This window comes from Drosophila takahashii, chromosome 2L (assembly GCF_030179915.1).
Source record: "Drosophila takahashii strain IR98-3 E-12201 chromosome 2L, DtakHiC1v2, whole genome shotgun sequence".
Lineage (NCBI taxonomy): Eukaryota > Metazoa > Arthropoda > Insecta > Diptera > Drosophilidae > Drosophila > Drosophila takahashii.
In genome coordinates this window covers 10,286,482-10,401,795 of record NC_091678.1, presented here as the reverse complement: position 1 = coordinate 10,401,795, position 115,314 = coordinate 10,286,482, and the positions used below count along the sequence as shown (strand labels likewise).

The following is a 115,314-nucleotide window of genomic DNA, read 5'->3' as shown; positions in this document are numbered from 1 at the left end:
ACGTTAGCTTCAGAAAAATCATATTTACGGAAGTACAAATTTGTAATCAGCAAGGTTTGTGGAACTTAAACAACTCAAGTTAATAATCGAAAAACTAACTTGTATAACGCTTGTGCACAGCTTTCAACAACTTGAGGTTGTAGGCTTTGCAATGAAGAAATGCAAAGCTTTTTATATACAATTTAATAGACACTAATGAGCAATTTGAATACCCGGGTATAACCTAGAAGTTTTATTATGACTTTTAAGAAGAGAAATACCCTTTCAAAGTAAAGGAATAAAGATTACAGAACTATAGATTTGCAATCAAAAGTGTTGAATTTTCGTAGTGTTTGAGAAATAAGCGATAGCTAAATGATGAGTACTTTAAGGTCGACAGCGGGCTGACTTGTTTTTCATGTGTTAATATGCAACATGTACTGCAAAAAACCGGTCTTCTTGGTTGACGAATAGCAGGCGTATATGGTTTTTAAAAAAGGCACAGCTCACTCAGAGCTTCTGTGTCTTACTAATATTTCAAAAAGTTTCGTTAATATGAAAATCCCAATTTCGATTCGAAATAACTTTGAATAAATCAACATAACTGCCAAAAAATCCCATTCAGATAGAGTAGCTCTCAACAAAACGATAGCCCCTGAATAACCAGCTGAAAACGTGACTCGTTAAGAATATAGATTTATATATATACAAGTTGGGGTGATCAGCATCGATCGGCAAATCGCGATGCTATGCTCGCGGAATCAAGTTCAGTTTGAACCCGACAATCGAAGCGGTTGCAAGTGCCCGGAAAATATCAACAATGAACTACGCTAATCTTGTGATTATCTGCGCCAGCTTGGTGCTCCCCCAACTGGAGGTAGGTCATTGGATTTCCCACTTTCCCACAAGCGAAATAAAAATGTGTTTATCTAGATGGGAGCCGCCAGAGCTACGCGCGGTGGAATCGACCCGTCTCTCTACTCCCAGGGGCGGAAATGGAACTTGACTGAGGAAATATTGAATGAAATGTGGCTCTCCAAAAGGCCGTATATAGTCACATGGAAACCAAATTCCAATGAGGTGATTACGGACACCTACGAATTCAGTCCCAATGGAAGAAATCTTTTGAGGAGCACGCAAAGACACTATGAGTGGAGGTATCCAGAAGACGGTGGACCCTCTTCTGTACAAGTTCAGGAAAATTTGGACTTTCTATCCAACCAGCTGCGTCAACTGGCCAGTGTCTTCAATAATCCCTTCATCAATCCGGTTGGATTCGGTTTTCCCGACTTTAACATCTTTAAAAACTTGCATAAACCTAACTACGGACCCAATCCGTTCCTTCCGCGTCTTCCCGATTTACCACAATGTAATTGTCCACGAGGCGGTAGACCAAACGAACCGAATCCGGAATATAGACCGTCTAAAGGAGAACAAGATCCCGTATTCAATGAACCCAACCCGATATATATTCCCGCCCAAGATCCCAGTTTAAATGGACGCAATATGCCGAGCTTCCCCCCTCAAGATGTGCCCAACACACAAGGACGTATACCAAATAGATCCGACGATAATGATCCATGGCTGCCGCGTCCACCTTCGACTCCACGAACTGTGGTTCCCCGGCCCACACTGGCACCCCCGAATTTCGACGATTCGCCGCCGCTTTGGGTGCCAAATCTAGAACAAACAACTACAACGGAGCGAGCTCTCGTCCCCCTGCCCACCTTGGCACCCAGAAGAAATGGAACCGACACAAGCATCGATGATTTTTTGGGAAAGGTGGACATCACCGTGGCGGACATTAAGGAGGAGGATGGGGAGTTTGTCACGACGATCATGGATGAGCAAGGGCGAGTTTTAAAGGCCAGTTTTGCTCTGAGCGATGACAAAGGGCAGGGAGGTGGCGTCAATTAGAAAAAAGGCCCACCATAAAATAACCATATATATTTTTGCAACAAATTTCACCTCAAATTAAAGATTTATAAGCCAGGGATAATAATATTTCTTATAATTGTTAATAAATTCCCAAATAAATTTAGTTATAATTATGTACTTTAATTTGTATTCTCAGAACCTTGAAAATAAACCCAGTTTAATTAGACGCAATGAAAGTCATGGGAAAAATATCATATTATATTTGCACTCTTTGATAAGGGAGACTGTGCGAAACCAGACGATAACCTTATGCTAGCCCCTCCGTGTAGGATCCGCCAGTTTGGCCGATTAGTACTATCAATTTAGTTCGACTCAGGCAATCGAGGTGAACACAACTGTAGCGGAAAGATCGAGAAACGAGAATGAAGTACGCAAATCTTCTGGCAATCTGTGCCAGTTTGCTGCTCCTGAAACTGGAGGTAGGTCATGGAAAACCCCAAAAAAAAACCCAGAGTGACATAATCTATTGCTTATAGACGGCAGCAGCAACAGCCACCGCCGAAGAGCCCAGCAGGGAACTTATTTATGCGGCCCAGACCATTGGATTGGATGAAGTTGGCTTGCGTGAATTGTGGCGAACCAGGCAGCCGCTGATTACCAGGAATCAAAACGATGCCGGTCAGCTGACTTCGGTGACCTTTGAACTAAGTCCCGATGGCAGGTCGATTTCAAGAAGGAGGCTTGTCGAGGAATCGTCACTTTCATCGCCTGCCAGGCTAGAGGAAAGTTCCGCATCGCAGCCCCGAGAGCAGTGGGAACTTTTACCGAACTCCGTACGTCAGCATCGTCCCACGGGAGAATCTAGCTTCGGAATGGGTAATTTCGATCCCAGTATATTTTCCACGAGTTTTGCTAGGGCTCCACTATTCCCCAACTGGGAGGTGCCCGCCGGCGTGAAGCCGCAAGTCACGACCAAGACGGAAGTGGACAATCAGGGACGTAAGGTGACCACCACAACGAGGAGTTATTCCGGCACATTTGCGCCAGGAAGTAATGTCTTCCATCAGCTGTTTCCCGATATATCGAGGGAACCTGGTCCACTCAGCCCCGACTTGGAACAGAATCCCATCTCTCCCTCATCTCGTACAGGACCTTTCGATTCTAACTCTGGATTTTCGCCCCGTCCCAGCCAACGAGATCCTGTCTATGTTCCCGTAAGAGATCCCACAACCACACCGCGAACTGTGGTGCCCCTTCCCACGCTCTCCCCTCCGGAAGCCGCCGACGAATCGGACAAGGTCATCGATAACTTCTTGGAAAGGGTGGATCTAAGGCCCGAGGACATTGAAAACCGAAATGGGGAATTGGTCAAAACGATAGTGGATAAGAATGGGCGAGTTTTGACTGCCAGATTTGTTTTGAGTTCCGTCAAAGGAGTTGAAGGGGAGCCTAAACAGCAAAAGCCCACAAAGTAAATCAAGTACATTTAAATTTTGTAAACAATGCTTGAAAAAAATAACGCAATTGAATAAATGAGCTTATCAGCTGGGGCTAAACCCATGCAATAAAATTAGAGGTCTGATTCAATCTTGAGGTGGAATATAACATATATATACTTATATAGGGGGAACACTTGATAAGGCTGTTTTGTGTGAAATATATGTACGAATAGTTTATAATGACTTACCTTTTCGCATTTTCATCTATACTAATCAATAAAAAGCAACTACAAAGCGCTCTAAATTATTCAAAAACTACTCGCATTTAGGTATACAGTTTGGGACATTAAATATTCTTTATTTTTCAGATCGCTGGCCAAATTAATTAAAAAAGCATTGATTGTATTGTATAGCTAATTTATTACAAACAATTTTTTGTTTTTGCGCTAACAACTGAGCTGAAAGAAATTAAAAAAGAAAGGAAAAAAATAATTGGGATAATATAAATAAAAAATCAACAAAATAACATTAAAATAATAACATTAGTTGACTAAGCATGGTTAACAACATAATTTTAGCAAACGAAAAAAAAACAAATTGCAGCCAAAAATAATTCAAGCATTAAGAGATCAAAATTATATATAAAAAACACAAAGGGGAAGCGCGGAACGAGAAATTCAATTGGAATTTCACGGCAAAATGATTAAAATACGTGGAAAAAACTATTGCATAATTTTGTGCGCAGCTCGTGGCGAAACGCATTTGGTGGCCGAAAGCATTTTGGTTATGGTTGATTTGGCTGTAGTGTTGTGTGGGTGTAGTCAGCGTGCGTTGGTAGTTGTGCGGCCGACAAAGGTGTTTTTCTGCCATTGTCTTTCTCGCTCGTTAGCATTGCATTAGTTGGGTTACATTTATAAGCCAAGCATGTCAGAGAAAAGAGAAACTAGATTAGTAAAAAATTGTTGTTTGATCAAATGTATGGAAATTCGTAGTAAAAGCATTTTTTCTTAAGTGTAATTGCAAGAGCTAAAGCCAAACGTGAAGCAAAAAATGTTTGCACTGCGCCGAAACTAATTAAAAAGCATTGCCTGCCTTTAGGCGCTAATATGAAATTCGACTTGGCATAAATATGTTAACGAAAGCATACATTTTTGAACGCATCCTTTGTTTGCCTTCGTCAGTGAATAACGATATTAAAATATATAAGTAAAGGTAATATAATTTTGTTTAATTTTTTTTTAACTTTTTCATGAGAGATTGTAATAAAGGTTTGCAATCGCCAAGGGCTTTCAAATGTAATATAATAGGTTCAATATGAAAATGTGGGTAATAAAAAATACTGATTCATTGTGAAGCTTTAGCAGCCATAAAAAATTGACTAAAAGTAAATAGACGGATTTAATATAAAACTTTGATTGCCCACATGAGATCGGATAGTTACAGTTCCTGTGCTAATTAAGCTATATCCTTTAACAGGGGGCGGAATCTAACATCAGTTCTCATTTGAAGTCTAGAGGGAGTACTTAAAGTCCTTACTCACCAGGTTGTCGAACCGCAGGGCATCCTCATCGCTGAGTCCCATGCTGCGCGTCAACTGCAAGTATGTCGAGGTGATGGGCTTCAATCGCTCTAAATCCAACGGAGGCAGTGGGAGTGATAGTTCCACGGGCGGAAGACCGCGCAGTTGGGGGATCCTAAGTTCCGGCAGAGGTTTCGGCGGACTCAACAGTTCCAGCTTGAGCGGCACCGGCGTCGAGGTGGAGGCTGGATGTCCGGTTTTCAGGCTGGAAAATATAGATTTCGTTAGATTTATCGGTGTAAGGGCATTGGTATCCTTGCTGGCGGCGGCAGCAGGCCTGGCTGTTGAATCTGCAAGAGGAGGAGGAGGCGGAGAGCGTGCCCGCATCGAGCTGTCCGGCGAGGTCTTGATCATTGGCGGAGTCGCCGCCTTGGGAGGGGCCAGCATCTTGCCAGGGGCTGAGGTGGTAGGGGTGCTAGAGGTGGTAGGGGTTGTAGGGGTTGTTGAGACGGTGGTTGGATAGCTGAGGCTCTGCAACAGGCTGCTGCCGTAGATGGGCGGCGCTAAAACCGGTTCGCCGGCATAGAAGCGCCTCATGAAGTCATAGTATCTGAGGAGATTATCCCGCGACTTCAGCAGCTGTACATCAAAGCACTGGCTACTGGGTTGGGGATGAGATTGGGATGAGGTTTGAGATTGGGGAGTGATATTCGGGTTGCCAGGACACTGATCTAGCGGACTCGACGGACGCTGCAACTGAGTCTTGACCCGGATTTTGGGCACGCTAACCGGGGTGCTTTCAACAGCCGCCTGAACTGCCTGCGGTGGCTTGGGACTGCGGCTCTGGGGAGGTCCTGTCCCCAGGACGTCCAGCTGAGTGGCACTGGAACTGCTGGCAACGGGACCACCCACAGAAACGCCCCCACCCACGCCCACAGCCAAACCACTGGCAGTCGAGGCCTTGAGGTCGGCGCTCGAGTGCCGACGGCGCTTGGCCGTGGGCCCCGCCTCCAGCGAGCTCTCCGTGTGCGATGAATAATTCAGGTAGTTCTCCACTTCCGAGGAGCTCTCGTTGCCGGCCAGGTCGGTATCCTTGCCGCCCGCCGATGGCGAGGAGGGTCGCAGATTCTTCTTGCACTCGGGACAAATGGTCAGGAAGCGGGTGACCGCCTCGCGGGGCAGGAACGCATAGGTTTCGGTGATCTGCATTGGGGAATAAAAATAGAAGTTGAAGTTAAGTAAACATTTTTAAGATGATCTTAATATATTTAAATTAAATATAGAAAATTGCGTTTTTCGGTGATCTGCATTGGGAAAAAAATAGAAGTTTAAGTTAAGTTAACATTTTAAGGATGATCTTAAATATATTTAAATTAAATATAGAAAATTGCGTTTTTTAAAAGCTATTATTAGAAAGATTTGTAACTGTACGATAAATCTGCAATAAAATCTCTTAAAAAAATCTCTTCATTACTACTAAATTCACTTTAAGAATTAAGATAAGCTAATAATTATAATATTTATTATCTGTAAGATATTCTGTACACTACACTCACAATGCGGTAGGTGCGCTTCTGACCCGCGTGCATTCCGCTGCGGCCTCCCAGTTCCATGTGCACATTGTAGATGATGTCAAAGAACTCCTCCACACAGGCCACCTTCCGATAAGTCCTGCGACCGAATCCCTTGCTGGTGGAGGCGGCAAAAAGGTCCACGTCGCCGGGATTATCAGACAGGATGGCTGAGCTAGGAAGAGGTTTCAGACGCCGTCGACTGCCGGGGGCCTCCTCAAAACCCTCGGGTCGATTGGTGGTAAAGCCTAGAGAGATCGGCAAATTAAAGCAATGAAAATCCATAAAATCCTCAAGTTAGAAGGCACTCCTTACCCTTTGTCTTGACCCAGAAGCGAAACTTGGAGCTATCCGGGCGACTGTGCTCCTTGCCCTCCAGGGCCTTAAGAATTCGCGCCTTCTTGCGCAGCGTTATCGTCTTGGTCTTGGCCTGATCGCCGTATGTGCTGAGGGCCCAGGGCTGGAACAGCTCGTAGATGATCTCTCGCTCACCTGCCGGCTGCTCCAGCTCGTCCACATCCGCATCGTAGGCCAGATCCGCCTCCGCCTTGCCCACAGTCACCGGGGAGCTCTCCTCGCGCTCCTCGATGGCATAGAGCTTCCTTTTGCTGCTCCAACCCTCCGACGAGCCTCCAATTGTCGCCGAGGACTGTGGGTGAGGTGGCTCGGACTGGTCTGTACTAAGCTTGCGTTTACCATTCGAGTGCTCCATGATGCGGATGCGTTTTGAGGGTTCACACACTTTTTAATCGACTCAAAAAATTCGCTAAATCAAAGCCAAGTCCAAGCGATAAACAATATCATGGGGTTTTAGGGAAAGAATTTTGTGTGAAATTAGAATTTCAGCTGTATTCTATTCTTCGTTTGGTGGGATTTCACGGAAGGTCCTAGAAAATTAAAATAATGATTTTTTAATTTTTTATTTTGAACTTCGATGAACTGTATTAGAGATTTTCTTTTATTGCACTCGGTCTAAATCACCAACAAATTACACAGTATTTAAAATACCTACTTTTTGATGTTCAATGTGCTTAGTAAAGGTTAACAAAATTTCCAACACAATTTTTTTGAGAACAAATGTTTAACGAAAAGTTAACAAAAACAATGATATATTTTTTAACAATATCAAAAATTAACAGAAATCCCACAAAAACGAAAAACAAGGGCTCAGATCGTTTCGGCTCAACAAATAACGAAAGGCCAAAACAGAAATGAACAACAGCGAGCGCGACGCGACCGAATGAAAGTTCAAACACAACTGACTGGCCAACTGATCAGCGTCCCGCCGAGAACATCTCGAGGAGATGCGGAGATGCTCGTCCACATCCTTGGGTCCAGTCGAAGACAGGCTGGTCCAGATGCAAACCGGTTGACCGGGCATCTTTGAACTTTGAACTGCAGCCCCGAAGGGCAGACGCAGACAGCCAGGGAAGCCAGCCCTTGGAACAAGCTCCTCACAAGCCCGAGTATCTCGCAGATAAAGATAGACCATATAGAGTGCCTACCTCAATAAGTTGCGCAACTGCTGGCCAGCAAATCCTGGCCCAACTTCTTGTTGCCGAGCTAAACGCTGAAAACCAACCCGCAGATGAGGCAAACTCACCCCTAACCCGGCGCTAAAGGTGTTTTGCATTTTTAGCAGCATACTTTTAGGCGGTTGCGGGGCGCTCGTTTTCCGCACTCAACAGACGACGACGATGATGACGTTTAGAGGTCGGCACTTCCACCCACCATTCTACCACCCACGATTCTACCACCCACTCCCAAACGACCGCTTGTTGCGCTTCTTTTCACCTTGAAGTGTTTTTTGTTTGGTTTGTTTTGCGATGAGATTGCCAACGAAGCGTCACAAGTTGCGCCACTTAATAACAGCATTTATATCATGCGGATAAAATAGTGTTGTTGCAGTGAAGGAAAAGAAATAAACTAGTTTCTAAGAGAAAATGAAAAGGATTTCGTTTATTAGAAGCGCCAAAAAGCAGGCTCTACAAACGCATAATCTCTTATTCGGCAATGGGATGGCTTTTACTTCTTCTTAGGGGTGTTTCTTCATTGTTTCGATTTTTTCTTGGGTTTTTCTTGTTTTTTGATGAGGCCAAATTTATCTTGTCTTGCCATTGGCCAGATAAGCTATCCCAGAACCGGCTTTTTCTGCGTGTCCGCACTATTCTGACTTCTGTCTGCAGCTCAGCAGCCGAGTGCTTGGGTTCAGCTTAATTACTGGACCCGGCCAGAAATTATATTGAAAGTACCGAAAACTGGTTGATCTCGGGCAGTCTGCATAAATTTATTTAACTACGGATTGCCGGATATTGTAACGAACTTCTAGAAACTTATGGAATCTAAAGAAATGTCCTAAAACTTTATTATAAAAGTCGTTATGGTATCTTTATTAAGGAACACTTCAATGATCCAGCTTTAGCTTTTAAAATGTACCTTATGTACACTTAAAAAATTATTTACAATTCCCAATGCATTTTGCCTATGAGTCGACTTTTTACATAGTTTAGAAAAGATGTAAATTACATTTTAAATTTGATTTATTTGAACAACCAATTTTGGAAATAAACAAAACCATTCAAGAATAAAAATCAGGGCGATTAATTTGTTGTCCGTATTAATGCTGCTATTCATTTTTAAATAACTACAATATTTAAATATTCAAAATTTATTTAATTTTTAAATTTAATTTTTTAAAAATAAATTAAATGGCTACTATTAAATGTATCAGTATTTTTATATTTTTTTGGTTTCCGTAGAGCCCCCGAAAACAGTTAATGCTCCAGGACTTAGCCATCCCCTCGATGGATAGTCGATGTTCATTAGTGGCCGTGGTCTCATCGCCTATGCATTGAAATTGGCAGTCAGTTGTGAAAAAATCAATGCATGTCTGAGTAATCGATGCGCCTAATGGAATATCTAAGCTAATAAGCTGGGGCACCACGTCATCCACCGTGATGCCGGTGCCCGATGAAGTTAAATGGTGACTCCGTTCGAGGACAATTACCGAAGCAACTTATAGACAAACAATGGATGGCTTTTGCCCATTTGGTGAGCTAATGTTTGGCTGGGATGCTCGGAGGCTGGCTGGGACGGCTGCTTGGCATTTGGTTAGCAATTAGCCAACTGACCAAATAGCATGAATAAATAGACTTGCCGGCTAAGTAGTTGTTGAGCCAAGAGGAGCGACTGGTTTCAAGACAGCAGCAAGGCGGCCGAGCATCTGCGGCAGGACATTAGATGCAAACAAGTTTGCATCCTGAGGCACAGGGAAACTTTCTCACGCTCGATGCCCCAGCATCAGTGGCAGGACACGCAGGAACTTTTATAAGATTTCCCTCCTTCCTTTTTGCTGAACTTTCACATCAAAATTTCAACGGATTCGTACCCAGAAGCAGGCCGGTTTTCCAAACTGGACAACATCAGCGTCAGCATCATCAACTGCCGCTGAACTTTGACACGCATCCCGGCCAAGATGAGCATCGAGCATCGAGATCAACCCTTTCCATCTTCCTTCCAGAGCAACCAGTTTGCTGGTCAGCTCTCAGCCTCCGCTGGTCACTTCTTCGTTTGGGGTGGGTTCATGTTTCTGTTGATGCTGAATGCTGAATACTGATGTTTGCCTATGATTTGGCCCGCATCGCTCGCTTTTTCCCTGCTTTTCGGCAAAGATAATGTCCAGTTTTGGTCACCTCTTTGTCCGTTTCCCCGAACTCCTTTCCATTTGTATGGCCTGTGTATTGCAGTGATCTTGCTGCTGATGATGCTGTGCCAAAGGACACCAATAAAAAGTCCACACATTTTGCCACCATGAGAGTTTTTATTTTCTGAGGCGGAATCGCAAACCTGTTCCCATTTCAATAGCCTGTTACGGGGTAAGAATTTTGGGATATTTTTCAGGATTTTAGAGGAGATATTAAAAGGATAAAAAGGAAGGAAGATGCCCGTTACTCTCCTAATCAATATTGAAATAAATAAGACTTAGCTTTCGGTAAAAATACATGTCCGATATCCGCAGTTTAGACTTCTATATCTTTTGATATTATAAGACTAGTTTTATTATGTAAAATAATAATAATAGTATTAAATTGATTTAGTTAACCTTAAACAAGTTAAGAGCAAACCTTCACTGGATTTAAAAGTTCTGAAAACCCTGAATTTTTGTTCAATTAACAAAAATCAATATTGATAATAATGGATTGTTTGGCAAACTATTAAATTGTTTCTGACCAATTCTAGAGATTTAAAAAGTGGAAACAAAGGCAACGACAGGGTTATGTAATTCCTTTTGGTAAAATGCACTGCAAATAAGAGTGGGGGCAACTGTGGGCCTGCAGCTGGAAAAACTGATTCGTTGTCGGCTCCGACAGGCAGATAATGAGGCATTAACGGGGGGAATGAAGGGGGAGGGTCAACGGGAGTAGCATTATTCGTTAAAGGGAAGGCGCAATTTTACGCACAAAAAAAGAGTTGACGATGTGGCGTGATGTGGGGGTGGGGGTGGGTCGTAAAAGGGGGCGGCTGCTGCAGGGGGTGTAAGCTTAACAACGCAACATAAATTAACGCATATTTCAGTTGCAATTTAAAAAGCGCACAAAGCGAACGGAACCTGCAGCGGACGAGGGCGATGTTGGCAGCGCTGCCAGCGTTTCAATTATTTGTTGTTGTTGCTTCCCATGTTGTTGCTGTTATTGTTATTATTAACATTGGTGTTGTTGTCAAAAGTGCCAGTACAGCGCATTATTTCAGCTTCCCGTTGCACGCACAAAAAACGAATAAAAACGACAACGCCCCAAATGCTGCAAAAAATGCCGCCGACCCCCCTTGGTTTCTCCTCCTGTAAGGATGCATCGATGCGCCTAAAAGTATGCAACGCATTGGCCGCCCATCTGTCTGCATCCCCAGCCCCCTCCCCCGCCAATCCCCTCACACATACACACAAAAATATCCACACACATATCCATGCACATTCGCAATGTTTCGCCTGTACATTATTTACCTCTTGTTCGTTTTTTCCCCGGACTGCGGCGGCAGCGCGTTTTTTACAAGTTTTATTGCATGCGTGCGCGAATGAAAAATAAAATATATAAAAATATATAACGGTACCGCTCCAACACGAACGACCAGGGCCACCATTGGCCTCCAACGAACGGGCGGGCGAACGAGCGAACGCTCAAAAAATAACCAAAAAGCAAGAGAGATGCCCAAATGCGAAAACGCGTGCAAGCAAACGGGCCAGCAATGTCCTGTCGAGGATGCCGGGCAGCAGGGATGCCCAGGATCAGGGTACATAGGTGCACTGATTGCCTCCATCGATGGGCTGCTGGGTGGTTGGGTGGTGGGTGGTCGAGGATTTTGGGGTTGGGGGAGCTGCAGCTGCAGCAGCGACGGCGGCGGCGACGGCAGTGGTGACCATAAAAAACCCCAGGACAGACGCTGGGGCCAATGGTGCGTATGTGTGATGTCGGCAAATGTTGGGCGACAACAACAACAACAGCGGCAGCAGCGGCAGCGGGAGTGGAAAAATAAATTAAAAATGGTTGGAGCCGCTGTTGCTGCATTTTTCACTCGCATTGTCGTTTCTGGTTCTGGCTTCCTTTTTTTTTTGTTTTAAGCTCTGCACAAATATATTGAAAATATTTCCCTTTTTTTATGCCCATATTTATTATTTTATTTCGTTTTTTGTTTCGCTTTTCCACTGTTTGTTCGCCTAAAAGCGCACAGCATTTTTTAATTGGGTTAGTAATTGAAATTTATCGAGAGGCTTCCACGCACTGCGAACTCCATCAGGGAGTCCAATCGAATATACAAAGCCAAATGAATTCTAACGCGCTTTGGTCGACTCACAAAAAAGACAATCAGCTTTCTTTAATAATAACTGAAAGAAACGAAAAAATCAGCGGAAAATGCTGAACAAATTGCCTTTGTCGCCGTTAATGCACTTTAGGTATGGCTTCATGTGGAGATTTTTTTATGAGGAATTTAAAATTGAAAATTTTAAAAAAATCGCACTTTAAGGTGGATAGATTGGGGGCTCTTAAATCGTAAGGAGAACCCAATCTGTGAAAAATGCTAAGCTAATGTTTGCTAAAAAATTAATTGCAAAAAATTAATAATACCATAGTAGTCTTTTGATTGGTTTAGTTTTTATAGAAAAAACAAAAGGACAGTTCGAGGCAATATTGAGAAGAAATGAGTTGAAAAAAAAAGTTTCACTCTCCGCATCTGCAAATGAGTAATATTGGTTTTTGCTTTATCTTATTGGACAAATATCATATCGTTGCAAATATATTGAAAAATGTATTTTATCCTTTTTTTTCATCCCCTCTATCAAATGCTTGTCTAAAGTGATTTTAATGATTTTTTTTGTGGACATTATAGATTGTAATATGTGATATTCAGGTTTAATGCAGCGCTTCAATACATTTTTATATACACAATTTTAAAGATTTGAAGAAAAATGTTTCTGGGATGTTCCTTTAACTTTTACGTCAACTAACCCAATCTTAACGTTTAATTTTGATATTGCTTTGATAATGCCTTTGGTTTTATAAATGTGTATGCTAATACATAATTTGAATATAATTTGTCCATTAATGTTTTGACCTTTAAGAACAATAAGCCATTCACATCTTAATTAAGATTGATATATTTACCAACATTTTCGATGAACATTCAAAAATCAGCCATTAAAAAGATGTCTAAAGATGTTATTTGAAGTCCTAAAAAGCATAAAGTATTCCATTAATTCCATGCTTGGAACTTCAATTAATTTGTATTTATTTTTCTACCTGTCCAAAGGACCAGCTGAAAGTCAAATTTCGAGTGCTTTTCTAAGGATGCGCAATGTTGATGGTTAGCCAAGGAAAATATAAGGAAAAAAATTTTATTATCATAAAATAAATTACAAAGCTCCTGCTGGACACTCCGGCGTATAATGCATGCTGTGCATATTTATTAATGCCATTCTCCTCCGTCCGAAATTCGAAATTAGAAACAGTGATGCACAAAAGTGTGCAATACATTGTAGGCTTTTTCAGTGCGATTCAGAGACTTGGGAGGACGTCAAGAATTTATGGCCCGTTGCAGCTGTGGTTTGGTTTGGGTTTTCTTGAGAAAGTTTACCAAAATAACCCCTCAGAGAATTCGCAGAGGATGCAAAAACTGCATCAAAGTGCAGTGGCAACAACAGCAGAACAGCAACAACAACAACGACAAACACAAAAATGCAATTACCGAAATGATAACAAGGCCTACGAGCGCATAAGGCTTCGATGGACATTGGACAATGGACAGAGTCCTTCATCTTGGTCTTTGCTTTTGCTTTTCCAGCTCAAGATGTTGCTAAGGCTAAATTGGTGCGCCAGTGTGTGTGTGCCAGAGATTTTGTGAGTACGCATCTGTGTGGGTGAAGTGAAGCATAAAATATATATTAATATACAAGTGCACAAAAATACAATATGCGATCTATAAATACCTTGAAAGTCCCAAAAATCAATTATATTTCAGATTTCCCTATTTTGGCATTATCAATTTGTTTATTTGATTTGATTTTTTAATTGAAATAAATACAAAATATTTGTATCTATAGTTACTAAGATCAAAGGTGACCAAAATATAAGAAATATCAGTAAAACTTAGAAATATAAGCCCTTTTACCCAAACAATCACTTTTACGACGAACATTTCGACATAGTTTTCATACCTTTTCATATAAGCAAATCTTAAAACATATTTCCCTGGCTCTCTATAAATATTCACATATATTTCAGAGCAAGAAAGATGTATGTATGCCAATGCTTCTGTGTGTGTGTGTATTTTTGAGCAAGTCAAAGATTTTCTATTAAATTTTAAATAATTCAATTTTACATTTTACCAAAAACATTGCAAATGAGTAAAGTAAACCCAGCACAAGCACACACACAAGTGCACAAGTGCAAAGTGCAGCTGCATCTCTAGACATTTGCTTGTATGAGTGTATAGGTGAGGTGGCTGCATCTTGTCCAAAAATGTTTCATTATGTTTGTCTTGCAACTCGCACTGTCCACTCGAAGAAAATCTTAAGCCTACCCCCCTCCACTCCCCCTCCACCCCCTTTGCATTGTCTTTGCATTTTGTGAAAATATACTGCATATGCTTAGACGTTGCATTTCACACACTCGAGTTTATGTGTAAGTGTGTTTTTTGGGTGGCTGGGCGGTGCGTTTTCATTTGGTTTTTCACCGCACCACTGGCCCAGCCATAAGGCACACATAAGTTTCTTCTGCTGCCGTCCTGTATATAATTAGGATGTGCCATGTGCCGGGTACAGTTTTCTATTTACCACAAAGTGCGTTGCACTACATAAGCCTTCGAGTGTGAGTGTGTGGGTAAGTGCGTAAGTGCGTGTTAGTGGGCATTAAAATGGAATTGTTTACATTGGTTTTTTGGTAGTTTTGCCTCACAAAATATCGGAAAAGTCTTAAGAAAATAGAAAAAAGATTATCCAATTAAAAATAGGTAAGGAAAAAGGTAAGGTCATTATATTTTATTGTCTGTCTCCCATTTTTATTTTTAAATATATAGGTATTTTTATTGTTATTTCTCCAACATAGTTTTGCCTTAAAAATTAAGGAAAGGGCCTTACGAAATCAGAAAAAAAATCCTTAAAGACGTTATAGTGGAAAGCAGACAAGTGCCTTACAATCAATTCATGTTTTGACAGCTTTTCAAGCGATATTTTATCCAGGTGTCAATAGATGAATAATTAGGCCTTGCTGAATTAAAAAGAAAATGTCTTCAGATATTTTTCTTACTTTTTTCCCCAAACGACGAATTTCTCTACTGTTAATAAATTACCAGAAGATAAAAGGAAGTCAAATAAATGATGTATTAAAAGAAAGAGAGTAGACCCAAGTTTACCAAGAATCCATCTTTCTGTGTGTTGTCCAATCACACATCCGAATCTAAGGAGCTGGTCTAACATTTCGCATTCAAGTGCAAGTCGCAGGACATTCCCCCCGGTGCCCTAACACCCACCTCCACCTTCTTTCCTACAAGACTCTTCTTAAACCTCGTTAAATTCAGCACACACTGTCCAGAATGTGACGGCAAATGCATAAATTAAAATTGCACATAAATTTTGCCATAAGAAACGACACCCAAGAAGAGCCAACGACAACGACAACGACGGCGTTGACCCCCACGGACAACCCCCTAAACCTAAGTAAGTTCCACCCGAATCCGCCTGCAAGTCCCCTCCCTTTTGGGCGAAATGCGTACTCGTAATTTGTGCTTATTGTGCAAGTCCGATGGCCAAGACAGCAGGGGGCAGTGGACGGTGGGCGGTGGGCAAAGGCGTCGATGGGGCTTAGCTGGGGGCCGGAGTGCTGGAGACTGTGCCAAGATGCACACGAAGTCACAAAAGAACCGGACAGCGGTGGCCCCCACACCTCCAACACACTTAAACTTACACGGAGGGAAAATGTAGGAGGTCTGAGCTTTGCAAAACCGAACATTTTCCATATCAAGAAAATCATCACCGGAAGATTGAGTTCGGCCAGACCAACTTTACCCTTGCATTTTTATTTAAAATATAAGGCTATAACCAAGGGTATAAAATGCATAAATATAAAATCAATAATAATTTTGTTTTTAATTTGTTTCTACGGATTTAATTTTGGGAACATTGGATTTTTTACAGTCAAAAAAGAATTGTTTTTAAACCGTCGGCACTTACACATAAAACAATCAAAAATTTTAAAATTTTCGATACGACAAACGATGAAATTAACAAAGAATTGTTAAATTTTTTGTTACGGATAACACATTTTTCTAGAAATCAAACAGTTTGCTCACACTTACGTTTCTTGGAATTTGGTTTTATTAAAAAAAGTAGAACTTGGGTAACTTGATAAGTAAGTCTTGTTAAAATATGGAATCTTTCAATTAAAATTTAACCAGAAAAAAACTCTCTTTAGTTTGACCATTCGAAACGGAAAAATCGATGGTGTCTTATTCTGAAATAATCGCAAATAGCCGAAAAATAGATTTCGAACAATTAGCGGTAAGTTAAAAACATAATACTTAGGTCTTTCGACCTGTAGTTAAATGTTTCGCTTTCTATAAATGGTGCAAATTTTAAAGAATTTAAAAAAAAATGGTCTTGGTGTCTTAAAGTTTTTTAACACCCCTTAGGAGTTTATTTATGGTATCTATGTATATTTTTTCTCCGTGCACCCGGGGCTAAGTGTTGGAGTTTCGCTGTGTGCGTGAGTGTGTGCTAATATTGAGGTAGGCCGCTGTATTGAATGGATGGGTGAATGGGTGAATGAGGGTGGAATGGGGGTGGAATGGGGGTGCCATTCGGGGGTCGGGGTCGCAACTTGCACTCATCATCAACTCAAACTCAATCAGCAGCAGCAACAACAGCAACAACAACAACAAGAAGGGCATCGGCAGAATCGCGACACCGTGCATCTGTGTGCGTGCGCGAGTATCTGTGTGTCGCTTTTGACATTTACTTTATGTATTCTTCGCTTGTAATGAGGTAAGTGAGGAATGCAGGGGGGAATGGATGGCCTATGTACGCGACTCGTTGTACGCACATTTGCACATATGTGAAATGCCGTTAATTATATACTTTACACGACACACACAATCAGAACACACACATACTGATGCAGGCGGGGAGACAGGCGGCGATTTTAATGTACAACAAAAGTGCATTGTTGTTGTTGCCGCAGAGCGGAATTGTGTGCGGGTATATAGGTGGCACCCTCTCTCTATTTACTACAACTATACCACCTATATACTACTTTCTATATATCATATACACACATTCTTAAATCGCATTGTTAAATATGCGAAGTGAAAAATAAAAACGATTTTAACTCTTTTTTTCACGCACAAAAATGTGAAAAGTCGAGAGAAAAAAAAGAACGAAAAAGAGAGGTTGCCATAGGCATAGAAGGGGTCACCCCCCGGCAGGCAGGCAGCATCCCTTATCATCCCTTATCATTATGATAAGAGGGGCAGGTCAGCCCCGGGGGCGTGGGTATTTGTATTTGCCAATGCACTTTTTTGCAACAGCAGCGGCGACCACAAAGGAGCTTGTTGTTGTGTTGCCTTTGGTAATTTTCAGTCGAGAGGGCTTCTGTTTTTTCAAATGTGATGTGTGTTTTATGTGCATGTACTGACCCTCCATATGTTTGTTTATTTATCCGCGAATTTGTTTGATTTTTGAGGGCAGAAAAAAATAAGAAAAATTCAAATGCTACAAAACAAATTTTTATTAGAAACATATTCCTATTGATTTCAGTGTCTGTCAGCTATAATCCGATAAATTTTCATTATATTTATGTAAAAGAAGTAACAATATTTATATGCCTTTTTAAAAAGCGGAAACCCGATATGTTTTGGTTTTAAATTCAAATTTGAATTTCCGTACCATTCCCACGTTCCATTTTAGCTCTAGTCAAAGTGTTGGTAAATGCATAAATACACTAGCGCCACAAAATGGTAGTGACTTTTTCATAAACTACAGAGTGGATATAGTCGGCGCCATCTGGCGACACGGAGATGCAGTATGACATTGCTTGAAATATGTAGAATAGGTTAAATGTATACTACATATGTATGTACCGGTAAAATGTAGGTCCACAGGGTTATTCCAATGACAGCCTCTCGATGTCCTTTGAAGTTGTCAAACCCTTTTTAGGGATATTCAACTGGTTTTATGAACAATATCGCCCAGTTTAAACTCTTATGGTTTCGACCGCAAATGGCCGCAGTTCATAAAAGTTATCTTAGATGGCGCTGCGACGACAGGGGCGCCCCTGTCATGTAAAAAAATGTAGAAAATTAGGATCTACTTAAAAGCTTTTCGACATGCAAGGTATTAAAATTACCTAGTCACCCTGTGTTTTTTGCTGCGCGAATCACCCTGTTTTCAAATCGTGTTTTAAAAATCCAAAGCTTATCTGGGAAAACTGAGACCGCAAAGTGAAGACTTTCCTCTGCACTTAAATTACTCCCTTACTCTTCCTAGAAAACGGCAATTATGCCAAAACACTTAACATTTTGTCAAAACATTACAAAATTTTATTTTTAATCAAATAATAATGATAATAATACAAAATTTAGGTTGTACAACAAAGTTCTTTATAAAAGTTTCTGAAATATATGATGATCCTTGATGGTTTCACTTGACTGGAGCGGATTTGGTTCCTATTTTATAAAGAAACTATTAATGATCGGTTCAATTAAGAATTAATTGCAATTACTCACCTCGAATCACTCCGAAGAATGTCAGCAATCGTGAAAAGGGTCAGATAAAAATATATATGTATTTTAGTCAAGGAAATTACAGTGATTTATGATCATTCCATGCATAAGCAAATGTATACAAAGGAGTGCATAAGTAGGAGTAGATGTGACTGAATACTCAATCTATTTTTGATTCGATTTTTGGAAAATAAGGTTTATTGATTGGACATTGGAAATAAATAGAAGAAGGTTGTAAAGAGGTCATGCCAAAATTCTGGGATAAATAGAGGACATTTTCTCACAATTGTAACTTTCCACAGAGGAAAAATGAAAATAACTGGTCATACATACACGCAGCAATCCTTCAGCTGGTTTAAACTCAAATCAGTTGTCTGGCTAGCTGTATATATTTATTGATTATATGGTTTTTTCTATTATGGGAATATCGTAAAGAAGGAACGGGATTTTAATTTGGATCTCAGCTGGTTGTTGACAAACTGCGCGGGGATCAGAATTTTCCTTTAGTAAAATTTGCCAAAATTTTTACCCTTGAAGGATCAGTTGTGAAATTTTACCACTTTGAATATAAATGTTTTTCCAGTTAACGATGTTTGCCTGTCTATTCGTTACAGCGTATTTACTACGTAATCTAAGTATTGATGCTTACAGTGAATTAAGTGTTGTTTTGCAATGAGTATATGACATTATGAGTTTGGTTTTTATGAACATTGATACAATATATTTACACATTTATTAGATATTTGAGAGAGTGTCTGTGTTGGTATCTTAAGCCTAGTTCGCAGCAGTTTCTAGAGCAAAACACAATTTACCTTTCCAAAGCGGGTAGCAGGATCATCTTCGTCCTTAGGGTCTTCTTCCAAGTCCTTCGTCCTTAAATTTTGTTGAGAATAAAACCTAATTTGTGTTTGGTATTTCTGTCAAATCTTTTCTTTTTGAATTTTTATTATTGAATAATAATTAAAATTTTACAATCGCTTTACTCGGGTTTCTTGTTCTTTTTTTTCATTGTTTCCTTTCAACTTTTATTTTATTCTTTCTTCTATAATTTACTATTTAGGCCAAAATGACCAATTTAAATTTTCTTCTAATTTTTTATGTCATATATTTTGTGTTTTTTAGTTAATTCTGTATGTTTCTTTATACGCAATTATTTAAATTTAAATACTAATAACGACATAAAAAATCAGCGCTTCTCTTTTGTTTTCTGTGTTCTTTGTTTCTTTTTCACTTTTTTAAAATTAATTTAATTTAAATATTTACTAGGTTACGATTTCATCCCGCTTGATTTGGTTTTTATTTAACCCTTTTTAAATGACTAATTAAATATTAATTTAAAGTTTTGTGTGTTTTTCATTTTATTTTTAATAGAGAAAGGAGTTTGGTTTTTGTTTTTTTTACGTTTTTTAAGAAATATATACTTTTTATGTATATTTTTTAAAATTCTTTTAAATGCAACTAGTTGTAGGAAAAAGTTTCATCATTTGCTTCAAATATTTTCATTATAATTTATTACATAGTATACTATATATTTATATATATACTTGTTTGTCTGTGTAAAAAGAAGTATATACGTATCCATGTAAATATACACACATATGCATAAACTGTGTATTTAATGGTTGACTTGATGAAAGAACTATTTTCCAAACTGTCCTCTTATGTTTTATGCACTAGAACTTTATTAGTTTTAATCTTCAATCAATCGTCCTGCTCCATTGCATGGCCTCGACTAATGTTGCCGATTAATTCAGCCCGGGGAGCCCCGCTATTTCCTATGTATTCATTTATTTACTGGGGTGACACCTTCTTTAAAAATTGCTTATATGAAAACTCCCGTTCAACGTCGGCTAATTGCATGTTGAACATAATCCAGTTATTGATTGCTATTTGAAATCGGCCATCAGATATTTCAGTTGGGTCTTATGGTTTGCTTCGTTTGTGTTTTGTGTCTAAACAAGCACAATTGATGGAAACGTATAAAAGATTTAAAATTAGTTATTGTTTTTATTTTTCATGCTGGCAGCTTGTTTGCTATGTTCTCTATTATTATTTCTTTAATACTCTTAAGCGTTAGGATTGAAATCTATCGTTATTTGTTCTCACTGACACTCGCATTGGAAAAGCATACAAAATCAAGTACATGTTTATCAAAAACATTAAGAAAAGTCCCCACAAATTTACACGTTCTCCGATTTCAAGCTATTCTCGTGGGCATAAAACAAAAAATATATAAAGAATTTCACCTTTCATCAAAATATAACACATCATCATATTATTTTACACTTCGAATTCTTTATCAAAAGCTAACCTTATTTATAAGTGTTTCTGAATCGTTTCAAAAATAAGACAACCAAAAAAAGGGCAAGTCAGAAAGATTGTATAGTTTGGCATACAAAATCCGTATATAAATTGATGTTCGAAACTGTCCTTTAACCAAATCGCATAAAACCCATTTCTCAATATTCCTATTTTTTCCTCTATTTCTTCGATCTGTTCGTTACCCGAATTATATTTATTGTTGTATGTAAATCTATTTCTAGTATATTTCTTGACTTGCATTTGTTTAGCTCTTTGGATAGAATCTTAACAATTTACGGTTTACGGGTTTTGGGTTCTGTGTAGCCTAGTCTAGTTTGAATGACATCGTTTAGTTGCTAATCATATTTCCATTATTTACTTTTGAATTTCTTTTTTCTTTTTTTGCATTTACTGTGACCTATACGTTTTAATTTGCTTTTGTTTTTGTTTTGGCGTGTTCGTATTGTTTATATTCAAAGAAAATTCTGATTGTTTACATTGCACAAGATTTACAATTAGAAGCAGAATAACTGTAACTTAAAAATTAAAAAGCTATTCCATTTCGAACGTTTTCTTTCAGTGTGAAATTTCGACCAACGCAGTTTTGCTTTTTTCTCTATTCCTGGTCATGGGGTCTCGATGTTGGGAAATGCGCAGGAAAAGCGCTGGAAATACCCTCTCAAGGGATATCCAAGCTGCTCCTTCGCACTTCCCAATCGAACCCAGCGACCGTGTAAATTTTTAAGATTTCGTTTCTTGTATTCCTTTGTTTTTAAATTATGTGCTCGGCTAGTAAACGGACAGAAACATACTTTAAGATTATATTCGTAGTTATGGGGATTAACCATCGGCCATCGAACAACCGAGTGTGTGTGTGTTGTGTGTCTTGTGTATGGTACAAATATATGAAAAGTTGGGTCAGATTGACGCACGCTAAACTCCATCATATATAGTATATATCTGTATAAAGCTCCTTGGTTTATATGTTTTGGTTGTTGTGGTCTGCGATCAAGTATGTTTTGTGCGCTCTAAACTAGAGCCAGCACATAATTTTGTACCCATGCACCCGCATGTTACGTGTTCTAGGGTCTTGTGATGTTCATTGTTATTGGTATATCTTGGTATATCTGTACTGCTTGGCTTGCCTCTCATCCAATTAATTGTTTTCTGTGCTGAATTGCTTTTTGGTGTGGTACAACTTTTAGTATTTGATAAAAAAAATAAATAAAATATAAGGAAAATGTGTAAGAAGTAAAATCAAAATCAAAGTACCGAAAGTTAGACTGTTCGCTGTTCTCAATGCGCTGAAGGAGCGAACTCTTGCCCTCCGCTGTGGACCTCGCGCAATAGTTCGATCGATCATCGTTTGCATCACCAAAAATCATGCAATTCATCAACACGCAGATATTATTGCTCGCAACCATTTAATTTCATAAATTCATTTCCTCGTGCGGCGCCAGTCAGAATGAAATGCAGTCCTACGGATGCATTTCATTTACCGAACGCATATGGGCTCATCATTTACCTGCTGCGCCTCTAGTCAATTACTCTTATATTCGCTTGCTTCATTTTGATTTTTCCATTTTCTTTTTCGTTATATTCCATTGAATTTTCTTAATTCCAATTCAGATTGGTTATTCTATTGGTTTTGGTAAGCTTTAAGGGGTTTGGTTTTTTAGTTTTAGGGGTTTGGTTTTATCATTTGGTTAGACATTCAACTTAAAAGGTATAATAGGGAGGGGGAGCTAGATATAGGATATGTAGGGTCAATTGGTTCTGTTTCGGAAATGCAGTTTCGTCTAGAGAGGGAAGGGTGGCGGAATCTCTTAAGGGGCCTAGGTACTAATGGTTAGCAAAAAGTTGCTCGGAACAAATCCCTGGACTGACTTCAGTGCTGAAGAAGATTACAAATTTTGCTGTTGTCCTTCTGTAGATCTTAGAACGTTGGGTTTTCACATCATATCATCATCTACATTTCCTACAGTAAAGCTCACAAATCGAAGTCTTCCAAAGGGGTTTTGGGGGGCTATTGTTTCGCTTGAAATACTGACATTTCCCTTGAAGTCTGTCAAAAAAAAAATTTCGAAAATCCATGTGATTATTTGTATGAAAACGCCTCGCTTATTCTATAAAATACAAAATATAAAATCTAAAAAGAAAATATACCCGTTTTGCTTGCTTGTCAAACATATATGTATATATATATTCAATGGAAGAAATATAGATACTGGCTTGTGGGGGCTGCGGGGAAGTGAGGGGATATCTTTGGTTTACCATTATATAGATTTTTTGTATAGAATTAGGAAAATTGGAATTAGTTAGTTTTTAACGTTTTAGTATATGATGTTGGTTTAGTCTCTTTTTTTAGTGTCTGTTTGATTTTAATGAAAGACTTGTTAAACGAGATTTTTATAAATAAATTATTGTGTTTTCAGAGACGAATTTTAAGTTTTTTTTAGGTTTTTTTTTTGGATGTATTATTTAGTCAATGGTTTTTTATCATGTGTTTTCCTATTTTTTTGTGCTTTTTTTAAATCGTTTTTTTAGTTTAATTTACTTAAAAAGTTTCGTTATTAATTTAATAATTAACAAATTGATTTTATAATAAAACCAATAACAATAACCACCTCGCCCATATGGCTACGAGACAATAATATGTGGTGCTGATAGTAGTACAGCTATTGTGGCTAATATTGTGAACATTGTGAATATGATAAGGCACAGTCTGTCAACGACCATAGCTGCAAATTTCCAATCATTGGCAATGTCATTGCACTCGTCATCTTTACGTAGCTGTTTGATGGTTTTTCATAGGTTATCAGTGTTCAAAGGAGAAAAAGTGGGTTAAGTTGGAGAGAAGAAGAGTTAAACATAGTCAATGGCTAAATATTTCGACTGCTATAACTAGGTTTTGACATGCACAGTTTTCGTAAGTGGAACGCAATTTTAATATTTAAAATTAGTGGTTATGGTTAGTACAAGTTGAGCATGTGATCTTCGCAGCACTTAACTCGACCGTAACCTCGACTTACCTGATCAGTTATAAAGCGAATTTCCTTTAAGATTAAACCTAGTTCATATTCTGTTGATGATTTGATGCACGTATGATGGGTGACCGCATCCGGCATTCGGGTGCTGCCAATTGGCCCAATGCTGCCATCGTCGCCTTGTCTGTTTGTCGTTTATAGTTGGTTTATGGAGGCCGAAAACGAGAGAGAAATTTGTGGGGCACGTGAGTGGCTAGATTCAGTTGACCCAATCCCAAAGTGACTCGTTACCCATAAACCGTGCGATAGAAAGCCGGATTGTGTGGCAGTGTTCCGCCGGGCGTCATGGGGCGACAATTGTGCCGGAAGTCATCATCGATGTCTAGTACGTTGGCCAGCAGTGATTTCGAGGAGCTTCATTGCGGGGGAATAGAATCAGCTTTAGTACCCTCAGTAGAAGTATCAAATACAATTTGAGCACGGTTGCTGCTGTTCCTGCTTTCACTTGACACTCGAAGAAAGCGAGAGCAGAAACGTCGACAGCACATAGAAAATCGAATGGCAATCGATATTTTGATTAAAACTCATTAAAAAAGTAAATTTTAAACTATTGGTACTTTTAGATTATATGGTATTTACATTCTAGTTCAATCTAATTTATGCATTATCATTTAAATTTAAATCAAAATATCGATATTTTCATATAGTTCTTAATCAGCACACAGAAAATCGAACCGGCAGAAAAATCGATATTTTGTTGATAACCTTTTGAATGATGAATGATTTTCATTGGACATTTTATTGCATGGTGTTTCAATCTGATATATAAATTATCATATTAAAAATCTATTTAAGTTTTAGTTTTAATTAAAATATCGATATTTTCATAAAATATTTAAATTGAAATCAACTTGATCTTCTTTTAAGTGTTCATTTAACAATTAATCTTTTTAAGTCAGCACATAAATCGAATGCTAAATACCGCTCTTTCAGCTCGACGTCGGAGAGTATCTGGTGCTTCCGCTCGGAGGAGGTGTCCGAACAGGGCGTGGTCGGGAACTCCAGGATCAGCGGTCGGCCCGGTCGACTCATTCTCAGTATCCATGGCAGCCAGCACAGAAACACGATGCGTATCTAAGCGGCAGGTGGCGAAATGGAAATGTTTAGTGGGACGGGCCCCCGGATAATCCGATCAAAAATCAAATTTGATGTATTTATGCTCCAATTGCGTGTGCTAAAAGTTCGTGTTTGTGGATGATGACTGCTCTGTGTGTGTCTCTCTGGGTGTGTGTGAAAGTGTGTCTCTCTGGGAAAATGTGTGGAAAACTCAAGCGGGCTTTCCACGATTTATGGCTATTTTGCATGAAAGGGGGAACAGTCCGCTCCACTCCACTCACACCCAGACAGATGACCACAAGTATGATTTATATTTGATTTTGATTACAACTAAAGCAACACTGTTTTCGAGTCCTTTTGCAAGAGAGAGCAACATGTGGGTGTTTTGGTGTTTGTCAGTGTTCGCTGGGTGATTTGTTATTACACTTATAATAATATTTATGTGTGTGTGTTCGCTTTTCGCCATGGTCTCTGCTTATTTATAGCTACGGTGCATGCAAAATTTATGATCTACAACACAGAAACACAGATACATTTACAGATACAGATAGACACGTATAGAGCACGAGGCACAAACACACAGACACAACACTAGTTATAACGACAGCAACAACAACAAACATCTGAGACTATGGTAGTTAGCCCAAAGCTAAGCTGCTAAGCTGTGAACAATTCGCCCAAAACAACAAGTGACTTTATCCTGCGGAAATCACCATATCATCCCATAAATAGTCCTACAACTTTATTTTAAAATTCATTCAAATCTCTATTCAGACTTGAAATATTTTTAATTATTTGTTAAAATTGTAGAAACTATTGGTGATACTAATTTCTAAATATATCAAAATTCTGATCCTGCCTTTCGTTTTGAAATCAATAATTCCGAAAACAAAGAATAGTTTCGTATCTCAGTTGTCCTTTTATAAACGCATTCATCAATGATTGTCATCTGGTTAACTGGTTATCCTAGTTATCCTGGCTATCCTGGAGAACGGCTAAACTGGTTAACTGCACGAGTGCTCTTACTTCTACTGAAGAGAATTCCAAAACGGCCACAAAAAAGCGCGGGGTTGTTGCAAAACGCAAATCGATAGGATAGTCAGGACATGTTTCGCTCCCTGGCTGCAGCTTATCCCCGGGCATCGGTGTTTGGAGTCCTTCACTCCGCTGTCCCCGATATCCCCGCTTTTTCCGCAATCCTCAAACCGTAATGCAGTTGAGGAGCTGAAAAACCGACGCTCCTAGCTGACAAGCTCGCTTGCAGTTTGTCTGAAACTGTCGTTGTCCTGCGTCCTTCGTCCTTTTGGCCAGGCTTGCGCTGCCTCCTCCATCATGTCGGCTCCTCCTCGCTGGCGGTTTTTCCTCCTCTTTTCTGTTCTCCTCTCTGTTTTTTTTTTGGCCAACAAGCGAGGAGCTTACATGGAAATGCGCTTCAGGACGTGGCATGCAAACTAAATGCAAAGTTAACCATTGCCATGGAGCAACTGGCATTCGCCATATCCATATCAATGTGGCCCACCTACCACCCACCACCCACCACCCACACTTGCCCCCATCTTTTGTGCAAATTTTGCGCAAATTGATTTGTTGTTATCACACAAAAGCGCGGGCCAAGAGGGGTAAAGTCTTTGGGGCCAATTCAAGTGGCAGGCGACAGTCGGCAGCAAGGACAGTAAGGACTCGCGGAAGGACTCTTGCACATTTCTAATGCACCTGCCCTGCCCCCGCCAATTGGCTCAATTTTCGGTGCCGTGTCGGGACAACTCACAACTGGGCCAACTGTCAGGCCCCCAAAACTACCCCTTTACCTTCTTACTTTGTACTCGTACTCGTATTCGAATCCTGGCTTTGGTTTTCCCCCTCCTGTGTTCCAAATTCAATTGTGTGTCGAGGGGCGGAGATCCCGCCACATTCTTGCGCGAAACCATATAAAACTTGTCATGTGAGTGACTCCTTAAAAGCCAATCGACTTCTCCTCAGCTGCCCTTATTCTTGATTTTTTCCTACTTTTCCGGCTGCCTGTCTAGCGAAACTTTTCATTATGCACTTGGAGGCCATTGCAATAATGTGCAGAAATTGCTTTCCACTTGGCTGTCTTGTGAAAATATTGTCATGAAATGTCTGATATTTTCCCCTATTGATATCAGCACGGGAAGCTAAAGGGAAAATAAAGAAATTTGTCGCTATTTCATGAGGTAAGTGGAAAACGAAAACTGTTGATATAACTATTGATTTAATAAAAAAATAAAATTGCTGGTGACTCTTACTATTTCTAAAATATTTTCCTAGTAAACCAAATAAATGTACCTATTATTAAATATAAGTTACTAGTTTACTATGTTACAATTTTCTTTTAAATATTTTTATTAAAGAGCAGCACCCCTATAATTCCCAATTAAATTATAATTACGCCAAAGGCTTTATAAAACATATATATTTCGCACTCAATCACACATTACACCACACAAATAGAGACTATGTACAGAGTTATACATGGATTAAATGTGTACTTAAAGGAAAAAAGATATTTGGGAGGCAAATAGAGGCTAGAGATACCATTTACAGAACTTCGTACACCAGCACATCGTATTACATAATGCATAATTGGACGGCAAGTTGTGACGTTGCCATCTGCTTTGGTTCATTTGGTTTTTTTTCCATATTTTTTTATTTGTTAAACCCATTCAGTTTGGTACGAGGAGTATAATGATGCAAATACAAAAGCGTGTGTGCAACTGGTGACAAAGTTACGAGCAAAAAGGGATTGGGAATGGGAAGGGGACGGGGTGTTGGGTTAGTTGGGTTAGTTGCTGGGATCGAGGATGTGGCTGGCATACACGTAAGTACAAATTATGGGCCCAACATCAACATTACGATATTTTTCATTACATAAATTATTTTATAGTAGACACGTATAGTAGCTAGACATGTTGGATGGTTACAACATTCATTTCGTACTCTGTACATCCGTCCGTCATTTCATTTCGGCTCGGCATTCCCTCACTTTCGCGCTGCTTCTGGCTTCCTCTGCTTCTCTTTCTTTTGATTTACTCTTTTGGGTCACACACACAGGGGTCACGCGGGGGTCATTCCTAAACCTCAACTCAACTGACATTTCTTTCGGGTTTCGACTTGGCTTTGGTTCTCAGCTAAATTGCAGATACAGTTATGCATACTAACAAAATCAAATGGGGCAAACCGAAAAAAAACGGGGAAGCTTGCATAACAGCCTCTAAGTAGGCATCAAAAAACTAACAAGGAACCGATTGAAAAACCGAACAACGAAAAAAGGCTGTTTTTGTGTGTATGAAACAGAAATGCACGACAACATCAACAATAATAACAATTAAGGGCATATTGAACAACATTTATTTGTGCAACTATTTGCAAATACGTTTTTAGGTATTTTTAGTAATTTAAATGTTTTTATATTTTCAAGGGAGCCATGAGTTGGACACATGAAAATGTTTTTCTTTTTTTTTGGTTTGAAATGATTGTGGTTTATTTGAGCTACCAGCAAGCCAATGAGCTGTATATATTTATGAATGGAAAAATAAATTTCAAGTGGCTATCAACCGCACTATGAGTAAAAGTTTTCCGTTTAGAGAAATATTTTGATGAAATTTCTATTAATGTACGTAAATGTACTTTAATGAGTGATTCTGCTTCTACTTTTGTGGTATTAAGCTTTGAAAAATTTGTTTCCTTAATTCTATGTTTCCAATTTAAGACATAGGAAGACAAATGCTACTTATAAAGTAGTTATTTATTTTGAATAATTAAATGAGAATTTTGTTTTATTTAAACATCTGACCAAGTTTATAGGCTCATTTTAAACTCGGTCAAAAAAACGGACATAAGGACACGAAAAAAACGTTTGTGCTTTATTGGTTTATGTTTATTGTTTTTAGGTTTCGTTTTTACAATAACAAAATACAACACAAATTACAACGAGTAACTAAACAATGTGAAAATAGCTAACACAAAAACATTTCGCTAGCTAACACATAAATTACACTGGGCAGCATTTTTAGTGCTTTTTAAATTTACCTCAATGGATGCTATATTTTTGGATTCGTTACGAATTCCCAAGTTAAACTGCGTTTTCCAAAAAGTTCCCCGACGCAAGGATTCTTAGCAAAAGGACCTCAAAGTTCGAAAAATGCTGAAATTGGCCAACTTTGCGGAGCTCTCAGAGGCAAATGGATGCATGGTTTGATTCGATGTTAAAGTTTTTTAAAAGATACACCCTTTATCTTTTAAACCCCATACTTAAAAAATTTTTAAGATTTTTTTTAAGGCAGAAACAAATTCTAGAAAACATAGTCAAAAAACATAAAAGTATACAGCTGCGGTCAAAATGGTAGTAGTGTTGCCGCCCTGTGTATTTAAAAGTTTGTTGTTGTAATTGATATTTTCCTGGTAATATTGTATTGATTATAATTTTACTATTAGACTAATTGGATAAGAAAAAATTACAACATCAAACTTTTAAAAACACAAGGCGGCGACACTGCTACTATTTAGACCGCAGATGTATGTTTTTCAGTTTTTTGACTATGTTTTTTAAAATTTATTTCTGCCTTAAAAAAAATCCTAAAATTATTTTATGTATGGGGTTTGAAAGATAAAGGGTGTATCTTTTAAAAAACTTTAACTTCGAACCAAGCCATGCATCCATTTGCCTCTGAGAGCTCCGCAAAGTTGGTCAATTTCAGCATTTTTTGAACTTTGAGGTCCTTTTGCTAAGAATCCTTGCGTCGGGGAACTCTTTGGAAAACGCAGTTTAACTTGGGAATTCGTAACGAATCCGAACATATAGCATTCATCGAGGTTAATTTTTGATGCTGCATAGTGTTATCTTTGCATGGCTCTCGCATAGAATTTTGCAATTTTTCTCCTTTGGCAGAGATAAATCATATAGAAAATGCTAATTCTATGCGACAGTGGCCTCAAATTCAACAGCAACAGAGGACTGGCTCTGGGGTATTCAAGCCCCCACGTTTTCGGGAAAAAGGATATATGGAGAGGATATGGGAGGCTCCTCTGAAGCTGCCGTTCTGCGGCCACTGAAAACTAGCTGAAGCTATAAATGATGAGTGATGGTCGCGTTTGCAGTTGTTTCTTATTTTGATATTTTGTTGTTGGTTGGTTGGTTGGTTGGAGAGAGTTTTTTTGGTTGCTTTGTGGTTTGGGATGGCTGTTTGGTGGGTTGACCTATTTGCAACTTACCCATTCGGACATTTCGTGCGTATCAGCATTTCGATGATGATAATTTAATATTAAAATCGTTGACACAACGGATGAAGCTACCATAAACATTATGCAATTGAAATATGTACCTGTTGGTTGGTTGGGCGTGTTGTCAATATAAATATATAAATATTATATATATTTATTATGTTTAGTGTGGGAATATATTGTAATTGTTGTAGTGGTGCACGGATTATTGGTATTGGTTAGTTTTATTGGTATTGTTATTATAATGTTGGATTGGAAGTTGTTGTTGTGTTAGTTCGTTTTCGGGGTAACGCATATTTCAAAGTTCGATTTTATTCATGGTGTTTGGTTTCATTTAGTTTTATATGCATTTTGTGGGCACATATAGTTTTTGCGGAAGGTACATAGTTTGTTTGAAAGAAAGAAAAAGGCAAGAAATATGTACAAAATATTTTAGTTAGTACATTAAATGCAAAAAATATTCTGTTTGTTAGCTTCTTAGTTGTTCAGTTTTTAAAGGCATGGCAAATGTTTTTTTTCGAGAGAAATACATATAGATTTAGTTTCTGCTTTTAATTCACACACACACGAGGTTAACTTTAGCTTGTACTTATACTTTAGACATAGGTTAGGTAAATATAGAAGTTAGACACCAAAAAGTGTACGGCAAGAACGGAATGAGATAAATTCAACGAGATAATTGGAATTTTTAATTTTGTAAGCACTTTTTGAAGGAAAAATATTCGAATTCGAAGATTGTATAATTTTGAAAAACAAAATTATGAAAAGTATCAAAAGAAATTTAGTTCGGTTGTTCGGTTTCTTTGTTGGATTTTGCTTGTACAGCGGAGCTGTTCCTTTTTCTTCCTATCTAAAATAATTTATTTTAAACTCATTTAAACAAATAGGTATTTTTTATGGATTAACTGATTCCTAACTAGGAACAACCCAACTGTATTTCTAATTCTGATGTCTTGACAACCGGAACTAAAAGAAATATATTTATAACGTGCAAGAAACTCGTTGTCAAATATGTGTGCATTTTTCAAACCAACTCGTGTTTAAAATTTATATATAGGTTTTGATCAGCTTTTTGTCTTTTAGGTTCATATAATATAATGGTTTATTATGTTATTAATTCGTTTTTTGGCAAAGTTTTTAAGGGTTTTTAGTCACATTTATATGCCCCTCTAGTTATGATTAATGAGTTTTCTTTCGCTACGTTGTTTTGGAAATATTTATTTTTGTTGCATCAGCACGTATTTTCCGTTTAGACTTCAAAGCCAAATATCATTGACTTTGATGTCGAAACAAAAATATCTTTATTTCGGCGGCTGTGCTTCAAAATCTTTTGGTTTTTTAATTGTGTGTCAAAGTTTTAATATTATAAAATCATCGGATTTTATTTTGGATTTTAAAATCATTTTAGAAATGCATGGATATATAAAATGAATATGCAACTGCAACTTTAGAGATATTTATAAACGAGTACGTATATGTGGGTATATAAAGGTATCACAGGATAAATGTTTAGTTAATGGATTGCAATTAGAGAACGAACTTAAAAGCAAATAGTAGACACAGCGATAACATGATTTAGGTTAACATTTACGATAAGCTCTACCATCGACTATCGACTACTATTGGTAAACAAAATGATCTTACCCAACAATGGAACCGCATCGGAGGTGGCCGGCATTGTCTCGGCAACCATATTGAGAAACACGGTCAGCGAGAGCAAGATGGTAACACCTAGATATCGAATGGAAATGGAGAACGACTAAGTAATATGTGGATATCTTATAAAACGAAATTTACAATTTGTGGCATTACATTTTCCATAATTTACGATGGTATAGTGAAATGGTTTGCATTAGTTACAATGTGAAGTAAAACTTAAAATAAACTATTTTAATTAAACAAACCCACTGAAGGTGTCTAAAAGTATGCGACAATATTTTGAAAACTCAGTAATAGGATGAATTCATTCAGTAAGACTGCTATCCTTAATTTACTGCATACTTTTAGACACCAATATTTATTTACAATTCTTTAATTGCAGTTCTCTAGTTAATTGTTTTCCAAATCATTTGCTCTCGACTTCTCTCGACAGCACACATCAGTCACACTCCTTGAGGGAGTGCTGATGGAACTTGTAACCTGCAACCTTGTTCCCCAAGCTTTTAATACCAAGCCGTGCACTTTTCAACACCCACATGCCAATAGCCATTTATTTCTATTTCAGTACTGTGTACTCAAGCATCCCAGCCAAACTGGTCGAGAGTCCCAACTGATTTTCCGAGCCACTAATGCTCCGTCCTGTCGATTGACAGCCCACTTTGAGGAGAGGAGCATTCCTTACGCCCGGCTCGTTGAACACTTTTTACTACTCGGCGATGGCAGCATTAAAAGTTCAATAGTTTGTTTACCATCGTTGAGTCTGAGACTGTGGCGTCATCAGCAGGCGTGGGTAACGACGGCCATAATGGGGTAATGTGCGATGTCAGTCAGTCAGTCACTCAGTCAGTCGGTTACAAAGTGAGCCAGCTGTCTTATCAACACGATTATGAGAGGCATCTAATTTGAAATTCGCTGCTTTTGCCGCCGACTAGGCTGTCATTATTTAAAAAGTACTTGGCAAATACTTTTCGAGCGGCTCTTGAGCTGTTTGCATGTATGCCGGGGCTTTCCCCTCCTGGCACACTGGTGCTCTCAAGTATTTGCGTTGCGTAAGTGGTTTGAAATTAATGTGGCTTACTTTCGCCCCTTACAACTTACAGCCCCTTCTAGTTCTGGCATCCCCGTTACTTACCCAGTGACAATTTTTCACCCGAATCCGGCGGCAGGGTGAAGCCGAGCAGGGCCATGGAGGCAATCAGTACACAGGGTATGATCAGGTTGAAGAAATAGTACAGAGTCCGTCGGCGGATGATGATGGCGAAGGTTATATCTATATAGGGTTCCGGGCAGCAGTTGTAATAGATCTCGTTACGCTTGCCAGGCACACCTGCGATTGTTCAATTGTACAGAGGGCGTTATTATACAGTATCCTTTTAATATAATAAATCTGTTTATATGTTTCTGTGGCAGTCTTTACTTAGTACTCGGGCTGAGCATCTTGTTCTGAGCTTATTACAAGAGATGAGTAAAGTGGGGAGTATGGTATAGTATGATAGTAGAGTAAAGCGTGTTCGGAACAGAGCAGAGCAGATCAAAGACTAGAGTGGCTGGTGAGTGTAATTGAAGCATTATTGCCATTTACAGTTCTTCAATGTTTTACAGATATGAGAGTGGCAGAGGAAAAAGGCAGGAAAATGTGTGTGTGCAGTGGGTGGGTGGAGTGCATGCCGGGTGGTATATATGGTGTGTGTAGCTTAGTTTTCGGTTCCGGGTTTAGTTGAGTGTGAACTTAGTTTCGGGCAGAGTTTTATTTGTCTAGGCAAACTAATTGTAAGTAAAGTTAAGTAAGAGCAGAGCAGAGTGGAGAGTAAAGCCGAGCAATTTACTAGGGGGAAAAGTTGTTATGCACTTTGCTTTCCAAAATGTAAATACGTAGTAGAAAAGTATGTAGAGATAAGAAATCGTTTGCGGGCTATTCAAGTATGCATATACATGTACAAAATCAGAGTAAGTAAGAGTCGAGAGTGAAGTTGTGTAAGCAGAGTTTATTGGCTGTAAATTGAAAGTTCCTGAGGAGTCCGAAGGATTGTGTAATTTATTGGGAATCTCTTGTTTTGATCCCTGACTAACTAGTGTCCTTTTGTAGGTGATACCCCAAATATATATTGGCCCATTGTGATCGGGGAAACTTAAGCCACAGCTAAGCTAAATGCTTGTCCCTGCTGATTGAAAGATTTCTCGAACTTCTGTTAATCTGCTTTCTGTAGGAAACTTTCTCCTCGAACTCAAAAGTACATCCATTCAAAAAGCATGGAACCCTTTCCCCGATAACTCTGGCCTCCTAATTGCTTTTCCCCTCGCCCATTCGCCGACATGTTCGCAAACATATTTGCAATAAAAACTTTCTGGCAAAAAGCATTTGCCATATGCCCAAAAGAAATGCAGAAAGAACGGAAAATAGAAAGTGGGTGTGGAAAAAGGGGGAGGGGGAGTGGTAGACAACAAAACTTCTAGCTAAATTATCTGCTCAACTTACTCCAAGATTACCAAAGGGATTACCAGGGACAGAGACTGCGAACAAAATGCCTTGGCAGCGTATTTAAAAATGACCCAGCTACTTTGGAGGCCCCGCCCAAAATTCCCAAGCTCCCCAACTCCCCCCACAAACAGTTTACCTCTTGTGTCTGGGAGCACTTGGCCAACTCAAAATAATTTGCATAAGCTTGTAGAGAAAAAAAGCCGCAAATGCAGATAGGAAATGGTAGGAAGGCGGGAAGGAAAACAAAAACCCGGCGAAAAACTTTTGAAAACTCCCGAAAAATTACGCACGGAAAAATAAAAGCCAAAAACAGGGAATAAAAGAGAACGGAGTTGGCAAATGAAACTAAAATTTGCTGCAAACATTTTTCTTTTGCACTTTTGTGGCCAGTGTTGAGTTGAAAACTTTCTGTGTCTCTTGCCAGCACTAATTCACAGTGCATGTTCATGTGCGAGGATGCAGAAGTATCTGTCTTTTAATTTCTTAATTGGTTCTGGTAAAACGCATAGATCCTTCCCTATACTTATCTATTCAGCTAGGCTACGAACCGCTTACAAAAAAGAGGGAGTGGCTGGATTTTCAGCTGTCATGGTTTTTCATTTGTGCATTGACTGCGAATGTATGTGGGCTTTCATTCATTTAGATTTTCCGGTTTTTGTGCTTTTGTTATTTTACTCTAGTTGATTTCTTGCTGCGCTTTTTCAGTTCATTTTGTTATTTTTAGATTTTGGATAGAGTGTTTTAAATTCAGGAAAATTGTTAAGCCCCACATGGACTTACATTGAAATTTTCATGAATGAAAATATTTATATTTAATTTATTGCAGTGTATTTTAAATAAGTAAATCAATCTGGGGTAAAATCAATAAAAAATTAAATTGTTTTTTTTATTTCTAAAGAGTTTTATTTGAAAAAATAGAATGTAAGGAATAAGTATGTACAATTAGTGCGTTCGCGTTTATCCATATTTTCCTTCTCTCTTTAAACTAAACTGTTAGGCAAAATGCAAAATATTTCCATACATCTTCATGGCTGTCTCAGTAGTCGAAGACAGTTTATTTAAGGTATAAGTAAGCGTTTTCTATTCAGCATTCAGTTAGTTTCTTATCGTATACGCTATCCACATGCCTTTATCAGCGATTAAGAAAAGGATTCATAGATTCCGGGAAAAATAATCTAAAGTAGATGCATACGAGGGCCGGGCCTTACCTCTTGATCAGGTTTAAAACTTATTGGGCCTGCGATTGGAGTAGCATATTTAGACTGCTTCGGAGTCTAAAGTTATGCTCCCCCAAGCAGACTTCTTACACTGAGAGTAAACGAAATGTTTACGCGGCTATTTCGGACTTAAAAGTTAAAGCGCCCAAAGAATTTTAGCGATAGTTTTGGTTGTTTCTTTTGTTTTGAAAGTAGAGTGAGTGGGAGAACACTGGATAAGCGTGTGATTTGGGTGGAGTACGAAAGTATTTGAGTTGAGTAATTGGGTGGGATAACAACAGGGTTCATCGAGTGCCTTACTTAATTCCGTATTCATTGACCTCGAAATTGAATGAATTAATTTGATTGTATAGAGAAGTATTAAAAAGCAGTGATGTAAACCTTCTCATCTCTAAATGATTGAACACGGGGACTGGGGTTCAATCACGTATCGATGAGCAACACAGTCGTAGTTTCGAACGGAACGAGTTCGGAACTTTAGTTCGCAGCTTGAACCCTGCTCAAGAGTGAAAGAGAGTAAGTAAGAGATAGAGAGAGATAGTTGAAGGATACTAATGTGTGTGTGTGTCTCTGTGCGTGTGGTTGGCCCACGAAAGTATGCTATAAATCGGCCGCAAGGCCACAACTCCGCAAAGGAGCAAATAAGCGAGAAATCATTGTCCTTCGCTGTAAAGGGGAGTGTAAATTTCCACCTCCACACACACTAAACTAGGAGCATTGCGGAGTAATTCCTCCATTTTTATCATCTTTTCTTTTCTGTATTTTCCGAAGAACGAGAACGGTTAACGGTTAACGGACGGGACCGCCCGCTCAGAGTCTGAGTTTGGGTGTCGAAGTATGTTTAGAGAGTGAGAGAGGAATTCAGAGGTCGCTCCAGGACGACGTTGGCTTACTCACCCAGTAGTTCCCACTCGCCGTTGAGCACGTAACTGCTGATATCACCGCCAGTTTCATCTTGTAATTGTAAATCCAGCTTTTAATACGATATTCGGGGAGAGGGGGTAGAATAATGTAAATATCTCAATCGCATCGGATGAATGCAGAAAAGTGAAACCAAAAATAAATCATAAGCTATAAGTACACTCGAATTTGAATCGGTCAAGCATAACAACTACGAGTTCTTTTCAGTAAGTTAAAGTACTTCCTGGTTGCCCTGCTTGGACGGGAGACTGAACCAAACCTGGAATCCGTCGTAGGTCCAGCTGCCGAACTTCATCTCGCAGCGCTGGTCGTCGAAGGGGAACCACGTGATGTCGATCTTGCACGTCGACTTGAAGATCCCCGGCGGCACGTACAGGCAGGACCCGTTGTTGCGAACCACCACGTTTGTCTGGTAGGTGCCGTCGAATCCCTCATCCGCACTGTTGTACATCAGCACGTCCGGCTTCCAGATCCGGTGCGGCGGTATTCGCAGATCCTTCACGCCGCCGTAGTCGGAGGTGTTCCAGCGCAGATTCATGTCGTTCCACTCCAGCTTCAACCACACATTCGTGACTAGCAATTGATTTTTCTCGTCCTGCGGGAGGAAACAAATGGTATGCCCAACAGGAAGTTAATTACACACGTCGTACGGAATCAGGTATTAATAATTAACGCGTAAAAAACGTATAACTGTATTCATAGAGTGCAAACTTTGACTGGGAATTCGCACTGGCTGTTTTTTATAAAGTATTTCCTGCCGCAACGGATGCGATATGCGAGTTGCGAGCTGCGGTGGGATTTTGCCGGTAGCAAAACTGGCGATTGAAAAATGCGAATAAATCGGGAGCGAGTTGTTTGCACAGCCAGCTAAAAGCTGTATTCCTTTCATTTCGCTTAATAGATTAAAAAATTAATCCAAGGTCCGGTTGGAGCAGGCCAAAAAAATGTAATAGAATTTCCCGATATAAAAGAATTTTTACAAAACACAGCTTAAAACCAGCAATTGTGTAAAAAAAAATGTTTTTAATAGCAATTTTTCGCGAATGTAAAATGAAAGCTTACAAGCTTCGCAAAAAGTATTTAAACATTTTTTATATTTTTTTCTTGGCTTAAAAACATCTTATGTAATAATAACCAATAATTTTTATAAAAAAGGCCCCATCAAATGAACAGCTTTTAGTGTACGCGAGCTTTAATCAAGATAGTTGAATTTTTTAAATACAGCCCAGCCTGCTCTCCCAGGGGATGTGGCCCAATAACCGAATCCGCGCTGCACAGCAAAACCAGACACCGAATCCGCCGCAGCGGCAGCTGCTCCTAAAAAATGCAAGTGCTGCGCACAGGGCGTATGTGTAATTTACAATTAAATGCCTGAAATATTCATGGTTCACTCGGTGGGCAACAGCGGCGGGAAAAAACAAAAAAGCTGGAAAAAAGGAAAAACCCTTGACCAAAGCACAGTGAAAAAATGAAAACAACTGGCGAAAAGCAAATCTCGGGTGCTTAACTAACAAAGCGAGAGCCAAGGACCAAAGGGATCGGGATCGCAATCGGAATCAGAGGGGGGCGAAGGATTCGGGATGAGCCCGTGCTTGGCGTTGCTCGAATATTTTGTCCGAGCAATTTCCGTTAGTCAGTGTGCAAGTGCAATCACAAAATGGGCTCAAATATGCGACAGGAATGCGGTGGAGATGAAATGGAGCCGCCCGCCCCAGCGGAGAGCCGAAAAACCGAAGGCCCGCAGGCGGTTCCAAACCAGCAGGCTGCCAATATGTTTTTCGGATCGGGGGAGGAGCTGGGTGAGGGATTGGAACCCCACCGAATCGAAGCATGCGGCAAATATAACGTTGTAAAGGAGCGACGTGGCAGGACTCGGTAATATTGCGGCCATAACGCAGTCCAAAGGCAAACATGAAACGTGTCCCTGTGTGTGTTTGTGTGCGAGAGTCCTGGCTAAATATAGCCATTACATTATTGCACTTGACTGCAGCAGAGTCCATTTCGGCCAGCCAGCTATCTCCCTTGCTCACTGGCAAACATCCTCCCTTCGCCCCTTTACTACATACTTATATTTTGCAGTGCACTTTGTGACTGCGACCGCAGCAGACAAACAAATGCCTGACGCTAAAAAGTATGCCATGGTTTTTGCGAGGACGAAAGGGGTTGGCAAAGGGAGGGGATGGCGGGAAACCGGGTCGACAGCGACCTAATAAAATTCCGTTTTCCAAATTGAGTTTCTGTTGACGCTCTATAATTTTGTCGGCTTACACATTGAGTGCGTTTTTGGTTTGACGCCACTCGCATAACTCGTTTAGTTAGTGGTGGAATATCTCTAGAAATCCTTAATATTTCCAGGATTTTGTCTACCCGCTTCTGGTTTAATTTTATTAATTTACCCAACTTCAGCAGCAGCTCACCTCAACCAACTGGCGGCTTTTGACAGGACGTTGCCTCTCTGGTTTTATTTTCTTTATATTCTAAATGCAGTTGTCGGGGCAACTCCTGTTTTCCACCCATCCAATTTAAATTTTGAATGCGCATGTTCATTTGGAGTAAAAGCGGTGCACACAATTATAAAACTAACAACCGCAAAACGTGAGAGCGTACAAAAAATGTAATTAAAAACTGAGACAAAAAAGGAAAGCCGAAATGAACAAATTTAAAACAAAATACTATTAAAAAAAGAGTGAGGAAATTTGGCAGTTTTCATCAATAGCAAACAATTTAAAAACTTTTCTTTGCCAAGCCCATTTAAATATAAATTTTCCTCTCAACAAATTAAAAATATTTAAATTAAATATTCTCAAAGAGTTTTTTGTTTTTAAATAATGTGGCACTGTGCCTCGTTGGCTGTCTGGCCTCAAATGCTTTTGATGCATCCTTAAAGGAAAAAGCAGGAGTGTTTGAAGCCTGTCGGCTGTTTTTGTGTGGGTTTCTTAGTGCAGCAGCAGCCGCACAAGAAGAGCCCATGTATAAATGAAGCTTATTCGTATTTAAATAGTGTGTGGGCCCTGCGAAGAAAAACATATATATAAATAAATGGCGGCTGCGGGCGGCAGTTGTTGAATTTTAAATGAGCAAAAAAGCAAACGGCAAAATTATTACGGCCCAAGAGTTTTTATTTCCCACTCACTCACTCCCACTTTTTGCCAAAGACAAGTTTCGGTATGCGGAAATTTGCATATGTGCGGCGCAAATACATATTCTCGCACAAAATCCACATGCACACGCAGAGCCAGTTCATTGACATGGCGGGCCAACAACGTTCGGGGAATTTAAAAAAAAAAAGAGAAAAAGGAAAATGGAAAGCCAACTCGAAGCCGACTGAAAGTGTAGCATAAAACGCGGCGCTCGTTCCCCACGCACACTCACACACACTCACTTACAGGCACACATACAAGCACAGGCCTAGTTTCTCATTGTCCTGTATGCATAAAAAATGGCTGGCCCATCTCGACTTCATTACTCATTTTCCGCTGATATCCGTTGATATTCACCCCAGCCCTTCGCTTTCGCATTCCCATTCCTTCGTCCTGCGCCTACTTAATCACTTCCTTCTTCTTCTTCGCATCCTTGGCCCGCGTCTTGGCCCTTATCTGAGCCCTCTTTACCGCCACTGTCTTTCTCCCATTGATGCCAATTAATCTGCGCCCCGCTTTGTCTGCTCCTTTTTAATTAATGCGCCTGGGAGTTGTTTTATTTGTACTTTCACCGCCTTTCACCGACGTCCCCGCCCTGTAATTTCACCTCCTCGCTCCCTTCAGTCAACTGCTTTTTGTATCCTGTTTTTCACTTTCTTTTTTCCGTTTGGTCTCTTTTTTCAGCATAGTTCTCAATAATCCCCTTCCATTTGTCATGCTGGCTGATTGTGCTGAACGGCGAAGGAATGCTTATTGGCTTACTCACAGCCGTGCTACCCATTTGACTTACTTTAAAAAGGATTACGTTCCGGCGGATTAGGTTCGAAAACTATTACGTAGCTAGTAGTTAAGACATTCCCATTTATATGGCTGTTAATTAAAACCATATCGATTAAGAAGGGTTTAAATTCCACACTCGTTAAACTCGCGAAATCCCACTGTTTACCACTGAATGTTTCATTTCTTTCTTTGTTTCACTTTTAAATTGTAAAGTGGTTTCGATTATTGTTTCCACTATTTACTTTAGTACGAGAACTCAGCACTCAATATACTTCGGAGATTGCTTTCATTCGGCGCATTTAATTAAAAAACACTTCAATATTCATTTCTTCCGCTGGGAAAATAATTGGAACTGATTTCAACAGCGCTTTTATTTTATTTTCGGTAACAAGAGCGATCCTTGGTTATTGGCAAATTGCAATTAAATTGGAACATTGTGTGTACTTTCACAGGGTTCGCTTTTCTCCTTTAAAAAACATGTACATATATTGCTTTTATTAAAAATTAAATAAAGAATCTAGCCTTTGATTTTGAAAAAATATCCGATAAATTTTAGTTTTTTCTTCAACGTTTGTACAGTTAAATAAAAGCCCTTAATCCTTAATTTATTACAATTAAATTGAAAAACGGAGCCAAAGTAGCGTTGCGTTGGCAGTGGGTCAAAGTGGTGCCCCAATTCGGGCCAAACACTTTGCCAGCCACAAGCCATTGAGCAATCCTGTGGACAGGACAGCCATCCTCGTCCTGCCAGCCATTACCCTTACATCTATTTATGTGTGCCTGTGACGTTGTGCTCATTTGACAAAGTCGTATCTGCACAGAGAACACAAAAACGGGAACGGTAGGACATACAGGACACACACCCGATCCTCCGCCTCAGTCACTTGCCCATTTCACCAGGCAACAACATCAATCAAAGTGAAAGTGAGTGAAGCGCTCCTTTGGCCCAAACCCAAACCCAAACCCCGGCCGAAAATGCATTGAAAGCATTTGCGAAAGTATGCCAAGCATGTCCATAACCATCTATGCACATGGGAAACCTGCTTATGTTGATGGAAGCCCTGTTGAGGATTGCTGGCCAACGTTTGCAGTGGAGAACCGCCGGCAAGTGTGGCACGAAGGCATTCTAATTTCGTTGCCAGGCGTGGCGCATAACAAAGGGAAAGCTCTTCCGCACACTTACAGTACACAAACCCATGACTGAAAATGAAGAAAATGCAATTTCCAGCGGCAAAATTGCCAACAGGAAGTGAGAAAGGAAGGCGAACGGCATTGTCCCTTCTTTAAGGGCAGGTGGCGACCTCCGGGGAAAGCAATTATGACCTGTGCTTTACATAAATCAAATGGGGATAAAAACCATATTACACAGAGAAGTGCCATTGTTTGAATGGGCGTGTGATTAGAATCCTTGGAATCCCCGCAAGCTTACTTTCTGAAGAGATGCCGAAGGAGCTGTTGACATTGTCCGATAAGTGAAATTGATGAAAGGCAAAGGGCCCTCAGTGTATCCATTTTTCCATTGTTCCGGAGGAATGGAAACTGAAATATGCCGTTGGTGCTGGCAAAATCCCGGCCAGGTGCTTAATCTTTAAATTGCTTGGAGACCCAGTTGAAAAAACGCAAAAAATATGCAAATGCAACTGGAACTGAAACTGGACTGCATGTAACAGTTAAAATATGGCCACCGTCGAACGTTGGCGTATCCTCAAAGGACAACTAATGGCCCTGCCGACCTGCGAGTGGCAGAAAAATCGTTAACTTCACACAAAAAAAATCCTCTACTTTTCAGACTTTCCACTTTCCACACTTTTTGATTCGATTGATTGAACAAAAGGCATTTGAAAAAAAATATTTTTTAAATTATACAATAAATTCTATTAGAAATGAAAACGAATTGGTAATTGTTAATTTTCTTCAACTCTGTTGCAATAAACGCAAATGCCAGGAGAGTAATATCCTTTATTATCGCGCCATATGCAACTAATTTCCTTACGATTACGATTCCCGCTCGAGCATTAACAACTTTTGATTGCCGTGACATCTAAGCGGGCCACTAACAGTGCGCCATAAAAGTTTGAGTACACCGCTGGGCTGCCCTAAACCCTAGTTTGGCATCCAAAGGTGGTAACGGCCGTCATTCTCGCTCATTTTACCCCGAATGACCCGATTTCGGTTTTAATGCCCAACGCGCGGTGCTTTCAGTCGGCAGTCTCCTCGTTTTCCCCGCTTCCCAGTAATTGCCGCTTTTCTGCTGCTTCTGCTGGTTTTTCAGCTGGCTTCGCTTTTCGGCCCGTTCCCGCTGCGTTTCGAGTGTGCGTGCTGCAGTTTTTACTGCCACCCACAGCGGCAACAAACAACGACCGCCAGCGCATTGTGCCCATTCGTTCTGTTCTTTCGACTTCATTTTGCACCAGCGGCAACTCGCACTTCATTGCTTGGCCCAACCACCCACCAGGAGCCCCCAAAACCCCTGAAACCCCCCTCGCCAGCCCTCGGGTTTATATGTTTTGGCACAAGGTGTGAAAAGCACATGTGCAAATTTTATTTATTCATTTTATTTGCATGCCAAGTGTGTACGGCTGTATTTTATTGTAAATGCACGGCCCAAAAATAGGTAAACGTGTTGAATCAAAGTATTGTGGCTAAAAAAATGTATTCTATAAATTATTTTATTTTTCCACTTAAACATTAATTATTTAATTTGTAATAGCACTATTTGTATTCTTTAATTATGGGCAAAATAAATTAATTTTAGTTTTTTTGTATAAAGTGCTCTAAAGTATTATATTTATTTATTTGAACCTCGAAAATTTATGGAAATTCAGCGTTTAATTCTTTTGATTTAATTTATTGAAAAAGACAGTTGTTCCCCTTTTATTCTCCCATTCAGTGTTGACTTTTTTCAGTGTACTTTGCATTGCTTTTTCCGTGTTTGTCTTTGTGTGAGTGTATTTGTTGTGTATGTGCGACTTTTAGCGCGTCACTGAATGCGCAGTTTTCTAGCGTCTGGAATCGTTTTCGCTTTTATTTTTTTCCCCTTCAGCCTCAGCCTCTGCCATATATGCCAGCAGCAACTTTTCTGCGTTGCTGTTTTTGCTTTTCATGCCTCATGTGTGAGTGCCTTTTGTTTGTGCGCTCCATTTTGCTGAATCCCAACTTTGTGCGGGACACCAGGCTAGATCGTAGATCCTGGCTCCTGGCTCCTTGCTCCTGGCTCCTGGCTCCTCGCACCTGTCAAGGGGGATGCGGGATGGGGGATGGCCAAACAAACAAGCCACACATACGGACAAATGCAATGCAAATCTAATATGAATTGAGGTTGTCTCACTAACAAAGGCAAACGCCTCGCGTCGCCTTTTCCGACAGTTTTCCACCTTATTCGCTCGCCACTTCTTTCTCTATGTTCTATGTTCTGTGTTCTATGCTCTATGCTCCTGCATGACTTTTTACCCCCATACGCAATTGTAAGTTGGGGAAAAGTTTTCGCAACTGATGAATGCAGAACGACCGTCCGCCCGTCCTTTCGAAAGGTGAAAATGAGTCAAACGGCGCACATGCCACATGACGTTGCATGTAATTTGCTCGACACTGCCAGTCAGCCAGGATATGTGTGTGTCCTGTCTGCAAATAGGCCAAGGGGTGCGGGGGAGGCGGAGGAGGAGGCGGCTGCCATTCAAGGAACAGCCAACAGGCAGCAGGACACACACATGTGTGTGCGCTGCTCTCCGGCAAATAATTAAAATTTCACTTTCTTGGCAATTCACTTTTTACCCAGCACCAAATTGTGTCATCAGGGATTCTTTTTTCAGCTGCCTACTTTAAGGCGCCTTTTCAAAGGACGACGAGGAGGAAAAAAGTTGTGAAACCGAAAGTTCCTTGCTGACGCAGGACTGGCCGTAATTAAAACGGGAAATTAAAGGAATGCTTTTAATTTCGTGATCTTAAACTAAATTCTTTGAATTTTTTTTCAGCGAGTTTTCATCATCGAGTAATCTTTTACCATTACCTATTTTGAAATTTTAAAATCTAAAATCAACTTTTATATAATTCTAAAATATTAAATGCTTCTACTACTTACCACATCGATAATTTGCATTAATGTTAAACCAAAGCTTAATTGTAACGGGTCCGATTCATTGAGAACGGGACGTTCTAGTGTATTATAAGGATCCAAAAGATCATGTAACAGTCTCTTTTCATGATATCCTGCTAGGCAAACTGCAAGTAGATAAAATGCGAATTAGTGCATGGGAAACTTGGTTACGTGTGGAATGGTAGGAGCGCCGCAAATCAACATCAATAATTCGGCGAATGGTTTCTGTTGGCTGGTGGCAAGGAATAAGACAACAACTAAAATTTATTGATATGCAAAAGTTTACGAGTTTTTGGTTTGTGCAAGTTGGTTTTGCACGCTCCTTGGACTTGGGTTGCTCCAGGACCTGTGTGGATGCGGGCTTTTTGCAGTTGGCGTCGAATTGGAAAGGCAACAGAGGAAAGGAGTTCGAAAGGATGGCAGAGGAAAAGTTTTTGTTCTTCGTTCAGCCAACACACATATGTCTTTCTCAGTCGCAAACTGAGTAACCGAGTGTTTGTGTGTAGGGACGAGACCATTGTTCTCTGGCAGGCGAATAACAAAAGGAAACTTTTATTGAGCAAAAGTTTTTCACATACAAATTTTCTTGTTACGTTTTTTCCCCAGCGATAATAGATTGCCTCTCCCACACATATACACACACAGACCCACAGACATATTCGCATCGTTATCGTGGAATTATTTATGCATGAATGTGGGCAGCAGCAGAAGAAACTACAAAAGAAACTAGATGATGTTGGAGGAGGGATCCAAGTTGCTCGCCTGCTCTTTGCCTCTCAATTTGATAATTTCTTAAGAGTTTTCCTCAGTTTTTTCAACCCCCATCCCTTTTTTTCCCTTTAGAACCACCATAAGCAGACAGTAAGTAGTGGTAAGTTGCGGATTTATCGAGTTGAGCGATTGAGAATGCAGTTCGTGTGGCAAAGGGAAAAATAATCTGGCAAAATTGCCACTGATGAGGTTCTTGAAAATTGAATTAATCCCAGATTGATGTGCAATGCAGCGTTTGCCCTAAATTCGAAGAGGTCGGTAATTAAATTCTCGAATTATTCCACCGCGTGCTTTTTGTGTGCATCTCTCTGATATTTTTTTGTGCAGCCAAAGTTTGGAATCTATTGTGGGGTAGAAAACTTTCAGCTTTCACCGAGTTTAGCACGCTTAACCCAAAAGATTTGCATACAAAATGAACAGCGTTTAGAAATTATGCACATGAATTTTTTAGTTTTAATTTGTCTTTAGTCCTGTTCCAGCTAGCTTTCTCCGGCTTTCTCCGACCCCGACCACTTTCTCCGACGTTTTTGCATATTTCATTCGCTTTTCACGCGCGCTCTCTTCCTTGTTCATTTAATATTAAAACAAAATGACGAGCCTGCGGGCCAAGAAAAAAGCCGAGAGAGACGCCAGATGAAGGAAAAACTGCAGCTAACGAGCACGGGCCAGGCCAACAATGAGTGAATGAGTGGGTCGGTCGGTGGGTTGGTGAGTCGGTGGGTCGGTGGACAGGGCACCTAGTTAGGCCCTTAAGGCAAAGCATTGACACCAGCCGAGGAACCGAGGAGTGGGCCTAGAACAAAGCAACAGGGGCGCAGCAGGGGCTCGGAAAAGACAAAAACGGCTGAACAAAAAAAAAAGAGGCCAACGTCTGATGAAGTGTCAAAATGAATGTGATAATAAAACAAATATGAGGGGCTGCCAGCGATTCTGAGTATCGGCCAACCATTGTAACCGGACACAAAGGCGACTTTGCCGACTTTTGACTGCGACATCACGAGTCGAGACTTTTGTTTTTATTTGCCTTTTTGTCCAACCATCATAAACAGAAAAAAACCAAAAGAAAAAACTAAACATGGGACAGAGAATTATTACTGGAGTACAAAAAGCAAGCAGGAAACCTAATTAAAGATTAATGTTTACTTTTTGTGAATTTTTTTTAGGAGTATTCATCCAAATAGCCTTAAGTTAGATGTATTTATTATCTTTTCTATAAACAAGAAAAGCGATAAAAAGCAAAAAGAAAACTTAAATTTTATATGAAAAAAAACAATTTTAAAAATATAAGTACGTTGTAGAAAATCAAATTAATATTTTTTGTACTAATACAAAAAAATTGGCAATTAAAAACGGAAAGATCAACATACAAACTCTTAAACTAATATTAAAACGAAAGCAAAAACAAGTAATTAGTAACTCTGGCAGACATATAAAGAGTCATTAACTTTCCATTTTTGAGTCGTTAACTTTTAGCGAAGTCAAGTCATCTTTAAATTTGGCTTTCTTCCTCGCTCTCCATTTTCCCAACAGGCTGCGGCCATTTCGAAATGCCTTTTCAATAGCTGCACTTCCGTTTCGTTATTTTCTCTTCTTTTTTGTTGTTGTTGTTGTTATTGTCCGCTGGCAGGCCGCATAAAATTGCAATTTTATTGCAGTGGAGCATGAAAAAGTAATTGCTATTTCACAAAGCCAAACCAAGTCGTTGGCCAGACAGGGATGGCTGGATAGAAAAAGAGAGAGAGGGAAGAAGTGCGGCAACAGCTGCAAGGACCGTGGGTTGCAAGGACTTCGGGAATGGGGCACACTCGACCGGGCCAATTTAATGGGCAAAATAAAAAACAAGCAAAATTGGTTAGAAAATGCAGCTGCCTACGAAACACACGCCGCAACAACACCAATAATAACGACACCAAATTGGCCGATGCTCCCCAAAAATGAAAACAGGAATAAAAAGTAAGAAGTTCGCTGAAGTCGTCGTTCTTGTCGGATAGCCAATGCTCTTTAATATTCTTCAAAATAATATATCTCACGCTAGCAACATGAAAAAGCCAAAAAAACAATTTTTATAAACTCAAAATTATAAACCACAAAACAAAATAAATATTGATTTATATTTATTTAAAATTTTTTTAGAGCTTTCTCTTTATGAACTCAAAAAGTAATAAAATTGTTAATCGTAAAACGAAGCAAAATTGGTAAATTATTTTGCCCACAATCTTAGTTTAAAATTCTTAATAAATAATAAAATAAAAATGTTTTAAAAATAGTAAAGAATAAGTAAGATTTTTTTTGTGAAACCGAAACTTTTTGAAAACCTTATTCATTTTGCATAGAACCTAAAGGAGAAGGATCATCCGTTATCCTTTCCTTGGCCAACGGACCTCAGAGAAGAGCAAGGAGATGGCAGAAATATTTCGACTCGCGCTGTCCGCCGATATTAAAAATTGAAAGCAAAATGAAAACTGACGGGGCGCCAAACCACTTAAGCTCCCAAAACCGATACAAGATGGTGTGGGAGGAGAAACCGGGCAAGACGGGGGACAAAAGTGATGAAGCTTGATGGCTGTCTGCTCAGAAGGGTGAACACTGTACAGCCAGTCCCACGACAGCCCACCTGCTAATGGCTGCGGGGGAGGGGGAGGGGCGGCCAGGATTTGCAGAGGACTTTGGGCAACAAGAGAGGGAGACACAGAGAGAGTGAGAACGAGAGAGAGCTCGGAAGCGAGCATTTTAATAGCGCCAAGGTGACGCTTAACCATTCAAAGCTTAATTTATGCAATAAAAATTCCAGCACTAACCCGCCCCTTCGGAATCCCTCTCAATCCACCTCCCACACTCACACATACAGTTGCCCTTAATTGGATGGGGCTTGGGAGCTGGGAAAGCATTTAATTGCTTATGACTTTCTTGTTTTCCTTTTTCCTGTTTCTTTTTTTAGGGGCACGGATGGGGCGGATAGACGGAGTAACCTGGGACAAGAGTAGCCTTAAAAATGGAAACAAATCGATAGATGGCTTTAGGGGGGAATCAGAGGGTTACAAAAATATTGTATTTCTTTTAGCGAATAAAACTGAGAAATTTACGGAAGTTATCGGTTAAAAAATTAGAATTTAATTTTAATAGGATCTTTTATTCCAAAAGTAAAAAGTATTATATCTTGAGATAAATACACTATACCACTTTGCTACTTTTTCCCACTGGAAGAAGTGACTGGTTTTCCCGGGAATTCCCTGGCAGGGCCATCAATCAAAATGCCTTGTGTCCACTATTGAAAATTATGAATGCCATCACATTTAATGATTGATTTTGGTCCAGCCCACATTTCTGAGTCTCTTTCCCTCTGCTTCACTTCTGATCCTTTGTAAAGCTGGATGGAGAGATGGGGCCGGGGAGTATTTGTGCTTGGCTGATGGGCCCATCATCTGTCTCAGCCGCATGTGTGCGAGGCTCTGAGCCTGGATGGGCTCCATAATGCAAATGGCAGGCATGACATTGTGTTTTTCTTTCTTGTACAACCCTTTAGCTAATGATGGAAGGGAACTTGTGACATTTATCGTATAGATTGATAGAACCGAGAGGGAGTTGACATTTTGCGAAAATGCCTGAATAATGCATGTGGATGTGGGTGTATCTAAGTTTGAAGCACAACAGATAAGGAGATGGCTGTACTATTTTATTATCAATAGGAAATTTAAAAGAGTTAATTGAATTTAATATTCATAAGGGAGGCTACCCCCTTGCTGTTCGCTCAAATTCAAATTAATTCCATCATCTCATTTTGAGGGCAAAAGACAAGAACTAGAACAACGGGGGGCTGTCAAATGCGAAGAGGCTTGAAGTCTTGAAGACTTGAAGCATGCCAAAAGCCTTTCGGTAGCAATAAATGTCATACTTACAGGACATGACCAGGGAAAAGTAGAAAGGGCACTTGGCCGGCCAACGGGGCGTATGAACGATGTCATAGGGCAAGCGCATACTCGACACACTCGTGAATACAGTACGTAATACGTATAGCGAGTAACGGCCGCACACACACTCACAGCTTACAGCTGGTGTAAGCAACGTTGACGTTGTGCAAAGTTTAAATCTGATTAGCGATGGCAGGCAGGCGAAAGGCGGAGCGGAGGGTGGGGAGAAGTGCGGTACAATATGGCCGGGCGGAAACGGAAGTGCTGCCATAAAATCATAAACATGCACACGCATATGGACAGACGGCAATTGTTGTTGAAACTGCTGTTGCTGCTGCTGCTGCCGCTGGTGTTGCATGAAACATGAACTCAAAGCCGAAGCGACAGGACAGACACAAAAAACGAAAAGGGAATAAACGACTTCGACTGCAGACACAGAAATTGGCCCAGCGTACACACATGGCTTGAAATTTATGAATACAGCAAATGGACAGTGGTTCGAAGGCAGTTAAAAAATGTGTATTACTGTTAGACCCGAAAAAGTAGAAATCAATTTTGTTCTGCTTATAAATACCTTCCGAAATATAGAAACAATTTTTCAAATCTTTCCATTCATTAAGAAGTTATGAGCAGCCTTTTTTCTTGCATATCACCATCTCTCTCGCGCTACTTAAAGCTGAGTAACGGATTTGGAAAATTAAATATTATTAAAGACGTGTGGGACATTAATGTACCGAAACCAAGCTTTTCTTTCAATGTATCTAAATTATATAAAACACAATTATATTTTAATTTACCGACCATAATTATTTACATGCAAGTACTACTCACAACGTTTTTTCAATTAAATCGGGAATCTGTTTGGTTACTAAAACTAATAAAAAATCAATTCTATGCTGGCCTTCTAACCACTGACACCACCGTACATCGTGTGTACTTATTTACGCCTCTTTTGGCTGGCATGCTAACCGCGACACGCGAATGCGACTGAAACATTGCCAACACTTTCCATCTTGTGCTTTTTGCTCCTCTGGCCCACATGGGCAGCCATTAATAACCCCAATATGTGTAAGTGGCAGTCAAGCCACCATCTTCAGGTGGGTTTTTTTTCTCCTCTTCTTGCTAATGGAATGGCAGGCATTTGAGCTTCAAACCAAACTTCGTCCTCGTTCCTTGTCTCGTTTGGAAATATTGTTGCCGTGACAAAGAATTTTTAAGCTTTTAGTGCAGTGCAGCGACAGGACAAAAAATAAGCCATTAAAAAAGATTTTCTAACCCCTCGTTGCCGCAACCACTTGAGATGGGAAATTTCTGTGCAGCAAATGCTTGTCGAAAGTATTTATGGCATTGCAACTTTTCGGCACAGCACCAGCCGCACACATTGTTCGACATGACTTTGCTTAGTTTTTGGCAAATAGTTTTTATGCCCGAGAATGTGGGCCAACTGAGGCAGGGAATTTAGTTTAATTAACCAATAAATTCCGCTCCCCGAGGGGCATTCAAAGTGATACAACGGCGACATAACCGTTTTGAGTTTTTAGGGGGAAAAGTGGAAGTACCAATTAAAACTAGAGAGTGAAAACTTTTCAATTATCTTCATTAAATGGTCTATCCTTCAATGGGCCCCCCGTTCAGGTGGTGCATCTGAGCCAAGAGGGCGTTTATGCAACATGCTCTTTGAAGGGCCTCCACTGCGGCCAGCCACGAACAAGGACCAAGGACTTCTCGAGTGGGGGCGACGGAGGAAAAGAAAGAAAATAACCTTAGGCGCAGACGCTTTCAAGTGGCATAGACCGGTCTGAGATGGCTGCTGTTGTTGCCTCACTTGAGGCTGTCGTAAATGTCACAACTGGCAAACAACAATGACATCAACAAGGGCCACAGCCCAACCCTCAAAAAAACCAACCCTTGAGTGGTTTTATGTGTCAAAGTGACAATATGTTGCCGGCGTGCATTATGTTGCTGCTGCTGTTGCTGCTGCCACAGCAACTGTTGCTCCAACTGATGTTGCATGCGGCACTCGAGATAAATTGAATGGCACTCACCTTTAGCAGATAAATTCAAATATATCAATAAAAATATCCATGAGTGTTTATTAAGTCCGTTGATTATTTGCGTGCTGCTGCTGCTGCTGTGTTGGCTGTGACTGCTGCTGCTGCTCCTCAGTTGCGCCGCAAAGCTGCCCAAATAGGAAATGAAGGCGGTGCTGCTGATCGCGATCCCCTTGAGCACGCGAAGCTGCCACTGTTGCAGGTGCACCAGCAACACCTGCAGCACCTGCAACACCCATGAGAGGTCGTGACTCGATCGCGATATCGGAATGCTGGTGTGACATTGCATGTAGGTGGCAGTTGGATGCAGATTGATGTTGCTTGTGCTGGTGCTCGTGTTGCTATTGCTAGTTGTTGCTGCTGCTGTTGCTGTTGCTGCTGTTGCTGCTGCCTCCTTAGGGGTTGCTGGTTTTCTTTTTCGTCGGCGACGCAACCTTTGTCGCTTGCGTGCACACAGTCTTATGTTTGTTGGTTGTTGGGTTGTTGCTTGATCGCCGGCAGCAATTGCTGCGGCTGTGAAGCGAAAGGGCGACAACATGTTGCTGTCTAGCTGCTGCTGCTGCTGCTGCTGGTCATTGCTGCCTGTGTAAGTGACTACATCTTCCGCTCTTGGTGATGGCTTCTGTTCTTGGCTATTGTGCTGCTCGCTGGCAATGATGCTGTGGTGTTTTGTACTTAAGCTCCTTGGTTGCAGTTGGTTGAGTTGCTGGTGTTGCCTCTTGTTGCTGCCGCTGCCGCTGTTGCTGCTGCTGCTGCAGTGCGCTAATCTTACTGCCAGCCACAGCTCATCATCGTCAACTTCAGTCAGTTTCAGTTGTGCATTTTTCATAGTCTCTTTCGGTGTTGGTTGTTGCCAGCGGATATGTTGTCTGCTCTCTACTAGATTACAATAATTTAATATTCGGGTTTTCGTCGGCCTTATCCAGCTGCTGCAGCTTACATTGTCCCCTTCTTAATAGCTACTAATCTTATGAAATTCTCACCGCCCTTTCACGTCCTCCTTTTTATATCAATATGGCAAGTATATGTTTTATTGTTTGCAACATTATTATGTCTTTCTTTTGTCTTCTTATTTTCTTTACAACCCGAAGAGCGTGTTCCTATTATTTTTATGCGTTTCCTTACAATAAAAGTTTATACTTTGACTTCCTTTTTCATTGTGGGGCTTCTTTCATTTGGAGAGAAGAAAAGAGACAGATGGCTTTTGCAATATCAAACCATTTTGCAAGCTTATAATTTTCGGTGCCTTCCTTTTCTCTCTCATTTGTTCTTGTGGTCTTGGTTTAATTTTAATTTTGTAGTAATTATTCGTATTATTTTGGTATATATGTAGAGCTATTCAATCGTTAGTTGTCCTAATGCAATCCGTTGCAGTTGTATATGGCAGTGCTTTGTAGCATTTGGTTTCTATTGATTTTCTTGACCTCTTCCTTGTCTATATATTCAAAAGTGGCGGCTGTAAAGGAAAAAAGAAATTCATATTTATTAAAATAAAATCGGTAAGTTTAAATGTAGTTTTATGTAAGCAATTACATTTAAATGCAATGAGCAAAAGTACTCTTGAGCAGCGTACTGTTGCACTTTAATTTCGTCTAATCCAGCATTACATTAAATACACATTCATTTGCAATAGTAATATAAAGGGAAATCTGAATTCAATCGTCATTAGCCAAGCAACCTTGTTGCAATTTGAATTCACCCTGCGGTGCCATTTGAATTTGTCTATTTCATGCTTCTCAGATTCCTACTCCTTGAACCATCTAGTAACCTCAGGCAATAACCTATGACTTTGCAGTTGACCACAAAGGAAACTACGACATGCACAAATTTTGATGGAAAGCAAACAGACAGCGCTGCGATTTTGTCCTTTTTCCGGTCAGAGCAAAGCTAAGACAGGAAAAGGAAAGAGTTATAGCATAAAAATCAGATTTTTTAAACTTCTTTCCTTTGGATACAAACAAGACCTCAATTCATTTTATTTAAATGGAAAAAATAGTGTACAACAAATCGTAAAATCTAACAGACAAAAAATGTGAAAAAATTCATATTCTCTGGGTGAATTGAGAGCCGGTAAATATCCATATCAATTTCTATCAAAGACGCCAATTGGATTTAAAGTGAATACTTTTTTAAAAAGTATAAAAATGAAATGGTAAATGTCCATTTTGTTTTCCATTTTATGCCCAAACTTTATTTGTACAAACAATTAGCAATGATAGCAATCCTTCCAATTCCCTTCTAGTATCCTAAAAAAATCCATACCGTCAATTAAAGACGACGAATGCATTTAAATACAATAATGTATTTAAACTGTCACCATATCTTGTTTGATTGGTGAATTTCCATGTTAGTGTCCATTTCAGTTGAAAACTTTATTAAAACAAACCAAAATTGCAAATCCCTTCACGGCATGCATCACAGAAATGGTTTAATGTTATTTTTAGCTTTTTTGTTGCTAATCCGTCGACTGCTGGCACCACTACCAACATTTCTCTACGAAATGGTCCGAATTCGAGTTTCAATTACTCAAACTAATTAGTTTTGCTAAAACAATAAACCCGAAACATTTTGCATGCTAATCACTCCCAGGAATTTGCGCAGCTGCCGGCCAGTAGGACAGGATGTGGCCGAAGATCCTGGATGGCCGAAAGGCCTACTTAATGCCAAGTCCGAGTAAGTTGCAGTGATTCCCTTCCCGCAGGACTCATGGCCCACACTCAGTGGCAGCCTCAATAAATAATGCGTATGCAAAACGATAAGCACAAGGGTCCTGGCGAGTATCCTGGCAAATGGCCGAGCAGGAATTGAAGCAGCTGCAGGATGCAAAATGCAAATGCCACAACGGAAAGCCTTTGGTTGGTCTGGGTTGGGGCCAAATGGGAATGGAGAACTTACCATTCCTGACGTTGATGGACATGTGCGGGACATTTATGGCATGTCCTGTTAGCCAGGACTCGGGCAGATCAGAGCGGGATTTGCTGGGAGCGAACGGACCATGGAGCTTATGCATATTTATGCCACAACTTGTTACATTTCCTTGAGTTTGCATCCCAAAAGTTTTTGAATAAGAAAACGACAATCAAACTGGGGACCACGCAATTACTTTGGCTAGAATTCTGGCATAAGCCGAGTGCTGGAAGCCCGTTCTCGGGGCTGAAAGCAGTCCGAATGTCAATTGAATTTGGTTTTTTATTCTTTTGAAATGCCAACCGTTTTTGGCAGGAAAACAATAAATGCACAGAATAGAAATGTCAACAAACAATGTCTCGTCCCCTTCATATATTCCATTCACCCCGACTAGTTTGCTCGCCTGTCAAAGTTCAGTTTTGCAACTGTCAGTGGAATTTGAATTGAAAGAAATGGAAATAGTTTTTCGCCTGCTCACTGCGAAGCGAGGGAGCTTTTCTGCTCTGACATGTAAGAGGAAATATTGTTTTTGCATCTAAAAGGCTGTCAGCGACACGGAAAACATCACAACACTCTGATTGCCAGCTCTAAATATTTGCTTGCACAATATTTGATCTTCAAAACAATGTTAAATTGCAATAATAGGAAGTCTTTTTGGTTTGACTATCTGATGGATAGTAAAATTGATTACTAATTGATGAGGTCGAACGAAATTTGTTCTTAAAAACTCTGCAGGCATAAATGTTCTTATTTTGAGTTAAATGGTTTCAAAGTGAAAATATTAATCAAGTTTTTTAAGCAGCTTTTTAATAAATATTCACTACTAATGGTTAATCGTTTAGTGGTTGAGATAAATACATTGTAAATACCGCCAATTCAACTCAGATGAGGACCTCATAATTCTTTTTGTATTGTACTACATTTTAATAAACAAATTCCAATTAGGCGGCATAATATGATTTTGATTTCGTTGGAAATTTACTAGTATTTAAATACTCGAAATAAGTAGTTTGTAATGTGGAGAGAAATTTATGTTTATTTTAAACAAATACAAATTCATATTTGTATAAAATATTTTTACATTTGTAAATGTGGCAAAAGTAGTTACTTATTAAAAATAATTTCTCACAATGGCCTTGGAGTGACAATACCATTTCGAGCAAACTACTTTCCGCCGACTGAAAGAATCTTTTCGCAAAAAATCCCGCAGCGAGCACTCAAAACAGCGTTTAAACTGCAATTGAACCTGTCCGGAAGGCAGGCGTCGTCGCCGAAATGGCGTGCATAAAGCGATGACGCGGAAGACAGGGGACAGCTGCTTGCGGCGGAGCGGAGTTGCAGCAGTTGCAACAGTTGGCGGCGAGCTGTGGTGGCATTTTATGGGTCACTTGGCTGGGGGCCACACAGCAACAACGGCGGTGCCACTCAAATATTTAGTTGTGCGATCGCACAGGTGCAGGTGGAAGTGGAAAGCCAGGCCTCGAAAGACAGGCGGCATTTTATTTCTTGGCTGCTTGCCCAGTGGCAAATATTGCGCATACGAACCGTGGACAAACGGTGGCAAGGTATCGCTTTTATTGCAATCGCTGTAAAATATTCGAAGAGTTTTGCGGTCGTCTAATCAGCTGAAGTGGTAGACCGCAGAAATTTTGTGCCATTTTCTCGCATTTACCCAACCAGCCAGCCAGCCAACCAGCCAGTCGTATTGATGTATGGAATTTTGTGAAATTTATGCGATGGTCGTCGCATAAAATGAACGACCAGCTCAGGACACGAGTCCTGGTCGAAGAGGAGGAGGAGGGGATGGGAGCAAAATGGCAACTGTTGGCGTCGCATTGCAGATGAAACCATTTTTTCGGACTCCAGAGACTTTTCCGTTTGGCGCGTGAGCAAATTAATTTTCAGCGCACAGAGCAAAAAACGCTTTTTGCATGATGAACGAGAGTAGGGAAGGGGGGTGGGGATTCGGCGGCTAGAGATGGAAATGGGCAAACTGCATGGTGTAAATGATAGCCAACCCTTGGTGTGGTCGCCACTCGCCACTTCCCCCTCACACAGCTGGCTCAATGAATTATGAATTCGCTTGGCAAAAAGTGGAAATTGTTTCTTTTTCTCCTTATTTCCCAGCCCGACTCTCTTTCCCAGCGTCACGAATTTTCGCCGGGCCGGTTTTTATTTTGCGGCTTGCAAAAAGAATTATGTGCTGAGTGTTCTTAGCCATGTTACGACCAGACTTTTTCTTGGCGGCTATATTTTTTCTGTTGTTTTGGAGTTGGCGAAAACTGGCGACAGTTTCGCAATGCTGGAAAATTAATATTTGTACAAGTGGATTTTCAGTTCTATTTATCTGTTTTTCTTTTTCGGACTCCCAGCTAACCGCGAAAAGTTGATGACAAACTGCGAACATTATTAAAGGGATAGGGGATAAGTGTTTTCAACTTGTGTCTTTTGCATGTGACGGGAATTTAGTGACGTTTCAAGAACTTTATTTTTTTAGGTAAGGGGTTTTTGTGGAAAAACAATAGGAAATTTAATAATTAAGTGGAAATTGTGTGTTCTAAAATATTAAATATAGAAATATTTGTTATTGAATCCACGTATTTAAGTAAAACTTGTTGTATTTTCTAAAAATAAACCTATGTACGTTATACCGCCTTCTAAAGTATCCCATAAATAAAATTAAATGCGAAAATCAACAGAATTTGTAAGACCATAATGCAAAAAGAATTTACACACATCCAATGAAGGCCCACACACATTCTTTAGAGGGCAGGGGAGTGTGTATTTATTATTTATGCGACTGCTACGGATGATTTATGTTCGGTTATATTTGTCGACAGGCGACACATTGAAAGAGGCAGAGAGACAACACCACTTTACATGTGTTTGGTTAAAAGTGTTTGCCGTTTTTAATGCAAATATGCAAACAACAATGGCTGCAAAAGCAATGGGAGCGGGAGGGGCCAGAACAGAGTATGATCAACCAAAGGCAGGACCGAACATGGCCAACAAACAACCAACAAGCAAACAGGGCCCAGACAACGACAAGCAGAAAATATTCACGAGCTTGTCGGGCGATTCGAATGGGTATATATGGCATGTACATATATCTGGATGGCATGCAAAGGAGTTCGAACTGTAGGCACCCATGCCCTCCCCCCGACCACGCCCCTTTCGAGCCCTGTCCGCCCCGAATGTAAAGTATTTCCCTTGCCTGCCGCTCAAAAAATAATTTATCTGCACTTACACTGCGAACCGGAGATGCTGGCCATACCATTCTTAGCATCATCATCATGAGAATCATTATGATCGTTTGTAAAATCGAAGTAAAGGCAACAACATTGTCATTGACCGAAGTCAAAGTTCAATAGACTTAAAGCCAGAATTGAAATAGAAGCAGAACCAGCTGCCAATGAGGCTGGGAATGCAATTCATCACTCTAAGTTTTCCTGCTCCGAGAGGAAATTGAATTGGAATGGTTGTGAATGAAGGGGTGGAAATGCAGGCAAAAATGAAATATCCCTGGGGGGAGAAAAGTCTAAGTGAAAATAAATATAACCAGAAATGGGAAACTTAAGATAACAGTTCAGTGTTATTCCATTCCAAGTCTTAAATTTCATCAGTCTTCCTGCAACATTGTTAAAGCTTTTACACAAAGAAAGCCCATCCCCATAGACATATGCTTCCAATTCATTGAGCAAAACTTTTCAAACAAAACCGAGGGAAGGCATAAACTATGCGATTTCAGCGTCTGCTTATGACCAAAAAATATGGCCAATTTAATGGGCCAGACCATATGAAGCATATGAACCCAAACCCGATCCCAGAGACAACGTGCCCCGTTTTCCCTGACACATTACCGAACCCTTTCAACGGACCAACGCATCTCGGGCGAAACTAAAAATCATAAAAAGCAAACTCTGCTGACCAACACAATCGTGCGGCGCACAGACAGAAGGGGAAAACATGAAAAGGCGAACAGAATCTCATAAAGCAAGCGATTTTTTAACAATAAAATAAAAGAAAGGCACAACAAAAGGTGCGGTTCTGCCTATCTAGCCGCCCGATTTTCCCCCAACTCCCGCCGCCCTGGGAAACTGCGTTAACAACAGCACAGCTTGGCATTTAACATGGCCCATAAGACCAAATATAGAATGTCCAGGACCAAAAATAAATTACATGCCCATTATGGCCAAGAATCCGATTTTCGTAGATACACACCGAGTTCACCGACAAACAAACGGGAGAACGGGCTTTTTCCACCCCTTTTTTCGGAATGGCCAGTGGCCTCCACTTGGCCAGAACGTGATTTACCAAATTAGTGTTGCTGCAGGTCCAAATGGCGTTGGCCGTAACCGAAATCACATAAAATATGGCTAAAACATTTCTTAATAGTCGATTCGATGGCACGATCACAACAATAAAGCAAAGGGGTTTTCTCAATACATAAAATAAAATTCAAGGAAAAAGGCTAATTGAGAGATAGAGCGATATAAACGATTATAGAATAGTGCAGTCAAACGTTACGTAATAAATTTGAAAATCTAGCAATAATAACAAAAATAAATTCAAATTCAATTATCCATTAACTGGCACATGTTTGCGCCAATATACATTAAGGAAAGTTCTCCAAACTAGTATCATTTCAGGCGTTAATTTAATTATGCATCAATTATACAAATAAACAAACTGAACAAAGGAAAACTTTGAACATACATATAATACATATAAATTGTATTATACCTTCCTCTGCAGATCCAAGCCCCCACCTCCCTTGCTATACACACATACATACTTAACAGTATCCTGTTTATGGTACAATATAAATTCGAAATAACTGCAACAATAAATAAGAATCATTTTGGGGGCGATTAACTTGGCGTACAAAGGGGGCGAAAAGCATTCCAATAAATGTTCATACATATACGTAAGTCTGTATATATTTTTTGCCGGATTAACCCTATAGGATTAACCCTAAATGTGCTGTGGCAATTATTGCCAACCGGATGACGCCGACGTCGACGTCGACTGCAGCTGGCATGCCAACTTAATTTTTAGCGCAGACGGCAACAACTTGACCCATATTTCCAATGAGCTGACACCCGCTCACCAACACAATCTCAGCGGCACTTAAAGCTCACACACCCCTGTCCAAACCTCTGCCCCCCAAGACCCCCCCTATAGCAACCACCCCATAATATCCTATCCCACTGCACATTAACGTACTGAAAACTGAAATTTTGTCGTCGAAGCGGCAAATGAGCTGGAAGATGGTGCCGGAGGATGGGGAAGGATGGTGTTTTGGGGGGTCCTGCTAAATAAATATATATACACGTAAATCTATATAAATCTGTTGGTGTGTGTGAGTGGAGGTTTGTTGGTAACGAAAAACGAACGCAAAAGCGAAAACCGAAAACCATTGAAATGCCCATGATGATGATGGGGGGTGCGATGGCGGAGGAGGATGCTGCTTTTGCGACGGCGCAAAAATAAATTAAGTAAAAATTAATGTCACAACACAACAGCAGAGGCAAAGGGGAAGAGCAGGAGGAGCAGCATCCTTAGCTTTTTTAAATGAATTTTATTAGGCAGATGTGCCCTTCGCCACCCACTCTCATCGGTTTCCCCACTTGTCCTACTTGGCCACGCATAAACAAACACTTAAAGAGCGTATACAGGGTGCTTCGGCTTCAAAATCAAATTAAGCGTTACTGTTCTATTCCTTACCACCCCCCGCCACCCAAAAAAAACCCACCGACCCACTGCCTTTTCCGCCCAAGAGAACCTCTCTCTCTCTTTCGATGGGAACTCTCTCTTCGAGTGGAGAAAGTGCGTGTGTGGGTGGGGAAAAGCTCGTTTTTGCTAAAATTTTAGCCCTGGATGCTGCTGGAAGTTCCTTCTTATATCGCCAGCCTCCCCGAATGTTTTGTTGCCTTCTTTTGGGCACGCATAGAAATTTTAATGTTAGCCTCGTGCCAGCAGAAAAATAGGAAAATCCTAGGCAAAGCGAGGCAGAAGGAAGGAAAAGTAGAGCTGCACGCAATTTAATTTTGGTTCCCATTGCTGTTACTGAGTTACTGAGCGGCAGAATGCATTAAGATGGCATTTCATAGATAACTCGGCATTATTGCATGTTATTAATGCTGTGCAGGCTGGCAAAATTGAAGAACGTCCAGGACGACATCAATTTGGGCCAATTACAGTAACAAATTGTTGATTGTCTGCCAAAGGATTTCATTACGTGTTTACCGATTCTATTAGATCCTGTTTCTGTTTTTACAAAAGAATATCACTTTATTGCTGAGTAGTGGCTGCCAAAAGTTAAGTATCCGGGTTATTTCTTGCAGAGCTTTACAATATTATTTTGTGTTTCATTTTAAGTGGTTTAAGTATAATCCCCATATTTAAACTATAATTATGTTACTGTAATAGTCAATAAAATTCTTAAAATTATTAAAGTGATGATTTAACCCTTAGAATTTGGATAATAGCATTTTATACTTTTGTAACTTTTGACCGAAACTTTGCAACTTAGGGTAATTATAATTTCGTAATTCCGCTTTGACCAACAAATTGTGTAAAGTACAGGTAATACCTATAGAATCCCGCCTTTGTGCTGTGATCGATACTTGCGCCTCTTAAGTGCATTTTAAATGCGGCCCTTTGTGTTGTGTATTGCCTTACATTTCCGATACTCCCGTAGCCCTCTGCGAGGCCAGACTGAAACTCCATTAAAACTAATTAATGTTGCGGCATTTAAAATAGTTGCATAGTGGGGGCATGGCGATGGGCCGCGGATGCTTGGCTGCAGCAATATCTGCTTTGCCGGGGAGTAAATAATAATTACTAATACCGCGGTTGCAGCCAAGCGATGATTACAGTCTGGGCCACGGCCTGCACCTCCGCCACCATCACCACCACGGGCGGTAATTCAGAGCACAAGTTAAAGTAGATTGCGTACCACGTACACCTACACCTCCGTCTCCATTTCCAACACACCTCCAGTGGAGCCGAGCTGCCAGCGAGGCAATTGACCAACATTTTCAATTAATTTTTGCTCCAATAAGCAGGCGGGCTGCGTTGCCAGTGGATAAGTGGAAAAGTGGGAGCGACAGTCGACCCAACCACCCCTTGACCTCCCTCCCCCGAACACCTAGCCACCAAACCCACCCACCGATTCGGCACAAACATTTACATGCCCCTCGGAGGAAACTTTGCTTTGGCCTTAACGCACAGTTGAGTTATTTGAAGCGCAGATGTTGGCCAAAGTCAAGCCCACACCACAAAATGTTGCATTAGGACCCTATATTTCAGTCCCAGCTTCATGTAAAATTGTTAGAGATCCAACTAATGATGATCTAGTGAACCCCTTTCTGGACTAAATTCAATTTAAATACCTCTAACGGCTTAATTAGAAATCAATATCAAAGAAAGTATTTTTAAATCAATTTCAAAATCCGTGATTTATTTATTTTTAGTACCTATTTTGTTAAAAATGTATATTTGTTTGTAACCCAAGTAAAATCAGCTTCTTTTATACAAATTCAAATGGATATCTGACAGTTCACTTTTCACCCTTAGAATTACAAAATCAAAAAAAATGCTTAATATAAGCTGCTTTCGTCAGGATGCTGGATTATATAAAACGCGTTGCTATCAAATAAGAGCATTTTTTCCCACAAACTTTTACCATGTTCGAAAAAGGCAAAAAAGTAAATCTCATTCAAAATGAAATCAATAAATTTCTAAAAATAATGATGTTTTTTCGTTTTTTCGTAGTTACAAAAGTCTTCAAATTACAGATCACGAAATAAATTTAACTTAGTCGATTCTTCGGGGATTGTTTTAGCTTTCTTCGTAAATATTCTAGTAAAATATGCTTTCAACGCCATACATGTACGCACCTGCAGGTTATATAGCACACGGCCACACAAGGTGCAAGTGATTCCATGTGCATTAACTTAAATGCTTTGCGGCCTGGGCACTTTGCTTTCTAAAAGGCAAAACTAAAATAAAATAAAAAGCTTGGAAAAATAAAGGAGGGATTTTCAGCGCAGCGAGAGCTGCGGAGTAGGTAAGAGGAGCTGGGTGAAAAATGCTTTTTCAAACATTTAACGATTTTTTAGGTCAGCCAAGAGCGTACGAATATTTTATCATAAAAATACGAATGTACAGGTGCATATGACTTTTTTCATCTTTAGCCTCAGTTCGTGAAAGTCAGACACGCTCTTCAAATATGTTATATGCTCAATGGGAATTTCCCCTTGGAAGTTGGCTGTTTTTGAAATGCGAAACTTATTAACGTACTTCAGGCGGTGCATTAGGAGTACGAGTGCAACTGCTGCTGCTGCTGGGTTCCCCTAATTGCAGCGTCCACAGATGCTGGCAGAAAAGGTGGCCTTGCCACGGCTTGACAATAAGCAGCCTGAAAACATGGCTTGCAAAATTGTTAAGGAGCGCAAATCGCAGAATGCAACCGAGGGGGCAACGTTTTGTGATTATTGAAACAGAGCCCGAGCCCCCGTCACTCGTCACTCGCATGCACTCTGCAGCTACCCTTCTCTTTCTCGCTCTCTCTGGCCGTCTCTCTCTTTGGTGCTGTAAATAATTTCAAAGTCTGCGTACCGCCGAGAAAAATAGGTCAACAGTGTTGCTGCTGCTGTTGCTGCCGTTAAACTGGGCGTGACGGTAAAAGTGGCAAGCTGAAGTTGCATGCGCCACGCCCCTTGGATCCCTTTCAGATCCCCATCCCTATCCCTACTTTTACCCCACGTCCCCAAACTGAAAACTGAAAACTGAAGCTTTTGGACCATAAAGTAGCTAGTCCTAAAATTCAGCCAAGTTTCGCATATTTCCCATTCGCCAACCTCCCACTGCCACTCCCACTCGCTCCCATAATTGGGCTGCCAGTGGGCGTGGCAGGGGCATACATTCGCATTCACATTCGCACACATAAATTGCATAGGATCAACTAGTGGTTAATATTTGATGGCTGCTGTTTGCGTTTTCCCGTACAACAGCAACAGCGAACTGCATCCGAGCTAAACTGCAGCGACCTACTTTCCGACAATGCATTTTTGCAGAGGCTGCAGAGCGAAAGGGGATTGTGGGCGAATTGGAATGGGTTGGGATGGGTTGTGATGGGTCCAGGGGGTGGTAAGTGTTATTCGAGGGCTGCATCAACAAGTACACACTGAATAATTTGCAGGGCTCCCGCTAGGAGGCTAGGGAGCTTAGAAGGGGAAATGAGTAAGAGCTCTGGTTGTTGATTTTACTTCATGTCTTCAGCCAAGTGGAGTGAAGCTGCCCATAAAGAAAGTTGCAACAATAAATGCAATCCCAGGAATATTAGATTGAAAGCCCAGAAAGACAAGTTCCATTCGCCTTGGAAAATAAGTTTATATTCCATTACAACAAGCAATTTATTAAGTGTAATAAAATAATAAATAATAATTTAATAGTTAAATATGAATATGAGTGTATTTTCATTAATCTTTTTTTCCCCTAACACGAATGGAAATAAAAAATTCATTAATATAATATTATATATCTCGTTAATTAATCCAGGAATTCAACTGTGTATACTTTAAAGCTTCTATATTATGGAATGTTAAATGAAAAATAATAATTGTTTTTCCAACTGTTGTATAAAATAAGCACTTAATTTTCTCATAGGACCTAAACTTTAGCTGTCACAACTTTTGCCCTTTGAACCCTTCCCCAATTTCCACAACAAACGAACCATGAAAATGCTCGACTAAAAACTACAAAATTTCCGCCATCAGCGCGGAATCTTTGCGGCAACTATTTATATAATTCGTTTATGCATTTAAAAAGTTTGCTTTCCGTTTGCTAGTTTCTCAAGGTTTTAGCCCAACGGTTGCCAAGCGCTTTTTATTTGCAAAGCTAAAACAATTTTTGCCAGCAACAAATAATAAATAAATAACTAAGCAGCGAAAGAGCAAACTGTGCGAAAAATAAACGGGGAAAAAATATGTGTAAAAAAATGAAGAGCAGGCGGAAGATAGGGCAGCAGCGAAAGGAAAGGAAGGGAAGGGAACGGCAAAGGCAAAGGCAAGTCGAGTCAAGTTGAGTTGAGCCAGGCCATGTCCTTGGGCGACTTCCCACGCAAAAATATTCACCAGCAAAGGTTACCCCAACTCACATACCCAAACACACACTCAGATGCGAGTGAAAGCAATCAAAGAGAATGGCTGAAACAAACACACAGATACATTTACAGCCACAGCTACAGATACAAACACAAATACAGATACAGATACTCAACGCACCGACAAAGAGAGAAGAAAACAACATCAAAATTAAAGAAGCTTTAAGTATTCCCGTTGTATTTGCTGCCGAGGGAGCAGTTATTGGTTTGAGGTCCTTCGTCCTTTTTCTTAGAATTTGCACGCTTTCAACGTTTACTCTCTCTCACGCACCGCACTCTCTTCGCTCGCACTTTCTCTGCGGCGGATTTTCTCGGCTCTTTCCCGGCTCTGCTCTCCCTGTTTACCTTAAAGCTCTGCCCCCTCCACCCACTCCTTTGTGCGAAACACATATAAATGTGCAGCGATTATGGCCAAAAAGATCCTTGTCCCGCCACCAGATATACTTCGCTCAGCACTGGCAAAGATACAAATACGGATACACAAAAGAGTTCGACTTTGGATGCAGGTTCCTTGGCTGCTAAGCTAATACTTTAAAATATCAGCAGAAATAATTAATAAAGGATAGAATTAAAAATATGGCAATTCCTTTTTAAGCTTCGCTTTATGTATAGGTTTCCAAAATGCCTTTAGGTACCCCTTAAGAATAGTTAGCGCCGTTTTCTCGCCCGCTGTCAAATTTAAAGTAGGCTTTAAGCACTGAATTTCCACAAATTCTTAGCTAAATTTAAGATGAGGACGAAAAAATGGGTATTAATCATACAAAATTTAAATTGGCGGCAATACTAGAAATGCTATTACATCAAATTTAAGTGTGTAATAAAGTGATTGCAATAAACTTCCAAAAGTGTTCGCAAGCATACATAATTCAAATACTGATTTCTTGCTTAAGTTATATTTAAGAACTTACTAAATTAAAACTAAAAACAATTTGCCAGGTAACAAAATGCTAAATAGAAAGTACACATTTGCTAGTTTAATTAAGTATTCAATATGCAAAGTTGGTCTAACCATAATATCTGAAATTCGTCTGCGTATTTTCAGCCTTTTTCAAGTTGCAAGTCAACTGCCGTTGTGCTGAGCATGAACACTCTTGCCTGAAATGTTTATGAATATTTTATTTACATCAGCCAGTAATCAGCATATGAGTCCATATTACTGCTGAGGGACTCACAATCCGTAAGCGAGACATAATGGATTTAAATGTTTAATAAACGGTTTAAATTTATCAGCGAGAGGCTAAGTATTAAACTATAAAAGCCGCAGTGTTGTTGCTATTAATCTTTTTTTCTTGGCAGAACGATAACACCAATGAAAATACTTTCTTATCTGTCCTTTGTTTAGAAAATGAGAGATTTACATCGAATTATAAACTCTTATCTACATGGGAGTGAAGAAAAGTCCTTAGCTGATAGCAGAGTTCATAAAAGGAAAAGGTGCTGGTTTTGTTTAAGAAAGATAATGAATGATTAATGGAACCAAAGCATTTTTGCCGGGACGTTTAATAGTTTTCTTACAGTGGAAAAAAATTTAGGAAAATGTAGTAAACCCTAAGATAAGAGTCTTTTTGGAGAAACTTTGACCAAACACTTTCCATTTTTTACCCATGATGAAAAATCGCCCATAAATATTATTAAGTTGATTAGCTTTATTTACGAATGAAAAATATTTTAAAATTAACAATCAAAGTTGATCTAACACAGCCCAACGCCGAGGGTGATCACTGCACCCCTTCACGGCACCCACTCGTCCACATCCACGGTCTTCTGCGAGTACTGGCACTCCATCTCCTTGTTGGCCGCCGCAGTCCGCTCCTGGCGATACCGCCTTCCGCCCAGCAGACCCACAATGAGCAGGACGAAGAGGGCTCCGCTGGCCACGCCAATTATGGGGATGGTCCAGGGATTCAGCTCGTCCTCGTCGTCGGTGGCTTCGTTTAGGCCAAGTATTTGGTCGATCAAAGTGCGCCGGCAGCTGAGCGGTTCGCTATTTTCCTCGGCCACATATCCTTCGGAGCAGCGACATTTGCCGGACTCCTGGCATGTTTGGTAGGCACCGCAGCCGGACTTCAGGCAGCCCGCCTCCTCGTTGCTGTTGAACTGCTTCTCGCGGCATTCGCCACGGAAAAGAACATAGTCTTCGGGACACTCGGTGGCCGTGAAGGCAGCCGTTGAGCTGGTGCCCCAGGACTCGGAGCTCTCCTCGGTGGTTTCGGCCTCCTCCGAGCTGTACTCCGCACTCATCTCGACACACCGTTCCTCGATCTTGTCCCATCGATACCCCGAATTGCAGAAGCACCGCTCCACATCGATGCACTTGCCATTGGCACAGCCATTGCCTACCTGGCAAACTGGGGCACAATCGCCACTCACACCGTCGCCAGTTGGCTTCAGTTGGGTGTAGCCTTCGCGACATTCGCAGGTATTCGGGGCTACGCACTGGGCTCCGGCAGGACATTGGTTGTGGCAGATGGGCTCACAGTAGTGGCTGCCATCCTGGTGATTCCTGGCCGAGACGTAGCCATTGATGCACTCGCAGCGATCGGGAGCGGCACAGCTGGCGTGGGCGGGACAACCGCGGGTGCAGACGGGCTCGCACAATCCCGATTCCACCTGCAAGTAGCCCGGACAGCACTCCCTGACCAGCCGGTGGGTGACCTGCTCCTCCGTCGAGTCGTACGACTCCGACTTCCTCTCCGATTTCTTCCAGAACTTCCACTTCGAAGGCTGCTTCACTATGACCCGCTGCTTGGTGACCGGCACTTCGCTGCGAATCGTCTCGTTCCTTTCGCAGAAATTATCCCTCTGGGCGGTGGTCAGTGCCACGGAACCCAGCACCAGAATCAGGGCCCAGTTGTACTTCATTTTCCACAGATTACTTGTCCGCTCGCCACTGCAGTCGGTAGACAACTGAAATTTCCCAGAAAAAGAAGTGCGGACGAGAACTAAGCTGGCCACTCGGGCATCAGACTGCGGGGAGGATCGGCGGAGAGAGAGCAGACAGGCCACCAGATAGGACACAATAACATCCGCAGCTAGATAATATCGCTCTCTGCACTGAGAAAAATATTCTATCATCGAAAGAGATAAACTTCGATGTTTCTCCACTTTTTCTGAAAATATTCAGCTGATATTACTCTTAACCTCTTGAGGTTTTTAAAACATTTTTATATTTCATTTTTTAAATATTTTAAATTTGTTCTAAAATCTCTTCAGTGACAACACTTTTAATTTCAAACCTTTACATTTAAAAGTATTTAAAAATTTTAAAATAATATATTAAATTAACATTTTCAAATACCCTGAATTTATTTTTCTTAGTGCTCTGATCCCCGAGGGTTGCAGCATATCTGAGCCGCTGCCAAAGGTCACCCTCGGATTCATGAAACCGTGGTGGATCGCTGCTGATCTTTCTGACTTTGAACCTCCCTCCCCTTACCACTCTCTTGTCTTATTTTTTTCTGTTATTATCATAATGCCCGCTTTATAAGTTGCCCGCATAAAGACAGTGATAAGGCTGAAAACAACATACTATAAAGATTCAATTGTTTTCCATTGAGAATCGTTCGACCGATATGACTCACAAAGAGCGGAACTAAATGGTTTACATTGATGTATTTTTACTTCACGACTTCCTCTATAACTATTAGCAAACTATTATCGCTAAAAACCAGTGCCTATGATGTAAAATCGTCTGCCTTCTATGGGTTAAAGATATTTTCTTTATATTCTTCGTTTCGTCGAACATTTTTTCTCACTTTATTCTTATCAACTGGTCCTTTTTGGTACCTGCCCTTTCAGAATTTTACCTGACCAACTTGCTGTGAGTTGTATTTTCTTTTGAGGCAAAGAAAATCTAAACATTTTCCCAGCAGGCAAGATTTTTGTATACAATTTATTTGACAGAAATAGTTTCTTTATGCTAATATTAAGTAAGATCATTTGAAAACAGTTTTAGGGTCTTATTTAGAAACCAAATCCTCTGATTATAATTATGGGAAAAATAAAGGTGTGGAAGGAATTCGTAAGAATCATTAAAGAAATATATATTTTGTTGTATTTCCCAATTAATGTATTCGTTTTCCCATTAAATTTCGCAGTCAGTATGCATGCTTTTAAATTCACTTTTCACCCAACTGGGCCAAGCAATTATCTCAATTGAAATATGATCCCCAAGCGTTTAAAAGGTCACTCATTGGCAGGCTTAGTGCGCTTTTACAAAACGCAAATCAATTTGGTAGGATAAAATCATAAATGTTTGAGGGCCTCGAATATATGTATGTATGTTCTAGCCCCCAGGAAGCCTGACGTCATTCGACTGGTAGGATTCGCACATTTGTTACTTTTGTCACGCTCGTTTCGAGTCGGGATCTCTGGGACAATGTTTTGTTGAGCACAATCACAGTGAACCCGAAACCCCACATAGACATTCGAGCATATATACAGATGGATGTGGGTATATGGAAGCGAGTGTCGATGCAGGAACAGGCGGCGTATGCCGTATGGCGTATAGGGCACGTATCCTGTGCCGCAAAAGCCCCAACTTCTCCGTTCTCCGCCCCGCAGGCCGACTTTATGGAACATATGAACGAACGGATGAATGACAGCTGACACAGAGACAAAAGTGTGTGTGACACAGTCACATTCTAATCTAAAATAATTGAATTGAAGTCAGATTGCAACTGATGCCTTGGTTCGAGTGCCACAGTGTGCGTGTGTGTCTGTGTATCGCCCAGAAAGAGATACAGATACAGCACGTCGGGCTTCTTTTGGCAGTGAGTGTATGAGCTATCCTGGTTATTCTGGGTGTGCAAAGTGTAACTGCTGGATAACAGATAGCTGACAGTCGGCCCGTATCTGTATCTTCTGGCGGCGCACTCGCACTCGTATATTTGTATTTTTTTGCAGCCGCCGGTTGCCCACATCACATATGCGAGGCGCCGCCTAAGATAATTAATGGTTTACTGGCTTTCGCTAACTGGATTTCGGTTTTCCATTGTCTTCATAGCACAGAGAGTGAAACGAAACCCATCCACCTCGTCACTCTTCCACTTCCGGCCCAGATTTCTCACGTCGGCAACTGCAATTAGGCCCGGGGACTAGTCAAAGTTTGTGGGTGCCCGTGAATTATTGCCAAGCTTCGGCTGCGATTCGCGACTCGCTAATTGCCAGCCATAAATTTGCATTATCTCACGTAGAGGTAAACCCCCGAATGGCGTTCAAGGAAGTCCAAGTTCCGTCCGATCCGATCCCGAACCCAAACCCAAGCCTGCTCCCTTCGGTGGCACTGTTAAATTATCTAAGTTGCTGGCAGCCCCAAAAACTTTGGCCCCAGCCCGTGTGACATCTGCTGCTCAAATGCACAGGCACGTAGCTGCCTCCGAATCAGTTTGGAGTTTGGGTTAAGCTGGGTGCTTGGAGGTGGGAGATTGAAGATTGGAGGTACGTTTGCCATGGACAGTTTAACTGGCAGCATGTTAGGGCATTTCATGGCTAAGTCTCTATCCGCACCCCTCTATCCCCCGACCCGCCGAACTTTGCGGGCAAAAGTTTCGGTCGCACGAAAGTTTCCAGCTCCCGAATGATACGACAATAATTTTAATTATAGATTAGCAGACAAATCCTCGAATGAGCACTAAAATTTCACAAGTTATGACAGTCCAGGAAGGTTGGCCTATAAAGGTGTCGGTCGACTATGGGATCTACATATAATTAAAAAAATATTCGGCCTAACTATATAAATTTGTTTTTATTGGCGATTTTTAATAATACTAAAATATTTGTGAGGTAAAGTAAATTTACAAAAATCTCTAATTTATACATTTATGAACTTCTTTTTAAAATAACAATTTATGATTTAATTATACCATTTCAAATGGTATAAGTAAATATCAAAAAAACAATTTTTTAAATTATTTAATATATCAACATATTTTCAAACTTTTTTTTGGTATGGTTTGAGCCAATAACTAAATGTTGTTAAAGAAGCATTGTTTTTTATTTCTTTGTGTAGACGTTAAGCTGCATATTAAGTTAAACCCAATTTTATCTCTTAAAAAAAACTGTTATTACGAGTCGTGTTTTTCAATTTTAAATAGTTAAAATTAAAGATTTTTTTTAATTTTTGAATGACTTATCATTTACCTAGTGAAATAAAAATGTCTAAACAATAAATCCATTTAATTCTGTTTAGAAAGTGTTCTAATAAACTCATACTTTCTTTCTTTTCTTTATTTATTTCTTAAATGTTTATCCAGGTCATGAGTTAAATGGTTCTGACCACTTAAGCCCGACTGTCAAATGCTTTTCGCTCTCGGTGAAGACATTCCTAACATCTTACGAATCGTGCTGCCAACTATCCATATCTATATTTAGCCACCTCTGCACTGGCCTAGATACGGCTAATATTAAGTGGCCTAAGAAAAAAGCGCAGGGAATTGTTAACCTTAAATCTCTTTTTCATTCGCGAAGCGAAGGTTAATAGAACAAGCGCAGAAAGCTGAGGGAGGAGTCCAACAAAAAAGTGAGCATTGTTTGTCAGCTTTTGTGCGTTGGACTTGCCAGCTGCCAGTTGGCCCCACTATGATGACAAAAAAACAAAAAAAAGAAAAGCAACAAAATGAAAGGACACCGAGGAAAAGGCTGGGGAGGACACACGTGAGAAACTTGGCAAATGGAAAAGTGAAACTGAAAGCTGGCAACTGAAAACTGAAAACTGCGTCGCCGGCTGTGATTAAAAAAGTAGCGACGCCATTTGTTGTATCCGCACACACTCACTTATATATAGTGGGTATAAAATGTGTGTGTGTGTGTGTGTGTGTGTGTGTATATAATTTGGTTCATGGGCTCCTCATCGCGCTCGGCTGCGGCCATTTTCATCCGCTGCAAAGTTTAAGGTCCTTCATACATAAATAAGCAGTAGGCAAAGCGGCGTCGCCTCAAAGCACGGCGGCAAACAGCAGGAGCAAGAACAACTAAGCGGACATGACACCCACTAGAAGAGCGCTCTTCAAAAGCGGCCAGCAACAACAACGACACTCATCAACAACGGCCAAACAAGGGCGATAAAAACAAGCGCAACAAGGACTCTGAAGCCCGAGACCCGGAGTCCAACATGACACATCGTCATCATACACGAGCGCCACGTAACAGTCGCGACTGCGACTTCCACAGCCTCGCCGAGATCCTGACAACGCCTATGTCCTATGCCGCTGTGTGTGTATGTGTGTTGGTGAGTGGGCGGCAAGAGGCTGCAGGCTGGTCCGGGTGTCCTTTGAGCAGTCACTGTGGCACTGTGGCAGTCAGTCAGGGCTGCTGGCACATAATTAAGGACATCGTCGGCAAACGCAAGAGGCTGCGGGGAGGGGATGGGGGTTGGGGGGCCGCGCGAAGTGAATTACTTTCGGGGATACACTTTCCGAATGGCACTGGTCCAAGGACAATAGATTTGCGGCTTTCGCTCTCAAACAATTGGGGAATAAAAACGGGAACAGAGCCAAATAAAAAATGTATTTCAATTTAAACATAATAACTTGAAACACCATATCGCAATTTGAAGACTTTGAGCTTTTGAGTTGAAATAAACATTAGAGGGTGTACAATAAGTAAAAAAGTTAACGATATGGTAACAGCGACAAATTCAGTATTTTCTTCAGTACAATTTTTGTAGCATATTTTTTACTTTTCTATTGTGTGATTAAATAAAAAAAAAACACTTTTATATAAAAACATATTTTTCCAATGAAAAATAAAAATATATTTATACTTTCTCTAAATTTTCTTACAATAAATATCAGCTTTCACGTGATAATACCCTTATGGATAAAATTATATTGTTACACAGAGAAAATTCTTCCATAGAATTCAAAGTGCAAAAAGTATAATTAAATAAATTTAGACAATCAAATACAAATGGAAACTCCTTGTGTTTTCTAGCTCCTTGTAAATTATCTCTGCCTTTGTCTGCAAGCAAGTTCTCATTTATAGGTATTTCCAGGGTAGATGCCACATCACAGCTGCAGTTTTTCATCTCACTGCCCTGCTGTTTGCATTCGGATTTGTTGTGTGGCTGTGCTGGAGTCTGCATGAATGAATGATGAAAGAAATGGCTAAAGATGCTGCCTGAGCTTGGTTCTGGTTCTGATTCTGGTTCTGCTTCTGGGAATGGGTCTGGTAGGTCTGGGTCTCCGCTGTAGCGGCGAAGACAAAACCTCAAATGGGCATAATGAGCGTAAGGAGGCGGCAGAGCCGAAAGTGCTCATGGGCGCTGCCAGCCCGGGACAATGCAGCGCGAATTGTGTCATATTATTAATGAAAAATGAAAAAGAGCCAGGCCAAAATGAGCAGCGAGTGCAGGAGATGAAAACAAAACAGGAAGCCGGAGCACTTTTAATATGCAACAGTGTAGTAAATGTGAGTGTGTGTGTGTGTGCGTATTTGCGGGCGCGTGTGTGTGCTTTCCCGAAATGAAAATGAAAATCAAGCCAAAGCCAAAGCCCAAAAACCACGGCACCAGGGCAAATAAACCGACGACGGAGCGAGCGTCAAGTTATTTATTTGGCAATTGTGCGCTGCTTTTTATTGTCCTCCGAGTGGCTGCTGTTCTGTTTGCTTTTGGGCATTGCTCCGGAACACCCAACCAACCGACCACCCAACAGGACCAACCACCCACCCACGCTCATCACCCCAGGACCACCAGCCCGTCATCCGGCCACCCACTTACTTGCCAGCTGGGTATTTGAATGTGGCCGTGTGGTCGTCGAAAGGTCAATGGAACAATTTTAAAATGCCTGGCCGAGAAGTGAAACAAAAAAGCAAATCAAGTCCAACTGCGTTCAGAGAAAACAGAAATAATGCCCGCGGTTATGGCGTTGGGCATACGAAGGCTCTCTGTGATTATGGCGAAATTTAAGGGCGTGGATTCAAAATATGGTTCATCGAAACGAAAAAGAAAAACTTAAACTTTAGTCACTAAGAAAAATATGCCTCATTGGAATAAATAAATTCCTCAATTTTAAATTACCTAATTATACAGTTTTTTTTAATTAATAATTTTTTTTATAAATGACTTACCTTTTATTTTCCTTCTTCATCTGTTATGCAATCAAAATACTTTCCAATTGGCATTCAAGGTTTGAGCTGATCGTGTTGAACAATTGTTTGTATAACTATTCCGTTTACTGATTTGTGTGTTACACTTGATTTACGTTTAGATTGCGTATTATTATTATTATTCCTTCAAAACTTCGGTTTTTAAAATTTGTCTCCCAGAATTTTTGGTTGATTAGTAATGAAGTTAATGCAATTAATTTTAGTTCAATAATGATTATTACTTGGTTAGATGCGATTATTGAAATATGCGTATGTTTATATCGAGTTAAATCGAATAATCCAATTTCAGTTAATCGAGGTTTTTCCACGAATTCCCGATTTAATCCCGCTTAGATTCGTCAGCTGTTTTTGGGCTGTCCTTCCTTATGGTCTAACGAATTATTATTAAAAATTTGTATCAATCTTGTGCGCGTTTCAGTTGCTTATCGAAAATCTAAACATCATTTGCGAAATGAGTTTTCTATATAATAGAACACTTTGTATTCAAATGAATTGATGTCCTGGTTTTGTGTCTGTATGGATATTAAAATTGTTTTGAATTTGGGTATGTATTCATTATGCTTAATGACAGTAATAATATTTATAATTTTCTTAAGAGGATTACTTTCGTGTTTTCCACCATCATTATTTAATAACTATTATTTTCCCTCCGTTTCGCCTTGGTTATAGTTACAAAATTGCTTTAGTCATGGTTTAACGCGTTTCGCTCGTAATTGTGATTTATGCAGTTCGCGTTTTAGTTTTATTTTTGCAACTCGTTGAACTTTAAAATTAAATTTTTGCGTTTTTCGTGTGAATTTCACTCAACCAAATTAAATATTGCTTAGTTTAATGTATGTGTGTGTTGTTCTATATTGGTTTGTTCAGATATCCGGTTTTAGTTCTGACATCCATGGCATGTGTTATGCGTGTTGACGGCTATAAAGTGGAGAAGAGTAACATTTAATTTAGTTAATGATATTGGCCATATATTATTCAATAAGCAATAATCACGAGCTTCTCACTTGTTGATAATGGCCCAGAATATCATATCATTCGGTTTTATTCATTCGTACATCCTTTTCCCTCCCTTTCAGCCAGCCGCCCACACAATGTGAGCATAAAAGTAACCATTGCCATTTATTTTTTGGCACCTGTTATACAGGCGCACACACACATATGCAAAATGGAGACAGAGAGCGAGCATAAACGAAAGAGAGCAAGAGAGTTGCACTTGACATGTATTTGAAAGATACTTTCCATTTTGAATATTGATGGGCCTGATGGTCAATTAGCGATTCGCATTCAGGCTTCCTTGGCACAATTTTAAATTGGAAAGTAATAGAAACGACAAAGTCGGTGGCATAAAAATCAAATAGAGGCAGGAAGGATGTACGAAAATATGTGTACAGCCATAAAGTGAATGATAATGGTTAAACCGATGCCGATGATGATGGAATTTTCACAAGCACACACCAGCACACACACACTCACACGCACACGGGAGCTCTGGGCCAGAAAGAGACGGACAAAGAGAGCAAAAAGGATACTTTACACGATTATGCTTTTTTTAAGTTTTTTATTTTATATCAATTGCATACTTTATAGATTCCTGAATAGTTCAATGGGTTTGGGTTTACCTGCTCGAATTGTTGTGTATATATTTTTCTAATATTTTATTTGCAGGCCGTGTGTGAGTGTGGGCCACACTTGTATTAGTATATAGAGATATATAGTATTGTTGTGCACACAGGGGCACGCACAGAGTCACACACTCACACAGACAGACGCGCGCGCACCGTTAGCGACAGACAACACCCACCGGGAAAGTGAGAAGGTGGTTCTTTGTGTGCTGAAAATCCTGTTCCTTTTAGCAGAAAGTGTTGGAAATCCTGTTTCTTTCAGCAGGCGACGGTGTAGGGAAAATGTAAATTCCCTAGGAAAACCACATAGAAACCTCATTTCCCCCTTACTTTTTGTGTCACCCCCGTGTATTTTGAAACCAGAGACGGAAGAAATGTAAGGGGTGAATGAGGTTTTGTCCCTTCCGCTTGTATGGAGAAACCTCTTGAAAATATGTTATTTTCCAGAGGAATGTTCCCGCTGGGCAGGCCAGGCACACACACATAGGCACACGCACACTCACGCACAGGGACACGCACACACCCGGAGAGAGACGCACGGAGATACGGACACGGATGCGGACACAGACCACGGGCAACGCGACAGGACTCTCTCTCAACCGCTCCACCGCTCAACCGCTCAACCGTCCAACCGTTCAATCGTTCAATCGCTCAATCGCTCAGCCGCTGTGCATGGAGGCAAAAGGCAACTGACAGCACAACCCGAAACCGGAACACCAACTGAGCCCGATGCCCGTGCAGCATTGCCAGCCAGGCGGCGGTGGAAGTCCTTTGGCTGGCTGCAGAAGCAGAGGCAGAAGCAGCAGCAGCAGCAGAGTCCTTTGGAGGAGCCGACGAGTACGACGATGGGAGAACGATGCGAGCACGACGGGCCCGAGCTTCGGCATCCCACGACACATCCTTGTGCAGAAATTCGAAATCCGAGCGCTGCCTTGGGGATGCGCTGCCGATGTGAAGGCTGGAACACCCATACATGTGTAACTAGGCGACGAGTCCTTGCCAGCCGTCAGGACTCGTGACTCCACGGAGCCTGGAAAGTGTGGCTCTGACGGCAGCTTTCAAGCTCTTCCTGGAGAGCTTTCGGCGGAGGCTGTAAGAGAGCGCCAGGATGCGCACTCTCTGAGCCTGTGGCAGGATGTCCCTGCATGTGTATACAGGGTGCGGGGCACTCCTGTCGATGCCCATTGCGTTGGTGGTTGTGCGTGGTCAACTCAAGATGTTTCGGAACTTACAAAAATTACAAAACATTTATTTAATTTGTAACAATTAATTAAACAGTTTCGAGACTTGAAAAGTTATGCATAATTATGCAAAATCAATATAGAATAATTTCAAAAAATTTACAATTTTATTTAGATGCTATTTTAATTTTTTTTTAATTTTATTTTTATTAAATTCAAATAATTTATTTATGTATTTTTTGAATTTCTGAAGTATTTGCAATTAAAGGTTAAAATAAAGTTTAACCTTCAACCACTCTGCCTAACTTGACCTACTGCTGCCTATTCTCACCTTCATCAATTCAATCGAAACTAATTTGAAAGTCTTGCGAATACATGGAACATTCATACACATTCATTCATACACGCAATGCCAAATACATGATACAAGAGCTTACACCTATACAAATGCGAGATTACACGGACAGGGGAACACGCTGACGTGCACCCATACAGACGCAGCATGCGTAGGTCCAGAGCCAAAAATGATTTATGACCCCACAAAAAAATTAATTTAAAGTAAGTTCGTATGAATGAAAAATGGCTTTTACAAACGCAAAACTACAGGGCGCCGCAGAGCGAGAAAATGAGAGAGAAATGGGGAAAGCGTGAGAGAAGGATGCTGCAAAGCGATGTTTGTGCTCTCTCTCTTCGGGCCAAGACACTTGTGGGCAGCTCTCTCTTAAGGACCTTGATCTCTCCAAGCTTTAAGCTCTTCGAATCCTTCCATTGCAGTTATCCCTGTTTGTCCTTCCAGTGGCTCTCAAACCTTTCGGGTCGCGCACCCGACAACAAAGTGAACGAAGGGCACAGGAGGCGGCACACAGGACCTGCTCGGCTTCCCCAGCTCGCATTTTCTCGCTCCTCTGCCATCGGTTGGTATCCATGAATGAAGGCTGCTGATAATGCCAGTATTTGCGCCGGGAACGCAGCTTGGTGCAGATGGGCTGTGGCCGCAGGATGCGCATCCGCTCTACAAGCCCCCCTTCCACCCCCTGCCGCACCCAAAAACTGAGCAGGAGGATCCTGCATCAAGCAGCAGCAGCGCATTTCGCACTGTTTTTGCCTGATGAATTAACATTTTTGATTTTCCAGCCAAGCGGACCATGGCACTCCATACGTATACGTAATTTTTTCTACCAATTGTGTTGCATACTTTCAGGCGGTCACTTTTAAAAAAGCTGCTCATTTTTCTACGGCTTGTTTTTAAAGGAAAGGGAAATATTTGTAATATACCGATGTTATTTGTAAAATAATTTAAAGAATTATAAAAAAAAATGATTTAAAAACAAGAAAGGAAGCTAGCTTCGGCCAGCCGAAGCTTATATACCCTTGCAGATCATTCCTATTAATTAACAAATCGCAAAAATGTTCAATTTTCTAATATTTCTCATTAATTTTCCGATCGTTCCTATGGCAGCTATATGATATAGTCGTCCGATTTTGATCAAATTAAAATTGAAATTCGAAAATATTTAAAAAGAGTCATATCCTAGAGTAGAAGATAATACAATAAAAACCAAAGAAGCTAGAATTTATTTCCTATTACTTTTCCATTAATTTTCCGATCGTTCCTATGGCAGCTATATGATATAGTCGTCCGATTTTGATTAAATTAAAATTGAAATTCGGAAATATTTAAAAAGTGTCATATCCTAGAGTAGAAGATAATACAATAAAATCCAAAGAAGCTAGAATTTATTTCCTATTACTTTTCCATTAATTTTCCGATCGTTCCTATGGCAGCTATATGATATAGTAGTCCGATTTTTTAAATAATTAATTCGAAATTCAGATATATTTAAAAAATAACATCCCCAAAAGTAGAAGGTAATATTTCAAAAAACACCGAAGCTAGAATTTTTTAAAGTTTTTTTTTTCCGATTGTTCCTATGGGAGCTATAAGATATAGTTGTCCGATCCGGTCGGCTCCGACATATATACTACCTGCAATAGAAAGAAGACTTTTGGGAAAGTTTCATCCTGATAGCTCAAAAACTGAGAGACTAGTTTGCGTAGAAACAGACAGACGGACAGACGGACAGACGGACAGACGGACGGACAGACGGACAGACGGACAGACGGACAGACGGACATGGCTAGATCGACTCGTCTTGTGATGCTGATCAAGAATATATATACTTTATGGGGTCGGAAACGTCTCCTTCACTGCGTTGCAAACTTCTGACTGAAATCATAATACCCTCTGCAAGGGTATAAAGATTAAATTTAATAAAGGGGTCTTTAAAATTTTATATGTTTGTAAAAAATGGTTTTATTTACCTCCACAAATACTTAAGCCAATTGCTGTAAGACAGAAAGTACCAAGAGCTAAATGAACCTGATTATTTCCGATTAGTTTCCACACCATAATTGAATGGAAAATGCTAACTAGAGAGTTGGAGCTAATTAATTTTCTCTCTCTATCCCCGACTCATTCCGGCTCAGTTCTCTGTCGGCGGTGGCTTTCAGGCATTGTTGTTGGCATTTGTCGCGGGCTCGGGCTCTTTCAATTGCTTCATTTTTATCACAAACAAAAACAGACACACACACTCGCCCGCTTCTTGCGGCTGTGTCAACCGCCATCTAAGTGGCCTGCTCCAGTATCCAGTATCCTTGTATCTCTGTGCATGTGTATCCTTGGGTCCCTGCATCCCCGTATCCTTGTATCCCTGGCTCCCCTTCCCCTTTTTGGCCCGGCCAACATTGCTTTGTTTGTGCGGATTTTATTTAATTTGCTTGGCACTTTGTTTGCCTGCCTGTTGGCTTATTTGTTTTGATTTTTCATGCTTCGTGTTTTCGCTGGCGTTTTGGGCTTTCCCCCACTTTATTGTTTGCCGCCTTTCGGTTGTCTTAACCTTTGCCTCGGCTGAATGATTGTCTGGATATTTGCAAGTGATTCCGCAGGATGAGCAAGATGTCAAACTAACGACGAGGCGGTTAGTTATCTCTTTAAACTGGGAAAAGTTCCTTTAATGCATTTTCCGCATTTAATGTTTGCCGAAACCAATGCGCGCGCCAATCAATCGCAATCGCCCCGAGTTGACCCATTTAACCGATGTCCATTCCATGCAAACCAATGTCCATTTGCCTCGGTCGAATCCCTTTAGATGTCCGCTCCACTTGGCAGCCCTGCTCAAATATTAATTCATATCAAGGTTTTGGCATTCATTCTCAATCCAACTCGGCCACACGCCCGCAAATCTCTTTCCCCTTGGCCCAGTTCCTCTCTCTCTCGGTTTTTCGGATCGTGTAATGAAATTTAAGCAGAATTGTAAACAAAGTTCTGCACTAAAATCAACAAACCGCAAATAAACTGCAATTTAGAGCGGAGACCATGGAAACCTCGGCGTGAGAAAAGCAAGGCTTTTTATTTTAAAAGTACGGCATCTGGCTGATTTCACGAGCCATTTGCAAGACACCATTTTCAGCCGAGTGCAGCAGTGAACCAGTGAAACCGGGCTGCATTTGTAGCGAAAGGAAAGTGCCAAAAATACAAAAAAAAAAAATAGAAAGGCGGAAAAGCGCAAAGGACGGCAATTTCATTCGAAAAGCACTTACACAAGGCCGCACAGGAACTCCATTTGAGGCTTGGGCCAAATTGACAGTTCCTGGGAATTCGCCGTGACACTCAATTGTTTCAATTTGCTGATCTGATTTTTCGATAATTTATGCAGCTTGATTTCGTTTCTCACTTTCTGCTTATTCACTTTTCCAATTGATTTCGTGACTGTCAAATGAATTGTCGCCGGGCGAGAATTTCTCTCTCACTTTTCGGCTCTCGGTTCTTAACCGAAATCCGAAAAGTGTGTCGAGGACATCGACACTTAAAAATAGTTTAGCCAATAATTGGCGAATTTAACTTGCTAGCTCGACGCCTGGAGTAAATTAAAGAAAGAAAAATATCTCGAGAAACACACTATATTTTATTAAATATTTTAATAATAAATTCTGTTTTTTTCAACGTTCGTTTACCGTAAACCTTTTACTGAAGACATTAATAAGAAGGACTGCCATAATTGCATTGGCACTTGATGCTCGACGCTCATTTGGCATTTCATATCGCTGCTCGCTGCACATTATTCATTTCCAACCGAGTCAAACATGATAAATGACATGCGAAAGGGGGGAAATTTATTGGCACTTCGATTGGCAATGCAGTTGCCATCGCGATTCAGTGAGCGATATTGATATCGGCTTATCAGCCAAGGAGAAAGCTGAAATGGAAGTGCACCAAGGACAAAGCCTTATCGGATTTTTAATCCGTTCGAAGCAGCCGGAAGTTTAACCAACTGCAACTACTTTCGCGGCGCGGCACCTGAACGCGAATTTTCCATTAAGCTCTTCAGTGGCACTCTCATTCTCATATTAAACCATCTCAATGGGTTGCATCAATTTGCAAAATGATTTATGCCCCTTAATAAATATTATTTTCATACAATAAATTCAAAAATAATTATGCATATTAATATTCATATAATTTATACAAATATTAAACATAATCATGGTTTTAAGTTTGTTATTGGAGTGAAAAACATTCCACTTAACCTGAGTGCTATTAATAATTTTATTCTACATCTCAGTTCAAAGATATTAAATTTCAAAGTCGCTTAATGGCCAATCCCTCGTTTAGGGTACTTAATACTGCAGTTCTGAAAGCGATATTTTCATTGTTCGGTCATTCGGCCATTCGGCTCTCGGTACTCTGCACTGTTTGTACTCCGCCTGCTTCGTTCTGGTTGCTTTAATGCAATAATCCTTGAATGTCGGACGCACGAACGAGTTGATAACAATTTCAATTTTTATGACAAGTCAACTTTTGCAGCCATCCACATCCACATCCAACGGCGAGCAGCCAGTTATCCGGCAACAACGTAAGGGCCAAACGAAACGAACTCAATCGTGCCGATGGCGAACAATAATAATAAGAGCAGCAACAATAATAACATGGCCGATTGCACCATTACCGCTCTGGAAGCCCTTCTTCTCTCCAATGGCCATTGCTTGCGCCCGCACTTTTCGCAATATATACACTCCGATATATATATTTTTATATAGATATATATATGTATGCAGTCTGCAGCCGGAGCGTTATGATTTATTGGCATGCAACACGGCGTTCTCTGCCGGAAATGTGTGTGCAGTCAGCCATTTTGATGCGAGAAAGTGGAAGGGTGGAGTGGGCGGAAGGGCGGCTTTATTACGGCTGTTGCCACCGAGTAAGCTGAGATATCACTCAATTCGCCTTTTGCACACGACTGTCAACAAATTTGCATCGCCATCGCTCTGCAGTGGCAGCTCACACTCCAAAATGTCTGGCACTTAAGGACTTAATATTAGCTAAAGGAAAGAAATATAATTCCCCTAGCATTGGAAGAAGGGATTTTATAAAAATATATTTAATAATATAATACCAACCATTTTTTTTTGTCAATAATTGGGATTCAATTTTTTAAGAACTATACTTATTTCAAATGATTCTAAAAGAATGGCTGTATGCTAAAAAAAAATGCTAAAAATTTATATTTTGTATAAAAATTGTATTAACCAAAATTACTTTTTAAATTTGTTTCTAAAAAACAATTATGAAATAATTTTATCTGCATTTCAAATGATAATTATTTTATTATCCAGACAACAACCAGGTGAAGTTATTCCCATTTCTGAACTGAATTAGTGAACTGAATACTGAATTCCGAATTAAAATTTGCATGCTAAACTTTCCACTCAATTCATATTCATTTTATTTTGGTTTATGTCCGACTACCACCGCAAATCCCCAGAAAATTACGTCGATTATTCAATCAGTTTGCCATCACACATTTTGCAAATCCTTTTTCAGCAGTTGCTGCCCAGTTGGACGGGCGTGGCTCTGATTTGTTGAAAGTTTCGTTGTCAGCAGCAATTAAAACAACACCGCCTACGCCCCCCGGATTTTTCTCCCACTTTTTCGCCCACTAAAAAATGCACTGAAATTACGAGAGTTGTGCAGCGTGGCAAACAAAAACAGTGAGTCGTGGAACAAAAACAAATTGAAGCACGGTCTGGTCGGGCGACCACAAATGGAATGTTTTTAGAGGCCTGGAACCGGGATTGGAATAGGAACTGGGACTCGGTTCGGGGGAGCTGAAATGAAATTAAATACGAAAATGCATGGGGCCGGAAAAGCAGAAAAGCAGGAAAGCACCACTGGCCAGTTGGAAAAAATGCAAGTGAATGTGAGTGTGCATGGCTTGAAAGTCAGTCAGTTTTGGAGCGATTTCAGGTCCGTGTCCCTGTCCTTATCCGTATCCGCATACGTGTCCGGGTTTGGGTTCGGCTTTGGGACCGTTCTTCGTTCATTGTTGGCATGCCAAAATTTTAACTGCACACCAAATAAATAAACAGTGGCACATGCACGCTGCTGGCAGAAATTGTTGTGACTGCAAACCCAGAAGGGAAACACAAACTAAATGCAGTCTTGTGTTTCCGGTAATGAAAACTTTAGAACTCTCTTTGTGCTTTTTGACTGGCTATTTTTTACTGAGCAAGAAAAAGGAGTCCAACAGAATAAAACAATACGTGCTAGAAAAGTATTTTGGAATTGACTTAAATATATTTAAACTAATTTGGTGGTACAAGATATTCTTAATAATATTTCCCTTAAATGTTCATTTAATATTTTTTTGAAGGACACGTTTTTTTTTTTAATTGCTTTAAAATTGCATTGTGTTCTATTGCATTTGTTGTCTCAGTAAATACGCCAGAAATTCCATTAAACGTGAAAAGGCTGCCCGTTTTGTGCTGCCCGTTTTGTGGACTTTCAACCTTCCAACCTTCAGAATTGCAATTACAATGAGTTGGTAACACAGAGGAAGTTGGAGTTCGGTTAGGGACATGCATTCCGGATGAGTCCTGTGTGGGAGTTTGGCAAAGAAAAGCCCGTAAACGTATAAAAAGGACAATGCGCTTATTGAAATATTTATAGAAAAGAAAAACGAGTCGAGGGGCTTGGAATCGTCTGATTTCAGGGAAAATTAATGTACAGTGGGTTCAGCGGTTAGGCAAACCAATTAAAAATTAAACAATGGCTTTGAAAAAAGAAGCAGGAAGCCAGCTTTAATCATTATTTTACTTTATACTCAACAAGTATTCAGTATTTATATTAATTTAAGGAATAAATATTTGTTTCAGGCAATTAGTAAAGAATTGCACTTAATTAATAATTCTCAACGACGTAAATTTTAAACATGAAAACTTTGAGGGTTATTTGTATAAAATATTTAAAAGTCAAAGTGCATTCCACTTCAAAAAGTGGATTACAAATCCAACATATTTAATTGTACTCCGCCACGAAAGTGACTTAAGTCCCTGCCAAAGACTTAATTTGTCATAAATATCATTTGTGTAAGTAAATAATATGGCACTTTCATGTTCATCGCATGCATATTTAGGAAAGAAATCACAGAGAGAGTCAAGAGCAGAGCAAAAATGGAAGCAAATTTATTTTGCGGAACTAAATTGAAATAATTTTGGCAGCTGAAATATGTAGGAAAATATTTTAATACCCATACATATACACACTCTAAAATGGAGAGTCTCTGCAATGGAGCTGGGAATCCCAGACTTGCTGGCAAATAAAAACAGTTCGGTAAGTGTGCAGTTCCCCGACCTTCCCGCCACTTTTCCTGAACTCCCGACCATCTGCAGTGCCTTCTGGCAAATGTGTTGGCCGTCCTCCCCTCTGTCTTCTGCCTTCTGCGTGCTCCAGCTGGCATTTGGCCAAGTCTCCGCAATTTCTTCTTCTTTTTAGATTGCATTGGCCAAAAAGGAAAATGCAGCTAAAGCGCCGAGAAGGCAAACAAACAAGCGGCAGACAAGGAGTACATATTAAATTTGTCATTTTAGCGCAAGTTTATATCTGCGGGGACACTGAAGTCAAAGTTCGTCCGCCACTCGAACCGGTAGTTGTGGTAGTAAAATTTAAAACCGCATTTAGGCAGGCAAATCGAATTCAATTGGTTGGGTTAAAGAAAGAAAAACGTTTAAGAAAAATAGGGAGCAAGTTGCGCAAAAAACATATGTTTTTTATGAGCCACTAGGCGAATACGCAATTTATGGGAATGATTTTATTGGACGCCTGAAAGAAGGCTATGCAAATCATTAAGTGAATTATCTATTTGCTTATTAACGTTTGTTTATACCTAATATTGCTGACTATCCTTTAAGATTCAGCTTCGCTTGTCATTATTGTATTTTTTTACCTGAACCGAATCAATATATCTAAATTTACTGCCCGGTTGCTCCGCCCTCTTTGTTTACCAGGTCAACCGCACTCCAATTATATTGTGATGGCATTGAGACTGTTTCAGGATTGCACTCTGGCTCAGTTGCTAAGCCTTTTTCATTCGCCGCCCATGACCATTCCATTCAATTTAAATTTGTACGCCAACTAAAACAACAAGGACTGCAACAATTTTGGCTCGGACTCAACGCTTGCATTAATAAACATCGCAACAATGTGGCAACAGGCGAGTTTGTATAGTCATAATCGTTTTATTCGGGGGGTTCCAGTTTCGTTCAATATCTGCAGCTGAACATCTCTGTTCGCTGCAGAGCTTGTTGTGGCTTTTCTGCTGCGGTTAACCCCTTCTCAGGGACAGCCCATTTCACTTCCTCATGGGCATTCATACACAATTTCCTAATGCCGTCAAAATCAGCAAATAGGATAAAGTAAATGTTGAAATGCAGGTGAAAGACAAATAAAGCAAACCAAAATCGACCCACAGATTTAAAAGGAGAGAGAGAAGAGATTCCCATAGTGCAGTTGTACATTTTAATTGAAATATGCATATGTGTTTGCACAAAAGCGCTTTATAAAATGTTCCATTCCTGATGCGCTTGCATTCAATTGTCCATTTACACATTATTCGTTATTTTTTAAATAAATAAATCACTTTTTTGACGTTTTTAAAACGCAAATACTTGTTAATATAAAAGTATGGTAAACATTTCATTAGAGCGATTACCATTTCCGTTTGAAGCTTTTAAAATAATTTACATATTTTAAATACAAATATTAAATAATAATTATTTTATAGAAATGTATTAATGTGTTCCACAAAATATTAATAACAAAGCAAATAGATACAGATTAGCTTAGATCTCCAAAGATAGAAATCAAAAAATGTATGGCCCTAACCTATAAAGGCGATTATCTAGCCTATGCATTTTGCGAGTTCTCGAAACAGTAGCCGAGCTTTTTCCACCGTCGACTGAAAGGTGGGCAAATATTTTCCCTTTGCAAACGGCGGCTAGTTGATCAACTGATTACCTATCTTGACGGCTTGTCGGCTGGCTCCGCGAGCTGCTGCAATAAGATAAGGGCTTTAGTTACAGAAACCAAGATCCATTCGGTTAGTCTGCGGCGAATTGTGCCACGCGATGTACCCACTTCCATTTGCTGTTGTCCTGCTGCTGATTTTTGCCTTCAACCGCGGGATAAGTTGCCTGCAGTTGAGCAACTGCAATAAAACCGAGGTGACCTTGATACGGGACACGGAGTTCTTGACGTCACTCACTTTGAGCAACTGCAGCCTGCCGCATCTGGAAAATGCCTTCTTTGTGCGTTTCGATCATCTGCTCAATCTGGAGCTGCAATACAGTGGACTTAGTGATTTGGATGACTTCTCGCTTAATGGCCTGAGCAAACTACAGTATCTCTCACTCGGTCACAACAATCTGAGCTCACTGAGATCCTGGGCCAGTGAGCCCTTGGGAGCACTCACCTACCTGGATTTGAGTCATAATAGATTAGGCAAGTTACGGGCCAAGAGTTTTGAGCTATATCCCCAGGTGCAAACACTCGACCTGCAGAACAACAAGATCAGCCAAATCGAGGAGGATTCCTTCAATGGATTATCGCACTTAAAGCACTTGCACCTAAATGAAAATCAACTGCAGCAACTAGATAATCACTTCTTTCGCGGCCTCCATCGCCTCTCCAGTCTGACACTTCAGCACAATCTTATCGAAAGCATTGAGATGAAGGCCTTCGAGAGCAATACCCATCTGCGAAGCCTGCGACTCGATCAAAATCTTCTGGCCAGTCTTCAGTTTCTCAGCCAACTCGGACTGGCCCGACTGGTTCACTTGAATCTATCTAATAATCTGGTGCCAAAACTTGAGCCACAGGGATTCTCCAAAAGCTTTGAGCTCCAGGATCTGGACTTGAGTTACAATAACCTAAGCCAGCTTAATAGGGAGGCTTTATCGGGATTGGACTCATTGGAGGTGAGTAAATATTAAAATATTAAATATTTAAATGACTTTTCCTGATTACTCCAAAACAGCGTCTAAACATAAGTCACAACAATGTGGAATCAATTGATACCGAAAGTCTGGAGACTCTTGTTGCTCTTCTTCAAATTGATGTGAGCTTCAATCAACTCGTCACATTGCCCGATAAATTATTCCAAGCCAACACCCAGCTGAAGGAGATTATCCTGACTAACAACCAAATAGGACAGTTATCCCCTCAGATGTTGCTCTATCAAAATCATTTGAGATATATTAAACTGGCCGGAAATGCACTTGCGGATGCTGATTTCTTGCACAGACTTTCTCCGTCCGTCAACCGTCTTTCTCTCTATGTGGATCTTAGCTCAAATCGTCTGAGGTCGGTCAATCTCAGTAGTCTTCTTCATTTTCGTTACCTCAATTTGGCGGACAACAAGTGGAACTGCGAATGGTTGGTCGCCAATTTGGTGCGTAAACTGCCGTCTTCTGTGAACTTCGCACGTCCCTGGACGGTTATTAATGACTGGAGTGAAAATACTACTAATATTGAGGGCGTGGACTGCACAGAGGGCGGAAGTAATCGGTCTATTATATTACTGGATGTGAGTAAGGTTCCCCAAGAAAAGTCGGACAATTGCAGTTGTGGAGTAAGTGAAAACTTATATAAGTTGTCACATCCCTTTTGAGAATTTTTTTCCATTAGCTACCTTATGATGAGACCAATCCCTCGCCACCTCCTCTCACCTGGCCCAAGATACCCACAGATCGATTTGATTCGCGATCAGTGATCATCTGGATGCTGGTGGCCATTGCAATGGCCTTTGCAGGACTCCGATGGTTGCGCAGATTCGTGGATCGCAATGAGAAACGTAAACTCGGGAATAAGGAGCTTAATAATGTGGTTTGTTAAGAACTTTAAAATGTTTAATACATTAAACAACGAAATTTTCAACTACCACCTTTACAAAACTATTAATTAGCTATTAATTAACTTTAAATTGATTGGCTTGACTTTCTCTGTTATCAATAACCCCTTGTTTATTTCAGTACGTCAGCAAAGTTCAGTGGCAGCCCGTCAAAAGCGATCCCGAGAGATCGTAATCGCTTTAAGAAAATAAAAATAATGCATCGGTTTAATAACAAATATATTGAGTTCCGAGTGTCTTAACATATAAGAGAATTGTGTGTGTCAATAATGATTACAATGTACACTTTGAGTAATAAAATCTAAACTTAGTCTAAGAAATCCCTTCAGATGATTACATTTACTTGTACAGTCGCTCAATGACTTGGGCATATTTGGCGTGCACAATATTTCGCCTTATTTTCAGCGTGGGACCGAGTTCCCCGGTGGCCAGGGAGAATTCGTGGGGGATGAGGGCAAACTTCTGGACCTTCTGGGCATTCGAGATGGCGTGCTTGTTGGCTCGCTTGATGCCCTCCTCGATGGCTTCCAGGAGCTTGGGATCGGCGGTGATCTCAAGGGCAGCCGCCAGAGCGGCTGTATCGTTGGGGAGCTGCAGATCGGCGGGAATGCCCAGTAGTTCTGAAAGACGGGTCTCATGCATATCCAAGTCACGCAGCCACTCGATCGTCTCCTCGCGCAGCGAATCCAGGGGAATTCCCGTCTTGCCATCGGACTTGGTCTTCAGGGACAGCAGCACAGTGAGATACTTGCGATGATCGCCGATTAGCAGTACATTGCTCACGCAGGGCAGCTCCTTCTTGATCAGCTCCTCGATGTGCACGGGCGGAATATTCTCTCCACCCGCGGTGATGATCAGCTCCTTGAGCCGCCCGGAGATCACCAGATTTCCCTTGGCATCGATGTAGCCCAAGTCGCCGGAATGCAGCCACCCATCTTCCTTGATCGCCTCCTCGGTCTTCTCGGGCAGTCCCAAGTAGCCCATGAAAATGCTACGACCCCGCATCAGGATCTCGCCCTGACCATTGCAGTCGGGCTCCTGGATCTTCAGAATGAGGCCCTCGCACGCCTGACCCGCACTGTACAGATTACTGATCTGGACATTCAGGGTGATGGCCCCACCGCTTTCCGACATCCCGTAGCATTCGCCCAGTGGAATGTCCAGGCCCAGGAAGAACTGCTTCATCTCATCCGAGGTGGGAGCTCCGCCGGTCAGAAAAACTCGGCAGTTGTCCAGTCCTATCATCTCACGGATGGGCTTTATGATGCGAGAGGCCAGCCAGTATTTGGTACTGCCATAAATGGACGGAGATTTTCTGAAAAAATAAAAGAAATTGTAATTTAAAAATAAAAAAATAATTATTTTGAAAAATAGCAATAATAATAATTTATTTTCTTTAATTTAGGACTCAGGTTTCTAAATTTCAAAATAATTATAGTTTCTTTAAATGAAGTTGTACCTCTAGTTCTTAAGTAATTTTTATTATTAACACAAAGTGACCGATGTTAATCAAAAAGAAAGTCTTACATCATCCGGATTTTAAAACAAATAAATAAATAAATTAATGTTTCTAAAGTGGTGGATTTTCTAGTTTGTTAACTGATTCTATCTATTTAAAACAGGGAAATAAATCTATTAATGGAAAAACTAAGTGAATAATCTTTTTCCCATCTTCCAAATACTGTTGTAACAAATTCTTATCTACTCCACCCTAAAATCTTTTTGATGAAAAATATTTGGAACTATCTCAACTCACCCCGCCATCAGCGTTATCTGGTGTTCAGCCACAGCAGCTCTGGCCCTTGCCAGGAGTAATCTGGAATAGGGTCTCGCCTTGGCCTCCGCGGCCACCAGGCGCTCCTGAAGTTTCTCGAAGACGCGTGGAACCCCAAACATTTTCGTTGGTCTCGCCTTCCGGAAGGTCTTGATCAGCGTTCCCTTGAGGGCGTCCTTGTCGGCAAAGGTAACACATCCGGCATGCGCTAAGCCCAGAAATACGTCGAAAATCTGGGCAGCCACATGACTCAACGGCAGATAGCTCACGAAGCTCTCCTTGCCGATCTGCACATCCTGAAGTCCAGCTGCCGCTGACTTTGTGTCGAAAACGATGTTGTCGTGGGACAGCATCACTGCCTTGGGCAGGCCGACGGTTCCCGAGGTGAAGATCAGCATGGCGCACTCGTTCGCACGGATCCTGCTCTCCCGGGCCGCCAGCTCCTCCTTGAGTTCGCTGCAGAACGTTCGCTCCTGCAGCTTCTGCCAGCTGAAGAATCCCGGCTCCTGGTCGACGAAGGCCTCAAAGGGTCCGTGCAGCTGGATCACCGCTTTCAAGCGAGGCAGACGCTCCTTGATCGCCCTCAACTTGGCCATCTGCTGGGCATCGTCCACCAGGCAAACGGAGGCCTCTCCCGTGGCCAGGACGTGATAAACGGCCTCCGCCGAGTTGCTCGGATAAATGCCTGCCACAACGGCTCCGGCTTTCAGAGTGCCGAACTCCGCGAAGAACCATTCAGGGCAATTGAAGGCCAGGATGCCCACCGAACTGCGCTCCTCGACTCCAACGCTCAGCAGCATCAGGGCCGCCTGCTCCGCTCTCTCCTGGTACTCGCCATAGGTCAGAGTGGTCCAACCATCTACCCCAGATCCTGGGGTTTCCCAAACCAAGGCGGGCAGATCCGGATGCTTCTCGCATGCATCTTTAAAGAACTGGGGAATTGTCTGGGGCAGGACTGTCTGGGAAAAGGATCCCGGCTCGTCCAGGCGCAGTTTGACGGCCTCGTGAAGTGAGGTACTCGTATAGCTCGTGGCTGGCTTTAGGTCGTTCATGCTGAAGGTGATCGCGACGAATGAACTCGGTCGGGTTCTGACCACGGGTATTTATGCCATCGCCACCAGATGCTGATAAGCCGTGACATATGTGTATAGCAGGCAGAAAAGCCGGAGATCCCAGTCGAGCACTGTGGTTTAACCAAGTCTGCGGGTCTTGGGGTTCTCAAGAATGGGAAATATACAGGGCAAGATTCTAATCAAGGATATACTAAGAGTCTACAAAAATTTAAACCGGAAACTAAAAATATTTTTTAAAGAATTTCCGATGATAGGAATTCATAATTTTCATAACACTTAAACCACTGTGCTTAGGAGCAATAAATAGGTTACCGGCTTTGGCAATCACAAGAGCCACAAGCAACGATTAGTCAAGAGTTCTTGTCTGTCATTTGAAATACATTGGCTGACCCCTAGACACGTGCTACGTCTTTGGGGTGGGATTCGTCTTTGACTGATAAGAGCTAAAGTCTGGGTCTATCGCTCTTTGGGGCAACAAACCACTAAACGCGATGCCGATAATTGTTATCAACAGTCTCAGGCTTGAGAATTGGTCGATTTTTGTTTTGTCATAGAAACAAGATTCCAAATGTCAAGAATTTTAGAAAAGAACATTTTCATGGATTCCATGGGTACAAAGGTCACTAAAAGATGTAGTATGAGATTATATTTATCAGTGTTCTAATTGATCTAAGTGAACTTGGAGCTGCGTCATTGACAAATCTTTAGCCCTCATAAGTATTCAATACATAGATACTATTCTAATGATCCGATTTGTGCTATTAGTTAGTCATTAGAAAAAATTAGACGCAAACAAAATAAACCTTAAATTGCGTCAAAACAAAACTGACCTTCGACAAGCAATAATCTTAAAAGATCTAATAACATTTTTTCTAAAATGTAAAAGTTTAATTATGAGGGTCCATCTTTATGAACTCCCATTTAGCTTTCGTTTTTGTGTTGGGAACTGGATTAATATGTGCAATAACAATTTTAAAATGTTTTTTTTTACCTCAAGAACTCTAAGTTTCAATACAAAACTGACCTTCGACAATCGGAGGGTTGACTTTGGGTCAGGTAGCTGCACAGTACATAATTTTCTGAGCGAGGTAAGTGGGTTATTCGTTCCCGACGAGACATACATATGTGAAAATACCCATACGACCCATATCCAGGTACTGCAACTGTGTGGGAAGTGGGAAACATGGGTTTACGGCCGGTAATACCCCCCTCTCTAGAACCCAGAACCCAGACCCGTACTCCCCAGTTGGTCAGTCGGGCGCATTAGACGTATGCCATATACACACATATACGCACTTGGTCATACACAAAGGGGGAGAGAAAAAACTTTCACACACAGGCCAGCTCACTGAAAAACAGAAAATCGCTGTCGAATTTCCACTGGCTGAGTATTTCTGGGCTCCTGTTCGTGGAACAGTCATTTTTTGTACAAATTTATAATTTATTGTTTAATTTATTTTATTGCTAAGTGTCAAAAGGCCCGGCCATTCGCATACACTGAAATTCATGCACCATATGCGGTGGCTTTCGGAAGAACCGGCGATAAAACGAAAATATTATTAACTCAACTGTAATTGTTGCAATTTGCGGCTTATCTTTTGTTATGCTCGCAACAACAACATTATTATGAAATTATTTACCAATGAACAGCAGCTCATGAATCGCTAACAAGTGCCCCCATTGTCAGTGGGCCCTGCTACGCCCCTGGGTGCGGTGGCCGGGGGTTTTATTGCATCAAAACTACAATACAAATAGTTGCAATATTCCGTTTTGCCTGTTCGTTTCTTTTTATTCCACTCGCAACTATATAAATATATATGCATTTTGTCGAGTGTGAGTGCGGCATGTGTAACGGTACATGGGATTTATATCAACTAATGCCAGGAAGAAATAAAAAATCGGAATACATGTATTTATATATGCGGGCAGGCGTTTGACAGAGGAGGGGTCGCCGCAGCAGATGTAATCGTATGTACGGGCAATGGTGCAAACATGACATAGGCATAGGAATCTGGAAGGGAAAAGCCCAACTGAAATGCGAACTGGCAATAAAGCTAACCATGGACATTGAAAATACATTTAATTCCGCTAGGGTGGATTCAGGGGTGGGACTTGAAGACCTGTCAGCAGAGGTAGTTCAATTATATCAAGAACTATTTAAATGTAATATTGCAATATTTTAAATCATTAATACATTTATTATTATTTTAATAAACTAACTAAAGTACCTTCAATTTAATATAATATTTTTCCTAGCAAAATCTATTTTAAAAATAAACAGTATCCCTTAGTCGTTACACTTGACTTTCGCTTCCAGTCTTCATTATCTAACGCATATTAGGCATATAAAGTGACAATATGGTCCAGCCCAAATAGAGTGGCCCATTGATGCGTCCGACCATTTGACTCTAAATCGGGACATTGACATGCTCGCTACATCTCCACACACACACATACATAAACAAATGGCTGGATGGGCGCACTTGGCGGATACGTATCGAATGCGATTTGCCATATCTTCGGCTGGGGTCTGTGGAATGGACTATATCGATATGCGAACCCTCTCCTCAGCCATTCAGCCGATCGGCCCGGCATGTGTAACAATATGTTCTGTACATATTTACACGCCCATCGAGTGACCTAATGTGCGGGCAGTGGGCGTGGCAGAGGAAGGGGCGTCGAATGGGTGGCGGTGGCGCATGTCTGGCACTTTTGTAGATTTGTTTGTGTACATATAGATATAGCGAAACCACCCGGCGCACAGCATTGATTAGCAGGCGTGAAAGAGCCGAGCCAAAGCAAAAAGTTCATGCGAGCAAAGCAACAGCAAGAGCAACAATAACAACTAGCAGCAAACAAACAAGTACACACAACAATAAGGAAACACATTCGTGCCATACATACACATGCACAAGACCAAAGCACTCGCACACTTGAAGGGGGGGGGAGGGGTTTTGGGGGCTGAAAGGGGGCGGTAGAGATAAACAGCATTTATATTCATGTACCACCAGCAGCAGCAACAACAACAACAACAACAAGAGCAGACATAAAAAGCGAAACGAAAATCAAATAACATGTGTACACTGTACATATTGACAAACAAGCGGACGGGCGATATACAAGCGAACCAGTACAAGTATGTACGAGTATGTACATCCGAATGTACACATGTATGTACCTCCCCATGCAACTCATTCAAACTCATTTCTATACCAGCTATGCCCGCACTCAAAGCCCCGTCCTCTCTCGTTCGCTCGCTCTCCCCGATTCTGGTTCTATATCTATATCTTCGACCCTCCATCGGAACCCACTGGACAGCCACATAAGTAGCAATTACAATAGCAACCGGTATTTAAAACTGTTTTTAATGCCAGCATTAGCACGAAAGTGAGATGAGGTCTAACCAAAGATCGATGGCCAGGTGACAAATTCGTCGCAAGTCAGATAAAATATAAAGGTGAAATGGAACTGAGCTTCGACCATAGAATACCCACTACTTAAAAATATTAAAAATATTTTAATGTTAAATAACTACAAAATATTCTGATTTTTAGATCGACAATTTTACTTCGAATTTGTATACCCTTGTAGAGGGTATTATAATTTCAGTCAGATGTTTGCAACGCAGTGAAGGAGACGTTTCCGACCACATAAAGTATATATATTCTTGATCACCATCACTAGACGAGTCGATCTAGCCATGTCCGTCTGTCCGTCTGTCCGTCTGTCCGTCTGTCCGTCTGTCCGTCGGTCCGTCTGTCCGTCTGTCCGTTTCAATGCGAACTAGTCTCTTAGTTTTAAAGATATCGCGATGAAACTTTCCCGAAAGTCTTCTTTCTATTGCAGGTAGTACATATGTCGGAGCGAGCCGAATCGGACCACTATATCTTAAGGCTCCCATAGGAATATTCAAAGATATATAAGAAAATTCATTGTTACTTTGTAGGAAGTAGGCGTTTTAATTCTTGACTCTTTAAAAACAAAATTCAAAAATAGAAACGCTGAATCTGGAATCCCTGGAACAGCACCGAGTGAGCATTACTTTATCTGCAAGGGTATATAAGCTTCGGCTGGCCGAAGGTTGCTTCCTTTCTTGTCGGTAATAGTTTCAAAACTTATTTCAAAATAAAGCTTTCAATCGAAAAATTTGAACTTTCATAAAACATTTTTGTTTGGATTTTCTAATACTTTTGACCTTGTTTTTGTGCTTGTTTCCTTAAAACTTCTCTACCTAATAATAGCACTTAGCTCGCTTGTAGGGTGTCAACCGTAAAAAGAACTAGACGTAAGCGGAAAAATGCAAGATCATCTGCAATTAACTAAGCATTAATGTATGTAGTAAAAGCAAAAGTCCGACGTTGACCCCATTCTCGATTCTGTCGTCAGAAGCAGAGTCACAAGTTCAGCCTGAGTGCATTTGACTGATAAGTTCCACAAGTTAATCAGTTCAAATGCACCGGGCAATGCATATATATATATGCACCCCTCGTAATAGTCATCATTACGGTCACTATCATCGATTAAAGTCGTCGGACTATCAGCAATCATCCACGCACCGATTGCGGAGTCACACTTTCCCTCTCCATAGACCTATGATGATGCCTCGATTTTCTGTCGTCATTGTTGATCAGTGGAAAATTCTCAAGACACTTCTAGAATAAATAGTATTGATTGCCGTATGTCTGAGATTGTGCATTGTTCTCGATCATGGAAAGTGACCAATGACTGTCGTAATTTCTCCAAATGGACCGGAACGCTTTTCCTCGCTGTCTGTGTAAAATTTTAAGTCATTGAGGTTAATTGTTTTTCAATTATTCTATAAAATAAAAAACAAATAAGAAACAAACTCTTACGTTCAAAGATTTTAAATGTGGGGCCATTTGAACTTATTTGGGAACGATATTGTATCCTTTGAGCAAAACATTTTTTACGCCGGAACTCAAAAGTTTAATTTTCATTTATAAAAATAAAAATTTTTTTTCTAAGAAAATATAGGTATGTAAACTACCAGTTTTTCTACTTAAATGTCTCTATACCAGTGGCGGATCCAGATTTTGTTGTGGGAGGTGATATTAGAACAAATATTTTGTTGCATACTTTTGGAATACCAAAATCCCTTTCATTTTTCACTCGAGTGGGGGGTGATATATCACCCATATCCGCGCATGCTCTATATTATTTATTTTTTAATGGAAACATATCAAAAGGATCTAAAGATCTCTGTAAAACGCTTTTCCGCTTCGTAGATTTACATTTTTGTGAAAATTGGAACACGTCTGTTCTTTTGATAATGTATCCTCCTTTTCCGACCGCCTCTGTCGCGAACACCTGTCTCACTCTTCCGGCGGCGACTGTTGGCGAATCGCTCTAAACGCCGCCAGCCGATAATCACAACAAATAAAGTTGTTGTTGTTGTCCCTCGGAGGTTGTTGGTTTTGTTGCTACGCCGACTGCGACGCCGGCAGAGAAGCTGGCTGAGAGTGATGGCGTGCCGGTGAGCAATTTCCATGAGCGCTACGTCATCACCGCCGGCATACAACAACACACATGCTGATTGGCATGCGAACAGGTCGCACTGCCTACATACGGTTACATATGTCGTACATACTCGTACACAGGGAAAAACGGAAAAGTTATGCTTTTCAAATATTTGAAAAGTATTTATTGAGAAGGTATTTTATAAATTTAAATCATTAAAAAGTTATATATTTATTAACAGTTTTTTTAAAAAAATGAAAAAAAATTAATTGTCGCTTCTTCTTATTATATTATTTTTCAGAAAGGCTTAAAAAAACATCAATATTAAATTTTAACGCATTTGGAAGAATTACAAAATATAGGATGATTTGCTCATAAGTCGAGCACTTTTACCCCACTAATATATTTTCTTTTATTTGTTTCTAATATTAACAATGAATTATAATAACACTGTATCAAAACATACCATTTCTACTTTCGGTGTAGCCTTACATATTTGAATACTCTCCTCGGCGTCACCTATTACATTTCAGTTTCATTCCATTTCTGGTTTTGGCTTTCGCGCTGCCCCTGCTATTGCTCATTACACACACACGTCGGAGAATGTAGATAGACGGGTATGTAAACATGTGCAGGTTACATATCTACGAATTTGTGAGAACGTCGCCCGTTACCGTTTTAGCTTTCATGGGGTAACATTAACCGCCCCACCCCCTCCGTCGGCCCCCTCTGCCCCACCACCCCATAACTACACAATGCCGTCGCAGCAACAACAACATCGGAGCATTGCACACCACACACGCTCCTCTGCTCTTTCGGCCTGCTAATCGTTTCTGCTCGCCTGCTGGCTGCTTATGTTTATTTGTATATATCGAGCAACACAAACGCACAAAGCTCATATGCAAAACCCGCCCGGCACATACAACTCTACCTCTACAGCACCCGTAAACCCGTATACCCCGTACGTCCCGAACGCCCCGAACACCCTCCGCCGGAGAGCATCCGCATCCATCAGAGCTCGGCTAACCAACGAACACGTGTCTGGTTGCCTAGTCCGTCTCGCAGTCGGGTTGTATGTTGTCCACTCGCAAAAATAAATCTCAAAACATAACATATTTTAGTTAAGGATTGATACTTTAGATTTAAAGAAATTTTAATATCGATAAAATCCGATAAAATATACTGTTTTTTTTTGTTTTTTAAGTACTGTCTATTTTTGGATAACTTTGACTTTAAGCTTAAGTTTGAAAATTTGTAAATAACAAAAATCGCATTAAAAAAAATATTTTTTTTTATTTTTTTTTTTTTGAAAAATTTGTTATGGTTCCAATAGAGATAATATAGACCATTTATTTTAAAACAAAAGTGCTAAATACCTTTTTTTATTTTTTTACTCTAATTTTATTCCAAGTGTAAGTACATTTGTTCATACAATCTTATGTCGATAGCTGTAAGAGAATGTTAGCCGACGACCAAGTATTTACGTATGCTTAAATTTAGAACCAGTTGAGGAAACCCATTTGCTCAGCTGATTTTGTGTAGATGATTGTACAAAGAGAAATAGTTACTTATGTATGTACCCAACCACAATTGTTAGAAGTAAACAAAGTGTTTACGATAGTAAGTCTCGAATTGAATCACCTATGGGTAGTGCGTAATTAAACTCATAAAAAAAATTTGAAGTCATGCAGATAAATGAGTAAAAAATATTTAACGATCGTCGTTAAAGAACCCAAAATACCCATTTCCATATTTTATTTGAATTTGAATATAGGCAACATGTTGCACCGATCGGTTGGTACGACATGAGCCCCAACCGTTTTCCCCACTCAGATGCAACCAACGCCAACATGCTCGAGCCAAGGCCGATTCTCCACTCTCCAAACGGTCGTCTCGGTACATTTCCAATGCTATTGATAAGGACGGCGGGCGATGCAAAAAGACATAATAATAAGAGACCGACAGACTCACTTATCGTACGACCAAAGACTGCGAACGGCCCGAAGTGTAAGATGATGCACACCTAAAGAAAACCGTTATACATTTTCAACTTGAACCCAAATTTACAATAATTTTACAAAGGATTTTTTTGGTTCTGTTAGAAATATTTTAGTAATTCTAAATAATTTCATAAAATATTTCAAGTATTTTACATATCTTAGTTAATCTTTCATGACTTCAACATTTTCTCAACATATTCTAGAATTTAAACCGCATTTTTATTATTGTTTTTTATTCTTGGATTTATTTTTATGTTCTTGGATTTTCTTTGGTACTGTTATAAATATTTTAAAACTCCATAAACTATTTTAAATATTTGGCATATTTAAGTTATTGTTTTATGGTTTTAATATATTTTTTTTTTAATTATTCTATTATTACTTTTGGATTTATTTTTGGAACTCATATTTTTTCCGAGTGAACCATAACAAAAGATTCGGATTGGCTTTCTCTTTAATCGGCGGCGACTGCGTTTAGTGCACTGGCGGCGACGTACGCACAATCTTGAGCCCAGCCCGAGAAGAGAAGCCCCATCAATGCTGCTCCAAGTGCTGTATCCTGTGGTGGTGGGCCTCGTCCTGATGGCGGAGGTTAGTGCACTGGCCATCACCAATGGCCATTGCCAGAAGAACATCAGCGTCAAGTACCAGGTGCCCGTGGCCAAGAGCCGCATGGCAGGTCCTTTGAATGCCAGCCACCCCGTCGATTTGGATAGCTATGTGGTGTTCGAGGAGCGGGTGCGTTGGGACAACATCCAGGTGTGCTGTCCCGGCTACCGGACCATTCTGTTCGGCTTCTGCGAGCCCGTCTGCCAGGAGGCGTGTCCCGCCCACAGCTATTGCGCGGAACCGGAGCGCTGCCACTGCCAGCGGGGCTACGAGCCGTCGCACCACCACACCGCCCACCGACCCACTGGCCACCACCAGCTCGTCTGTCGGCCGGTCTGCCAGGGAGGATGTCCGGAGCACAGCCACTGCGTGGCCCACAACGAGTGCGAGTGCTGGCCGGGATTCAAGGATGCGAGCAGCTGGTTTAGCCTCACTTTGCGCTGCGAACGGATCCAGTGTGGCCACGAGCAGCGCTTCGATCCAGGACGACGGGCCTGCGTCCAGATCGAGATGAGCATGGAGGAGCTGATGCAGCGGGTTGCTGAGCGACTGGCCAAGGGACTTGAAACGGAAACGACCACAGAACCGGAAACCCTAAACCCATAAATTAAGGAATGGTGAATCCATATTTCTTAATTTAATCTTAACCTTCAATCCTAAACCATCATCCATATAATAAAGTGAATATATTCATAAAATGTAAGTTCTGAATAAATGACTCTCTTGTTTTCATAATATTTTAAAGTTTAAAGATATTTTTCTATCCAAAAAAAACACAACAAAATTCCCAGTTACAAATCTAGTTACAAAAATTTATTGTTGCTCTTCAGACAATAAACAATTTTCTTTTGTTCAGTTGGTACAACCAAATAGCATATACAAAATAAAACTTAGGTACTAATTTAAAGATCTCTGGACCCAAAGGGAGGCAAGGTAATGTCTAACTAGGCATTCGGGCATAGTTGTCCTAAGTATAATATCCAACAGTTAACATCGGCCTATATCCTACTAAAAAGTGTGGCACTCGATTGGCCTGCAAGTCCGTTAAATTCAAATTCACATTAAAGCTCAAGTTCCGCGGCTCTCTCTTCTGTCTCCCCGAGAAAAAATCCCAAAGTCTAGGCATAGAGTTTCTCGATCTCATCGGCATACATCTTGGAGACAACGTTGCGCTTGACCTTCAGGGTGGGTCCAAGTTCGCCGGTGGGAATGGAGAAGTCGTGCGGCAGAATGGTGAACTTCTGCACCTTCTGGGCATTGGAAATGGACTGTTTGTTGGCTCGCTTGATGGCATCCTCGATGGACTTCCACACCTTGGGGCAGGGTCCTGCGGCCAGGATCTCCGACACGGTCTTGTACTCGACGCCCAGCGACTTTACCCACACCGAGGATTCGTGACTCAGCTCGTCCAGGGGCTCACCGGATTCCTTGTCGATTTCGGTCTGCAAAATAGAAATTATTAGTTAAATATCTTAGATCTTGAAAATATCGATATATTTGATATTTTTAAACATCGAGGCCTATTAAAAACATTGATGTTTTCTTCTTGTTTTATTATAAACATAATCCTTAAAAACATCGATATTATCGAAACAATATTACGAAAATATCGAAAGTATCGATATTTTTCAAGCTCTTCTTTATAAGGAAATTCCAACTCACCTTGATGGTAATCAGCACAGTGAGGTATTTGCGCAGCTCGCCCACCAGGAAGGCATTCGAAATGGCATCCAGCTCCTTCTTGATCGTGTTCTCGATGTGCACGGGCGGAATGTTCTCGCCACCGGCGGTGATGATGATCTCCTTGGATCGTCCCGTCAGTGAGACGTAGCCCTTGTCGTCTACATAGCCCAGGTCACCCGAGTGCAGCCAGCAGTCGTCGTCCAGCGACTCCTCGGTCTTCTCCTTGTTGTCGATGTAGCCCATGAAGACGTGGCGTCCGCGGATGCACAGTTCTCCGTGGCCATTGGCGTCCTTGTTGATGAACTTGGACTCGCAGCCGGGCAGGGTTTTGCCGATTGTGTTCAGGCCCACCGAATCGGGCAGGCAGATGGTGTGGCAGCCGGCGGTCTCGGACATTCCGAAGGCATCCACAATCTTCAGGTCCAGGCTGAGGAAGTACTTCTTCGTCTCCGGCGACATGGGAGCCGCCGCGCTGGCCAGGGTCAGAACTCGATCGAAGCCCAGGGCCTGCTTCACCTTGGACATGATGAGCGACTTGGCAATCTTGTACCGGAATCCCCCGGAGCTCTTGCTGCGAGAAGTTGCGGGCAAAAAGTTTAATTAGCTTTGTTGACTGATGAGTTTCTGTCGAAGGCTGGGGGGATGGGCTGGGGGGTGTGTGTGTGTGTGTGGGGGTGGGGGCAACAGGATGGGCGGTGTTTGCGAATTAGGTGCACCTCAATAAACAAGGTACATAAGCTGATTGTGCAAATGGAAATGTGCAATAATGGAAATGCACACTAATTAGAAAGTAACTCTGAACTCGCTCTCATTGAATAAGGACTTGTAAATATAAAGTTAAATAATATACAAATTTAAACTTTTTTCTGCCTGTTGCATAAATTGAGTATATGTTTTTCAAAGCTCCCCCAATTACGTCTGATTTTTGGTTTGGTTTTGGCCCGCTTGATGGGTTTCGTAATGCTTCAATCACTGCCCAAGTATTTGCACTTAAAAAGACCTCCCCCAAATGGTTTCACATATGCTCTTATCTGCTCTTCCCGCCCCTATTTATCCGCTTTTACTTAGGAGAACGTGCCCGCATGGCATGTCCTGGCTTTGCTCCTAGTCGTGTTCCTGGTCCTGGTCCTCCTGCATTTGCTATTTGGTAAATGCCAGCAGCAGCCGAAGCTAGAAGCAGTGGGAGCTGCCGGCGTGTTCCACGTGACGTATGAGTAATGTTGTTGTCAGTGATTTTCGCTTAAACCAGAGCGAGCAACGCTGCCGGCCCTGCATAATTTAGCGGCACCAAAACACGGCACACACGTACACAGAAAGAAATTAAATAGCTTTGAATAAAAAAAATCAGAAAATAAAAAATCTTAAAATCTGGTAAAGTTATGTTACCTTCCTAGTTAGCCAATTTTGTAGATATTTTTTATTTCTTTACTTTTTAATCATATTAGCTATTTACTGCTATTATTTTTCCTTGTGCACTTAAAGCCTGGTGGGGACTCAGCTAGGAAGCTGGCCGAAAAGCTCGCTGAGACATGAAAAATGCAGGAATGGGAGTTGGGAACGGAATTCTGTCGTTGCAGCCACTTTAACTGTGCATCCTTTTTGCATAATTTATGCGCACACAAAGTCGGAGTTGAAGTATTTGAAGTAGAGGCCTCTCATTGGGGGAATACTTACCCTTGACTCACCATGTAGTGCTTCAGCGTGATGCCCTTGGCCCAGCTGGCGAGCATTTTCTTCAGGCTGCCGCTGGAGCTGGCCACGGCAACCATCCGCTCCTGGAACTTCTCGTACACACGCGGCACTCCCATGAATCGCGTGGGTCGCGCATCCTGGAGAGACTTCACAAGCGTTCCCTTCAACGCATCCTTGTCGGCGAACCAAATGCAACCCGCGACAAAGGCACAGGTGTAAATGTCCACCGTCTGGGCGGCCACATGCGACAAGGGAAGATAGGAAACGATCGACTCCGCCCCCACCACCACCCGGTCCATGGCCTTGACAATGCCGCGCACGTCGAAGGTGATGTTGTCGTGGGAGAGCATCACGCCCTTGGGCATGCCCACCGTTCCGGAGGTGTAGACCAGGCAGCAGCACTCGTTGATCGCCACGTTCTCCAGGCGCGTCTTGTACTGGTCCTCCACGTCGCTCACGTTCATCGACTCGATCTCCGACCACTGAGGAAGGAAGGAAAATTAAAATTAAATTTTAAAATAATTATACGAACTATAGAGATTTTTCTAAATATTTTATTTTTGTTCCTGATAAAACAAATTATTTATTAACTACGTTGACTGTTATTATCATCAAAAGTATTTTATTTAACACGGATGTAATGGTATTTTTGTCATAATTAAATTAGGTCTATAATATATTTAAAAAATGTTAAAATAAATATTATTTATCATAGCAACTCATTAAAAAATTATAATAATATAACTTTAGGAAATACATTTCAAGTTGAAATTTTCAACCTAAAATGGTGATGAATTTTCTTTTAATATTATTTTAATTTATGCAACAAAGTACTCATTCTATATCTTTAATTTAAGTGACATCTTAAGTAGTTTTTTAAAAGCAGAAAGTATAACTTAAAAATACATTATCAAAATCACAACTTACCCTGTAGTAGCCATCCTCCTTCTTGAGGTAGGGGGCATATGGCTCCTGGATCTGAATGGCGGCCTTGAGCTTGGGCAGCTTGTCGCGGATGGCGTGGATCTTGTCCATCTGCTTGGCGTCGTCCACCACGACGATCTGGGCATGTGAGCTCTCCAGGACGTGCAGGACGGCATCCGCAGAGTTGGTGGTGTAAATTCCAGCGATAATGCCTCGCGCATGGATGGCGCCCATGGCCGAATAGAACCACTCGGCGCAGTTGAAGGCCAGCACACCCACCGAGTGGTGCTCCTCCAGACCGAGCTTGATGAAGGCCTTGGCCACCTGGTGCACCTTCTCCTCGTATTGTCTGCGGGTGAGATGGCAGGTGGATAAGCCAGTTAGCGTTAAGTGAATCGTGGACACTCAAATTGGCAATTGGCCAGCAATTCGATTAGCGGTACTCACTTGTAGGTGACCGTGTAATATCCGTTCTTGCCGTTCTTGGTGCGCAGGGCGGGATAGTCGCCGTAGTTGTTAACGGTGCGCTTCAGCAGGCCGGGCACCGAGATGGGCTCCTCGGCGCCGATTCCCTCCTTGGACAGGCGAATCTTGACGGCATCCTCGCGGTTGGTGGTGCGGTAAACCTCTGACTGCCTGAGGCGATTGGGGCCAGGACGATTGTAGAGCGCGTCGGTCGCGGACATGGTAAAAGTCTGAGATTGAGGAACACAAAATCAATTAAACTTACATCACAAAATATTTTATATTACAGAGCAATTAAAATTAATTGTGTCTACCTAACACTTAGGGGTTGGCGTGACTATTGCTATTAGGTATACCTACTAATCACTTTTGAGATAAAGATATCAAAATGCTCAGCTACGATATTAGATCACATTATCTAATTTATTTAACAAACCTATTTAATAATCAAATAAAAATGTTAACCGTTTTAATCCTGTAACTTTAATTCAGGGATAAAAACGATGTTAATCCACTTTTATGGAAATTGCCTTGTCGCCTAGAATCATACGATCTATGACTAAAGTACATGCGTTTCATTCTTTTTCACCATTCAAGATAAGATTCACACTCTAGTTGGCCTATGTCAAGGCTTCCGTTCGAAGGGGTCTCTTATCGTACGCGTATGACTTAGCATTTGATTATAAGGTGGTAACCAGCAATGTCAAGGTGGTAAAAATGCGTATAAACAAATTCAAAACTTCCGAAGAGATAGGTGAGTTAACTATATTGATCTTGGCCATAAAATATTTAACAAGATTGGCTTATTAAAATTCCCAACTATTCGGCTTATTATGCTATAATAACTTATCATGCTGAGGACCTTATCAAACTCGGTATATCAGAAGTCGCTGCCTTTCCGACAGTGGTAAGTTCTTTAAATGGGTTTTATTTTCGCGGTGCAAAGGCCAACAATCGTAATTCTTGATATCTACAATAATGTCTGCTTGTTTTACTTTGCAGCTCTCTCGCTTTTTTATTAATCAATAAATTCTGGGCAACTAAGCGGTGATAAGACCCAAAATAAGCAACGTGCTGCAGGGAAATTAAGAATGAAAGAACCCAACAGCTGACATAATAGTCAGCTGAGTCCAAAGGGTCACCAAATAAATTCCAGTCTATGATGGGGGGAAAATTATAATTATTAGTTATATTTTATGAAGATTTCAACCAAGATTGATTGACATCAACAGCGTAAATGCTTGACAGTTAAATTGAGCTGTAAGTCGTGAATTGATTCACATGGAAAGACCCCAAGGGCAAAGCATTATCAGGCTAATGGAAGTGCGTCTTTCCTTGCTTTTTGGCAGATATGGGAGGTACCTACAGACATTAACATAGTTTACTTGAAATCATAAATCACTGGAAAATAAATAGCAGTCTGCTGATAATAGTTCAAAGTGCTCGAAGTGGCGCACGCAATCGAGGCATGAAAATGAGTGAGTAATTTTTGCAATCTAACATTGATTGTAAGAAAATAATATTTACTTTTAATTATTTTAGAGTTGAAATAAACACTTAAACTGGAGAAAAGCTTTATTTATCTACCTCCCATAGAATTAAAGGCCCAGAACAATCTTATTTACCATATGTTCTTATGATTCAAAGTGTGCTTAACTGAGCGCGAAACAAATGATACGTGGTGGAAACTATAAAAACCGGCTTTTCGATAAGAGAGCTAGAACGCCGAGACATTTGTCATCGCCTGATGATCGGGGTGGAAACGTTGGGCGCCCAAACTACGAAACTACGCACTCGGAATATTTCGCGCCGCACAGAAGTTGGGTATGAAAACAAAACTGATAATAGGCCACAGCATCTAAAAATATTTGGCAACTATTCTCGGGGCTTTCGCTCTCTCCAAACGAAAGACATTTCGAAAGTCTAGAGACCCCGAGAGCATAGAATGATCTGAAAATGGAGAACATAAGAGCTAGCGTGCGACCGTGATGTAAAAGAGGCTCGATCGAAGGCAAGGTGAAAACGAAATGGGGAACTCGTGCGGTGAATTCAGATCTCAGCGAAATCAGGCGATGACAATGAACCCACCGAAAAAGTGCACTGACCCACAAATTAGACTTAGACAGTGCGCGAATCTCACGTGTTGCCCGGAAGTCACAAACTATCCAATCAACCCCTTCAATTGTTCTGTAGATTTCACTCCATTCTTTTCCCCCCTGGCAAACTTACATAATTAACTTGTTTGGCTTTTATGGAGTTCGCGATATATTGATTCTTTGGTCACGCAAATCGATTTCCGTCTATTCTTTTCCGAACACTCCCACTCTTTCGCTCGAGACACGACCAGAACACACGACCGAATTCAGCGAAGGCAAAGCGTGAACTGAACGCCGTTCAGGATCGGATGCTATAGAAAAGTCTGTGCCCGGGGCCTCCGATCGCTCTGCCGGCGTCTGCGGCGGCGTCAATGTCGATATGGGTGCTACCTGGTACCCTCTTATCAGCAGCATGCGATCGGCGTGCTCGCTCGCTCCCACTGAGTGCGAGTACCACCACATCTTTCCCAATTGCTTTGACAATAATAACTGTATAGGGTCTAATCAGTGGGGCGGGGTGGGAACCTTCCAGTGGATATAATAAAACTAGACTTGGGATCTGGGGACGTCGGAATATAGGGGTCACATTACGAAAATAGTGGTTCCTCAAGATATTCCAATATGCCACTTTAATAAATGGTAAAACATTTAAAAACAATTATTTCAAAGTTTTGCTTAATTCGTAACAGTTATATTTTTAAGACTCAGTCGCAATGATAAATCGCTCCGTCATAAAAAATAAAACAATTCAACGAAATTCATTGACATAATAAATGTAAGTTCTGGTTCGTAAGTAACACAGAAATTCCTCAAATGAATAGAGTTTTTTGTAACGAACTTTCTGATAACCCTAGAAATCCTAAGCTAATCTAAGTATTTTTTACTATTACGCCTTTAAATAATATAATGAAATATACTGATGTTTAATTAACCTTGAGACGCTGTTTGAACTTGGGGGCCTGTCACGATTTCATAAAATAAAACAAATATAATCCTTACCTGTGCAACCATTTTTAAAGTATTCTGCGTATCTGTAAGGTCCTTTTCACAATAGTCACAAACAAAGTCTTTTTATCACAAATTGGCTTCTTATAAATAAAGTTTCCAACCAAACAGGTGTTCAACCAAATACGGAATGCTTAAAATCTGCAAAGTCAAGCTCTTTTATTTTAATGGGGGGCAAAGATAAGTAACATTCCGGGAAAGTAAAAAGATAAGTTTAAGTAAATTAATTAAAAATAATAAGAACAGCTGATTCAAAGAGGGGTCAGAAAAATATGCCATGAATAGCAAGATTATAATAGGCAGGTGATTCACAAAATTAGCAAAATATTTAGTAAATTGTTCAAGGGTTTAATAAAGGCAGATATCGGTTAGCGCGTCAGCAAATATGAGGGCTATATAAACAATAGGGAGATTCACGTATCGATTCGCACTGTTGCCAATTGTTCATTGCCTTTGGGGTGGCATTTTTGGGGTTGTTATAACTCTTATCGAAGTACACAAGCTGGAAAACAGTTTATGATCTGATAAACACGGAACACTTGACCAATGGAAGGCCATTAAACTGCTGCCACTAACGCTATATATGAAGCGGCAATTCCCTTTTAAATTTATGCCACATCCGTGGACATAGTTCCACCTGTCCAACGGTTCAACTTCGGTAGAATTCTATTGAGCTCAGTCACGGTTCTAATACAACGCTGATTATCCCGTGAAATTTACGGTTATCTGTAACCGATTAGATAGTATAGCTCCTGGTTCGTATAAATCACTGCCCGCTAGGATCTCCCCGATTAAAATGTCTATGGCCTGTCCCCGACTATCTGCACTCAAATCTCTTCAAGCTAATCGCCACCCTGCAGTTCCCTATAATGTACGTACATTCGATTACCCGCAGCTTGTATTTCCATATAGATTATATAAAAATTGTGCTGTTCAGTGCAGCCTTATCAAATACACGCTAACGCAATATGCGATATTTGTGAATTATTTTTAAAACATTCCCTGTGAGAGCGATGGGAAAAATTAGTCGAAAATATTTGGTTGTTTTCTCTTATCAGCCATCCAAAGCGTGTCCACCAATTCGCGTGGCTCCTCCAAGTACGGGCTTTCACCTGTGGGTCATCCCACTTCCCGAGTCGGTGATAATCCTCGTTTTTAGATCCCCCCATATGAAAAATTATACAATGTTTAAGTTGCTACGCAATATATAATAAAATATTAAAAGAAATAACTTTTTGGAATTTAATCTATTCCTCATGTTAAATTTAAAGTACGGTTTAAACCTTGAAAATATATGCAAGCTCAGAATGTAAAGCCCACCATAAATGTTTTATGCGGACGAGAAAACGGTCCTAAGAATACTTTTCGAACTGACTGTAAAAGCTTTTTTAAGCTTTATTCCCCAACAAAGATTTCAACCTTAGGTAAACTACACAGGTTTTTGAAAAATGTAATGTAATTTATGTAACAAATGTAGAAAAAGCTCCCTAGGTGATGTAGAAAACAAATTAAATCAGTTCCATCTAGAATTAAACTGGCGATGGAAATTCGATTGGAAATGGCCCTTAATTCAAAGCATAAAGCGAGCATCTATCATTGAACTGTCTCTCGGATTTTATTCCCGATTATACGACAACATAACCCGACGAGCTCTGATTTCGATGTCATGTTAATGAGATTGTCATCATCAAAGTTGGCATCGAATTACGTTCGCCTGAGCTGCACAAAGTTCCACTTATTTACCTCCATCGCCACCCCCACTAAACGCATGCAAATGATGTGATAATAATGTCGGCAGGAGAAAGGGAATCGAGGAGGTGGCCTTCCCTACGGATATACTCGTACATATGTACAATGGGGGATTATTTAAAAATAACGCTTAAACCCATTTAAACAAGAGGTAAGCAAAGCAATGAACGTGTCCGGGCATTTCAACAAGTCCTGTCGGTAGGAATGGGAATGGTCCTTTAGACAGGGAAAACGGTCGGGTTAGCATTACAAGTGTTGGGCTAATTAGCTCCGTTTAATTGTGCGACACCAGCACAAAGACAGGATCACAAACAAAGTCAGACAAACGAAAGTGAACTGCACATAATTTACTTGACACGCCCCCAAAAAATCCAAACAAAGAAACTCCAAAGAAATTTATAAGGTAACTACAATTAGGTTAAGAAAATGCTCTCTGTCTTTTTATATCTTTCAAAAATTGGTGTCTGACAAAAACATTTCATTTAACAAATATATTTGGAAATGTTTATTTTCCCTTCATTTTTATAAATATTTTTTTGCTAATCTAAAAATATATTAGTTTTACGTTATTATTATAATTATTAAAGTCTCTCGAAAGTTATAAAATATTTTATATATATCTGTATTTTTAGAAAAACCAATTAAACAAATATAAAAATTGTACATTGATTTTAATAACATAAAAGCTTTTTTATCATCCCTGATTTCAGGGGTGAAACTTTTTGTGAGGCCTTCACCTGGTTCTATGGTGTAATGGTTAGCACTTTGGACTCTGAATCCAGCGATCCGAGTTCAAATCTCGGTAGAACCTTAGTGAGATACATTTTTTTTTATTTTTTCTAAAAATGATTTAAAAACTGTTTTAACTTAAATGTGTACTTAATCGGAAAGATAGTTTTAAAAATCCCAGTTCGCTGCCAGCATTCCTGCAATTGACCGACAAAATCCGAAACGGCTGTCTTTGGCCACGGAATTTTCTGTTTCAATTTAACAACAAGGCTTCAGCATACAATCAAACAAGCCCAGCAATTCGAGCGCAGACAGCTGCATTTGCATATGTATGAGAGCCTGTCTGCATTTCAGTTTCAGTTACAGCTTCTGTTATTTCCTTTTAGCCTTAACTGCACCGAATAGTTCTGGGTCTCCAATAAAACGGCATTGGCCATAAAAAGTGGCAACTCATTTCGCGCTGAAAGATACGGAATGCCTGAAAGCCAAACAATTGAAAATGTGCAGCTCTTTCATTAGCCACTTTGGCTGCCAACTTTGGCCCCAAACAACATTGTTTTGAATAATTTGTCAGCTTAAAGTTTTCGGGGAATCATGGAGGCATCTCGCACCCATCTGCAATGGAGACTATCAGCAGACCGGGCAACCACTTGACTTTAGCCGACACTAAGCTGGCCATTATGAGTGTTTAACCAGTGGCAGAGTCGCCAGTAAGTTTGTATCTCTGGGTCGCAGTTAAAGCGATTGAAAAACTAGCGGTGAATAAAAATAGGAAACTTTATGCTTGTAAAATCCAATAAAATTGTAGAATTTAAAGGTGCTGAAATTTAAATACAAGAAATTTTTAAATAATAATAAATAACTATAATAATGAATTTTTAAAGCACTTCTGCCTTCCACTTATTTTTGCCAAGACCATTTAATCAAATATTCGCCCTATTGACCTTTGACCTGGGGTTCACTCATAACAGAGCCCCTACAAAGGAGCACAGGGCATGAAGTACCAGATGCTAATAATAGAAACCGAAGGAAACCCTAATCAATAATCGATATTTGACAAATTGCGCAACAATTGCTACATCGCTTGGCTTTAATTTCATACCTCGAGTGTCGCCCTGTCAAGAGCTAATTAATTGGATTGGTTAAATTAGAGAGCAGGCCACTTGACCGGCAGTCAGTCCCTCCACTTCTCCCCTCCTCCGACCATCCAGTTCACTTGTCAAATTTCAATAATTTAGCTCATGAGCTGTCCCAGACAAACTGAAGCTGTCGGCGATAAGCCAGACAAGCGACAAAGACGAACATTTTGCAGCTGATTTTCTTAACCCCTTCGGTGAACTTGTTTTGCAGATAACTTGGCAAGGGGAAGAGGCAGCCTGGTTAGGTGGAAAACTGTTAGCGTTAAACTAAACGAGATTCGTCTCGTGGCGTTTATTTAATGCGCTTCGTTGACTGGCTCCCACATAAAAATTCACCGAAAATTTTGTTGATTGCATTTAATGTGGCGAGGTGGGATTGTTATGGCTTTCCACCCCAATCGCACTTTCCACATGATGCAATGAAAAGCTAGCATTCGCGGTGTCCATTAAAGCCAAAATAGATCAAACATCACATGGTTTATTAACTTTAATCACTAATGTCTCAAAGCGACAGTTGCACATGATGACTTTAGGGAATTTATAGCTTTTAGAAGAGAGATTGAATTTTGAGTTGAGAGGATGCTATAAGTCCTTTGGGGGATGACATTTCTCCCTTACGCCATATACCTACAATCAGGATTTAATACTTAAAAATGGATTTTAAATTGATATCAGCCCTTTATAATAATTGGCTAAACTTTTTTTCTTTGATAAAAAATTACAATTTAGGTATATTTTTACAATGAGAATCAGTTCGATAAATACAAATAAATCTACAAAATTATACATGTTCCCAAAACTTGATCTTTCCAAATTAGTATTATTCTTATTAGCTAGCTAGGAATGAGAATATTTTGATTAGCTTTTCTTGAGTATATTTCTCGCTTTATGGGATCGCTCTGGGATGCTATACTTGTCATTACGATTTGCAGCATACTTTTTTTCATTAGTCAACTTTGTTTTTGGTGCTGCGGTTTTATCTTTGGCTGATGCTGACGTTATATCCGCTTTAGTGCCTTTTTTAATGGTCTCCGTGGGTAATTTTGGTGGATCGGAACACAGCACTGACATTCTATCCAATAACACATTCAGAGGCTCGTCGATATGTGGGGGAAGTAATCGTGACCCTGACTTCTGGGGCACATTTTTAATGCTTGGCGGGCCTTCAGGACCCACGATCACGGACGTTATAATTGAGAATATAGTAAATACAAGGCTGCAGATTTGTTCAATCGGTCCTTGATCGAAAAGAATCGAGAAGATTTTACCCAAGACTCGGCACCTCTGGTATTTATTTTCGGGAACATCCGGTGTTTCCACCTTCGCCTCCAGTAGTTTTTTAATTTTAAGTTCCAAGCGTTTAAGTTTCCTGATCTGTTCATCCCTTAATATAAGATTAGAACTCAAACTCGTTTTTGAAGAGCTGTTTCTAAAATTGTTTCCAGTGCATCCAGCCATCTCTTTACACGATTCGAGTGTTTCACAAACTGAAGCTTTTTTTTCCGCTGAGTTTGTAAATTTATAATTCATTAAGAAATCGACTAAAAATGCCTTCATTTACATACTTATTTTGTTAACGTACTCTATCCAATCCTTGCTACCATGAATGCCCAGACTAAACAACAGATCCCTGAGAGACTCGGTGCATTGTCTGCCATTCTTCCTATCAACTGATGTATCTTTATAATGTTTTCGATTCATAATTATTTTTTACACAAAACATAAATTAGCCAAAAAATATTTGACAAATTTCAAACCAAAAATTTGAAAACGGACAATGATTTTGTTACTAGGACAGTTTATTGAGTTTGAATGATATACCCTAATGATATTCTTCTCTACCCCTACTTTTTTAAAGAGAACGAATTTTTATCTCTGTCAGTTTCTTCTTGCCAAAAAATGTCGCATTCAACTTTGAACAAGCACGTTTGGCATTATTCTCAACCATGAAGCCAACTTGACCATTTACTTTGCATAAAGAAAACATTTTGCTGCAGGTTTCCTCGCCCAACAATTGCCTTTCATCGGTTCACTATGGTACGAATTTAATTTTCTTTCTTTTTTTGGGATTGATAAATCGCACCGATAAAGAATTATGAAGCGTATCTACAAAACAAATATGCGGAGTGACCGAAAAAACAAACCGAAGTACAATAACAAAAACCCAATATAACAATTTTCATAAAAAATGAATGCTGCAATTTTTCGTCGTGGCCGCTTTTAAGTGCTTGTAAGTGAATGCACATGTATGAATAAATATTTGTGGGATTTTTTGTTACGAAAACTTTCATGCGAATGCTTTGGCTTTTATGGGATTTAAAAAGGAAAATTTTTCAAATGGAGAAAAGCTTAATGTGAGTAGTAAAGCTGTTCTGCGGAATAATTTCCAATATTTTTTTTTTAAATTATAATTATACACTTTTTGATTTTAATTTGCTTTTAACTTTATCCTTGTTTTCTCGTAAGTTTTTCGAATTGGGCTCTTAACAATATAAATCTCCAAATCAAATGGTATAAAAGTCATCGCAAATTTTAGCCGATTTTTGTCTAACTAAGGGCCAAGTGAAATTAATTAGTTTCTTATCGCGATTCTCATTGTGACAAATTTAATACAACCATAAAAACTTAGTGTCGCAGCCGGGGATTTCCTAAACCGAAAAAAGAACCTTTAAAGGGCAGCAATTTATCAACAAATTAACGCCCACTGAAAAGGCGGCCACAAAGTGTGGAAAAATTGCCGCCTCATTTGGGCCGGAATGTCAGAGGTTCGTCTCGGGGCAGGGTCAATGGCCAAAAGGCCAGTTCCTAAGCTCCTGACCAAATCCGCGGTAGGCTCTGAGCGACCATAATAATAATCAATATTTGTTGTGGTTGTGAAGACGACCAAAGAGACACTGGAGAAATCCCCAGTTGCGTGTTTGACATGTCACCCGAAGCCAACTGGTCAAAGTCAGGGGGTAAGTTTGGCTGGGGGCTTACGAAAACGAGCGGAAAGCTGAAATTTCACGATTCGGCATCGTCAACAGGAAGCACATTAAGCACAGGACTCCAACCGCTAAGTGGGGGTAGTGCGAAGGAGAAGGATAATGGACGAGGTGGTAGCGTGGACGATTTGGGGGACATTTAAATTGAAATGGCCTATGATTTGGCAGATTTTTTCGGCTTGACTTGCTTAAAGTTGAGCCTCCTCAAGGACAAAAGAACACGCAGCACGTACGCACGAAAAAGAGAAAGAACCACACAGGAATAGAATGCGTCGGGTCAGAGGATGCTCAAACGATTGCTTTTTATGGTGATGGGGATAGTTTATAAAGAAGATAACAACTTTCAGTTAACTTAAATATGAGTTGGGTAAATTCACATATATTTCTTCAAGGACGATTGTTTATTAAAAACAAGAAGGGAAGCTACCTTCGGCCAGCCGAAGCTTATATACCCTTGTAGATTAAAGAATGCTTACTCGGTGCAGTTCCAGGGATTTCAGATTCAGCGTTTCTATTTATTTAAATCTTGTTTTTAAGTAGTCAAGAATCAAAACGCCTACTTCCTACAAAGTTACAATGAATTTTCTTATATTTGTTTGAGCCTTAAGATATAGTGGTCCGATCCGGCTCGCTCCGACATATGTACTACCTGCAATAGAAAGAAGACTTTTGGGAAAGTTTTATCGCGATAGCTTTAAAACTGAGGGACTAGTTCGCATAGAAACGGACAGACGGACAGACGGACAGACGGACAGACGGACAGACAGACAGACGGACAGACGGACAGACGGACATGGCTAGATTGACTCGGCTATTGGTGCTGATCAAGAATATATATACTTTATGTGGTCGGAAACGTCTCCTTCACTGCGTTGCAAACATCTGACTGAAATTATAATACCCTCTACAAGGGTATAAAAAGAATGAATTTAAAAATATAATTCCAGTCTTAATAATAGCAAATAATAATGTGATAGATATTAACAAAAAACATATTCTTTTAGAAATCAACTATAAATCAGTATCTTATATTTTTGATAAATATGTTCTCCCTTTATAAAAAATACAAAAGGACCTTTTAAGCCACGACTTAGCTGTAGAAAATGAATAAATTCCTACAGACATATTTCTCTGGTATCTACAAGACATCTTAATGAAAATCACAATATAGCCATGTCAGGACTTGTATAATCAGAGACAGGAAAATCTGCATGGAGAAGCTTTCTCTTACGTTTTGAAAATATCGTTACCTCGCACCAGATAATAAATATTAACTTTAGTAGTGTCACACAATTTATGCAGCCGTAAGCAATCTACATGTAAAGCGTTCAAATATATTTCTTGCCAACATTTATTTTCATTTTGAATTATGGTTCTCCTCCCAAAAAAACCTCGAAACCGAACTAAACCAAACGCACAGGAGAAGTAAATTAAAAAAAGAAAATAAATAAACCACAAGGGCAAACAAAAAACCAATAGAGATGTAGAAATAGAAATAGAGGGACATATATAACGCCGCAAAGGAGGCGGAGTGGGTGTGACAGGGGCCCAAACCTTGACGTGCGTGGGCCCGATAAAGATAAAAATTGTGTTGTGTTGCCTACTTTTTGGGCTGCAAACCCTCCACAAAAGGGTAAAGCGGATCCAGTCAAAAGTTTTCTAGTCCAAGGCGCGTGTGTCGGTCAACGAACTCGGGTCTTCTTCTAATGAGCTTGTACATTGGCGTGTGTGATTTATGAATATGCCCCGATTCGAAATCTAAACAATTCATTGCCTGGCTCAATCTGAAGTTCCTGGCTAATCGCAGTTTATGTGCGAAAACATGTCGTATACTTAACATTAACCAGTGAACATTGAGGGTGTGGTGTGGGTGCCAAAGGGCTCTGGATCAGCGGGCTTCGTTTGACTGGCATGCAGTCTATTTGCATATTTATCTAAGGCTAGGAGCAGCTCCAACTGGTGACAACATCGCCACTGCCCTTGTCGGATTTGCTGGGGGTAAAAGTAATGGCAGTTTGATGAGTTGCTCACAGGGGGCGGAGGTGGTGGGCGCGCTGGATGTGCAAATGGGGGTCAAAGGTGCAATGCCAGCGCTAAAATACTCGGGGATTATGTCGAGCCAGTTTCAGTTTAGTTGCAAAGCCAAAGTAAGCTGCATTAAAAAAAATTATACAGGGAAAAATAATTACCTTTTTTTGTGTTAATTCCTGATTCCTTAAAAATATCCTCAATGAACATAAACAAATTATTGTTATACATTTAAAAGGCCTAAAAGTTCCTGTTTTATACCATTTTTTTTTCTCTTTGATAAAAACTAGAGGCTAATCGCTATGAATCAGAATACAGAAACAATTTCTTATATTTATTA

General features: G+C 40.5%; 9 protein-coding genes and 1 non-coding gene across 18 annotated transcripts; 5 read left to right on the top strand and 5 right to left on the bottom strand.

The window, feature by feature from the left end:
• The first annotated feature begins 737 nt into the window (after window positions 1–737).
• LOC108061336 (uncharacterized) lies at window positions 738–2,083 on the top strand. The gene is made up of 2 exons (XM_017147461.3): window positions 738–856; window positions 913–2,083. The coding sequence occupies exons 1-2, from the start codon at window positions 800–802 to the stop codon at window positions 1,894–1,896; spliced, it is 1,041 nt and encodes a 346-aa protein (XP_017002950.2). The 5' UTR covers window positions 738–799; the 3' UTR covers window positions 1,897–2,083.
• A 127-nt stretch (window positions 2,084–2,210) lies between these two features.
• LOC108061337 (uncharacterized) lies at window positions 2,211–3,427 on the top strand. The gene is made up of 2 exons (XM_017147462.3): window positions 2,211–2,336; window positions 2,394–3,427. Exons 1-2 carry the CDS (start codon window positions 2,280–2,282, stop codon window positions 3,330–3,332), a joined length of 996 nt encoding a protein of 331 aa, XP_017002951.2. The 5' UTR covers window positions 2,211–2,279; the 3' UTR covers window positions 3,333–3,427.
• Window positions 3,428–3,544: 117 nt separating this feature from the next.
• On the bottom strand, window positions 3,545–7,098 carry LOC108061237 (uncharacterized). Its single transcript, XM_017147328.3, has 4 exons — window positions 6,702–7,098; window positions 6,372–6,634; window positions 4,837–6,018; window positions 3,545–4,239 (listed from the first exon to the last, which is right to left on the bottom strand). The coding sequence occupies exons 1-4, from the start codon at window positions 7,096–7,098 to the stop codon at window positions 4,081–4,083; spliced, it is 2,001 nt and encodes a 666-aa protein (XP_017002817.2). The 3' UTR covers window positions 3,545–4,080.
• Window positions 7,099–18,446: 11,348 nt separating this feature from the next.
• nAChRalpha5 (nicotinic Acetylcholine Receptor alpha5) lies at window positions 18,447–75,290 on the bottom strand. 6 transcript variants are annotated; one of them, XM_070212082.1, is made up of 13 exons: window positions 52,848–53,196; window positions 51,309–52,770; window positions 44,570–44,709; window positions 36,831–37,166; window positions 36,548–36,623; window positions 33,087–33,281; window positions 31,940–32,026; window positions 30,287–30,396; window positions 24,921–25,072; window positions 24,230–24,352; window positions 23,985–24,122; window positions 18,654–18,676; window positions 18,447–18,593 (listed from the first exon to the last, which is right to left on the bottom strand). In XM_070212082.1, the coding sequence occupies exons 2-13, from the start codon at window positions 52,141–52,143 to the stop codon at window positions 18,568–18,570; spliced, it is 2,241 nt and encodes a 746-aa protein (XP_070068183.1). In that variant the 5' UTR covers window positions 52,144–52,770; window positions 52,848–53,196; the 3' UTR covers window positions 18,447–18,567. The 6 variants fall into 6 exon arrangements, 4 of the variants coding, with proteins under 4 accessions (XP_070068183.1, XP_017002796.2, XP_017002798.2 ...); XM_017147307.3 differs by lacking the exons at window positions 18,447–18,593; window positions 18,654–18,676; window positions 52,848–53,196 and adding exons at window positions 21,713–23,744; window positions 73,462–74,418; window positions 75,081–75,290 and having other exon boundaries at window positions 23,984–24,122; XM_017147309.3 differs by lacking the exons at window positions 18,447–18,593; window positions 18,654–18,676; window positions 52,848–53,196 and adding exons at window positions 21,713–23,744; window positions 73,462–74,418; window positions 74,505–74,523 and having other exon boundaries at window positions 23,984–24,122.
• Window positions 66,019–67,309, bottom strand: NimC4 (Nimrod C4). Its single transcript, XM_017147318.3, has one exon. The coding sequence runs from the start codon at window positions 67,252–67,254 to the stop codon at window positions 66,124–66,126; it is 1,131 nt and encodes a 376-aa protein (XP_017002807.2). The 5' UTR covers window positions 67,255–67,309; the 3' UTR covers window positions 66,019–66,123.
• Window positions 75,291–85,753: 10,463 nt separating the features above from the next.
• On the top strand, window positions 85,754–87,866 carry LOC108061225 (insulin-like growth factor-binding protein complex acid labile subunit). The gene is made up of 4 exons (XM_017147315.3): window positions 85,754–86,614; window positions 86,674–87,267; window positions 87,324–87,521; window positions 87,668–87,866. Exons 1-4 carry the CDS (start codon window positions 85,766–85,768, stop codon window positions 87,719–87,721), a joined length of 1,695 nt encoding a protein of 564 aa, XP_017002804.2. The 5' UTR covers window positions 85,754–85,765; the 3' UTR covers window positions 87,722–87,866.
• Window positions 87,749–90,388, bottom strand: hll (heimdall). The gene is made up of 2 exons (XM_017147313.2): window positions 89,303–90,388; window positions 87,749–88,861 (listed from the first exon to the last, which is right to left on the bottom strand). Exons 1-2 carry the CDS (start codon window positions 90,370–90,372, stop codon window positions 87,886–87,888), a joined length of 2,046 nt encoding a protein of 681 aa, XP_017002802.2. The 5' UTR covers window positions 90,373–90,388; the 3' UTR covers window positions 87,749–87,885.
• Window positions 90,389–98,363: 7,975 nt separating this feature from the next.
• On the top strand, window positions 98,364–99,086 carry NimC3 (Nimrod C3). The gene has a single exon (XM_017147321.3). The coding sequence runs from the start codon at window positions 98,409–98,411 to the stop codon at window positions 99,084–99,086; it is 678 nt and encodes a 225-aa protein (XP_017002810.2). The 5' UTR covers window positions 98,364–98,408.
• A 178-nt stretch (window positions 99,087–99,264) lies between these two features.
• bgm (acyl-CoA synthetase bubblegum family member 1) lies at window positions 99,265–107,024 on the bottom strand. 4 transcript variants are annotated; one of them, XM_070215017.1, is made up of 7 exons: window positions 106,922–107,024; window positions 106,340–106,486; window positions 103,227–103,474; window positions 102,783–103,128; window positions 101,838–102,337; window positions 100,143–100,734; window positions 99,265–99,922 (listed from the first exon to the last, which is right to left on the bottom strand). In XM_070215017.1, exons 2-7 carry the CDS (start codon window positions 106,349–106,351, stop codon window positions 99,599–99,601), a joined length of 2,022 nt encoding a protein of 673 aa, XP_070071118.1. In that variant the 5' UTR covers window positions 106,352–106,486; window positions 106,922–107,024; the 3' UTR covers window positions 99,265–99,598. The 4 variants fall into 4 exon arrangements, with proteins under 4 accessions (XP_070071118.1, XP_070071124.1, XP_017002803.2 ...); XM_070215023.1 differs by lacking the exon at window positions 106,340–106,486 and having other exon boundaries at window positions 106,922–106,946; XM_017147314.3 differs by lacking the exons at window positions 106,340–106,486; window positions 106,922–107,024 and adding an exon at window positions 105,474–105,634.
• Window positions 107,025–108,833: 1,809 nt separating this feature from the next.
• TRNAQ-CUG (transfer RNA glutamine (anticodon CUG)) lies at window positions 108,834–108,905 on the top strand. The gene has a single exon. It is a non-coding gene; the product is annotated as a tRNA-Gln (tRNA).
• Window positions 108,906–115,314: the final 6,409 nt, after the last annotated feature.

Excerpts from the sequence above, each read along its gene's own strand:
- LOC108061336 (XM_017147461.3), top strand. The coding sequence starts at position 800 with ATGAACTACGCTAATCTTGTGATTATCTGCGCCAGCTTGGTGCTCCCC. Across the intron at positions 857-912 it reads TGGTGCTCCCCCAACTGGAG|ATGGGAGCCGCCAGAGCTAC; the intron begins GTAGGTCATTGG and ends GTGTTTATCTAG.
- LOC108061337 (XM_017147462.3), top strand. The coding sequence starts at position 2,280 with ATGAAGTACGCAAATCTTCTGGCAATCTGTGCCAGTTTGCTGCTCCTG. Across the intron at positions 2,337-2,393 it reads TGCTGCTCCTGAAACTGGAG|ACGGCAGCAGCAACAGCCAC; the intron begins GTAGGTCATGGA and ends TATTGCTTATAG.
- LOC108061237 (XM_017147328.3), bottom strand. The coding sequence starts at position 7,098 with ATGGAGCACTCGAATGGTAAACGCAAGCTTAGTACAGACCAGTCCGAG. Across the intron at positions 6,019-6,371 it reads AGAAGCGCACCTACCGCATT|ATCACCGAAACCTATGCGTT; the intron begins GTGAGTGTAGTG and ends TCCCCAATGCAG. Across the intron at positions 4,240-4,836 it reads CCCTGCGGTTCGACAACCTG|TTTCTCTTTTCTCTGACATG; the intron begins GTGAGTAAGGAC and ends TTACTAATCTAG.
- nAChRalpha5 (XM_017147307.3), bottom strand. The coding sequence starts at position 52,143 with ATGAAAAATGCACAACTGAAACTGACTGAAGTTGACGATGATGAGCTG. Across the intron at positions 44,710-51,308 it reads TTTGAATTTATCTGCTAAAG|TTTGCCTAGCAGGATATCAT; the intron begins GTGAGTGCCATT and ends ATCTACTTGCAG. Across the intron at positions 33,282-36,547 it reads CGGCGAGTGGGAACTACTGG|GTGTGCCTGGCAAGCGTAAC; the intron begins GTGAGTAAGCCA and ends GAACAATCGCAG.
- NimC4 (XM_017147318.3), bottom strand. The coding sequence starts at position 67,254 with ATGAAGTACAACTGGGCCCTGATTCTGGTGCTGGGTTCCGTGGCACTG.
- LOC108061225 (XM_017147315.3), top strand. The coding sequence starts at position 85,766 with ATGTACCCACTTCCATTTGCTGTTGTCCTGCTGCTGATTTTTGCCTTC. Across the intron at positions 86,615-86,673 it reads CGGGATTGGACTCATTGGAG|CGTCTAAACATAAGTCACAA; the intron begins GTGAGTAAATAT and ends ACTCCAAAACAG. Across the intron at positions 87,522-87,667 it reads ATAAGGAGCTTAATAATGTG|TACGTCAGCAAAGTTCAGTG; the intron begins GTTTGTTAAGAA and ends TGTTTATTTCAG.
- hll (XM_017147313.2), bottom strand. The coding sequence starts at position 90,372 with ATGAACGACCTAAAGCCAGCCACGAGCTATACGAGTACCTCACTTCAC. Across the intron at positions 88,862-89,302 it reads CAGATAACGCTGATGGCGGG|AAAATCTCCGTCCATTTATG; the intron begins GTGAGTTGAGAT and ends TTATTTTTTCAG.
- NimC3 (XM_017147321.3), top strand. The coding sequence starts at position 98,409 with ATGCTGCTCCAAGTGCTGTATCCTGTGGTGGTGGGCCTCGTCCTGATG.
- bgm (XM_070215017.1), bottom strand. Across the intron at positions 103,129-103,226 it reads TATTACACGGTCACCTACAA|ACAATACGAGGAGAAGGTGC; the intron begins GTGAGTACCGCT and ends TCTCACCCGCAG. Across the intron at positions 99,923-100,142 it reads CTGTGCTGATTACCATCAAG|ACCGAAATCGACAAGGAATC; the intron begins GTGAGTTGGAAT and ends TCTATTTTGCAG.